At 39.1% G+C, this 144,179-nt stretch overlaps 6 protein-coding genes, 1 long non-coding RNA gene, 1 other non-coding gene and 1 pseudogene across 13 annotated transcripts; 5 read left to right on the top strand and 4 right to left on the bottom strand.

Annotated features, from left to right (window-relative positions):
* Positions 1-19,636: 19,636 nt before the first annotated feature.
* LOC120294143 lies at positions 19,637-21,092 on the bottom strand. Its single transcript, XR_005551627.1, has 2 exons — positions 20,548-21,092; positions 19,637-20,416 (listed from the first exon to the last, which is right to left on the bottom strand). It is a non-coding gene; the product is annotated as an uncharacterized LOC120294143 (long non-coding RNA).
* Positions 21,093-31,152: 10,060 nt separating this feature from the next.
* LOC120293479 (MDIS1-interacting receptor like kinase 2-like) lies at positions 31,153-32,548 on the top strand. The gene has a single exon (XM_039312835.1). The coding sequence runs from the start codon at positions 31,181-31,183 to the stop codon at positions 32,459-32,461; it is 1,281 nt and encodes a 426-aa protein (XP_039168769.1). The 5' UTR covers positions 31,153-31,180; the 3' UTR covers positions 32,462-32,548.
* A 112-nt stretch (positions 32,549-32,660) lies between these two features.
* LOC104444680 lies at positions 32,661-33,964 on the bottom strand. Of its 4 annotated transcripts, none has more exons than XM_039312838.1 (4): positions 33,715-33,964; positions 33,535-33,652; positions 33,360-33,420; positions 32,661-33,035 (listed from the first exon to the last, which is right to left on the bottom strand). In XM_039312838.1, the coding sequence occupies exons 1-4, from the start codon at positions 33,769-33,771 to the stop codon at positions 32,825-32,827; spliced, it is 447 nt and encodes a 148-aa protein (XP_039168772.1). In that variant the 5' UTR covers positions 33,772-33,964; the 3' UTR covers positions 32,661-32,824. The 4 variants fall into 4 exon arrangements, with proteins under 4 accessions (XP_039168772.1, XP_039168773.1, XP_010056719.1 ...); XM_039312839.1 differs by having other exon boundaries at positions 33,535-33,635; XM_010058417.3 differs by having other exon boundaries at positions 33,535-33,603.
* A 16,400-nt stretch (positions 33,965-50,364) lies between these two features.
* On the top strand, positions 50,365-60,582 carry LOC108954398. The gene is made up of 9 exons (XM_039313534.1): positions 50,365-50,638; positions 51,623-51,687; positions 56,489-56,582; positions 57,590-57,672; positions 58,252-58,299; positions 59,124-59,269; positions 59,404-59,955; positions 60,086-60,190; positions 60,271-60,582. Exons 1-7 carry the CDS (start codon positions 50,365-50,367, stop codon positions 59,423-59,425), a joined length of 732 nt encoding a protein of 243 aa, XP_039169468.1. The 3' UTR covers positions 59,426-59,955; positions 60,086-60,190; positions 60,271-60,582.
* Positions 60,583-63,049: 2,467 nt separating this feature from the next.
* LOC104422965 lies at positions 63,050-69,371 on the bottom strand. Of its 2 annotated transcripts, XR_005551288.1 has the most exons (5): positions 68,665-69,371; positions 63,927-63,979; positions 63,644-63,759; positions 63,220-63,553; positions 63,050-63,124 (listed from the first exon to the last, which is right to left on the bottom strand). It is a non-coding gene; the product is annotated as an uncharacterized LOC104422965 (transcript). The 2 variants fall into 2 exon arrangements; XR_005551287.1 differs by having other exon boundaries at positions 63,644-63,979.
* A 5,597-nt stretch (positions 69,372-74,968) lies between these two features.
* LOC104444681 (protein NLP6) lies at positions 74,969-77,571 on the top strand. Of its 2 annotated transcripts, none has more exons than XM_039312837.1 (4): positions 74,969-75,392; positions 75,980-76,551; positions 76,676-76,762; positions 76,866-77,571. In XM_039312837.1, the coding sequence occupies exons 1-3, from the start codon at positions 75,113-75,115 to the stop codon at positions 76,727-76,729; spliced, it is 906 nt and encodes a 301-aa protein (XP_039168771.1). In that variant the 5' UTR covers positions 74,969-75,112; the 3' UTR covers positions 76,730-76,762; positions 76,866-77,571. The 2 variants fall into 2 exon arrangements, with proteins under 2 accessions (XP_039168771.1, XP_039168770.1); XM_039312836.1 differs by having other exon boundaries at positions 74,972-75,392; positions 76,680-76,762.
* Positions 77,572-91,086: 13,515 nt separating this feature from the next.
* On the top strand, positions 91,087-91,599 carry LOC120293787. Its single transcript, XM_039313533.1, has one exon. The coding sequence runs from the start codon at positions 91,087-91,089 to the stop codon at positions 91,597-91,599; it is 513 nt and encodes a 170-aa protein (XP_039169467.1).
* Positions 91,600-105,329: 13,730 nt separating this feature from the next.
* LOC120293786 lies at positions 105,330-107,697 on the top strand (annotated as a pseudogene).
* A 19,839-nt stretch (positions 107,698-127,536) lies between these two features.
* On the bottom strand, positions 127,537-129,294 carry LOC120293145. The gene is made up of 3 exons (XM_039311958.1): positions 129,012-129,294; positions 128,527-128,591; positions 127,537-128,238 (listed from the first exon to the last, which is right to left on the bottom strand). Exons 1-3 carry the CDS (start codon positions 129,045-129,047, stop codon positions 128,025-128,027), a joined length of 315 nt encoding a protein of 104 aa, XP_039167892.1. The 5' UTR covers positions 129,048-129,294; the 3' UTR covers positions 127,537-128,024.
* Between the last annotated feature and the right edge of the window lie 14,885 nt (positions 129,295-144,179).

Here is a 144,179-nt window from a genome sequence, read left to right as displayed (position 1 = left end):
CAATAATTCATGTATGAGTGCGTTTGTCTTATGAAAAATGAAAGATTTGAAAATATTATTTTGAAAAATATGTACTTACATTGCTTATAGAAATAAATGAATAAAAATTATTCTCATTGTCTACAAAAATACAAAAAGATTTAGATACAAATTGTCTTCAACAATCAAAATATTTTTCATTAACTAATTATTTCAAATAATATGAGCCATTGTTTTTAGAAAAATATTTTTCGAATAATTCATTTTTCGTAAAATAAACAGAACAATAATATTCATCATTAGCATTCAACAAATAATCAGATGATCGAATTTCTTGAGATGGCATGAATTGTGCCGGATCTATTTCACCTTTTCGTCTTGATAATATCACGTGTTCAACTCACAATTTTATGTAATTTTGTACTTAGGTTAAGGCACTCCGAGACTACTTTTGCAATGCTTTTACTTTTGGCTGTTGTACTTTGATAAGCTAGTGCTGACAAGGAGATGCCGCAACATCCGGCATCCTAGAGCACCTTTTGAGATCGACGCCAATAAAGTATACCGTTGCTATGCTAACCATGTATATTCTATGTTTTTTTTTTTTTTGTTTCTTTGGTAAGGAAAAGTAAAAGCATTGCAAAAGTAGTCTCGGAGTGCCTCGATCTAAGTACAAAATTACATAAATGTATATTCTATGTTGAGTTGGGATTTCAAGAGCTAATTTGTCACGCCTGGTTGGAGCAGAAGATTTAAACCTCTCTTGAATACGCATTTCGGAAAACAGGGGGGACCCTTCGATTGTACTTTAACGAATGTTTTTATTTCTTTAACTACCTCACTTTTTGCTTCTACTTTGTAGTTATTTTAAGATCGATTGGAATCCTCGTGATGACAAGAGCAAAACGCATCACGAGCTCCCCTCTTCAAAAAGTAGTTTGTCTTGCCATACCGTTCAATCGGATGCTGGGGACATGCGGGTAGGTAATCCTAGGTGTCTTGTCACACTCATTGAAGTATAATTATTGTTCAACTCAACCTCTCAATTTGAGGATAAATTAAAGAAAATAACTTCCAGTTAATTAGCCCAAAAAGCTACAATATGGACGGCGTTATTGTCCAATACAAAAGTTTAGATTGGCAAGTGAGGGAAAATATGTGTATAAGCTCCATTAAAACCTCATAAGTAGATAGTGGATACCTTTTTCTTTTTCTTTTTTTTTTCTTTTTCTAATTTAGGGCATTGGATTGTTTACGAGACGTGATATTCACGATTGAGAATTCACGCGCAAATAAATTTAGAATGAAACCTAACTTTGATATTACATTAAAAAGTGAAATTTGATAAGTTAATAGAATACGATGTGAAATATTTTGTGTATCTTAACACTCGACAAGGACGAACTATAGAGCTTGCGACCGATAAGGATGGCGTGAAAAAATATTATTGAAGTGCATCATGCATAAACCCATCAAAAGGAGTTATTGATTCATTTCTTGATCCATATAAGTGTTAAGTTTGTTATAAATATATTAGTTATATTAAATAAATTGGCCGTAAATTGATTTAAAAATAATATGAATGCTAAATGGTTTATGACTAGTTTACAACTTTCTTAGACTTAATTCACCTTTATAACTTTCTTCATTCTTTCTAACCCTTAGTTGATCTCACACTCACTTATTCCATACTTTACAGTTTGGTTATGAGTTTTCATAAATTGGTCTTTATAATATGAGTCTCTAGATTTGTATTGGATAAAAATGAGTCTATTTTAGTCACACATTTTTAACTTGATTTAGTCCACCCGTTTGATGGCTCTAATCATGCATAATATAATGGGAAACACATAAATGAGTGAATGGGGCATGACGGATCAAGCTAAATTCAAAAACGAGCTTGTAGCAAATAGGATTGAAATCGCATGGGAGAAGGCATGTGATTGAAGAGCCAGGAGCCACACATATGCAAATTTGTGGTATTTACCATAAATGGTATTTTTAAAGATATTTGATGATACCAAAAAAGAATTTGATGATTGATGTCATAATAGACAGAATTAGGATTTTTGGTGGTATTGTCCCTACAACATATTCAACAAAAGAAAATGAGGAAATTGTCCCACTCTAAAAATTTGAACAAATTGATTATAAAAAAAAAAAAAAAAAAAGACAAAGGAAAGACGAATGTACAATTTCCCATACCGACCCCATTTCTTTTATTTATTTTCCGTGTTAATTTTTCAAAGTTTGTGATAAACTCATTACGATAAACATTTAGAAATCTTTTATTTGTTAAAAAAAAAAAACAAAATTAGTTTTGTTCCGGCCCTCTGAATTTCCGTCCTATTTCATCATGAAAATAACGTAACAAATTAGGAAATAAATCTTGAATCTTGAAATTATTTCCTATTTTACTAATCTTAACCTGACTCAAATTAGGAAAGAGCCTCTCAGGCTCTCACTCCCAGCACACTCCCAAAACTTTTCTACGAAGATTGATGACGTCACCCTCCTTCCCATTCCAACGGTAAACTATATATATTTTTCTCTCTAACCTGCGAGCCTATGTCCTCCTGTCTTTCTATTTTCTCTCCAACGTTGTCTTCCTCTCTTTCGCTCTCTCTCTCTGAATTTCTCTGCACCGCGATGCCCTCTGTTGTTCCTCCGAAGCACTTTCCCGTTTCTTCAACCGAAAAACCCATGGAGCTCATCGATTTCTTGGGCCCTGCATCGCCTCCCATCGGCGACGTACAGAAGAGTCGCAAAGAAGGGGCCGGAGATATTTCACCTGCAATAGTGGTGGCGGCTCGCGAATTCTTCCCCCCGGCGCCTGATCAGAACATGAAGGAAGTCCGCGACCCTCTTCAAGAAATCGCTCCCACCCAACGGAAGCGAAAATCCAAGGCCTCACTCGCCAACGCTGAAACATTAATTGTGGAGAAGAAGGCGAAGTACAAAAGAACGCAGAAGGGAAAGAAAGAGGACTCAGGATGTGATACCGAGGAAGTGTCCACAGAGTTGGCGCTGCTCTTCGACCCTTACAAGATCAAGAAGAAGCTTAAGCAGAGTGATCTCGGCCACCTGTCGAGGCTCTTGATTGGGCGGGACTTTGTGACGAGCCACTTGCTGCGGTGGATGAGTGAGGAGATGGTGAGGCAAATTGAGGGCGGCAAGGGGGCCGACGTCATCGTGAGGGATGTGGACACGTGCTCTGAGCATCGACTGGTGTTCGTGTTATGGGCGTCGTCTGGGTCCTACGTCCTCAAGGGGGGTTGGATCAAGGAGTTCGTGAAACGGAGGGGGTTGGTGGCTGGCGATGAGGTCGGGATATATTGGGATCCTAGTGCTAGCAAGTTTCACTTTAGCCTTCTTCATAAGGCGAATTAGATTTGATCTTGAATTAGTATTGCTTTTGTTTGGTGACCAACATGAAGGAGCTATCGCAGCAATACATGACATGTTAAACCTAGTAAGTGAAGCTAATAAGAAACCATTTATTGGCTTTGATGCTATATGAAGTTGCTATTGAGAAATCTTTAACTGTGGCAAGACTTTTTGTGAAGTATGCATGCAATATGTGAATTAGCTTCTTTTATCATTCTGGCACCTAGTCCTTCAAAAGACATTGGTTTTCTGATAATGGAGTCGCATTTACTGGCCCTTTTACTTTTGATTCTTGAGAACCCTCATCAACTTCTCACGAACAAAATATTTGCTGGGAAGTTTATCATACACTTCGCTTAAAAAGTAAATAAACTAACATTGGCGTATATGAAGGAAGTGGTTGAATGTCAAAAATAAAAAAAACAAATGAAAAAGACTAAGTCGATTCATTGCAGGATAGAAAATAGGTTTCAAATTTTCGTACGTGTAAAAGTACCAAAAAAAAAATTGAAATAGAAAAAGCAAACCAACAAAATAAAAATGGGATGAATTCGGTCCAATTCGAAAGCCCATTTACCCATTTACATTAGCTCATCCGTTAAGCCCATTTTGCATCACTTAGGTCACTTAGGCCCAATAAAAAGGGGTCCATAAGCTAAGCCCATGAAAATTAGCCCCTTTTTTTCTTTTTGTTTGGGTTAATTCAAAAAGAAAAAAAAAGCCGCTAACTTTAGGTGAAGAGAGAAATCTAGCTCCAATTTTTTTATCCCGTAGAAGAACACCACTTTTAGGTCAAGTGACAAATTTGGCCCAAATTTTTCCCATGTAAAAAAAAAACACCAACTTTAAAAATTCCGATCCCAACCTTTTTTTTTTCTCTTAAAAACATCAACTTTCACTTAAATCTGATTGTCCTTAGTAATAAATCAATCTACACTTGCTTATTGGATTTAAAACACTATTCATTGTCTTCTTATTCGAGCTACAAACTGGAGAATAATGGTGAAACTGTTCATCGTCTCCTATACTTCCCTAGTAAGTAAAAAATATCTAAATTGAATTTCTCTAGCTAAAATTTTCCAATTTGTTGTAATATAAAGTTGTAGACCATCATCCATCAATGGAAACTATGGATAAAATCCTTCAAGCTTATGGCTAAAACACTTTTTCCTAAAACAAGCTTAACTTCAAATAGAGCACTAATGGTAAGGGTCGGATTTGGAATAAAGGTGAAAGTTTGTAATATTTTACATGACAAAAAAAGAAAAAAGAAATTGAGATTAAAATTGCCATTCAACCTAAAATTGGTATTTTGAGACAAAAAATAAGAATTTGGACAGATTTGTCCCTTACCGGAAAGCTTCAACCTAAGCGAGAGAGAGGGACGGCCGAGCAAACAGAAGACTCCACAACAACAAACCCCACGAGCTTGACTGGAGAAAATCTCTCTCCGTATCGTCACCGCTCGCTCCCCCCGATAAGAAAACATCGACGCTCTCCCTCTATAAGAAAAGAAGGAGAAAGCACGCGCTCCGCCCGACGAAGAAGCGGAGGCCGGCCGACGCCGCCGCCGCCGCCCGTTCCCGTCCAGCTCCGTCGGAGCTCGCCTCTCCCGTCCCCGTGCGGCGGCGCCACCGGACCACCGCCACGGACACGCGCTCTTCCTCACTCGGCGGAGGAGGACGACGGAACCAGCACGCGCGTTTTTCCTCTTCGGATTACGATCTCGCCGGCGCCTTCTTCTTCTTCTTCTCCTCGAACATCTTCGTCTCGGCTTTCTTTACGTCACTGGAGCTTCGTCTCCGGCTCCTCGAGCTCATTCGAAAAGTTGATCGTCTCGATTTGCTTTTTCCACAGGTAAACGACTTCTCCTTTGGCACTGCCACCGATCTCCGTCGCTTCGAGTTCCTCTTCCACCGGCGCCGGTCTTCGGTCGTGACGCTCTCCGAGAGTTCCACTCCTTGGCTTAATCACCGGCCATCGCTAACGACTGTACCTTCAGGTGGAAATGATCGCCCACGAGACATGGATAGAGCGGGGATTATAGAGAAAGAATTCTCGAATTTAGCGGTGATTTTATCTATCGACTTCTTATTCGAATCCTTACCCCCTCTCTCTCCGTCGTCGGTTTCCGTCGCAGTTTACCTTAGCAGTCACCGGAGGTGCGCCGGCTGCCCTCTGTTTTCCAGTCAGTGAGCTCGAAGTAACGTGAACTTGCTCGTTTTTCCTTTGCTGGCTCCAATCTTCAGTGTTATCGTCTGACAACTTCTTCCCCCGATTCGATCGTCATTCGAGGCCGCTTGTTGTTTTTCTTCAAGGTATTGCTTATGCTTCGTTTCTGCCGCTTTGCACGTGAGACTGAGGCCGAGAACTCTAGAGTGAAAGTAATATCCTATTGAGGATATGTTATTGATTTGAGCTTTGCTTGGATGATGTTGTGGTCGTGTGATTTTAAGTTGCTGCTTCGTCCTTGCGTTTTGACCACTAAGCCGAGATGCCAGTCATATGTTTGGCGAAATGCCTAGATGAAGTTGATGGTAAGTATTCTTTCACATTAGCATCGATTTCATTGTTCTGCATCTAGATGAATTCTTAAATCGAGCAACTCTGAATTTTGGCCAAGAGTTCTCCTCCTGTTGGTGATTCGGTTTTCTTTGTTCTCAGCGATTAAACACTGCTTTGGTCATGTGACTGAATTTTCGTCTAAACCGAGAGCCTCTGGATATATTTTTGAGCTTGATATGTTCAAAGCACGCAAATAAAAATCGTTTAGGTGTTAATGTAGAGAAATCTTCTATAACCGCCAACTGTGTATATGTGAGTTGTAGCTTTTCTTTCACATACTAACTACTGTTCCGTTTTGAGCTTAGTTGAAACTCCACTTCACATGCGATGGACATGTTAGAGATAGTGTGTGTCTTGCTTGGGATGCACTAGCAAGTACATAATTGGGAACTAGTCAATTATTGGGAAGCATGATGATTTCTTGATTCGCAAAGAAACAAAATTCAAATGCTCTTTTAACCATTGAAACTGAATACATTGCACTTGAAAAAAGTTGTGCTAAACTTACTTGGATGCAACGGCTAAGTGGCTTTGGGGAAGAAAATCAAAATATTTCAATCCTAAACAATAGAAGTACTATAAATTTTACGAAGAATTCTATATTGCATTCACAGGCCAAGATCATTGAGGTCAGATCACTTCCTTAGAGATCATGTGAACAATGGTGATATATGCATACGATTTGTGGGAATGAAACATTAGCTTGCAGATATTTTCATCAAATCATTGGACAAATAAGCTTTTCAATATATCGGAGGAGAATTGGGAATCTGCCATCCATTTGAACAGCATCATCCGGGTAACATTTACTATTGAAAGAAATGTGCTAAGTTTTGATCAAAAATCGACAACACAACGGACATTAGATATGCATTGAATATTAAAATAGTTACCGTTACGGTACTATTTCTCTCTCTTCTCGGTGACCATTACAAAAAATCACTTTGATTGCTGATTTTATAAGTGTTGCCATTTCTCTCTCTTTCTCATTTATTTTCCTTGTGATTTATTTATGAAAAAAAAATTGAGTGAAAATATGAAAAATAGACATGAAAGTTACCGTTATTGAGTAACGACTAACGTTGTAAATGTGGCTAAACTGCTCCTATTCATAAGGAGATTTTCTCTAGAAAGGCTCCCAAATCTTGTGCGACTCAAAGAAACACTGGAACAACGAAATCCTCTCGTACAGCTGCAATGTTTGTGTACTTTTATCATTTTGTGGAATAGTTTTGTTGTCATAAAAAATGGAGAAATTATTAGAAAAACATCTTAAGAAAATTTTGATGATTCCAAAACTATCCTTAATATAATATTTACTATGATATTTACTGATGTTCATGACAATGTGTGACAGAAGTGATGTCTATAAAGCAAAAAGATCACAAGTCTATTCTGTTTTTAAACAGCACCAATGGACGCCTGAAGACAACATTTGTACCAATGTAGAAGATATCAGGTGATGTTACAACAATGATCATTTGATGATGTTCATTGGCTCCCAAATATAGTCGTTGTCAAGTGAATGCGCATAGTAGAAGAACCGAAAGTCAAACGGAGAATAAAAAAACAAGCTGTTTGACAGATTTGTCAGAGCGGTAGCAATAGGACAATAGTAAAGCTATTTTGGGTAGCCTACAAATGTTCTAGAAAAGAACTATATGGGCACTTCCATGTTTGGACAGTAGCACCAACGATAATTGAAAAACTTTTTGCTTCTCCAAGGCATCTCCAATGAGGAAGATTGAAGATGGTTACATAAGAGAAGATCCTTAAAACCAAAATGTGATACGAGTGCAAAACTAAATTTGGAAATGCTAGAACTTGTGTTTTTAGCAAAAAGCTCTTATTTGTCTGTTACTTTTTTTGTTGAATTCTTGTCACCTTGTAATCGTGTAAAAGATCAAGTGTACCAATTGATAGCACCTAATTCTTGATAGTGTGATCTATCATCTAAAAGGAGTTGAGTGTAACTTGTTCAGCAGATTACTAATGCAATTTAGCTTGATGTGTGGCTATTAGTGTTTGAGAGTGGACATAAGCTTGGAATAAAGCCATACGACAATATATTATTGTGTGCTACAGTTTTTCACTCATTTACTTGCATAAGCACACAATTTGCTTATGATCTTTGAAACATCAACTTGACATGACCTCTACTTAGCATATGCTAATTTCTGCAAAAGATTGTCAAAGTCTTTAAAAGAACCTATTCACTCCCCTCTAAATTGTAATTTTTAGCCTCAATTTATGTGGTTCAAAAGACCTCGCCAAACACTGGATATGATATTTTGTCATTTGATCTAAACTCAAAATCGGACTACCAGATGCAACCTCTATTTGTTAAGATGAATCCACTTCTTCATTTTTTTTTTTTAATCACAGGCAAATCCTTTCTTCATATACACTAATCTCAGTTTATTTACTTTCAGCATAGTATACAATGAGCTCCCAACAAACAAAATTGCTTCCCCCAAAAATAAACATTCTAGCTTTCTTACAATGGGCAATCGGAAGAAAGCATCTCATGTTCTCATATCCAGATTATCATGAATCCAAAACATCTTGAACACTGGAATAAGCTCTTATTTCGGTCATATATCCGTGTGCGACAGAAGAACGAAAGAGACAAATCCCGGATTAAACAAAAGCACATATTCAAGGAATTACACACAAAAAAAAAAAAAAAAAAAAATTGAAGTAAACGTGGCATACGGAGATATTGGCCGAGCATCATAGTGACTCAATTTGAAGTTGTAATGAGAACATTGAACACATACATCTTCAGTTTTAAAGTACAATAGTCAATCAGTCACTAAGACGTAATAACATTTCCCAAACATAGACACCGATTCCTTTGGGTATTTGCAATCAATTCAACCAAGAAGTATAATTGCAACATCAAAGCATCAATCTCGAATCAGACTATGACAACGACGGCAAAGCGTGTTTATATCACTAATAAATCCGAACCAGCAATAATTTTCATAAAAATCTCAACCTTAGTCCTCAGCCTTAATCATAGAAGATTTTGATCAAAACTGGTTCAGTTACCTCCATATGATTCTCGGCAACATCAAGCAATAGACAGGATCAATTCATCGACTAAGGATTTTAAAATTTATTACAAGGAATTGTTTGAGACTCTGTTCAATAGAAGTTCAACAGGTAACTACAAATTCAGAGATCTATCTTAAACATGCAGCAAGACAAATCAACTATTGGATTACCTGATTAACTCTTCTCCTCGAGTTTTAAATCGTGATTTCATACAGGAATATTAAAAAACACACGGCAGATGCTTGAGTCAAGAGAATCAAATGTCATGACAAAGCAACTATTCAAATCCCGATCATCACATCATTATCAGAGTAAGCTCAAATCATTAATGGAGCCTCAGTCGCAATCGATTTTTATGTAGGCAACGTCTAAGACTCACGGCTTCTGCTTCCTGTGTAAAATGACTGAGTAAATATAAGAGTTGAGACCCTTGATGCGTTAGTGTTGATGATCAAAATCTGCGGAAGGAAAAGGAAACACAATCAGAGCACTTAAAATGAAATAAGAAGAAGAAAACGAATTGTAAAAAGAGTTTCGTCCATCAGCTGTGGGAGCAGCGAATGCTGGCAGTTGTGACTAATCTCAGTCAATGATAACATTGGAAATCCTGGAAGCATTGGTGTCAAAGATGGGAGTCGGCGAAGAGCGCTCAAAGTGAAAATGGACTGCTTCGAGCTCTCACTCAAAAAACAAGAGAACAGAGGAGTCTGGTTGCAGCTCCCCAACGGCGAGGAACAGCGTGACGATGACCAGTGGCATTAGGAAGACAGTGGAGAAGTCTTGCAATTGCTAGTAAAGCTAGCACGAGAAAAGCTAGGATACACTGCCTGTGAAGATAGGAACCCTCAGAGGAAATTTCGACTGAGAATGAAGCTCGGCCAGAAAACAAGAAGGCTGCAAAACACAATGGAACGCAGAAAGAAAAGAAGGAGGCCTCCGTATGTGATGAAAAGGAAGAAAGATGCAATGGCGTTTCCACAGAGTTGGTGCTGCTCTTTGACACTCATAAGATCGAGAAGAAGCTTACGCAGAGGGATTTCAGCCGAGGTTCTTGATTGTGTGGGGCTGTGTGACGAGCCACTTGTTCTGATGGATGAGCGAGAAGGCAGTGAGGCAAGTCAAGAGCAGCAAGGGGGCCGACATCATTGCGAGGGACGTGGACACGTGCTCTGAGCATCAAGCAGTGTTCGTGTTTTGGGCATCGTAAGGTCCTACGTCCTCAAGGAGAGTTGGATCAAGGAGTTCATGAAATGGAGGAGTTGGTGGCTAACGATGAGGTTGGGATATATTGGGATCCTAGTGCTAGCAAGTCTCCACTTCAACCTTCTTCACAAGGCGAATTAGACTCAATCTTTGAATTAGTGTTGCTTTTCTCCAGTGACCAATGAGAAATTTTTTGATCTTTTTCTAAATGATATCAGTGATGGAATTTTATTGTATGCAATCAAACTATCTCTATTTGCCCCCAGAAATTTTCTAGCCTGAGTTTTCACTATGGTGATATTTTTTAATGGAATGTTGATTACGGTAGATTGGCAACATCTGGCTTTCTTGATCCTGTCTGGAAACAAATTGTCAATGATCCTTTTTAAAGGCGATTTCTTATCAAGGACTGATCAGCATGTCTCAGTTGGCTACTTCTTTCTATTATAGATATAGGTCTCGTACAGAGAGCAATGCATATTTGCTTCTGATTTTAGGGTTTCCTACAGATAGCAATGCATATTTGCTTTTGATTTTAGAGATGAATTTTGTAATGGTGGCCGTATTACTAGGTAAGTCTGTGTGAGGGGGCCTGGTTCCAGCACATGCCTTATGAGTGTAAATTGCAACGCTATGGGCAGTTCGAGACATGCCTCCATATTTTGCACGTTCACCTCGACAGTGAATGCATAAGCTGGCTTTTAGATACTGTTTCATCAAGATGTTTCTACCGAACTCTCTAAATCAACGGCTCAGATAATTTGCCATATGTGACTCCATATGCAGTTATACAGAGATGTTACAGCTGGTTAGTTTGTGTAGTTTTTGTCCAACATATCAAGCATAGCATATCCAATGTTGCCAATTTTGACTTCTTGTAGCTCTGCAGCTTTGGCCTTGGACACCTGTTTGAAAAACTTATGAATCCCTGTCTGCGTAGCTTAGGGTGTGTTTGGTAACATTTCTATTTAAAAATTGTTTCTGGGAATAGAAAGAGAAAAAAATGTTTCTGTTTTAGGAAACAATTTTTGAACAAAAAAACGTGTTTAGTAAATTTGTTCCAGAAATATAAAAGAATAGAAACATGTTTGGTAAATTTGTATAATATTTTTATTTCTTTTAATTTTTTAATATTTTTATTTTATTTTATCTATTTTCTTTCTTATTTTTCTTATTTTCTTATTAATTTTCTTTTATTTTTCTTTTTTCTTTTTCCTTTTCTCTTTTTTCTTCTTTTGGCCGGTCGCCGGCCTCGGCCATGGCTAGTGACCAGCCGACGAGGGGCCGGCGGCCTCGCCCCACGCCACGGCGAGGCTCATCGGCCCGCGCCAGCAAGCTCGGCCTCGCTGGATCTAGGCGAGATTGAGCTCGCCCAGCCAATGCGAGGCCGAGCCTCGCCAGGGGCCGGCGACGCTCGGCCTCGCCGGGGGCCGGCGACGCTCTGGCGAGGTCGCCAACCCTCGACAACCGGTTGACGGCCATGGCCGAGGCGGGCGACCAGCCAAAGAAAAAGAAAGAAAAAAAGAAAAAGAAAAAAAGAGAGAAGAAAATGGAAGAGAGAGAAAAGTGTTCCTAAATTTTGTTCAGAATCAAGAAACAAAATTTTTTTTTTCTTGTTTTTGTTCCAGATGTGTTTAAGGAACAAAAATATAGATTTGGAATAAAAACGCAAACAAACGCGTTTCTGTTCCTTTTTTGTTCCCAGGAACAAAAAACAAAAAAAAACTGTTTTTAAACAGAAAAAAGAAGTGAAAACAAACAGGTCCTTAATTGTCTGCCAAATTTCCAGTATTTGGCATGTCCTTGTTTGATCATCATGAAGAAGTCAACTGGTCCTAATGATCCAAAAGCTTGTCTTACACTTTGTATCCTCTACATAGACCTATCTTTCTGGAATTATGATTTTTCCAATTCTGGAGGATATTTTTGCTTATGAGCTACCTCAAGAAAAGAGCGGCTTTCGCTCGTTGATGAAAAGCTGTCCAATCTGCTTCCACAGATGACATCCTTTTTCATCGACTTGTGCATTGTATGCCAATCTCGTTATTGAGTTATTACCAGTGACTATTATTTCTAAATTCTATTTACAGTTGGGAATGTCAAGCTTAGCCGCTTTAGCAATTTAGCTTCTGACCTTGTAATTTAATTTTCTGGGGAGTGTACAGAGTGCCTTTTGACAAAGTATTTTCCGAATGAGTATGCATGTTGCTATCCGAACCATGGTCCGGCAGATCCCTAACAACTTTTCTGTTGAAAAGAAATTCAATTTCCCAGAAGCAATCCCAAAGTCTGAATCCAGAGAAAATGAATCAGAGTCAGTCTCATCTTCTAGATGCTTTTCTGCGCACATCGCTGCTAATCACACTTCTTATCTAAACTTAGTCTCAGCTAGCAATCATTTATTATAATACAACAATCATGGAAAGAATTCCATACACTCAGATGAAATCAGAATGTTTGTCTTGATAGACAATGCAATATTCACATGCATATGTCACGGCCAAGAGGTTTTTGTAGCTAAAGGTTTGCGCCTTTCCGCGGAAGACCTTCTGCGATCGCTAGGATTCCCAACAAGACTTCTTCCAAAACTTTTTAAGAGCGGGTGATACAGTAATTGAGCCACATTCTAGAATTCTCCTGTCATTAGTGTCGGTAGTTGGTAGGTTTGGTGGTACAATCTCGTCCGTCGGATGAAAAGCCGATCAATTGATGTAATTAGAAGACCTCAAGTATAAGAAGGGGTACCCTCCCTCTCATTTGTATCCATCCAAACATTTTAGCAATACAAAGGCTCTTTTCTTTCTAGTGCTTCTCTCTCTAGGAACTTTCTCTTTGTACAATCCGGTGATCGAGTGAGCGAGCGAGCGTGCGATCGAGCAAGGCTTAGGTTAGGTGCTCCGACGATTCAAGTCGATCCAAGAGTGCTTGAGTCCCCGTATGGTCGCGATCCCAATCGATCAGCCTGTGACACATACATGGAAAAATATTTAACATTTCTAAGCAGTCATCAACAAGTGTTGTCAGATATTACATCCATTGTTACGATTACCAAATTACAGAACAAGGACTCCGGTGATGCAAGCAGTCACGTTTGCTTTGTCCAGATGGAATTATATCATCACCTAGGAAGCCAAAGGGAACATTAGAGGTTTTTCTTAGAAGATATGGCACATGGAATAGAGAAAAAGCTCCGACCCCTGCTTGACAGTGAAATGGAAGATCTTCCTCTTCCAAGGCAATTTCTAGTTGTCTCAGAATTGATCATTGTCCTTGAGAGAAAATATTGGATGCTTGAGTAGTGCCACATAGAATTTATAGTAGTCCATGCATCAGTTGCCATGTGTACACACAGCCCCAACTCTAACTTCATTGGTCTCCTTTTTTGTGCCCTCACTGCTCCCGTCAATCTCACTTTCATCTCTCTCACTTTATTTTCTTCTTATTCCTTCTTCAAATCCCTAAATCGAATCAAAACTTCAAATATCGTCCTTTTTCATTTCTTTCACAGCTATTTTTTTTTTCTTTCTGGCGCTTCTTGACAGTTTGATGCCCTTGCTGCCACACAATCCTTTGGCATCAAACAACTCAAACTGCTCACTAAGCTTTTGGATGTATTTTATATGGATGGTATTACAGTTGTAGAATGTCTATTGTGTTCAAAGACGCATAAAATAGGGAAGTAAATATTTCTCTCCAAGATGTGTAAACGCATAAAGACCCAAGAAAAACCTGTAGATGCATCTGGAGAAGCATCTTTATGCAGGAGAATAGCGCCCTACTGAGACAGATACCAAGAAAGAAGAAGCACAAGAGAGAGCAGGTCAAGCTAGTAGCTACATCCACTCGACACTCTCAGACTTGCTATTATTTTCACCCAGTTTGAGAAAAACTTTACATATGGACTTGAGATCTTTAGAGTACAAAAGAATTCCAAGATGGTTTCTCGGGAGAAAAGTGTCCTGCCCAAGCAAACAACTAATTAGTAGCATTGCCAAGCAACTACTCTATTCATAGTGATTGAAAAACCGATTGCAGTAAGAGTAACCAATACAAGAAGATATGGATCCGAGTTCACTAATTATAAGTACAGAAAGGAACTAGGCAAAGACACAAGCAATTATGTGGATTTAATGAGTGACGATATATGAATAAAACAGTAAGGGTGTGTTTGTTTGTGTTTCTTTTTTTTGGTTTATGAACACAAATCTTGTTTTTTTGTTCCCGGAAACAAAAAAAGAATACGTTTGTTTGCGTTTTTGTTCCAAATCTTTTTTTTTTTGTTACCCGAGAACAAATTTGGAATGAAACAAGAAACAAGTTTCGGAACACTTTGGAGAAACAAATTTTTCTTTCTTCTTTCTTTTCTTTTTCTTTTCTTTTTTTTTTTCTTTGGCCGGTCGCCGACCTTGGCCATGACCGGCGACCGCCATCGAGGGCCCGCAAACTCGCCGGCCCTCGTTGGCTGGTCGCTGACCATGGCTGAGGCCGGCGACCGGCCAAAAGGAAGAAAAAAAGAAAAAAAAAGAAAGAAAAATACAATAAAAATATTAAAAAATTAAAGAACACAAATTTACCAAACGTGTTTCTCCTCTTTTTCTATTTTAGGAATAAGTTTACCAAACGCGTTTTTCTATTAAAAAATTATTCCCCGAAACAGAAATAGTTTTTTCAATTTCTGTTCTCTAGAACAATTTTTTAACAGCAACATTATCAAACGTACCCTAATTGAACCAGAACATTGGAATTGCTCAATTTCTTCGGAGCACTTAGCAACGCCAAAGGAACAACAGAAACCCACCTCCATTGTTAGGGTATTTTCATCAGACACCTGGTGGGCATATGACGAGATGACTAATCCGAAACACAGAAGGAGGACAAAGGGTATTGAGAATGTACTGAGTTGTAAGAGAGGGACGACGACGGACATGGAGTTGGCCTTGGCGCGTGGGAATGCAGAGACAGCAAAGGCGGGAAGCCAAGCCTAGGCCTCACTTCGAGGGTCTGGAGGCAAGCCTCCTTGTCTACCGTCTCGAACCTCTATCAGGGCTGGCGCCAGAGGCTCCGCCATCGGCAGTGGCCGCGGTCGCCATCTGGTGAGCCGTGAAGAAACGAAAAAGAGAGTCCGATGAAGTTAGAGTGGGCCAGCGTGTACACGTAACTGAGGAGTTTGACTATGATTGATCTTACGTGGCACTCATCAAGCAACACGTGGCAATTATTATCATGCCGGTCATCATTTTTTCTATTTTTCCAGGTCCTTTCCTTTTGTGAAAAATAAAAATTCATAAACTTTTTGATAAATATTATCCCTTGTATGTTTTGAATTAATTAACAATAATTTTTCGTTATTGATAAAAATTATATTTACACATTTTTTATGACTATAAAAGTATTTTTCCATCATGTATTTTTAAAATTATTTATTTTTCACAAAATAAATAAAACCTTAATTTTTTTTTCCTATTTCTCTTTCTCTATCCTCTTTTCCTAATTTATCCTTGCTTACTTCCTTTTTCATATGTAGTATTTCTATATTTTTTTTTTTTCAATTTTTCTTCTTACTTACGTAATCATAGAAAATAATAGGACAATGTATTCCTTGGGTGGAGCTATCTGTATCGGAGGAGTTGTGAGTGGGATCGAATTTTGTTTCTACTACAATTATTATTTTATTTTCATTAAACTCCTTTCATTTTGCAAAAATAAATAATTTTAATAAATATATTTCTAGAAAAGTCACCTATATCATTAAAACTAATTAGTTAATAAAAAATATTTTTATTAACAATATAAATTATATCTAGATATTTTTTGCAGACGATGCAAATATTTAAAGTTTATTTATTTTTATAAGTGATACAAGTAATTTTTTTCAAATGTTTTTCAATTATTCATTTTTTGTGAAATAAACAAAAATTAATCAAGGTATGGCACATTCTCTTTTTGTGTATTATTATGGACTACAAAGGATTCAACAAAACAAGAAAGAATTCGATTTCACCCCAATTTCCTAGAAATAATTTGAGCATCTAGTATATTGGCATGTCACTTTATAAAACGTAAAAATATACAACTTAAATTTCTTACATTAGCACACTGGGAAAAAAAAAGGCTCTAAAAAATTAAAGACGCTCTTGACTTTCAAAAGAACACTCATCAAGAATTGAACTTCTGAGGAAAATAGAGAGGTGTAACATTAAAATTCCACCTATTTTTTTTCTAAGGATTAAGGAATATTAATTCAAGATTATTGATGATACAATTTTTTTTATTATTATTATACATAACAGATAATTTAGCCAAAACAGAAAAGTGTCCCACTCAAAAAATATGAACAAATCGATTAAAAAAAGATGACAAAGATTAAAAAAAAAAAAAAAAAAGGCTTATTATATCCTGTATCAATGCCGTCTTTTTTCTTTATATTGTGTAATTTTTTGCAATGTAAGTACCCATGTTTTTTTTTTTTTATGAACTCTTTATTATATACATCTAAAAATCTTTCTTTGTTAAAGTAAATCAAAAGAGAAAATTCCAACTTTTTAAAATCCCGCAGGGAAAAGAAGAAGCTCTGGGGAACTATCTCCAACTCATTATTATAATAATTAAAGAGCTTGTGATGTTAGAGTTTCCGTAGGAAATCAATCTTCGATCTTGAATCTTGAAATTATTTCCTATTTTACTAATCTTAACCTGACTCGAATTAGGAAAGAAACTCTCACTCCTCAGTGCACTCTGAAAACTTGACTACAAAGCCATCCCAATTCCAACGGTAAACCAACCATATATTTCCCTCTCTATGCCTCCGAGTCCTCATCGTCCTCTGTCTCTCTATTCTCTCCAACGTTGTCTTTCTCTCTTTCGCTCTCTCTCTCTGAATTTCTCTGCACCTTGTTGCCCCTCTGTTGTTCTCGCGAAGCACTTTCCTGTTTCTTTCGCCACGAACCCATGGAGCTCGTCGATTCCTTGGCACCCAAAACGGCAACCATGTGTGACGTCCTGAGCGGCGATGTCCACTCGCCATTGTCGATGGACTCTTCGCCGTCGCGCGTTTCTTATCTGGAGGATCACGAGAAGAAGAAACCCATTGGCGACCGCCTGAGAAGCAAGTTCCACTCACCGGCGTCGATGGACTCTTTGTCATGCCTTTCTTTTCTGCAAGATCAGGAGAAGAGTAGCCAGGAGAAGAATGGCGACGAAGGGGCAACAGGTATTTCATCTGCAGGAGTGGTGGCGTCTCGCGAGTTTTTCCTCCTTGCGCCTGATCAGAACACGAAGGAAGTCGGCCACCCTCGTCAAGAAATCGTTCCTGCCCAACTGAAGCGAAAATCCACGGCCTCACTTACCAATGCCGAATCCTTAATTGTGGAGAAGAAGGCGAAGTGCAATAGAACGCAGAAGAGAAAGAAAGAGGCCTCGGGATGTGACGCCGAGGAAGTTTCCACAGAGTTGACGCTGCTCTTCGACCCTTATAAGATCAAGAAGAGGCTCACGCAAAGCGATCTCGGCCACCTGTCGAGGCTCTTGATCGGGCGGGACTCTGTGAAGAGCCACTTTCTCCGATGGATGAACGAGGAGACAGTGAGGCAAGTCGAGAGCAGCAAGGGGGCTGACGTCATCGTGAGGGACATGGACACGTGCTCTGAGCATAGACTGGTGTTCGTGTTCTGGGCGTCGTCTGGGTCCTACGTCCTCAAGGGGGGTTGGATCAAGGAGTTCGTGAAACGGAGGGGTTTGGCGGTTGGCGATGAGGTTGGGATATATTGGGAGCCTATTGCTAGCAAGTTCCACTTTAGCCTTCTTCACAAGGTAAATTAGACATAATCTTGAACTAGTATTGCTGTTGTTCAGTGACAGACAGAATTTTTGACCTGTGGAAAGGATATAGTGATGGAATTCTATTGTACACAATCGAAATATCTTTGCTTTCCCCCAGAAATTCAATTCACGCTTGTTTTGAAGTCCGGTTCCATGTCTTTAAATTTTCTCTTGTGAAGTTTTCAGTGTGGTGATACCTTTAAATGGGGAAAGTTGATTATGGTAAATTGGCAACATTTGACTTTCTTAATCTTTTCTGAACACAAATTTCAAAATGATCCTTTTCTAACTCAGACTTCTTATAGATGAGTGTGCAAATTGCAATGCTGTTAATAGTTCAATACATGCCCACATAATTTGCGCTTTCACCTCAACAGTGAATGCATAAACTGGTTTTAGTTACTGTTTCATCAAGATGTTTCTACTGAACTCTCCAAATCAATAGCTCAGATAATTTGCCATATGTGACTCCATATGCAATGATACAGAGATGTTCAGCTAGTTAGATTGTGTAGTTTTTGTACAACACATTACGCATAGCATATCCAAAGGGGCCAGAGTTAATTTCTTGTTGCTTTCTCCAGCTTTGGCCTTGGACACTCGTTTGAAAAATTTCTCAATCCCTGCTTGCATAGATTAATTGTTTGCTAAATTTCAAGTATCTGGCATGTCCTCGTTTGATCATAATGAAAAGTCACCTGGTCCTAAAGATCCAAACTATTGCCTTACACTTCAAATCCTCTGCATAAACCTCTCTTTCTGGAAATTATGATTTTCAAAACCTTACAACAGATCAAAAGAAACTGGTGAATATTTTGGTGTATTGATAAGGGAGTGATGAGGCTTTTAAGCCGGCTACCTCAATGAAAGCGCAGCTTTCACTCAGCAATGTACAAGCTGCCCAAATTTCCTCCCACACTACATCCTTTTCCATTGTGTCGCGCATTGTATGCCAATCTTGCAATGATTATCACCAGTCATTGTTCCCTTTGAATTCATTTTACCGTCGAGATTGTCAAGCTTAGCTACTCTAGCAATTTAGCTTCTGAGATTAATAGTTTTCTAGGAAGTGTACAGAGTTTGTCAAGCTTAGCTGCTCTAGTAATTTAGCTTCTGAGATTAATAGTTTTCTAGGAAGTGTACAGAGTGCCTCTTGACAAGGTATCTTTGAAATGACTAAAAAGTCATGGTTGGTTACAAGAAGTTCAATTTTCAGGAAGTAATCCCAGCCTCTCAATCCAGAGAAAGTGAATTAGAGTGGATCTCATCTTCCTAATTTTTTTTCGTGTGCGAAAATGTTTTGTGTCACTTGGCCTTTTCTTCTGTTTTGAGAGGAGTGATCCTGGTCTTTGAGAGGCATGACAAGAGAAAAGCATATTCTCTCTTTCCTGTAAACTAATCCTAATTCTTATCTTAGTTTCATCAACCAGCAATCACTAATCACGAGGCATGACAAAAAAGAGGAAAACGGGTCTAGGATGTACTGAGTCTCTTTTGAAAACACAATTCAAGGAAGTCAGAAGCTGCAACAAGAGCTTCTATCTAAAGAAAGTAGCAGTATGCTTTACATCTAGCTCCGTGGATTAGTTCAGTCACAATTAAGGAAAGAATTATATACTCTCAATTGCAATCAGAATGTATGCCTCGATAGACAATATTATATTCAAATGCATACATAGATAAACCTATTACATTTATAAATAGTATATCTCAAGTAACCATTGGCAGAGATTACCCTCATTATTACCTTCACCAAACTGCAAAAGGAGGACTTTGGTGTATCATGAAATTGTTTTTGCTTTGTCCAGATGGAGGAGGTATATCATCACTTAGGGAGCCAAAGGGAACACTAGAGGTTTCCTCAGAAGATATGGCAAACGGTCTGGAGATTCCTCGCTATGTTCCTCGTTTCTGTACAGATCCCTTCACTCTATCTCTCTCTCTCGTCTCTCTCAGTTTCTCTTTTTCTCCCTTCTGCAGACTCCGCTCTCTCCTCCTTTTTTGTTTCTTCACAGCTACCTTTAGCTCATCTCTGGTCTACCGGCAGTTCAATCTTGCCCTTGATACCCTCTCTGCCATGCACTATGAGCCTCTTCCATTTCATGTATGGCATCGCCACTCCCTTTGGCAGCATTCACTAATCAATCCTTTGGCATACAGACCCAATAAGAACCTGTTAATGCATTACCGAAAGAAGCATCTTTATGCAGGGAACATGCCCTGCCGAGACAGATACTGAGAAAGGAGTAAAAGAGGGCAGTTCAAGCTAGCAGTTTCATTTACCTGACAATCTCAGACTCGCCATTATTTTCACCCTGTTTGAGAATTAAACTTTACCTATGGGACTTGGGATCTTTAGAGTACAGTAGAGTTGCAAAATGCGTTCCTCAGAAGAAAAAGCATCCTGCCCAAGCAAACAAACAATCAGTAGCATTTCGACGAACTCTATTCAATAAAAGTGAGTGCAGTAAGAGTAACCAATCCAAGAACATATCCATCCGAGTACGGGGAAAAAACTAGGAAAAGAAACAGTACACAAAGCCAATTCCACGGGGTCCAGCAAGAATGAGTTATGACAGACGACCAAAACAGTAACAGAACCAGAAGCATCGAACTGCTCCATCTCTTCTTATCACTAACCAACGCCAGCGAAACAACAAAAGCCCAGCTCCACTCTCAGAGGAATTTCATCGGACGCCTGGAGGGCGCATGTGGGGACGACCCCAGCGCGCTGGAAGGCCGAGACGCGGAGGTGGGGAGCGAAGCACGGGCCTCGCTTCGAGGGACGGACGAAGGCTCTGTAATTACACTAAACGCCACAAAATGGGTCACTGATGATCGATATCAAAAGGCTTTTAACGATTTTGGAGGCACAGCGTGATCAACAATCACCCTGAGAGTGGTCAATACGATTATAGGAGTGGGAGCAGAAGAACCAAGCACTAGAGAGGTTCAGCAAATAAAATAAATGGAAAATCAAAGTGGGAAAATAGCGGGGTGCACAAAGTGTGATTCTGGTGAAGCAGATCGAAAAAGTTCGATGTATTCTTGATCCAGAGTGCTTATGCGTACCCAATAGAGAGCTAATGCAGTCATTTTTTCTATTTTCAATGATATTCTTCTCTCTACACAAGTTACAGCGAGACGAAAGCAATGAACAATTAATCGATTCATTAATTCTCTGTGATTTCGTGATATATGCTAATTTGATTGCAAAATGTTACATTATCTTATATCGATTATGAAAATGATTAGTGGCCAGTTTATAAATGTAAGTGAAATGGTCATTTTTTGAGCTAGTTTTTCCGGATAATCTTAATATATATTTCCTTAAGTGTCCACACTTGCTTAAATCTGAAATGGTTACGATTCAATTTTATGAAATATTTTTTGTTCTTCTTTTTCTCGTGCTAATTACTTATTTTATTCAACAATCTGTTTTTGCTATTGAGAAATCTTTAATTGTGGCGAGAGATTTCTTGTTAAGTATGCATGCAATATGTGAATCAGCTTTTTTTTGGCTTTCAATTCTATCATTCGGGCACCTAGTCCTTCAAAAGACATTCGTTTCTTGATTACAAAGTTGCATTTGCTGGACTTTTTGATTCATAGGAACCCTTGTCAACTTCTCACAAACGAAGTGTTTGCCGGGAAGTTCATCATACACTTTGCTAAAAAAGTAAATACAATAAGGCTACGTTTGGTAGTCGGGATAAAATTCGGAATATGATATGATTTATCATATCTTACGTTTGGTGCTCGCTCAAGATAAGATAAAGTCATATATAAGAGGGATATAGACAGGATACAATTATTTCATGAAAAATGTGGGATAAAAGTGGATAGGATTCTAATATATATAATATGAAAATTATTTTCTCGAATAATAAACTTATTAAATTAACAAAATTGAAATTATATTTCAAAATAAATAATATTTGAATTCTAATTTAAAAAATAAAAAAATAAAAAATATTTTTAATTAATCTTATTTTACTTTATATATTTAGCTTTAATTCTATCTTATAATAAACATTCAATCTATAAATTAAATATTTATATTTATTATACATTTTAGGTATTTTTGTATTTTAGGTATGTTAGTATAGTTTACTATTTGATAAAATTTTATTAAAGAATGATGAAAGCAGAAAAAATAATAAAGAAAATAATATAAAGTAGAGGAAAAAAATTAAAATTAAAATAAAGGAATAGTGTTACGAGAGATTTTCACCATATCGATTATGAACATTTAAATTCATTTACAATGATACGTTGTTTATATAAAAAAAAAAAAATGTACATTATATGATATGAATATATCTGACTTTAATATTATGATTTACCAAATAATGAATAGGATATAAACAAATCTCAGAATTTCATATTCTATCATATCTAGTCCTATTCCGATTAGAAATCCGGACGACCAAACGTAGCCTAACATTGGTGTATATGAAGGAAGGGGTTGAATGTCAATAATAGAAAAACAAATGAAGAAGACTAAATCGATTCATCGCAGAGGAGAAATTAGGGTTCAAATTTTCATACGTGTAAAAATACACACAAAAAAAAAGGAAAGAAAAAAAGCAAAATAATGACAGAAGAATAGATAACTAGACGAAATAATAAGCAAACCAACAAAATAAAAAAGGGGATCAATTCGGAAGCCCATTTACCCATTTACATTAGCTCATCCTTTAAGCCCATTTTGCATCACGTAGGCCGAATAAAAGGGAGCCCATAAGCTAAGCCCATCAAAATTAGCTCTTTTTTTTTTTCCCTTGGCAATAAATGCATTGAAAATCCTAAAACTTGTTACAAAAGTGTAGTAAGTTCTAAAACTTTCAAAAAATACAAATAAATCTTAAAATTTGTTACAAAAATGTAATCGAGTTCTAAAATTTTCAAAAAACACAATTGATTAAATAAAAGGACTTGTCAAAACGTTCTAAAATTTATCAAATTGATTAAATCAAAGCATTTTATTGATAGAACTTTATGCAATTAAGTTCTAAAACTTTTAAAAAAATTTATTAATAAAAGACTTGATTTAATCAATTTGATAAATTTTAGAATTTGATTGCACTTTTGAAATTTTTAGGACTGTATTTCACTTTTTTAAAGTTTTAGGATTAGATTACACTTTTTAAAAATTTTAGAACTCGATTGTACTTTTGTAATAAATTTTATAATTATTTATATTTTTAGAAAATTTTAAGATTAAATTATATTTTTACAATAAATTTTTAGATTTATAGTGCACGTATCCCCTTTCTTTTCTTTTTCTTTTCTATTCTCCGTATCGTAACCGCTCGCTCCCTCCGATGAGAAAATATCAACGCTCTCTCTCTCTCTCTCTCTCTAAAGAAGGAAGAGAAAGCGCGCACTCCGCCCGATGAAGAAGCGGAGGCCGGCGAGCTCCGATCGGCCGGCCGCCGACGATGCCACCCGCCGCCCGTTCCCGTGCAGCGGCGCCACCGAACCACCGCCGCGGGCGCGCGCTCTTCCTCAGTCGGCGGAGGAGGACGGCGGAACCAGCGCGCGCGTTTTTCCTCTCTGGTTTTACGATCTCGCCAGCACCGCCTTCTTCTTCTCCTCTTGTTTTCCCACAGGCAACGACTTCGCCGGCGGCGATCTACCTCCGATCGCCGTCGCTTCGAGTTTCTCTTCCACCGGCACCGGTCTTCGGTCGTGACGCTTTCCTAGAGTTCCACTCCTAGGTGTAATCACCGCCCGTGGCTAACGACTGCACCTTCAAGTTGAAATGATCGCCCACCAGACATGGATAGAGCACTGGCCGCCGTCGGTTTCCGTCGCAGGGTATTTTCGCAGCTGTGTTTTCCAGTCAGTGAGCTCAAAGAAATGTCAACTTGCTTGTTTTCCCTTTACTGGCTCCAATCTTCAGTGTCATTGTCTCTGCCGAGTTCTCCCTACGATTCCATCGTCATTCAAGGCCGCTTGTTGTTTTTCTTCAAGGTATTGCTTATACTTCGCTTCTGTCGCTTCGCACGTGAGACTGAGACCGAGAACTCTAGAGTGAAAGCAGCATCTTATTGAGGATATGTTATTGATTTGAGCCTGCTTGGATGATGATGTTGTGGTCGTGTGATTTGAAGTTGCTGCTTCGTCCCTGCGTTTTGATCACTAAGCCGAGATGCCTGTCACGTGTTTTGGCGAAATGCCTAGATGAAGTTGATACATGAACGAGCTTAGTCGACCTTATCCTTGATAAGTTCACTCTGATTTGTCTGAAATTCAGTTTAAGTCAAGGAATGCGATTCAGTGACGAGAAAAAAAAAAAGAAAAAGAAAAAGGAAGTAGATTTGGTGTGTGTATCAGTTGCATCATTAATTTAATGAAAAAATTAGTAAGAGTAGAACGTTTGGCCAAAGAAGGGCCACCCTCTTGAAGGAATGAGTTGAGCAAAGGTCCACTCTATCTTCAAACTCGCCTTTGGAAGAGGGGAAGATGCAAGATTCGAGGTGATCAAATCTAGATATTTGACAAAACTTGAAAAAGGAATGCCTGGATCTAAGGCAATTAGAGACTTTTGGCACGAATTATGTTGAATTATCTTATCCCAAGATATCTAGGGAGAATTAAGTGGCCATGAACTAGTCTACATAGAAAAAGATATTGTGGGTTTATTCTTTTCTTCGTTGCTTTGCACACCATAATCTAAATGAGGAAATGGGATAAGATAGCTACCTAGTTTGTTTTGATCAATTGTGGAACTATACACTTACCTTAGCCTAAATTCAATCCCATGGGCTCACCCATTAATGTCGTTTGCCGTCCTAAGACAATTCAATACCAGCTGTTCACAAGTTTGATCTTTCATATCACCCCAAACAAAACAAAAAAAAAGAGCCAAAATCAAGATGTCTTTGGGGGTATGTATGATTGTCAAGGAGAGATATTTCCATCTAATTGTGAGAAATTTCAATCGGTCTTGGATTTTGATTTCTACTTGATACCATCACTCGTAGTTGAATCACAAACGATTAATTCATCATGAATAATCTTTTATAACTCAACGAGCATGGTGTTAGAGACCAACAATACTATCATAGTCTTTCTGAAACGATTACAACTTCATCATAATGAACACCCATATTAATCAAGTGGATAATCAAGTGGATACTAAGCCAAGGATAATTTTGTAATCATCACAAATCACAAGGAGTTTCCCCAACAACTTCTTTAACGTCACATTGAGTTTGAGGGGATGTTAGAAATATTTTAGGTAATTCATTAAGTTTTACATATCTTACATTAATTGCATATTCTATCATTATATTACCTTAAATAATCATCTAATAAAATCTTTAGATAGACTCGCATACTTTTCATTATTCCATATAGTAATATGCAGAGGAATACACAGAACTTATACAATTCTTTCTTCAGCATTATTTCTTGACACATGGTCTTTTTTTTTTGGTCGAATTTGAGGGTTAGACTTGGTCAGGCAAGCAAGAACTAACTTCCAGTAGACTATGAAAGAGCAAGGAAACTTCTTTCCGATCGATGAAGTAGAATGAAAGACGAGCAACATGTAATCTCATGAAGAAAAAATCAAGAACATAAGTTGGTAATCAAATTGGCTTATCAAACATAAATCATGGCAAAAGAATTGTGTTTTCTTCTTGAGGCGTGAGCCGGAACGCATCCCCAGCACTGCTGATAATTCCTTCTTACTGTCTTTTCTAATCCCGTGGATTTGTCTCTATGTATACAATTAGAATCCTAGCATGGCTCATGTGAACCAAACCAATCTGAGGGGTAGCAATGTGAGATCATGCACTTTGTTCTCTCCTCAAGTACTAAACTGCAAAATTTTCCGTCCCCTTTTGCGATCTGAGAAAGATCATTCGACACGAGAACCCATCGCTTCGAAGCCTTCTTTTCTCGATGGGCTCTTGCGGCCCAATCAGCCACGTGGAATCCATTTCTTTTGTGCAGAACGACAGGATGACATTGGTAAAGCTCTGTCCTGAGAGATCTACAATTATCAACTGTGTCTTGTCCTTGACAATTCACTCGTCCGAAATCGGTCAGAGCATTAATTAGAGAGCTAAACAATATGGCCCTCGTTCATGTCTTTGGGATGGGCGAACTCGATGGTCTCGGGTGGGCCGTGAGGGTCTTACCCAAGCCCAAAGTTCTGGCCCCAAACAAGTTGATTGAGCCCACACATGAGATACAGATTTGGGCCAAGCCCATGCATTTGTGAGTGGACCTAGGCGGTTTGATCTATTTTCAAACAAGCTTAATGGAGAATTTCTAGAGTATTGGTGATTTGGCATCTCTTGGATACTTGGACCTTTCCAAGAACCAACTCACTTGAGCACTTTTTCAAGCAACACGTTTAAGGAGAGTTCGGGCTTATGTGAAAGACCACTATCAAAAGTATGCCTTAAGGATGCTCAACCTCCTCCATTACCATTGTCTTCATCCAAGAGGATGCAACAACAGAGCATGGTAGCTAGCTTGAGTGGAAGACAATGAGGATAGGTTATGCATATGAAATCATATTGGGATTTTCATAGCATGCATTTCGTGTGAAATTGAAAGACCCAAATGGCTTAAAGGAACTGTGAGAAGGACGGAGAAAAGGCAAGCCAAATGGATGAGAAAGCCAAAGCGGAAGGCCATTGGATTTCATGAGCTACAAGATTGTTGAGGAATTGTTAGTCAATAAGTTGAAGAATTGTTAGTCAAAAAAAGAAAAATGTTGGAAAATTGGTCCATGACGTTACCCTTACGATAGGTTAGAAATTTTTAGACTCTTTTCTAGACTCTCTCTCTCTCTCTCTCTCTCTCTCTCTCTCTCTCTCTCTCAATATCAGTTGAAGGATTGTTAGTCAAAAAAAGAAAAAGGTTGGAAAATTGGTCCATAACGTTACCCTTACGATAGGTTAGAAATTTTTAGACATAACCAATAAAGGCCATGACTTCCATGAACCATTGAACACGTACTGACCCAAAAGTCAACACATATAAAACTCCAAAAGACCTTGACTCCTTGATGGATGTATTCAAGTTCCTTCCAAACATGCACACTTGTTACATTCTTTCTTTCTTTCTTTCTTTCTTTTTTTTTTTTTTTTTTTTTTTTAACTTTTCATTTGGCTGATATAGCTTATTTAAAATCTCATTGAATCATAAAGCCAATCACTCAAATTACATTGGCATGAAATTAGCGCCATAACTTTTAAAAATCAATCACTCGAATTACATTGGCATGAAATTAGTGCCATAACTTTTAAAAATCAATCACTCGAATTACATTGGCGATTTTTCTTACTTGAAAATCTATCGTAGCATTAATGTAATATTAAATCTTCCAACATTTGGTTTAGAAACTTCAGTGCCTGATACCCATGGACTGGTCCTTGAAGGCATGGCCTAGGTCCACAGAGGTTAGGGTGGGACCTAGTGGCCGTGCCTAGGTACATGGCTCCTATGCTCCAGTCACTAGCGCCAAGATGCAAGACGTCGATGCTCATGCCTTGCTCTCCAGCGGCCATGCCTTAGTACCCAGCTCACACGTCTAAGTCATTGGACCCCGGGCTTAGGTTTGGGCCCATACATGCATGCGTACAATTTCCATCTACACAAGCATACCAGTTTAAAATTCTTTTTTTTTGTTTTATAAAAATGCTTGTTTCGATTCTAATTAAATCATAAAACTAAAAATCATTGATTTGCATGAGCAATATGTTTTGCTTGCTCCAAAATGAGTGGCATAATTTTTTGAAAACCAATCAATCAAGTTTTTTTTTTTTGTCAGTCCTACTCTATTCCTACACTACACCCACTCTCAGACTTTTGCCCTACCTCTTGTAGGGCGTGGGAGTCAAAACCCACTCCTGAAACTTACTCGTCCCCATCCCATTTCCCCCGAGAATGTGGGGATTTGAACTCCTCACCTCCCTCTTCCATGTTGGAAGAGTGGCCACTGGGGCGAATCCCAGTGGTTCAATCAATCAAGTTAATCAGCCATATCCTTGCTTGAAAATCCATCGTGGCATTAATTTAATATTAAATTACCCAACGTGGCTCGTAGGAAATTAATGCGGTGTAGGATTTGTCGGTGAAAAACTCACCAATGTAATTTAATGATTTGCTTTTGAAAGTTGAATTTTATTGAGATACAAAACTGCGAAATTCAAGCGATGTCATGACACCCTACTTGAGATTTTATTCGCATGAATAACCATTGCTGATTTTATTTTGTATGGTGTTCGATTGATACAATGTGAATTTGTGGATTGACCTTCATAAGGGTAATTGACTTGTTATCACACCTCTGAACACCTTGACATCTTGTTCAAAACAAGTTGTTAATTTTTTTTTTTTTTTTTTACATTAACAAAGTATCAAGATCGTTCAACTTAAATGAATGTCACAAATGCACACGATTTGCCTATTCATGTGCATCAAGTAAAGCTCCTCCACAAGGTGGCTAGGGAGGCTAATCTGAACGTGAGACATCGTGAACGAATCTATCATGTCTATATGAAATGTTTAATACTTGGCTAATAATTCAATGTTATTATTTGAATTTAGATCGAAGTCGTCACCAAATTATTCTAATGAGAGAGTCCTCTTTAGAACGATAATTTTTTAGATGAAAAATGCCAAAGATCGAACCTTTCCACGTATTCTTATTGGCCCAGCTCTGTCAAAATCTAATTGGTGCATCAATATTTTCACGGTCTTCTTAGTAGCTAATTGACCAAGTGCAATCTCGATACATAAAAAGAAATTAATATCTTGGATAAATTTCACGGTTCAGGGTACTTTTTGATAGAAACTCCTTCCTGTCTTGTAGAGACCCATGTGTAATCAATTCATGATTGATTTAACGGACCTAGATCGTCCATTTAAGGAGGAATATCAGAAGCCACCTGTATAAAAAAACCAGTCATATATCGACCTCATTGAATCTTTTCCGATTTTTCTATTAGAAACTTCATAATTATCGTCTGTCTTTATTTACTCAATAATTGGTGCAAGTTCTCAAATTGGTCGAACACAACGTGTTACATGGGGGTCAAAGAAATCAAATGAGAGAAGACTCTTGAAAAATATGGGTGGGATGGAAAACTTGTAAATAGGTTTTGGGGCCACCAAAATTGAACTTAGGCAAAGTATGCCGGAAGTTGTTTTTGACTCCAGTCTTTTTGTTCCACTGACCATTCAATTCCTTGCAATTTCTTAAAAGAAGAAAAGGCTGAAAAATTGGTCCATGACTTTTCTGATATGATGGGTAGAAATTTTTGGGACCAGATATCACCAATAGAAATGTTGTAAAGATCATGACTTTTCATGAACCATTGAACATGTACTAATCCAAAAGTCAACACATATGAAACCCCAACACACCTTGACTTCTTGATGGATGCATAAAAGTTCAAATTATGCATGCATTTGGTTAAATTATTATTATTTTTTGGCCAGTATTCTAATTTAATTTCTAATCGAATACTAAATTTAGAGATTGCATGAGTAGAGTATCTTGCTTGTCGGAAAATTAGTTTTGTAAATTTTAAAACCAAACACCTAAAATTACATCAACGATTTTCCTTACTTGAAAGTCCATTGTGGCATTAAATTAATATTAAATCATCCAATGTGGCTCATCGGAAAGTAATGTCATGTAGGAATTTCCAGCACGACAATCATTAGTGTAACTTAAGTGATCCACCTCGATAGAGCAGCTCATGGGAAATAAGAGCTAATTTTGTTTACATTGCACAATCAAACAAGGTATTAGCTCATGGGTATAAGGGTAATTGACTTGCTATCGCAACCTCAAAAACCTTGACATGTAGTCTAAAATAAGTTGTTAGCTTCTTCCTTTTTGGCTTCTTTTTTTTTTTTTTTTTGACAATACAAGGTATTTGGACCATTTAACTCAAACAAATGTCACGAACACATGTAATTCGCCTCTTCATGTGGATCTAGTAAAGCTCCATCCACAAGGTGGTTGGCGAAATTATTATGAATATGAGACGTTATGAAGGAATCCGTTGTATATAAATTATGTGTATAATCACTTGGCCATTAATTCAAGGTTTTAAAACAACATGAATTTGATTAAGATGAAAGCTATGATTGAATTATTTTGATAAGAGAGTCCTCTTTAGAACAATCATTTCTTATATAAGATGTAAATTCCATTAGGCCCCTCTCTCGAGACCAAATTGGAGTAACATGTGTTACACAACAAAATTCTGAGGCAGAAAAGCAGTACGTGCACGACCGAGGAGAGCAATTATTATTGTGTGTATGCTTCATGGAATGCAAAGTGTGAATTGGACCCGCACTAACATTATGGGGCTCCACCGCTTGGTGACCACATGATAATGATGTCTCATACAGGGAGACTTTGGGAGACTTCAAAGTCGTTTTGTTGAATTGGTCTCCACTCAAGTAATTTCTTTTGGATGACCCTTCTATGTATCATGGCAAACTCAGGCCCTCCACTTCCCAAGCAAAAGAAGAGTTCTTTCAAAGTCGTTTTGTTGAATTGGTCTCCACTCAAGTAATTTCTTTTGGATTGCCCTTCTGTGTATCACAGCAAACTCAAGTCCTCCACTTCCCAAGCAAAAGGAGAGATCCTCTCTCTCTCTCTCTCTCTCTCTCTCTCTCCTCCTCCCTCCCTCCCTCCCTCCCTCCCTCTCTCTCTCTCTCTCTCAAGCATGAATTTTGAAGGCAAACTCATCGGCTTGCGTGTTCGCCAACCGATGACTGCAACTACTTGGATCTATATTGCATTGGCTCTCTCCCACAACTTCCCTGCCCTTGCCACCAAAATAGAGGTAGATGCTCTTCTTCATAGTGGGTGGTGGCTCGACTCCGATACGAGCCTCAATGTATCACATTGCATGTGGCTTGGTGTTTCATGTGATGATTCCGGAAGCATTATCGAAATAAACATACCAGAACAAGGCCCACATGACTACATGGTCACAAGAAATTTGAACAACATGAATTTCTCTCTACTCCCGAATCTTGCCTCTCTTCGGCTGCCTAATAATCACCTCACCGATATCATTCCCCTTCAAATATGTGCACTCCGAAGCTCAGGCACCTCAACTTGTCTCACAATTACCTAATCGGTGAGTTACCTCTTTGTCTTCAAAACCTCACCATGCTAGAAGTTATTGACATTCATGATAATCAAATCAATAGTCCTATCCCTCCCGAATTGGGAAATTTGAAGAGGTTGATATACCTAGATCTCAGTTTCAATTTGCTTAATGGCATGATCCCTACGACTTTAGCAAAATTGAAGAACTTGGCACAACTCTATTTGCAAAGGAACTTCTTCAATGGATCAATTCCTTCAGAAGTAGGAGAGTTGAAAAGTCTCACTCATCTTGATTTGAGCCTTAACAATTTCTGTGGAAAAATCCCCCATGAACTTGGGAGTTTGGTCATGTTAACCTATCTCAATCTTCAGAACAATTCTCTACAAGGTACAGTTCCCGAATTTCAAATGCTTTTGAAATTAAATTACATCAATTTGGCCTACAATCATCTCACTGGAAATATTCCAAATAATCTGGCCCATGTTCGTTATGGATTTTTCCTAGGCAATGAAGGTTTGAAAGAGATTGAACTTTCCAAAAGAATCTCTAGGAAGCTTATGACTGTAGCTTTAACACCGAATATGTCTAGGGAGCTTATGGCTATAGTTATACCACCGATGGCCATAGAATTCATTTTCTATTTAGTTCTTTGCTCTTGCTGCATACTTCGACGTAGAACGATGAGGAAGCAATTGGAGACAGTTGAAAAAAATGGAGATTTCTTGTCAATATGGAATTATGATGGGAGAATTGCATATGAAGACATAATCAATGCAACAGAAGGCTTTGATATCAAATATTGCATTGGGACTGGCGGTTATGGTAGTGTCTATAAAGCTCAATTGCCTAATAAGAAAATCGTGGCATTAAAGAAACTTCACCGTTTTGAAGCAGAAGACCCATCTTTTGATCAGAGCTTCAAAAATGAAGTGAAACACTTGACGGAAGTACGGCATAGAAGCATAATTAAGCTCCATGGTTTCTGCTTACACAGGCAATGCATGTTCTTGGTTTATGAATACATGGAAAGGGGGAGTCTATTTTGTGCTTTGAGAGATGACGTTGAAGCGGTGGAGCTAGACTGGCCTAAAAGACTCAATATTGTTTGGGATATGGCACATGCCTTATCTTACCTACACCACGATTGTGCTAAGACAATTGTTCATCGAGACATATCTAGCAACAACATTTTGCTTGACAACAAATTCCAGGCTTTCCTATCAGATTTTGGCCTGGCAAGACTCCTAGAACCTAATTTCTCATCTAATCTGACTTCAAATATTGTAGGCACTCCTGGATATATAGCACCAGGTGAGCAACAATCCCTTATACTTTTCTAGAATGTTATAACTAGAGGTACATACCTAGATCAATATACCTTACCTGCCATGTGGTAAATAAAATTGTGGACAATTTATCATGCTAACAAAATTTATCATTTGATAGTGCACTAGCTAACATTGAGAACTTGGTTTAGAGCCTCATATAATTCATCAATGTTTTGTTCTATTTTGCAAAGCTTGCTTATGCTTTGGTTGCTAATGAGAAATGCGATGTATATAGCTTTGGAGTGGTAGCAATAGAAACGATAATGGGGAAGCATCCAAGTGATATCATCTTAATGTTGCCGACACTTTTCCAAGATGATATTATGCTAAATCAAATATTAGATCCACGCTTGCCAATTCCAAGACAGAATTCTGTCATAAGAAGTATTGTTCTGATAGTTTCTCTGGCGCTTGCTTGCTTAAGTGGGGATCCAAAGTCAAGACCCACAATGAAACAAGTTTCAGAAGCTTTTCTAGCTCAAAAACTTGCATTGCCCATGCCCTTCCCTTCAATCTCACTTGCGCGGCTCCAAGAAAATAATCAAAGAGTATGGGGGAAGGTGGATCAAGAGAAACTTCGTCGAGCCTACAACAAAAGCAAGGACCATGAAGTGTTTCCCCCGATTCTAACAATAGATTCCAAAAAGTGATGAGTAGATTGATAAAATGATGCTGCAAATTGGTGATCGTGATTAAGGATATGAAGTATACGGCTCGTGCAATTTAAGTAATGTCAATCTTTTTTTTCTTTTTTTTTTCCCTACAAAACTAGTATGTTTGCATGTTTTCAAAAGAAAGGAAGGAAAGATGAAGAGAGTCACAGTCCCCCTGAAAATGCGAATCTTTATTTGGAGCATTTGTCAAAATGCTATACCAACAAGAGAGAACCTATATAAACGAGAGGTGTTACCTAACCCGATTTGCCCGCTCTGCAACACCCATCCGGAGACCATCGAGCACTTGTTCTTGCTCTGCAAATGGACAAAATATATATGGGCAGATCCACAAATCAATCTAAACTGTAAACCCAACATCATCTCCAGATTTGATAAATGGCTGATGGAGAGATTCGAAGGGAGCAATACCCGAGAATGAGCTTGTTGTGACGGTGCTCTGGTTTGTATGGAAAGCTCGAAACAACTTCATCTTCAGAGCTAAGCCACCGGATCCGAACACCATAGTTGATATAGTGCAAGCACATCTCTAAAACTTCAGTAGATGGCAGAAGAAAAAGGAGGCAAAGAAACCCACAGATCTGAACTCACAGAGAAGATGGAGACCGTCGGAGAGAGGGTCGATGAAATTAAATGTCGATTGCTCATGGGTACAAGGAGAACATGTCGGATCGGTAGCCGGAATACTGCAAGATCAGATCGGACAAGTCATCGACGGCTTCATGCGAGAAGTCCGAGCTTCATCCCCTGTTCAAGCCGAAGCCCTAGCGGTCTTGCACGGGTTGGAGTTTCTGAAGTTCAGAAAGGAACTGCACGTGGGAGTAGATGGAACTGAAAAAGTACAAAAGGAAAATGTGAAGTGTGAGACAAATAGCTTGACCGTAGAGCAAAGCATCATGGGCTGGGCTGAAATTCCTTGCAATGCGAAGACCATAATCGAGTAGTGCAAGGAATATTGGCCCATTCAGTTACGACGAAGCTGGCCCATTGCTCTCGGGAAGCCAATAAAGCTATAGATTGGCTTGCAAAGGCGCACAGGACTAAATCGCTCCCTCAAAATTGGAAGTCCTTTCCTCTTTCAACTCTTTTGGAAATTTTATGTTCGGAAACTTATCTATTGTCTTCTTGTAATTCTTGTATTTTATGAATGAAAGTAACTATAAATAAAAAATAAAAAAATGGAAGGATCAAGTCAATAGAAAGTTCAATCCCAGGATGCTCTTCTAATGTCGAGAATTAGACAAATCAGGTTTCCTCCGAACTGCTAAAAGAAAGCTAAAGTGGAAGGAGATTATTCCGTTCGAAATGAGTCAATTCTTGATTTTGTCCACTGATATATATATTTATGATGTTTTCCCATTTCGAACGCTGGGGTTATGTCTGGAAAGTTATGTTGATTAAAGACTTGTGTCCGTAAAGGTGTCTAGCTTGGAGAAAGCAAAAAAAGAGGTCACCTATGATGAGCATAACATGCAACATGTCATTGGTCATACTGATTAATATAGCATTCTCCTACAACAATTCAATTGTTGCTGCGTGAGCACCTTCGAATAAGTTTAGGCTTAGCTATTTAGGTTAATGTGAATCAAGTCATTAATCAAGTCAACACAGCCCATTTGACTAATCAGGCCAAATTCAGGTTACATGGATTGAACTCAAGTACAAACATGACAAACGGGGAGAGAAAATTATGACAGAAACACGATTAATACAAATTCCAATTAACTTGTTAGAATGTTGATTTCGAGTCATGTCCAAAATCACAATCCTTAAATGATAGTGTATCGTCTTTTGGAACTAGCAGTGACAAGTTTTCAGCATTTCATGACTTGCCTTATCATATTCAAGCACTAACATTTTCACGTGCGGATTTGCCTCGTGTCTCTTCTAAACTTGCTCATGGGCTGATCCATTCAAAATCGAAGTCTGGCATAATTTCGTCATCCATTTTAATCCATTTCATATTAAACAGAAACAGAATATGGATCAAATTTTCCGGCCTAAAGTAGTTGCCGGTGGTGAATCTCTAGATGGGTAGAGTATTGGAATAAAATAGCACTTCCAGGCCTGAGCGACCGAGGCGTTCGGCCATGATTAGGTCTACTACATCGTCATCTCATTGAAGGAATGGCGGGCATTACTTGCATTTCCAAAGTAGACTTGGATCGATCCACGAGCTTCGATGGGCTTAGGCAAAAGGTGAAGATAACATTAACAGGCGGGCTGTGCCAGGAAGTGGGCTAAAACTCTTGTCCAAGCCCACCTACAAATCGAAAGACAATCGGGCCGAGGCAAGAACCAAGAGGCAGAATTGGGCTCAAGAACAGCTTAGCTTGCCAGTCCCGCTAATTAAGAAAGAGCTGATTGAGCCCAATCAGGCCCCATCCATCGAGTCAAAAGAGAAATGCTTACATGACAATATACCATGCGAATAATAGCCTATTTTGGACTGAAATAAATAAATAACAAATAATTAAAAATTATTGCAGGGTCTACTTCTTAAAGAGTTTATAGCTCACAATATGCTGTTAGAATAATATTAGCACAAAGACTGTTATATGGGCAAAGCCCCAGTCAGAATGCATTGTCGAGCTTGCCCGAATGATGGCTTGCTTGGCTCATTGGATTTCTCATGTTGTGATCACTTCTATTTGCAGAGATTCTTCTAAGTGGACATGCTCATTGAGTGGGCTTGGGTGGGCTCGGCCTACTTGAGCCTGGACCTCTTAGAGGTCATGCCCGAGCTCGAACTTGTGGCCTTGCGCAATTCCCAACCCTACCCATCCGGCTACCTTCTTATTTTTAGTTTTTTTTTTTTTTTTTAGTATTTCATCTAAAAAATAATTGAAAAGCTTGATTGAGGTGAGGCTCAGCCATAACTCCTTTTACTTGCCCTATACCTCCATCTTGAGCCAATTTAACGTTGGCCGTGCTAAATTTGTACGAGAATGGATTTAACGGAGCTATTCCATCCGAAACATGAGATTTTGGCTTCGTTTATTATGTAAAACATTTTCCTCATTTTTTACATTTGCATAGTTTAGGAAAATGATTCAACAAAAAACCCATAATTAAATTCAGAAAAATATATTGTTTAAAAAATCAGAAAATAGTTTCCATAATATGACTAGAGAACATTCTTTGGATAGAAACTTTGGCACTTGACACCTGTGCTTAGGTCCTCAATGACTGAACCCAAGTCCACCGTGGTTAGGCTGTGACCTTGGTGTCTTGTGCCTGGGTACTCGACCCATACACCCCAATCACCAATGCTTAGGCCTAACACCTTGGTGCTTGTGCCTCCCGAGCGGCCATGCCTTTGTACCTAGTTCCCATGTCCAAGTCATTGGCCCCTTGGGCCTAGGCTCGGGCTCAAGACCCCAATCTGACACTTGGGCCCAGGTCCATAGAGGTTTGGCTCAAGACCTTGGTGCCTGTGCACAAGTCAAAACCTCAATGCCAATGCTATTGTCCCCAGCAACCATGTCCAAGACCCCAATGCTCATGCCCAATTTGTTGACGGTCATACTTGGATATTAGGTTCTCGTGCCCAAGTCCCTCTCAAGGTATGAGACTATCAAGGCTGAGCTTAGGTCCCTAACACTCATGCTCAAATTTCTAGTGATTGCGCTCGAGAAATCCTAGCTCTTATGACTGACCTCAACAGTTGGATATCCCTTATATCACATGATTACTTCATGTCTTTTTAGAAAAATAAAATCAAGTTTCCCTTCTCAATTCATGGAAAATAATTTCTTGTACATTTACACATTTGAGGTAAACATCGAAAATATTGTCATTTTCCTAGAAAATGACTTTTTGGAAAATATTTTCTAAAATTGTCAAATTTTCCGTGAAACAAATGGAGCCTTTAAAGAGTCTAACTTATCTAGGTTTGACTTGTGATTTGAGCTTTAACAACTTCTTAGGAAGGATCCCTGTTGGACTTGAGAGTTTGGTTGAGATGAGGCTCATGGGCCAATTTAACAAGCTTGACCGTTAGTTTGATAAAATACGGCTGCAATTTGGTGAAATTTTTTAAGGATATAAGATTTATATGCCGTCTACAGTTCAAGTCATGCATTAAACTTTGTCCAAACTATGTCATGAGAGGCAGTGTTAATAGGACGGTTGTTGTTTACTCTTTTTGTGTTTCCAATAAGATTGGAGTGCATGGTCAGTACAATCGATTTGATATTTACACATAGTGCATTGGAATGACAATGATCTTTTGCTTTATAAGTCGAAGCCTTGTGAGTCAAAAAAAGAAAAAGACTGGATAATTGCCCCACGACCTTTCCCTTAGGATGAATTAGAAATTTCAAAGCCTAACACCACCAATAAATGTGCAGGCCTAACATCACCAATAAATGTGCGCAAAGACCATGGCTGCCCAAGAACCATTCAAACGCCTATTGATCCAAAACTCAAACACATGGGAAACCCTAAAAGACCATGACTTGTTGAGTAGGCACATGTCTATTCTATCGTGTAGTTATGATCTATGGTCGCAAAATCATCACAAAACCCCGAAGACCTTGATTTCTTGATGGACATGTGCAAGTTCCATCCATACATTCATGTTGATTTAAATCCTTTTCTTTTGGTCGGCACACTAATTTAAACTCTAATGGAAACCTGAAAGTATGGAATTTAGAGATTCGCACGAGCAGAGTATTCAACTTGTTGAAAAATTAGTGTCGTGACTTTTAGAAACCGATCATTTAAAGTTCCATCCTTGATTTAATTTACTCTTTCAAGCCACTCATTTAGCAGGTATTCAGGCTTGCGTGAAACTCCACTACCGAAAGTATGCTTGGGGATGCTCAACTCCATCCACTACCATTACCGAAAGTATGCTTGGGGGTGCTCAACTCCCTCCACTACCATTGTCGTTCATCCAAGAGGATGCTACAAGAAAGCATGGAAGCTGGCTTGAGTGAAGGCAATGAGGATAGGTTATGCATATGAAATCATATAGGGATCTTCATAACATACATTTTGCGTGACATTGAAAGACCCAAATGGCTTGCGAGAATTGTGTGAAGGACAAAGAAATGGGAAGACAAATGGATGAAGAAACCAAAGCGGGAGGCCATCAGATTTAATGGACAACAAGATTGTTGAGGGGACGTCAATTGAAATTGTGTACCATGAAAGGGGCTTCCTCCATATTTGTCGCACCAGCCATCACAAGAGGGCACGCTCGCTCCCTTCAACCCAATTTTTTTTTTTTTTTGAAAACTTAAATAAATCAGTGGAAGCAGTAGATTTGGTAAAAGAAAGAAAGCAAACATAGTACTTGGAGCAACCATCAAGCTTCGCTCCTTTCCTACTACATGCTTATTTATATATAGAGAGTTCAATCAGGTTTGTCAAAAAACAAAAGACACGAGGCTTTCCAAAAAAATAAAAAAGAGTAACATACAGTATCCATGCTAATGCCCTTCCCTAGCCCCGTCTTATTGAACTCTCTTTCTCAAGCTATCTGCCTGTCATGCCATCCATCCACCTCCATCCCAGCTTCTGGCTGCCCCTTCCCTGGCCTGCCTATGGTGTCGAACCGCCTCCACCGTGGCCACCACTATGCAGTGGGACGGGTCCCATTAGGCATCCACCAACGTGATCGTACAAGGCCATGAATCGGAGAGTGACGGGGCCTACAGGTACCCCTACATCCACGACCATCAACCAGGTGACTTGGAGGAAAGTGGCTCTGGGCACGTGAAGGTCTTCTATCTCGTCACAGTATCAGGAGAAATCCAAAGGCGTGCCATACAAAATCTAGTGGGAGGCAAGTGGGATCGATATGGTTCAACCTGGAAAAATGTGAAACAAACTAGAGTGAGTAAAACTCAGCAAGTAGAGGGTCCACTAACTAAGAGGAAATCACAACTTGCTTGAGAACCTTTCTACCTACACGGGTAGCTTTTACCAAGCTCTCATAAATGATGATGTAAGCCATAAAGATTAACCCATCCACAAAAGGTATAACATGTGCTGACAACAACACAAGCAATAATACGAACCACTATATGCATATGTGTGATCAAATGTGCCACCACGCATAATAGTATAATAGTGCACACACATGATCAAGCGCAAACATCCATTGCCCTCACAACAACATACGTAACCCCTTGAGGAGTCCAATTGCTACCATCTTCCAAAAAGGTAAGGGCATAACCCATCTAGGCATCTCGCACCCAACTTGGCATCACGAGGCATCCCCGGGGACTCGCGTCTTATTTACTGGCTTCCGAAGAGCACCTAATTCCTCCTTCCTTTACTAGCCTCTCCAGTCATCCTGCACCTAGGGCATTCAGCAAGAATCGAATTCTTCACCAAGCAACCAAAGGGCACCACATTACCCCTTTAAGGCATCTTGCACCCAACTTGGCATTGTAGGGAACCCTTCAAAGTCCTACAACATCCACCCTCAGTCTTTTGGAAGGCACTACGTTACCCCCTTTAGGCACCTCGCACCCGAGGCATCATCATCTCAAGAACCGATAGTAGTCAATTGTATCATTACCATGCTGCGGCAATTCAATAATCCAATGTCTTATACAACAATGCAATACTTTGACATGCATAGCGCCACTACCAAACAATGTACAATAACTAGGACCAACTGCAAGTAAAGTTCGGTGAGATTAACTGTTAAAATGTGATCCATTTTTGGAAAGTGCTAGAACACACTAGACTATTCATGCTTAATGGAGAAGGGAAAAGTTGGCGGCAACAACTTGCTCTAAGTCAGCAACAATGCACGTGCATGCAAGAAAAAGCAAGTCTTGAAAACTCTCAAATGTTGAAGAAGTTTCTGGTACGACGTGGGCAGTAAGACCACGTGGGCAGTAAGAAGGCAAAAGAAAAAGTAAACAAGAGTCAACGAAAGCTATGAAGCTGCAGAGAATAGAAAAATACAAAATAATGGAGAAGCAACCAGAAGTACTCAAAGTCGGTGTGTAAGGCGGTGACTCATGCCTATAAATAGGAGTTAAGGATGTCTGTTCCTTGTAGTAGAAAAACCAGAAATACTCCTTCCTTTGTGATACAAACTTTCATAATAAAAGTCCTTTTTTTTTTACCCATACTCCCTTGCCGTTGTAGTCCATTTATATCCATCCATATTTCACACATACACGTTTGCACACACACATGCTTCCACAAATATACCAATACCAACAGTGGTATCAGAGCCACGTCTTTGGTTGGTATTGGGCATTTGTCCTACCTACCCATTCCTAAAACTACCATTTTACCCAAAAACTAAACTATGGCCAACTCTACCTCATCCTCATTTTCCATTCCCATTTTTTATGGGAACAACTATGACTTTTGGAGCATAAAAATGACTACATTCTTGATGGCCCAAGACTTATGGGACATCGTGGAGAAAGGTTGCAAGGCTCCACAAGAAGGTGCAAGTGTTTCAAAGGATCAACTACAAAAGGATGCAAAGGCACTATACTTTTTTCAGCAAGCACTCTCAGGAACCGTATTTCCAAGAATTATTGGAGCGAGGACTGCAAAAGGGGCTCGGGATATACTACGAGAAGAATTTCAAGGATTGGAAAAGGTACGCACTATTCGCCTTCAAACTCTGAAAAGAGATTTTGAGAATTCTAAAATGAAAAATTATGAGACCGTATAAGAATATTGTGGAAAATTAAAGGAACTAGTTAATCAAATGAGAGCCTATGGAGATGGGATAATTGATCAAAGGGTTGTTGAGAAAATATTGGTGTCACTTACCAAAGAATACAACTCCATAGTTACAACTATAAAAGGAACTAAGGACTTGACAACCCTATCAGTGAGTGAATTAATTGGCTCTTTAGAAGCTCATGAAAAAAGACTAATGGCAAAAGATGAAGATTCAGTTGAAAGTGCCTTTCAGTCTAAAGTAAATATACGGTCTCATCAATCTAAAAATGGTGGAAGGAGCTCATGGAAAAATAAAAAAGGAGGAGAAACTATGCAAAAGGAAACTTATCCACCTTGTGGTATTTGCAAGAAAACAAATCATTTGGAGAAGGATTGTTGGTTTAAAAATAAAAAACAATGCCACTTTTGTAAAAGATATGGCCACGTAGAAAAAGATTGTCGCTCGAAAAAAAAAATCGAGCAAACTATGTAGGAAAAAAAGAAAGTGAAGAGAATACATTCTACGCAGGCCAAGCGGCAAATGATAATAATGATACATTGATAGTGGGTGTAGCAATCACATGATGGGGGATGAATCTATATTCACTGATATTGATAAGTCAGTGAAATCCCAAGTAAAGTTAGGCAATGGTCCATTAGTAGATGTCAAAGGTAAAGACACCATTGCCGTGGAAACGAATAAAGGCCCAAAATATATACGTAATGTATATATGTAGTGGACGGAAGCCTTCAGCAAAGCATCTCAAGGTATTTGGATGCATATGCTACGTCCACATCCTTGCTCAAAAAAGGAGTAAGCTAGATGAAAAGACAGAAAATGGAATATTCCTTGGCTATAGTGACCAATCAAAAGGCTATCAGGTTTACAACCTAAGAACTAAAAAGCTTATGATTAGTCGAGACGTCGAGTTTGATGAGAATGCTGCCTGGAATTGGGAGGATGAAAAGATTGAGAAGAAATACATCACCTTGCCAAACATACCACCTGTTCAAGAGGAGTCAACGTCACAAGAAGAAGGAGAAGTACCAGATTCCACCACTCACAACATAACTCCACCAAGCTCTCCAAGGGTGACACAAGAAGAATCTACTCTAGAGTCTCCAATACTAAGGATAAAAGCCCTTAGAAGAATTTACGACACGTGCAACTTTGCTGTTTTGGAACTAGAAAACTACGAACAAGCATCCAAAGAAGAAGTCTGGATAAAAGCCATGGAGGGAGAGATCAAGATGATCGAGAAAAATGAAACTTGGGAGCTTGTCGATCGACCCGAAGACAAAGAGATCATTGACGTCAAGTGGGTTTACAAGACAAAGCTCAACGTAGATGGATCAATCATGAAGCATAAAGCAAGGCTTGTGGCGAAAGGATACTTGCAACAACCAGGTATTGACTATACTGAAACTTTTGCTCCCGTCGCTTGCCTCGATACTATTCAAGAACTCATAGCCCTAGCAGCACAAGAAGAATGGAAGATCTATCAACTAGATGTAAAGTCGGCCTTTTTAAATGGATATCTTAAAGAAGAAATATATGTGGAACAACCACAAGGCTTTACTGTAATAGACCAAGAAGAAAAAGTTCTCAAACTCAAAAAAGCCCTGTATGGGTTAAACAAGCGCCACGAGCGTGGTATGGTAGAATTGATGAGTCCTTCATCAAGCAAGGATTTAGGAGAAGTATGAGTGAGCCAACACTTTACATCAAGACCCAGGTAAGTCCGACACTCTCATTGTCTCTCTATATGTAGATGATCTCATATATACAAGAAACAATGAGATAATGATCCAAGAATTCAAAAAGAAATGATGAAGACATTTGAGATGATGGACGTGGGCTTGATGCATTACTTCCTTGGCATCGAGATCAACCAAAATGAAGGAGTATTTATCTCGCAAAAGAAATATACCGAAAACCTTCTAAAGAAATTTAAGATGAACTATTGTAAAGCAATTTTAATCCGCTCATGACAAATGAGAAACTATTGAAGGAAGATGGAGCAGAAAAAGCTGATGCCTCCCTCTACAGAAGTCTGATTGGCAATCTACTATATCTCACTGCTACACGACCGGATATTATGTATGCGCCAATTCTATTATCATGATTCATGCAAACTCCGAGTCAAATTCACTTTGGAGCTGCCAAGAGAATTCTCAGATATTTACAATGAACTATAGATTACGGCATTTGGTATCGGCCAAGTACAAATGCCAAGCTCATTGGCTACACAAATAACAACCGGGCAAGTTCAGCTAATGATAGAAGAAGTACTACTGGCACAGTCAAGCAAAAACAAGACTCAGTGGCATAATTTACTGCAGAAGCTGAATACATTGCAGCTACTACGACTGCTAGTCAAGCGATATGGCTTTGAAGAATTCTATAAGACAGTGGAGAAGCACAGATGGAATCAACTCCATTACTTTGCGGCAATAAGTCCGCAATCGCTATATCAAAGAATCCAGTATTCCATGGAAGAACCAATCATATTGACATAAAATATCACTTCATTTGTGAAGTACAAAATAAATGAGAAATCGAGCTGAGGTATTATAAGACTGAAGACCAAATTGCGGACATATTCACTAAAGCACTACCAACAGCAAAATTCGAAACATTGAGAAGCATGCTCGGAGTATCACAAAAATGGATCAAGGAGGAGTGTTAAAATGTGATCCATTTTTGGAAAGTGCTAGAACACACTAGACTATTCATGCTTAATGGAGAAGGAAAAAGTTGGCGGCAACAACTTGCTCTAAGTCGGCAATAGTGCACGTGCATGCAAGGAAAAGCAAGTCTTGAAAACTCTCAACTGTTGACAGCAAGACCACGTGGGCAGTAAGAAGGCAAAAGAAAAAGTAAACAAGAGTCAACGAAAGCTGTGAAGCTACAGAGAATAGAAAAATACAGAATAATGGAGAAGCAACTAGAAGTACTCAAAGTTGGAAGCAACTAGAAGTACTCAAAGTCGGTGTGTAAGACGGTGACTCACACCTATAAATAGGAGTTGAGGGTAGACTCCACATGGTCAATGGCCTAAATGGCTCGATCTAAATTCTAAGGTCAAGCAACAATCAAGTTACTCAACTACCGAAATGTCCTCGTACAAACTAAAAAAAGAATAGCAATGGATGTCATTTCAGGGGTAAAGTTCATTGTCCATACCCACTACGTATTCCTGTAGTCTATAGACAATAGTGATTTGCTTAACTGTATTGATTTTTGAAACTTATTGAAATGTTTAGATTTTCACTGTAGTCCATGTAAAACTTTTACAGGTTTTGGCCTATCTTCCCAACTGTGCCATTTAATAACCGAAAGAGGACTAGCATTTATGAAGGGTAAAATGGACTAGTGGCATAAGCATTCCCATCTTTTGATAATCATTTATGAATTTCCAATTGGTTCCAACAAGATTTGATTTAAAAATCGTTAATCATGCCAATTCAATTTTAAACATTTCAATCAGACCAATTTAATTCTAACCATTTTTTTCAAATTTGTACAAATTTAATCTATTTGGCTAATTTATAGTGGAAATTACTGATGTGGACAATAGCTGTCATATGTGGCATGACTAGTGCTAACGTGGATAATTTTTTAAAATTTTCATTAATTTCTTTAAAATTTTTATCTTTTTTCCTTTCTCTTTCCTTTGGCATATGGGCAATACTCAGCCATGGCCAACGATTGACCACAAGCAAAGGTTGCCCTTGCTAGCTCTTGCGAGGGCTTAACCCTCACAATTAGGCGAAGGTCACCCTCGCTTGAGTTGGCAAGAGCGTCACTAGTCATTGTTGAGTACCGGCCACAAGCCAAAGGAGAGAGAAGGAAAAAAAAAACAGAGAGAGAAATAAAGATTTAGAAAAAAAACGTATAAAAATTTTAAAAAATTATCCTTGTCAACACTAGTCATGCTAAGTATGACGACTGACATTCACATTAGCAATTTCTTATCTAAATTGACATGATATAACGAATTAATACCAATATGAAAAAAATTATGATTAAATAGGTTCCATTGAAAGGTTTAAAATTGAATTGATACCAATACAATAAGTTTAAAGCTTTTTCGGTACTTTTCCCCAATGCAAGAATTTGACCAAGTTTTTCAATGAGAAAAAATAGAGACAACAATCTTATCCAAAAACAAAACAAAGATAAGAAGTTAACTCGTTTGGTCAATATGAGAAAAAGATGAGTCAAGATCAGAATTGGAAAAGACTACGGGAAAAAACAATCAAAACAGTAACAACTAATTCCATTCAAACCCAACTCAATCGTGAAAAAAAAAAAAAAAAAGGAGCCATAATGTTGAGACCTAAATTTTGACTATTTTATTTACTTGTTTTTCATATAAAAATTACATTAATCATTTCATAACATTTACATTTAGGTAACAATAATATTTATATTTATCTTTAAAAAGTTGTTCTAAAAATTGAAAAAAGAAGAAGAAGAGAGGATAAGAAATAATCTATAAAATAAAACATTTGGTTGTGGAGGGAGATTTTGAAAATTTTAGATTTTGGATAATGGAGTCTTTTCAGAAGATGATCTTCAATGGTTGAGTGAGTTATCTTGGAAAATCTTCACAAAAGATTTTAGATTTTGGAACCATTTTCTTGTTGAGTGTATCCCCTCTTTTTGAAAGATGATCGTTAGCGATTGAATGAATATATGCAATTATCTTGGAAAATTTTCACTTACGAAACAAACTTTTTTTTTTTTTCTATAAATAGAGAGTGAAAGGTTTTCATTTCAGGGGAGGAATTGGCTAAGCGCTGGCGATCTCATTCCAAGGGGAGGAGAAAAGCACGAGAGAAATAGAAAGAATTTGTCCTCTTTAGAGTTGGAGAGTTCGCAAGTGAAAGAGCATACTTTATCCCCTAATCTTCTCCCACAATGGCTACGGCTTCACGTTGTCACCATATTTGTTACTAGCTCCCTAATTTTCAAACCTTCAATGCCATTGTTGTTCACGTTGCTTGAACGATTGGCATCTTGCCCACACGACGGGCCGATTTCTTGCGAAGATCGATATTACTTGCTGTCCATTTGGAGTCCCAACTATGGAGTTTATTGTTCCTTGAAATGAATCGATCCCATTGATGCCAGCAGCTTTTCTCCAAGACATTTGCTGCTTCCCGACGAGTTCCCACAATGATCGACATTGTTCGTGGTCCGCTGCTCTTTGTTGAATTGTAGCCCTACCCTTAACGACAAAGAATTGCATGCTGCCCCTCCGACGCTAGCTCCATCCGAGTCAGTCCAGCGGGTTGTTCGTTCATTGGCTGGGCCTCCCGGTCTCTTGATCATCATTTACTCGTCAAGCACCGGTGAATTCTCGGTCATATCTCATTTGTCAATCCACAAGCCTTGTCACCGTCCCCTCGAGAAAGCCGTGCCCCTAGACTAGGTAAACTCTTGAGACAAAATTCAATTCAAATATTTGGTTTCCTAGCTTGTGATTCTGACTTGATTTGTTTTGTCATATTTAATCATTATCCGATTAGGAAATTTGTCATATTAAGTCATAATAATAAAAAATATTGAGCCACGAGACATCAGGTTAGATTTTTTATTATTTCGACTTTTCATGGCAAATTTACGGACTGCTTTGCGTAATTGATTCGTGTTAAGATAATATGTCATTGATTTGTATTGTTGGATTATCAATAGGATATATATTTCGATGTGTCATCGTTACGTGTACATTACATATCATGCATCATATATCATATCTAGAATTTAGGTCCATACACATTTCATGTTTAAAGCAATGCACCTTGATTTTTAAGATTCATATAATACCAGGATAATTTTCCTTTAAAAAAACAAAAAAATAAACAAAAAATGTTATTTAGGTCATATAGATTTCATCATATGCACACCATATGTTGCACTTTAGTTAAGGTTTAATGTCTTAGTATTCCATCATGCCGTGACCATAATTGAATATTGTGTTTCATGCATTATTAATGATGCATGTAGCTTTGTTTTATAAAAAAAATAAAAAAATCAAGAGATTAGTGTTGCATCATTATGTCACTTTTTTTTTCAATAAAAATTATTAAATCATTTTTTTAAAAGGAAAACACAAAGATCATTTACTTGGTTAGTTAATAGGGTAAATTCATAATTAATCCCATTTAATGTCATTATTATTTAGTGTAGGTTGTATATATAAATAAAAAGAGAAAAGAGAATTTATCAGAGTTGCATTATTTTAAAAAAGAAAAATCATAAAAAGAACATGCATACTTATAGAATTATCACGTTGTACATTTTGTAGCACATGCATATTCACGTAAATCGAATTGCACATGTATTATGATGGTTCAAGTTATGTTATGTGAATTGCACCTCACATGTCATTAGAGTAAAAATCATGCATATTAAATTTAAATTAAGATTGCATATAATTAACATTTTAAAAAAATAAGAATAATTAGGTGTCATCTCATTTAGAGATCATGTTTAGGGCATGCACTTTTAATAAGCATTTTTGTAATTTTTTTTAGAGAGTAAACCTTAATAAAGTTGTAGTTTATTTTGCTTAATGTTAGTTATAATTTCTTACAATCTATCACTTCGGTTTATTGATTGTGCACCCACATGACCACCATTTGCATGTTAGTAGCTTAGGTTAAAATTAATCAAGATATTGGATTATTCTAGTGTAACCATGTCCCCGAACCTATTAAATCTCTGGTTCGCAAAAGTAAAGTATTCTCTCATACTTTACTTGGGTTTCTAGTCAACCATAATTAGTTAGTGGCGGCTCCAAATTGAGTGTAATTGCACATTTAAATGGATTAATTTCTTAGTGTCAAGTTGCGATTGGTAGGACTTGGGAGGGTCCATGCTAAGTTTTCGGACTTAGTAATCCATTAGCTTTCTTTTGGATAATTCACTTTCAAAAAGGTTGCAACACACAAGATCTAAAGACGTGACAATATTCGAATTTGGCTAATGCAAATATAAAATCGATGCTCTAACATGCACACAATACACATTCTGAATCAAACTATCTAGGCATCAGATCAAATACAAAAATGCCATATTGCTGCCCTACATATCTGTAAATCAAAGAATTAAGATATGGCATCCTAAAGTAGTTCATTAATTTCTAAAGACGTGACAATATTCGAATTTGGCTAATGCAAATATAAGATCGATGCTCTAACATGCACACAATACACATTCTGAATCAAACTATCTAGGCATCAGATCAAATACAAAAATGCCATATTGCTGCCCTACATATCTGTAAATCAAAGAATTAAGATATGGCGTACCAAAGTAGTTCATTAATTTCTATAAAGTGGCTCCTTAAATTGGTGCTTCCAACTAAGATGGAATTTCATAAATCAAGTCCGGGTTTAGAGAAGTCACATTAGAATTTCCACAGTGGCAAGTGACGACATGCTAGGGTCATGTGTCACGCCCCGAACCTCGAGTACGAGCACATCCCACTGCGGTCGATAAAAATGAGACTTCTCAGGACATGTTGCCGACCCATTTTTTTTAATGCACATGCGGAAGCAAGTAAAAAATCCCCAGACAAAATTTCAATTGGGATAGAAAAGCAAGATCACACTTTCAAAACCAACCACACACCTTTATACATATCAAACCAGTCGATTTACAGGACTAGGCTATTAACAAAAGATCTATAGAAGATCAGTCCTCAAAAACAAAGTTGTCCTAAGACTAGCGAGACAGGTCTATTCACCAGCTCTTCAGGCTCCACAGGCATCGGGGGCATCGGGTCTTCCACCAACCCATCTGGAGGATCAACAGCACTCTCACCTAGAGTGACATCTATAATACCAGGGGGAATATCAAAACACTTGAGAGGGCCATCCAGGAATCCATCAGGTCTATAACGATACCACGCTCTAAATCGATGAGAGACCCTACCAGGAAGGTTCTCATCGACCCAGATGGTAGTCACCACAAGCTCATAGACCCAATGACTTCCGGGATCGGCATAGTAAAAAATCCTCTCAGTGATCCTCACTGGTCTACCAAAAAGCTCCAGAGGATCCGCCATCTAGGGATCTGAAATATTATCCCACAATCGGGATGAGACAATGTCTCAGCGAGTCCTATCCTCTAAAACTCGATTAGGAAGAAAATAAGCCCCAGGGTGCTCTAGCCACACAAAGAGAATTGAGGACTTACCTCGCCTCAGTCCATCCCTGCACGTCAGCACAATTAAATTCTCAATCACATTGATCATTCACAATGATTCAAATCAATCCCATTATCTATCTTTCCATACCGTCTATCAAACCAGTCGTTAATGAGACATATGCTTTCCAAAGCTATAGCTGATAGATAATATAATAGCTCGCCAGAAGCTGCCACAATATTCAATATAGTATACTATAGCTCAATAGAAGCTACCGCAATATTCAATATAGTATACTATAGCTCACCAGAAGCTGCCACAATATTCAATATAGTATACTATAGCTCACCAGAAGCTGCCACAATATTCAATATAGTGCATATCATAACTGCTCGCCAAAGTTATCAATTCAACAATAACCCAATCCATACCTCAATTAAATCAATCAATCAATCCAATCGATTCAAACTGGCCATACAAACCAATCACGGTGCTAGAAGCTAACACCGGGTATTTTCAAGTTAAATACCAAAACTTCTCCAATTTCATTTAATTCCTCACTTTGGAATAATTAACCATAATCATCATTTTCACTCAATTTCGCAATTACGCATACAATTGATACAAACTGACCGCACTGCTGTGATCAGCGCAAAATTCTAACGACCGGCCATCTCGGCAAAATTTTCGAAATTATTAAATAATTAAATTTAATTCCGAAAATTAAATAATTAAATAATATATTATAATAATATAAAATAATAAATAATATTTAAAAATTCGAAATAATTATTTAATTAAAAATAATTAATTAGGGCTTAAATTAGATTACACTAATTTAAACATACAATTAGCCCTAATTAAACATCCATTAAACTAATCATACAACTAATCTAATTTACATTAAAATAATCTAATCTAACCACCTAAACCTAATTAGACTAATCTAAACACCCCTTAAGCATTATCAACTTGCTAAGCAAGGTTTAGAGGATAAACTCACCGGTTTTGCACGTCGGTGAGTTCACGGCGACCATGATGCCAAGGAGGTCGATAAACCCTGAAGCGGCGACACCAACGAAGACACTGAAAATGGGCCTTGAAGACTGAAACTTCTTGCTGTCTTTGGCTACTGATCTTGCTGGAGAAGAGCTGTTTGGTGGCCTGATTTGCTGGAAACGGTAGAAGAGGAACAGCAGCGGCTTTAGGCGGTGCAAGCGGAGGTTCCGGCAACCCTGCTGGCTTCGACGGTGGCTAGGCGTGGCTGAACGACGGCCTAAACGAGTGGACACAAGCGGAGCAGTTGCTGGACGAACTGGAGAGCGCGACGACTGCAGCTAGCTTCGATTGGCTTCCACGGGCGAGCGACGGCAATGGGGAGGTCAGACGGGCAAGAGGAAGCTTCGGGCAGCTCCTAGGCGATGCTATGGCTGTCGAACGGCGAGCTAGACGGCCAGAGGACGCGGGACGAAGGCGGAGCAGCGGTTGGACTCGCGGCTGCATGGGACTGGACGCGACAAGCGAGCTAGCTGCTCTGGTGGGCTTGCGGGGCTTCGGACGGCTGCTGGTCGCTCTCCACTGGTTTCTCAAGCTTTTTCCCTTCCTCTACCATGGAGAAAGCTGCTGCACTGGGGGATTCGGGGAAGGAGAAGCTTCACTGAAGCAAGGGGCCCCCAAGAGCTCTTCTAGCTTCAACACTTGTCAATCTCTCTCTCTCTCCTTGTCCCCACCATGGCCGGCCCACCTTTCAGCCTCTCTCTCTCTCTCTCTCTCTCTCTCCTCTAGCTTCCCTACAAGCTAGTTAATAGATCCAAAATGTGGTGTGCCAAGGGGATTTCGAATTTTGAACATTTGTTCACTTAATTCATTCAATTGCCAATTAATTCCATCCAATTGAAGCTCAATTAAATCAACCTATGTGTCCTCGGCCTTTTCATGACATTTCCCTGTCAAATGATCCAACTTGCATCCCGAAGATTCGATTAAAAATGGCCCCCTGACAATCCCGAACAAAAACGGCCTTACTTTGCTTTTCCGCCAAAATTCTCGATTTGTAGAAAAATCTTCTGGAGATGAGTCGACGTTCCTAAAATGAATTGTGACATGCCAGAACCTTTAATTTCTGAATCCGGGTTTAAAATCACGATTAATTTCCATCTGGCGCGATTCGAGAGCGTCCTAATCTACCGGGTAGCTTTTAGGAAATTTTCAGTGTAATTGACCCGTGGTTGATTATTTTCAAGCCACGACATAAATTTTCGACACATTAGCGACTCCCGATTGTCGTGAAAATCTCGAGGTTTCAAATACGGACACAGGGTACCCAAAACGACAGAATAATCAGTTCAGTGCCGGTCGACGAGGATATTAAAATCAGGTGGAATCACCCACACTCTAATTACGTATCTCAGTCGAATCGACCTATTACTGATCTCTGTTCAATTCTGACAATGTTGTAATGATCCTTGCAGATTTATACGATCGAGCAGTCGATTCATGTCAAATTCTCAAGCCTATTGCATTTAAATTCCTTAACGGCTTCACCTGATAGACTAATTATCTCGTGAGTGATCAGCTCGGAGAATTCAACTATAAGCGCGTCGACGAAAAGTCCGTCTCATTTAATTGAAAACAGAATCAGAAATTTGGGATGTCACATCATGACTATGACATAATAGTGGCAGGTTTCAAAGATGAAGACATTGGCTTTACTTCCATTGACGGAAGTGATAATTATTGCCTTATAGGGGTAAGCAAAGAGAACCATGAGAACCAGACCAAACCGGCTAGTTAAGTCCGGTTGAACTAAGGTCCGATTCCCGGTTCAAGAATTAGAATCGACCATCTAAATTGGACCGATTATGTATTTATTATTTCAAATTCGAAACTATAATACTAAATCATTCAAACAAAGCGTCAAATTAAGGCCTTTCTCAGTGCTGTTATTATACAAACATCACACTTGATTGCAGCCAGCAGATCAATGAAGTGTGGAGTTGTTATTCACTATTCAAAGAGGTAACATGCTTGTTTGCCTCTCCTACCAGTTAATGTGGGACTAACTTCTCTATGGCTGTGTCACACGCTCAGTCCCCCTCTCCCTCTCTCACTCTCTCCCTCTCTCTTGCTCACGTCGCCTGCAAGAGAAGCTCCTCCAAGAGTCCCACATTGAACAAATAACATAGAGCGTAAAAGAGTTTGCTTACAAAAGCCAAGCTAGGAGCCCTTTCAAGCGTATTTTCCTTGGCCTTCATGCTAAAATCAAGCGTCAAGCTTGAGGAGTATGGTCAATGAATACAAATGCTAAAGTAGTTTCATCTTTTAAGGACGTGCGTACATTTATTCAATCAAATGTGAGTAGTCCCTTGGACTGCCCGAGAATCAAACCGAATCAATCCTTGCACCTCTTGCGAGGGCTGCCAGCCATCGGGCAAGAGGAGTGAAGCTTAAATTTGTCACGAGCAAGCCTGATATGTTCGAGCCAGACATCAATCTTAGTCAGACATCAATCTTAGCAACAACGTGACCAGTGCACGTTCCAATTATTGATAATGTAGTCACTGGTCACACTCCAATTATTGATAATGTAGTAATCTAAATCATTAATTGTTTGAGTGCTACCATGAACTCCATACGATTAGCGGCCTATATAGACTTCCTGCATGGGGTCTATAGATAATGTTCTATCGGTGGGTCAAAAGATAATCAAGGGATTAAACTACTGGAACGTCGTTGTACGAACTACAAAACAATTCAACTCGAGGGCAATCTATGCCATTTCATTGGTAAATTTCCGATTGTCCATTGCCACCGTAAATTCCTTCAGTAAATAATTGCTGGAGGCTTTACTCTTTAAATGTTCGACTGTTATATATGAAATCACAATTTGTTAAATTGAATGCGTATAGCATTACACAAAATAAAGATACTCGCCCGAAATCTCAATGAGAAAAAAAGAATAGAAATCTACTCCTTAGGAAAAACAGGGATGAAAAGTTGACCCGCTTATATGAAAACGAGACGCACTTTGAATCAAACCACGTAGACACCGACACAAATACAAATATGCTTCCGTTGCTGCCCCAAAGAAATTATGATATGGGAGTCCCAAAGTAGTTCAATAATGTCTGATGCTTCCGACAAGGTGGGACTCCATAAATAAAGTCATATGATAATGACGTCATCCTAGGGTCATGATTATGACGTGACGTAATAGCATTAGTCTATGAAGACCATGGCATTGACTTCACTTCCACCGACGGAAGACGTAGATACTCTTGCCTCATATGACAAAAAACAAAACGATAATTTAAGGTACTCCCATACCCTTCGTTAAAAATGAACTACTAAAGTCCCTTTAATGTAGATTCCCTCATTCTACTAATTTGAAAGAATGAGAAATTTCTTCTGCCAAATGTTCTGTTACGCAAGAAGTGGAGTGGGAGGCCCGGAGGCGTTTTCCTTTCGGACAAAAATGCCCAGTTCACAGCACGAATGGTGGCATGCGATATGCACATGGTTGTCATCTAGTGAGCATCCGTGTTGCCAGTGAGATTGGGTAGGGGTTCAATTGAAACGGAATCACCAATTATAGAGCTTACTTTGAGTCAAATAATGATCTTGGAGGTGCTTCGAGAAGAAGGGTTAATACCACAAAAAATCCTAAATTAGTACATATATTATATATTTTCCAAAAACTAATTTTTTGATCACTAAAAAGCCTATATTGGTGCACCTATGATAAATTTACCCAAAATTAATTTTTTGGCAACTAAAAACCCTAAACCGGTACATTTGTGATAAATTTACCCTTCATTAATTTACATTAAATTGGATTAATATCACAAAAATCCAAGACTCGTAAACTTAAGACAAACAGATGATAAAACCCCAAATAAATACACTTGCCAATTGCTATGTGTCATCCAACTTAATAATTTGATGGTAAAAATTAATAGAATCAAACTTAAGGCAATTTAATTGAGCGAGAGATACTCTACATTTGTCACATATAATAAATTTTTGAAAGCATAGTTGTCAACTATATATATTCCATGGTTTTCACTGGTGTCAAAAATTGTGTATAGTCAACAAATAGATTTAAGAGACTACATCAATAAGAGCTAGTTAAGTCATCCTTTGCAAAAAATTAGGCCTACTCAGCTTTTCTCTTCCTTGTCCTCTTTTGTGGTTGCTCGGAAATCAACACAAGCAATCCTAGAATTTAGATGCAAGGTCTTTAACAACACCTCTAGAACTCTAGACTCCTAGTTCAAGAGAGAGTTTGGGGTGAAGCACACTGCAAAAGCTATGCTAGTTGCCATTAAGTTTATCCTTGTCGCGACCTATGTCGACGGGAAGAGAATAGGTTTAGGAGTATTACCTGAAGATGAGGCTTATGACCCATGTTTAGGCACAGGTCCTACCAAGCTTATACCTTGCGAAACATTGGGTGTCCAAATTGAAGGTATGAAAATTTTCTAAAGAATGAGTTGCCACTAGTCTATTGAGGTCGACTAGAAACCAAGTGAGGCATGAGAGTATACCTTACTTGCTACACAACCAGAGAATTTAGAATCGGAGATTTGATTATACTAATTAACTAATTAGTGACATTTCGGTATCTAATCTTATTTATTTATAAAAAAAAAAGATTTTTCTTGCTAGGTAGTATGTATTGATTTTAGGCATATCCGCTAACACATGAAGTGATCATGCAAATGCACATCATCAGCATAATAATCGACAATCAAAGAAAGCATTAAATGCACATAAGGAATTTTAATAGTGTTTAACACTAAGGAAGAGGTAAATATTAATCTTAACTTAGACTAAAGAGAAGCCAAAATCAATATACCAATACTTTGCACAATCAAGGGCATTTGTCCCTAAGGACGATTGAAATCCTATGATAAAACCCTAAAGGCCTAGTCAAACTTGGACATAATTCCAAATTGAAAAGCTTCATATTTTTAGGAGAAAATTACTCCAAAGATTAATTTTAACTTTTACGATAAATTTTTTTTAAAAATTAGATTTTTTTGGATTTTTCTATTTAAAAAAATTCGAATTTTCCCAAAAAAACTGGATTTTTGCAAATTTTTTATTTCTTAATTTTTAAATTTAAAAGGTCGAATTTTTCTAATGTTTCGAGTTTTTGAATTTTCAGAATTTTTTTTGAAATTTTATTATTTTTTGAAATTTTTGATTTTTTTGAAATTTTTGATTTTTAATATTTAATATTATTATATTCAAGAAAACGGATTCGGACCTGGTAAACCCAATCCAGCCCGCTGATTCAATCCAAGCCCAAGTCCGATCCACGTTAGATAAAAAGATTTTTTTAGCTTAGTTTTTTAATATATATATATATATATATATATATATATATGTATTTCCTTTATTTTTTTCTTTTTGTCTTATCCCTATTTTGTCTTTTTCTGCAGCTCCATCTTCCGCACACCTCATTCCCGAAGACAACTTCTGCTCTCTTTTCCCTATTTCTTTTTTTTTTTTTAATTTTTCCTGCACTTTTTTTTTCTTGTTTTTTCTTTCTTTCTTCTATCTTCTTCTTCTCCATTTTGTCTTTTTCTTTTTTTTTTTTTATGGAAAAAAACCACCAAAAAAACTTAATAATATGACACATTTACCCAAAAAAAAAATTTATGACATTAAAAATCTCGAACTTTAACCGGTGTGACACATCTACCCTCTATTAGGGTTCTGTGAAAAAACACTATTAAAATTCCTACGTGGCCGCTGACGTGGATGACGGAATGCAAACGGCGCTCACGGCACCCACATGGCTCGAGAAAATATTGGGTACCCTAACAGTGCCACGTCATCGGTGCTCTGAACGATTCATTGCGCGACACGTGTCCGGGTGTCAGTCCACGTCGTCCACTTCTCCGTTTCGAACCAGCGCACGGGAGCTTCTCTCTCTCCTCTCCCCTGGCCCACCTCTTTGCATCTTCGACGCTCTCTGCTCTGCTCTCTCTCCTCTCTCTCCTCTCTTTCTCTCTCCCGTTCTCCCGTTCCGTTGCGGAGAGGAGAACAAAATTGCAACGGTTCGAGGAAAACATAAAGGTCCCCCCTGCTCTCTCTCTCCCCCCTTCGACGGCCCTTCACCTCCGCCTCCGCCGGTTGCCTCCGTCGCCCTTGACGCCGACGCCGACGCCGACGCCGACGCAGCCTACGCCTCCCTCTCGTGACCTCTGGTCGGCTTTATCTCTCTTTCGTCCTCGAAGGCGCGCCTCTCTGCCAGCAAACCGCGACACCGACGCCCCTCCGCCGGTTGCCTCCGTCGCCCCCAACTTCGACGCCGACTTCTCCACCTCCGCCTCCGCCTACGCGGCCGACGCCGACGCCGACGCCGACGCCCCTTTGCCTCCCTCTCGCGACCTGCACTCCGCTCTCTCCCTCTTTTCTCTGCGGAGCGCCCTTACTGGCCAACCTCGACGCTGACGTGCTCTCGCGTTTTGGCCTCCCTCTCCGCGAGCGAAGGTCGCACTGCTCGCTCTGCTCGCTCTTTCTCTCTTTCCTCCACGAAGTGCCTCTTGCTCCTAAACGCGGACGGCGCCGACGCCGTCGCCTTCCCAAGCCCCACCGATAGGCGGTCCATTGGCGACTCCCGTACGTCCGAAGGTTCGTTTTTTTTTTTTTTTTTGGGATTCTACTTAGTAGAAATCGGTGCCATGTTAATGTTGAAGTTTAAAGTTACATCTGCGCATTCGGCTTGTTGCTGACTTGCTGTGTTATTTAGATAAGTGAAACGGCGGTATCTTTTGAGATTGTTTGCATATAGTCCTCCTAAGAGATAAGAGACTTCTGAGCCTAACTTGGTCACTCCATGCTTTTATTTTCTCCCAAAATTGCGTGTCTGTTGGAGAAGTTGATCCTTGCGTGCTTCTGAATAGTCATTTACGTTGCAATTCCAAAGGCGTAACGCAGTTGTGAAGGATAAGATCAACATTTCTCTCTAATATCTACCTTCTTGGTCCACTAATCTATCAGAAATAGGTAGTTTACTTAGGCAAATTCATTGCAGCTTGGGCTGTTTAAACCAACAAGTACCTCTTATTTTGTTCATGTGCCAACGAGAGATATGGTGGGACATCCTCACAAGCATGGAGCCAGAAGCTTATCTCTCTGTTTGCTTTGCGAGAGAACCACTAAAAATTGCTGGTTTCTTGTGTTTAGCTGAATTTGACCCACAGAGATTGACCAATTTGTGAAGATGACTAATTTCACGTTTCTCCCTGTCTTTTGATGCATCTCTGTTCATAATCAAGTTTGGCGAAGTTGGATTGCTACATGAGGGTATTCTTTTGGTGTATTGCTGGACACGCAACCTCTACCCATTGTGCATCCTTTTGGGGAGGAAAATTTGGTACTCCCCATCAAGAAAATGCAAATTGTGCAATTCTAGATCCATCAACAGGAAAAAAACTTTACTCTTATTAGCTATTCCCCCTTTCTTTCCAGTTCAGACAGTGCATAAATTGCTACTTTAGTGGAGATACTAACAACCCCCAATTAATCAAAAGGAGGCGATGTTAATGGCAAACTTGTGTGCCTTTAAGTTTTGGTAGCGCATTTTCAAGGTATTGTCATACTTAGTTCTTCAAGATCATGCTGTTAGTATAATGCAGGCCATCAGCCTCAAGCTTCCGATGGGAGAGCTTCTGCAGCAACCAGATCGGGAAAGGCTGATGGCCTGCATTATACTAACAAGGTATTCGCAGCTTTCTGAGGAGATGAACTATTCAAACCTCTTATCACTGTTTTGATTTTTCTTTTATCTTTTTTACTATTAATCACTGTAGTGGTTGGTTCTCTATTTTGGTTGCATGAGACTCTATACTAACATCATGCATTATTTTGTATTGTGTTTCTGTTCTATAGTTTAGAATCATGGATTGATGAAGTGTCTGGTGGCCCTTGTCTCTGTGTTCGTTTCTATCGGATATCAACAAAGATAATCATCTGTAGCCTATCGTGTTGAATTTTGATTAAGCACAATCAATGTTCTTTTATAGTCAAGTGTGCTCATGAAAGTTTAGGGCATGTTTTTTTGGACTTAAGTAAAAGCAAAAGGTATTTTTTTTAATTTTCCGCCAAAATTTAAAATATTTGTCAAATTTTAAACTATAATGAAAAATCTTATGTGAGTCTATGTGCCATCATTAAATGGCTGTGAAAATTAAAGGAGTTTCAGATTGAAAGAATCAAAGTGCATGAATTTTAGATTAAGCAATAAGTAAATGTCAATCCAGATTGGTCCTTAATATCTGACATTGTATATTTTATGCAGTTGCATGCTTTTGTGCAATATGAATCCATCAATGTAGCTGAGAAAACAGTGAGTACTCCCTCTATCAATAAGATGAATCATGATGTATAATGTTCTCATCATAATTAAAATGTACACGTCCTATTATTGCATGTTGAAGAGCTAAATGATGAGGGGAACTAGAGAAGTGGCCTAAGGGTTCGTTTAATGCATAGACACAGGGTATGTGTTCCTCTTTTTCTTCTTTAGTTGCACGAAAGCATTAGTTTCCAAATTTATGTAAATCCATGGTAAAAAAAATAGGTAGCCATCATTTTGAAAATCGAAAAATGACCACATTCAAAAGCTACCTGTCCCTTTTTTGGCTGAATAAATGGCACTTACAGGTTGACAATGTCTGTGATGTGAAAAGAAAAGAAATCATGCAAATGAAATCATGCATAGAAAGTCACTGATAAGAATTGACATTTTCTACTTAGGAATATAGGGTCTGCTCATCCTGCTTTTGATGCGACTGAATTAATGCTACTTGCATGTTCACAGTATGTGGTGCAAAAAAAATTTGAATGAATGTGACTGTAAAAAGATTAACATTTTTCTGTAGAATCAGTGTTACCTCAGTGCAGTTGGGATGGCAGATTTCTTATAGTTAAAAATCTTTCTAGTTGAAAGCCTCGAATGTATGCTTGACTTCACTTCTCATTCTATGCATGGTAATTTCTACTGCGGTCTTGCTGAAAGCTGAGTGACAAAGACTGGGGATCTTCACTTCATACTGTGTTATGTGCATGCATTTGAGATTTTAATAAAAATATTGATTGAAGATTTGTTTGGGTTTAATGCACTCTGCTAAACTGTGATAATTCATCTTTGTTGTTTTTTCCCGCTTCTAGGCAAAACCCTCTCAAGCACGGGGAAGAAGGGACATGATGGAGAAGAACCCTGGGAAGAAGAAGATGCTTCTATATCTGAGCAACGACCAGAGCAACAACTTGAGGAGTCTTTTGAGCAATCTGATGCTCACTTCCAAGGGAATATGGTGAGTGTTGTCTCAATCTTAAAACTAAAATGATGCCAAATAAAATCGCAAATTTTGACCTTTGGTTAGACTTCTGTATGGCAGCGCTATTGGTTGAGCATCAGTTTGAAAACTTGGATTCCATGACAATGCAGGGGAAGGGCAGAGCGAGGCTGAGTTCGGGGAAGAGGACGTAAAGGAGGCCAATACCATCAGAATAATTGGGGAAATCATTTGGGGGCTCTTCTTTAAACAGTCTCACCAGTAATGAGAATGCAATTGTGGCGAAGCAGCCTCTGGGACCTTGCATGCCAGATGGAACAAGAGGATTCGCGATGGGTTGTGGGAAGCAAGTCTCAGTTAAGTACCACATGACCACGTCATGTGATATCATCATCTCTGTGTGTTTGTCTTCAACTGATAGATATCACTCTCTTGGAAGTACTTCTTTGGATTAACTGTGCACCTTAGAAATTTACATGCTTTTACTCCTGCGTCTTTGCTGTCATTTAATGAATGCGAGCATTGTGATAGGTTACATAAGCACATCAAAAAACGATGGTCGTGGATGTTTAACATTGAGATGTCCTAATCCATCTTGTGGTTCTGCAGTTGGTCAAGACATGATAAATCTATTAGCGCCTGAAGAAGATAAGAAAAAGTATTCTCAATATCTTCTTCACTCGTACATTGAAGACAATAGAAAGGTATATGTGCAACCGTATTCTTTTTCTTGGTGTGAAGTTTTTTTTTTTTTTAAGTGTGATAATGACTTTGCACTACTGGGTGCCTATTATATGAAATATAATTTCCTTTACCTCATTTTCCTACTGCCAGACCAAGTGGTGTCCTACCCCTGGTTGTGAATACGCTGTAGAATATTTTGCAGGCCGTGAAGGTTACGATGTTTCCTGCCAATGCTCTTTCAACTTTTGCTGGAATGTAAGCTTCTTTTTGGAAATTTCTTGTATCAATATGTAGCAAGTAGTGTGTTGACATACTTTTGATTTGATCTGCTACAGTGTACAGAGGACCGTTCAATAGAATGTGGCACTGTGGCACAGTGGATCATGAAGAATAGTGCTGAATCTGAAAATATGAACTGGTACAGATAACTTTAAGCATGTAGAATTTGCCATCATTTGGGTTCTATGACAATGGTGTACAACGGATTGTGTGGTCTTTCCTCTTTCAAGAAACAAGACTGTTTTATGTGACTTACTTACTAGGTTGGACATAGATAGTCCTATTTGGGCATGCTTTTATCAGCAGTATGAGATATTTGATGGCCTAAAGGGCTATCATATATGGTGTAACCTTTGGACCTTCTAAAATCAACCAATCGACTGCATACAGGAGTTCCACAATTATGTCCTTTCTGTAGTTAAATTTGGAATCCTTGGAATTTCTTAATAGATGGATATGCTTGTTCTTGCTATCGTATGGTTAGTGCATTCACATATTTTCTCTGGAGGAGATCCAATAATGCTAAATTGGATGATTTGTCTAGAGGATAATGATGTCACCCATGTCAGTTTGAAGTTTGAACATACAACAATTCTAAATGTGTCATTTCTTTTTTCTTATTTTAGGAAAAATACTAAGTTTAGCCACTACAATTCTCCTTTTGATTTATTTATGCATGTTGATTTGAAAGGCAAACCTGGACGGTGGACTTACCAAGAATATGATCTTCCAGTGCATATGGCATTGGTTGGTTGTTATAAGGCTGTTGGACTATTATTTGTTTATTTATTTAAGTTCATAGAGTACTATTGGGAATCAAGAATTCTCGGAGCTGTTTTCCCATCACAAACACGCTCTCCTTTTATTGAAAAATCGGTGGCCCTCTTTACTTCAGCTGCAATGTAGTTTATGTAGATACTTTTCTTAATAGCCTCTGGTGTGACTTCCAGAAGGAGCGCCCATGTGTGCACAGAGACATGCGTTTGACATTCTTACATCTGTTTTTGTTGCTACAGTGTGACCAGAAACTACTTTGAGAACTTCGTGAGAGCATTGGAGAATGGGCTATCAGATGTGGATTCCCATGGTGGTTGCAGCAGGGCAGCAAGCTCTAAGAATGGAGGGAGCAGCAAGCCAAGCAGAGGTGGTGGAAGGGAAAAGGAACTGCCAGCACTCGAGTTGGTTCCAGCCGAACCGATGACCCGTCTCACTGGTCCTGCAATCATTGCACGTATGCTAATGTTAAATCTGCAACCACTTGCCAGATTTCCCAGCATTGCCGATGAGGGCAGTGACAGGAAAATCTACAAAGAAGGATGGTTTTCACCAGAAACACGACTTTCATGGACAAGGAACTAGTTCAAGCGCATGGGCAGTGTCCTATAAGGGGATTATTGGTATGAACCGTTCAAGTTCGCAGTGACAAATCAATTATTAGGAGGCTCAACTGTTGGTGTGGTGTGCTGACTAATTAAAGCACGAGCAGCAGCAGCTTTTGGCTTGTGTTTATTGTTGTTGTGTGTTGATGGTGGCAGCCTATAATGCCGGCCCATGTATATAGGCTGTAGGGTTTCATCCTCAGTACCGTACTACTTCGGCAAAGAGAAAGAAATAGTGACTGTCACCAATCATTTAATATTTCATGTATTTGCTGCTGGAAGAGGCAAATGTACTCCATTTGTCTTATATTTCGCATATTACTTTGTCTATTGGAGTTCATCTAACCATTTTTTTAAAGGAATTACTTCAGAGTTTGTATTCTGTTGGATGCGTGGGGGCGCTCTCACTCAAGACTGTTTTTACTCAAGACGGTTCGCAAAACCAAAAAGATGATTCTGCTTGTGTATGATGGCTTCAAACAGATAATTTTTCTGAAGTAGAATTGTAGTTCTCATATGAATGTGCACAATCAACGAACGCATGGGTTCAGTCATTCATTACATGAAAAAGCAATGTACTTTTAATGGGAACAGGACACGTTTGTTTGTGGACAATAGCAATAGTTGCTTTGAAGCTTGGATGGGTCTCTTATGAGCTTTATTTGAATGTTGCGAAGCATATAGAGCTATGTATCTTAATTTTAATAGATTCCTGGTATCGATGGATGAGCTCAAGTTGTTTAGTTTATTTGCAATATTTAAGTTACGATTTGAAATTTTGGTCTATATGAGTACATATGTAATGGTTCATTTCGTCAGTATATTTGATATACACGCCTAGATGATATCATCCAACATATTTTATCTGAATGACAGGTGCTACGATCTATGAAGGGGCTTAAGGGGTGAATTCACTTCATGAAATTGACGGACGTAGATGAGTTTTACAATATATCATGTGTTCTGTATTCAAACTTGCGGTGATTTCACTCGATATGAGCTAGAAGATCTAGTATCCTATGATATGAGATTTGCAAGTTAATATGCGACTTTACAATGACATTTCTTTGCATTTAACACTGATAACCATATGCTAATGGAGATGGTCAGGTTGCCGCAACATGGGGCTCCAAATTCCTTAAGTTGATTAGGATGGGCATTGCAAACCAACTCTAATTAGTAGTTTCAATTGATATTCCCTTTAATTAGGGAAAATAAAAACATAAAAATTAAATGCCAAGCGGTGTAGGAATCTGACTATTTATACCCAATTTCTTCAAAATTTTCACAGCACTTATGTCTCTACACTAGCAAACCAATGCAATGATTTTGTATAATGCCTCCTTCCCAATACCCAATGAGAGAAGCCATGGGCGGAACATCTTTTAGCCTATGAGAGAAGAAGGTTTGTCTTTGAACATCTTCGACTAAGCGTGTTCAACATTGCTCTTGACTACTGGTGTGAAGCCATTTTCCAGTCCATGCCCCTTTTCATCATGGCCTTGAATTCATCATAACTGATTCGACCGTCCTGGAATACATCCATCACAGAATGAGCACTCTATTTCGTATATGAACAAGATATACATAGATTCCAAATTGCAGGTTGCTCTTGTTATGTATTACCTTATCTAGATCAGCATCGAAAATGATGTCTTCAATAAATTTTTCGTTGTTCGGACGAAGATTGTCATCTATCAAAGCTTCTTTCAACTCATCGAATTCAATATATCCGCTTCAATTCTTGTCAAAGAATTCAAAATGTGCTAAGCTGTTGAATAGGTGATCTTACTGCGTCCATCAACATCTGCACATCAGGATTAGCAACTTGCTGTCCATATTTGTGCAGGCCATGTTTCAACTCTTCAAATGTCAGATCTCCATTTTTATTGGTGTCCATCACGTCGAACATCTCTTTGATATGATCCACTTGCTCATCAAGCAAATTGTCTACTACTACCTACATTAACAATGCGGCAAACATGATTCAAGTTTAACTTTGCACTAAGAACATCAATGAAATCCAACAAGGCAATGTTCAAGGACTCACTCTGAGAACTTTCTTCTTGAACTTATTCATCAAAGCGAATTGCTTTATTCTCGTCCGGACATTTTGTCCAAGTGAAACGTTGGGAGCCCCATCCACATTCTGTATCCAGTTATGCTCTACGCGAATCAATTATAAATACAACCTTAAAACCATTTGTCGCAAGGACCACCTTACCAGCACCTTCTGGCGTGGGTTAAAATATCTTTGCTTGAAGATCTGTAGGCAAACTAGCATATATCGGCCATATAATGAGTTCGGCAATTTTGGAGCCAAAACCCCTTACCTATGCTTCAAAAACTCTTCCGCTGCTTCAATTTCCTCTTGAGCGGTTCATTGCTGTTTAGTGATGCAAGAGTAGACATCTTAAGTAAAAAACACTAATCCTTTCCAGTACATCAAAAGCTTTCTTCCTTAGCACAGCATCCGATGTGCACATGATGACGTTCTCAATCCCCTAGATTTTGCACTTTAATGATAAGAAGAATATAAAAATTAAATGGCATAAAATCAACATCTTTCATTATAATAGCTGCAAGGCAGCAAAATGGCTAGGAACAAATGATGACAAATCTAGAGTTTCACCGTCACTCTCCCGTGATGAAAATGATGGCAAAGGCGGCAGCCTGGTTCATTGGATGAAAAGATAAAAACCTTCCCAGAAAAGGGATGCTAAAAAATAGTTCAGAGGTAGAGGCGACTTTACGGTGGGGTTGTCCCATCCAAGAATTGTAAGTTACTTCGGCCAATCGGTATGTGTTTCTTCAGAATTGTTGAATTCATTCATCACAGGACGCTCAATAGAGTTTGATGACCCCTATACAATAGAATAAACAATTTATTTACATTTTACTAAACAACATGTCAAGATAAATATGTCTCAAAAGAGCCAGGGGTAGCGAACAACAAAAATAAAAATGCTCTATTAAGACATCGTGGTTGCTCTGATATGTAGTACGTCCATCACCAATTAGCTGTGAACATGTAACAATTAAGCATATGATCGTGTCACTACTCATCTTACTCTTCTCATTGTAATAGCATAACATAGTGCTCCCATCACTTTACATGAATAGGCTGGATGCATCTTTCCCATTTTAAATTCAACTCAGATCTCTACCTTCTTCCTTGACCAATACAATTATCCATTTTGAATCAGAAAAAATTCGTTTGCTCTTTGTAAATTGGCCATTGCATTGATATGACAAACATTAAAAAATACAAAAGCCTCACAAGACACTAACATTATAGTTTTAGTGAGATAATATCATATGAGATGCGGCATTACTTGCAAATATTTTATTCTAATATTACTCTCCTATGCACCAGCCATCGTATGTTATAAACCATCAAGAATCGCTCCCTACAAGAAGATTATTTCACATAGGAACTAAAAGCGATAGACATTCCAAGTAGGGCTAAATTATGGTTTCATAAGAGAAAGGGCAAGTTATACTTGACTCAAAATGGTTCCGTGAGATCTATTATGATACGCCAACATCTATTCATAAGAAACCATTAACAATAAATATTAAAATATTAAAAACAATATCATCTAACATTAGGATCTAAAATGATTTCATAATAATCACCTGATTAGTGAATGGCAAATATCCATTCATATTCCCTGGCGGCGTAATATATGGGTATTGCATCTACATAAAACAAATGATATGTTATCTATAGTTGTAGAAAGGCACGGTCCATTATAGATAAATTAATACATCAAACTAAATAAACCTGATTGGGAAATGGGGAAAACCCATTCATAATCCCTGGAGGCATGAAACATGGTGGCTGCTGCACCTATGTTAAAAAAAAAAAAACAAATTAGTAAGATGTAAATACAAATTAAGAACTAATAGCAATATATCTAATTGTGAAAATTTAGATTTACCGATGGACCGTCGACATTGCTAGGATAAAAGGCACTCCGAGATAGATTTGAATTACTCGAATAGTCTGGATAATGACTTTCATTATGTGTCGCTTGGATAGCCAATTCTACATCACAAAGTAATAAATATGTTAATTAGCATTATATAACATAAGCGAAGAAATTAACAATCACATTAAGTAGAATAATACATGACTTACCTCGACTTTCTATTCGCGTGGGGGTGTTCCTTTCTTAGATTTTTATTCTTTTTCTCACTTGAACTTTTGAGCCTTCCATAGCTTATTCCCTTTCCTTTTCTTCGAATAGGGTCTGAAACTGAAATCTCACAAGAATCCTCAATATCATCATCGTCATCAGGGACAGCATCATCAGTGACAACCACACTTGCTTTGTATGATGCAATTTCAGCCTTCGTTTTTTTCATGTTTGTTCTCACTATAGTCATAGTATTTACATCTTCGGCTCCCAAACTCATCAATTCAAAAGATTCTTGCATTAACGTGGAAAACCGATTAAATTTAAATGAACTTGAAGACATTTGCTGACATTCATCATTCACAATTCCTTCTTTGGCACCCTTGGTCCATCTTTTCAAAATATAAGAAGATGGAATACTCGTAACCAATATGTTATCATTCAACACTTTCAAGGCATGGCGACACAACCACCCTTTCAATTCAAATGATTTTCAATCACAAAAAACTGAAAAGTCTACGGGATTAAATCTGACAACATTTTCATGTTCAATCCCCGGACACTTCAGAGTATATAAATAAATCGATCCATCGAATGTAGTGCCTGAAACTTGCTCACCGAGACTTTGCACAAATTCTACATTGAACTTCTTAAAGATGGTACGGGTATACACTTTCGCAACATGTCCTAAGATCCCATTTTTAGAAACCTGCAACTTGGGCTTCCCACGAGAATTATAATCATCTTGACTTTCAATTTCTCTCATGTGCTTCAGTTGTTCTTCATATTGATGGACCAATGCTACAACAGACGATGTCTTGGTCGTTGTATATTGGAAGACATTATTAGTGCTCTCACTCCTTTGACTCGATGTTATACCACATGTAAAGGTATCACGACCAAACGCTAAACTCCACTTATGTCTAAGGTTGTACAATCTTTGAAGCCAATTGTTATTCTTAGTACCCCACTCGTCTTCCATTTCCTTCCAAGTAGATTCAAATTCATCCTCTGATCTGCATCTATACATAAGCGTCGAGAAATATTTATCCTTAAAACCCGGATTACGATAAAGATCTGGAATGTTTTGATGGGCATTTTTCCCAATATGCCAAGTGCATAATCGATGTTGTGTATTCGGAAACATAATTCTAATGGCTTTTGCCATAGCTTGGTCTTGATCAGTGAATATAGTCTTTGGAGCCTTGTTTCCCATAGACTTCAAAAATACCTCAAATAACCAAATAAATGACTCTATAGTCTCATCTAGCAATAATGCACAACCGAACAAAATATTCTTCCAATGGTGACTAACTCCAACAAAAGGTGCACAAATCAAATTATATCTGTTGGTACGATACGTGGTATCGAACACAAGCACATCACCAAAACAGTCATAATCATATTTGGATAAACTATCCCTCCAAAATATATTTGTCATTTTACCATCTTGATCTACTTGAATAGCATAGAAAAACATCGGGTTTTTCATTTGCATGCGATGAAAATGATTTGAAACATTTTGACAATCTCCCCCACTAATGTCAATGAATCTTTTGGTCTGCAAAAAATTCTGACAATCACGCAAGTTGAAACCCAAGTTTTTACTTCCTCCCGCTTCATTTGCTAAAAACTTGTATGTCGAAGTCCCCCCAATACCAGCTTTAATCATATCAACTATAACACCCTTACAAGTATCGGATATCATTCTTCCACATCTAATCATATGCTTCTGACCTTCCGGAATAAATGGATGATTATGCGTGGAAACATACTCAATGACTTCGTAGACACCATTGTCAACCTTAAATTTGATACGAGTAGGACAACCACATCTAACTTTAGACCTTTGAAATTTCTTTTCTTGATCAGATGAGTTGATAGGATGCCCCTCACAATTACACACGAAAGTCTGTCGAGTTATTTCTCCTTTACGATTTCTTAACAAATTATCCTTCCTCACTCCAAATCCGTTGCCAATTGTGTAAGCTACATACGTGTGATATGCTTCAAGTTCATTTGAAAAAACCATTCCTATCGCAAACTCATAATCTTTTTCCATATCACGCATTACATGTGCAAGATGGGAAGTTTCATGCTGCAAGTTTTGAAATAAAAAGCAAGTAATATAATGTTTTTACGAGTAAGATATCATCCAACACGTTACTTACGAAAGTATAATAGGTTTCACATAATATGCATGAAAATTACCTCTGATTCAGCCATTTGAATGTTCCTTTTTCAAATAGACGGCAAGCTTTCAGCTTCCTCAAAGACCTCCAATCCCGTGAGCCAAGAACCAATGTCATTTATTTCGTCTTAAAGATTGTTGCGACTTGACATACCACAAAATAAATCTACAACCAAGAAAAAAAAAACATAAGTTTTCTCATTTCAGTCTACTAAACTTCCACAAATCAAAATTAAACTTATAATTTGTAATCGAGCACTACATACAAACATCTCCAATTTGGAAGAAAATATGTCTTACAAAGAGGCAAAGTAGAAATAAAATTGATGAGATTAAAGATCTACACCTATGCAATGATACAAGTAGGGTATGCAAGATCCTTTGCTTCACTGTTGTGCGTCACTTCATTAATATATATGCTGCCTAAGATTCCAAAGTCAATATAAGCAACGTTTTCACCAAAAATCTATTGATATGTTTTTCCATTGTGATAGCTTTTCAAAAGAACACAATTACCATGCTTTATTGCTTTCTCAAATGCTTCTGCAAATAAACAACATCTAACCCTAAAAAGAAAGAAGAAGAGACTAGATAATATGATGCCTTTAAAGGGACAACATTAATTTTGATATAGTTACCTATATTCTGATCATGTAAGAAGTAAATATGCAAATCAAGAGAACTACAATGCTGTAACATGATAATATTTAATTTGAGCTTCACAAAAGTGCGTCTTACCTTATGGGGGGACTTCCAGATTCTGTGTCTATACTACTGTGCGTCTTATCAGTTACACCTCGTGGGTTGCAGCTCTCGAGAAACGTTGATCCTTTCCTGTTTCCAACCAAATGATAAATAAGCATCGGTCAAATTTAGCATCACTTGACAAGGAAGAAGTCAAAAGAGAAGAAGAAATGGCAAAGGATTATGATCCATGTTCATAGTATTGTTAGCAGGGTCGATGCCACACCTCAAGGAAGAAGCAACAAGCACTTGGGCCTTACAATACTAGCGGTCACAGAAATAAATGTAAGTGTAGAATTGGATTCCCAAGTTCACGGTCACTCATTAAGGTCGCATATATGTTTAACCTTAAGACTTACTTGCAAATATAGAATCAAGGTTGGTAAAGGAAGCACATGACAAGATAAGCAAAACAAATTATTCGATTGACATCGCCACAAACGTGCAGCGGTTGGTAGTTCATGTGAGTAGGTCATCTTTCAGTATGCGTTAGTATACCCAAGGCAGATTAACAAGAAGGACCTGTAAATGTGCTTCAACTTTGAGGTGCTAAGAAAAAAAGTTAACTGCACTCAGGGTAGTTTTGGATCACTTAGGCACACAGTAAAACTCAAATTTATTTCTTTAAAACAGCTTAAAGATGAGCCACTCTAAATAACACGAAGAAGCAACCCGTGGCAAGCATAAAGAAAAAGGAAGATACTACATTGGAGGTCAATAATAAGCATACAAACCTTTTCGAGTGTCATATGAAAAATAAACTATTGCACCAGGAATGAAGCCGGCAGAGTAAAAGTCCTCAGACAAGTCTTTTATTTGCTTCTTGGGTGGAGCAGTAACTGAAATGTGATCAGATATTTGCGTTATGCTTTAGCTTCCAAAAACACATTCTTGAGACGTGAATATCGAAATCATTGAAATATTGCAAATTAGTTACATCACGTGAGCAAACTTACATATATAAAATGGCAGTTCAGGTTTAGCTACCACTTTCTCGAGGAGAACAATCAAACTCTCTATTTTCTCTGACGGATGAAATGTAGCCTCTAGTGTATGATTCTCAGGAAACCGTACCCTTATAACAGTCTGCATCACAAAGCAGAGGAATTTTAGGGGTATGTTGCACAAGAAACCAATATAACACAAGCTATATATCGAGATTACAAGCTACACGTAAAAAATTGAGCATCAAAAACAAAATCATAAGGGGCACCGGTAGAGTAAATATTAAATCACCTTTGTTATTCTTGAGCGCCATGCTGCCTCTTCGCTTCTCGGATTTTTTTAGTCTTTAAATATTTTTCTGCCCAAGTCATCCAACCAAAAATCAACAATTACAAAATCAATTATTCTTATTAATGTGAACATACTAGAAAATGGAATTACAAAGGAACTCTTTCATCAAACTAAAATTTCAAACCACCAATAGCAATAATGTGAGAAAACAGCACTCTAAGAACGCACACATAATCGAAGAGAACATATTTTACACTCCATCCTAATTTGTATGGCAGGCTAGGGATTCAAGGTCCAAGAAGGAAATATATCTGTTAACTCTATACCCCAGTTGATTAGAAATCAGATGTCTTTTTCCCTAGACATCCAAAAGGCACGCTATCCTACCAGTAAAAATTAAATCCTCTTCCTCCATTTGCACAATTTGCATTTTCTTGATGGGGGTACCAAATTTTCCTCCCCAAAAGGATGCACAATGGGTAGAGGTTGCGTGTCCAGCAATACACCAAAAAGAATACCCTCATGTAGCAATCCAACTTCGCCAAACTTGATTATGAACAGAGATGCATCAAAAGACAGGAGAAACGTGAAATTAGTCATCTTCACAAATTGGTCAGTCTCGTGTGTCAAATTCAGCTAAACACAAGAAACCAGCAATTTTCAGTGGTTCTCTCGCAAAGCAAATAGAGAGATAAGCTTCTAGCTCCATGCTTGTGAGGATGTCCCACCATATCTCTCGTTGGCACATGAACAAAATAAGAGGTACTTGTTGGTTTAAACAGCCCAAGCTGCAATGAATTTGCCTAAGTAAACTACCTATTTATGATAGATCGTGGACCAAGAAGGTAGATATTAGAGAGAAATTTTGATCTTATCCTTCACAACTGAGTTACACCTTTGGAATTGCAACGCAAATGACTATTCATAAGCACGCAAGGATCAACTTCTCCAATAGACACGCGATTTTGGGAGAAAATAAAAGCATGGAGTGACCAAGTTAGGCTCAAGTCTCTTATCTCTTAGGATGACTATATGCAAACAATCTCAAAAGATACCGCTGTTTCACTTATCTGAATAACACAGCAAGTCAGCGACAAGCCGAATGCGCAGATGTAACTTTAAACTTCAACATTAACATGGCACCGATTTCTACTAAGTAGAATCCCGAAAAAAAAAAAAAAAAAACGAACCTTCGGACGTACGGGAGTCGCCAATGGACCGCCTATCGGTGGGGCTTGGGAAGGCGACGGTGGGAGGCGACGGCATCGGCGCCGTCCGCATTTAGGACCAGGAGGCGCTTCGTGGAGGAAAGAGAGAAAGAGAGAGCAGAGCGAGCAGCGAGACCTTCGCTCGCGGAGAGGGAGGCCAAAACGCGAGAGCACGTCATCGTCGGGGTTGGCCAGTAAGGGCGCTCTGCAGAGAAAAGAGGGAGAGAGCGGAGTGCAGGTCGCGAGAGGGAGGCGTAGGGCGTCGGCGTCGGCGTCGGCATTGGCGTTGGCCGCGTAGGCGGAGGCGAAGGTGGAGAAGTCGGCGCGGAGTTGGGGGCGACGGAGGCAACCGGCGGAGGGGCGTCGGTGTCGCGGTTTGCTGGGCAGAGGCGCACCTTCGAGGACGAAAGAGAGATAAAGCCGACCGAGGTCACGAGAGGGAGGCGTAGGTTGCGTCGGCGTCGGCGTCGGCGTTGGCGTCGGGGGCGATGGAGGCAACCGGTGGAGGCGGAGGTGGAGGGCCGTCGAAGGGGGAGAGAGAGAGCAGAGGGGACTTTATGTTTTCCTCTGAACCGTCGCAATTTTGTTCTCCCTCCCCGCAACGGAACGGAGAATGGGGAGAGAGAAAGAGAGGAGAGAGAGGAGAGCAGAGGAGAGCAGAGAAGAGCAGAGCGTCGAAGGTGCAAAGAGGTGGGCCGGGGAGAGAGGAGAGAGAGAAGCTCCCGTGCGCTGGTTCGAAACGGAGAAGTGGACGACGTGGATGACACCGGACATGTGTCGCGCAATGAATCGTTCAGAGCACCGATGACGTGGCACTGTTAGGGTACCCAATATTTTCTTGAGCCGTGTGGGTGCCGTGAGCGCCGTTTGCATTCCGTCATCCACGTCAGCGGCCACGTAGGAATTTTAATAGTGTTTTTTCACAGAACCCTAATAGAGGGTAGATATGTCACACCGATTAAAGTTTGAGATTTTTAATGTCATAAATTTTTTTTTTGGGTAAATGTGTCATATTATAAAGTTTTTTGGTGGTTTTTTTCCATAAAAAAAAAAAGAAAAAGACAAAATGGAGAAGAAGAAGATAGAAGAAAGAAAGAAAAAACAAGAAAAAAAAAGTGCAGGAAAAATTTTAAAAAAAAAAAAAGAAATAGGGAAAAGAGAGCAGAAGTTGTCTTCGGGAATGAGGTGTGCGGAAGATGGAGCTGCAGAAAAAGACAAAATAGGGATAAGACAAAAAGAGAAAAAAAGAAAGGAAATATATATATATATATATATATATATATATATATATATATATAAAAAAAACTAAGCTAAAAAAATCTTTTTTTATCTGACGTGGATCGGACTTGGGCTTGGATTGAATCAGCGGGCTGGATTGGGTTTACTAGGTCCAAATCCGTTTTCTTGAATATAATAATATTAAATATTAAAAATAAAAAAAAATCAAAAATAAAAAATTTCGAAAAATTCAAAAAAATTCAAAAAAAATTTCTGAAAATTCAAAAACTCGAAACATTAGAAAAATTCGACCTTTTAAATTTAAAAATTAAGAAATTAAAAAATTGCAAAAATCCAGTTTTTTTTTGGGAAAATTCGAATTTTTTTAAATAGAAAAAATCCAAAAAAAATCTAATTTTTTAAAAATTTTATCGTAAAAGTTAAAATTAATCTTTGGAGTAATTTTCTCCTAAAAATATGAAGCTTTTCAATTTGGCATTATGTCCAAGTTTGACTAGGCCTTTAGGGTTTTATCATAGGATTTCAATCGTCCTTAGGGACAAATGCCCTTGATTGTGCAAAGTATTGGTCTATTGATTTTGGCTTCTCTTTAGTCTAGTTAAGATTAATATTTACCTCTTCCTTAGTGTTAAACACTATTAAAATTCCTTATGTGCATTTAATGCTTTCTTTGATTGTCGATTATTATGCGATGATGTGCATTTGCATGATCACTTCATGTGTTAGTGGATATGCCTAAAATCAATACAGACTATGTAGCAAGAAAAATCTTTTTTTTTTTTAAATAAATAAGATTAGATACCGAAATGTCACTAATTAGTTAATTAGTGTAATCAAATCTCCGATTCTAAATTCTCTAGTTGTGTAGCAAGTAAGGTATACTCACATGCCTCACTTGGTTTCTAGTCGACTTCAATAGACTAGTGGCAACTCATTCTTTAGAAAATTTTCATACCTTCAATTTGGACACCCAATGTTTCGCAAGGTATAAGCTTGGTAGGACTGTGCCTAAACATGGGTCATAAGCCCGATCTTCTGAGGTAATACTCCTAAACCTATTCTCTTCCCCTCGACATAGGTCGCGACAAGGATAAACTTAATGGCAACTAGCATAGCTTTTGCAGTGTGCTTCACCCCAAACTCTCTACTGAACTAGGAGTCTAGAGTTCTAGAGGTGTTGTTAAAGACCTTGCATCTAAATTCTAGGATTGCTTGTGTTGATTTCCGAGCAACCACAAAAGAGGACAAGGAAGAGAAAAGCTGAGTAGGCCTAATTTTTTGCAAAGGATGACTTAACTAGCTCTTATTGATGCAGTCTCTTAAATCTATTTGTTGACTATACACAATTTTTGACACCAAAGTGAAAACCATGGAATATATATAGTTGACAACTATGCTTTCAAAAATTTATTATATGTGACAAATGTAGAGTATCTCTCGCTCAATTAAATTGCCTTAAGTTTGATTCTATTAATTTTTACCATCAAATTATTAAGTTGGATGACACATAGCAATTGGCAAGTGTATTTATTTGGGGTTTTATCATCTGTTTGTCTTAAGTTTACGAGTCTTGGATTTTTGTGATATTAATCCAATTTAATGTAAATTAATGAAGGGTAAATTTATCACAAATGTACCGGTTTAGGGTTTTTAGTTGCCAAAAATTAATTTTGGGTAAATTTATCATAGGTGCACCAATATAGGGTTTTTAGCGATCAAAAAATTAGTTTTTGGAAAATATATAATATATGTACTAATTTAGGATTTTTTGTGGTATTAACCCTTCTTCTCGAAGCACCTCCAAGATCATTATTTGACTCAAAGTAAGCTCTATAATTGGTGATTCCGTTTCAATTGAACCCCCTACCCAATCTCATTGGCAACACGGATGCTCACTAGATGACAACCATGTGCATATCGCATGCCACCATTCGTGCTGTGAACTGGGCATTTTTGTCCGAAAGGAAAACGCCTCCGGGCCTCCCACTCCACTTCTTGCGTAACAGAACATTTGGCAGAAGAAATTTCTCATTCTTTCAAATTAGTAGAATGAGGGAATCTACATTAAAGGGACTTTAGTAGTTCATTTTTAACGAAGGGTATGGGAGTACCTTAAATTATCGTTTTGTTTTTTGTCATATGAGGCAAGAGTATCTACGTCTTCCGTCGGTGGAAGTGAAGTCAATGCCATGGTCTTCATAGACTAATGCTATTACGTCACGTCATAATCATGACCCTAGGATGACGTCATTATCATATGACTTTATTTATGGAGTCCCACCTTGTCGGAAGCATCAGACATTATTGAACTACTTTGGGACTCCCATATCATAATTTCTTTGGGGCAGCAACGGAAGCATATTTGTATTTGTGTCGGTGTCTACGTGGTTTGATTCAAAGTGCGTCTCGTTTTCATATAAGCGGGTCAACTTTTCATCCCTGTTTTTCCTAAGGAGTAGATTTCTATTCTTTTTTTCTCATTGAGATTTCGGGCGAGTATCTTTATTTTGTGTAATGCTATACGCATTCAATTTAACAAATTGTGATTTCATATATAACAGTCGAACATTTAAAGAGTAAAGCCTCCAGCAATTATTTACTGAAGGAATTTACGGTGGCAATGGACAATCGGAAATTTACCAATGAAATGGCATAGATTGCCCTCGAGTTGAATTGCTCACGGCACCCACACGGCTCTCTCCTTCTCGCTCTCCTCCACTTGTGAACTCTCCCGGAAAATCCCGTCGTTTCCCGAGAAAATGCCCGAGCTGGAGGACGACGGCCCTGGCCGCGGCGGCTTGACGAGTCCACCGCTCGATGACGCGGCGGCAGCAGCCCCGGGGGAGTCCATCATGGACCTCGACCTCGACGTCTACAGTCCCTGGCCACTGATGGATCATCAGCTCCACTTCGCCGCGTCTCCCTCTTCCTGTCCGCCTCCGACCAGCCCAGCTCGCCTCTCTGTGCCTTCTCCTGCGGATCCGAGGACAAGCTCGCCGCCGCCACCGCCGCAGGGGTCCGCCTCTCCGATTGCTCTCGGTTGGTCGCATGTCAATCTTGAGTCCGTTCGAATTCGTTCGCTTTGGGTTTCGAGTCGGGTTCTAGCGGATCGCGATTGATTGAGCTGCAGTTGGGTCGTTGAAAAGCTCTGTTTTTTCTGGCCATTTGAGACTTGAGAATTAAGGGTTGACTTTCTCCACCCGCGTTCACTTGCTTGGTTTTGGTCTTCTCTGGTTTCACGATTTTTGGAAAGTTGAAATTTTTCCTTGTTTGGAACTAATCTGAATTCGTTGCATGTTATTTTGATTTTTTTTTCCCTCTTTGACTAATCGAGAAATTTGGTCTGATGGTATGGTTTTTTTTTTCTGTCGCTTCAAAAGCTTGGGAGTCAAAGCAAGGAGTTTGAATTAATTGTTGGGATTGCTCCTTCTTCAACTATCAGTGGCTCTTTGCCACTTCCACCTCCCATTTCACCTGATTTCCTATATATATATATTATGAATTCTGAGAGTCCTGAACTATGAAGTTGCCTCTTGCTTGAAGTTTGATTTGTTCCAACTGTCTGCAATGGCCTGTGAAGCCACGGCTACTGAGTTTTTACTGATAAGTTGTTCCCGAATATATAGATCATCACAATTCAGAGACCGAAGCTCCCACTGAGGATAGTGATCGTGAAAAGCTGCCGTCACCATATTTGGGGCTGACGGCATTTGAAAATCCTGATGGATACCGTATCATTAACGAAAGGATGACCCAGGCTCTTCGTGACTTCAAAGAATCAACTGAACAGCTTGTTCTAGCTCAGGTTTGGGCACCGGTAAAGAATGGTGGTCGGTATGTCCTTACAACTTCAGGGCAACCCTTCGTTCTTGGTCCAAATACTAATGGGCTTCACCAGTACAGAATAGTGTCTATGATGTATTTGTTTTCTGCGGATGGGGGGAATGATGAAGAACTGGGACTTCCTAGTCGTGTTTTCCAGCAAAAGCTACCTGAATGGACTCCTAATGTACAATACTACACCAGCAAAGAATATTCGAGGCTTGATCATGCTCTTCATTATAATGTTCAGGGAACCTTGGCTTTGCCCGTCTTTGAACCATCGGGCCAATCTTGTGTTGGTGTTCTTGAACTCATTATGACTTCACGGAGGATTAACTACGCACCGGTGGTTGATAAAGTCTGCAAAGCACTTGAGGTTGGGTTTGTTTAAAAATCATGCTTTTCTTTCTTCGGAAAGTCTCCTATTTGGCATTGGTGACAGTTTCAATTTGTTGGTCTTCAGTTTCTAATATTATTTAATGATTTATCAACATGTGGAGATAGCATTACAAGAATTTGGCAGTGATACAATCAGAGTTTTCTGCAAGCAGTGAACTTGAAAAGTTCTGAAATCCTGATGCACACAGGTAACGTGCACCAAGTTTTCACCACATCCCCAACTTAATGCTGGATATCAAGATAGTACAGTGGTTTGCTCTTTCATTTTTCTTACATCAGCTTTTGAACCAGATATGCAATGAAGGGCGGCATAATGCATTGGCTGAAATTTTGGAGCACAAGCTACCTCTGGCTCAAACCTGGGTCCCATGTCAGCATCGCAGTGTTTTGGCTAATGGCGGTGGCGTGAAAAAGAGTTGTTCTAACTTTGATGGTAGCTGCATGGCACAAGTCTACATGTCCACAACTGATGTGGCATTTTATGTTGTAGATGCCTCATATGTGGGGCTTTCGGGAAGCTTGTGTTAAGCATCACTTACAAAAGGGTCAGGGGGTCGCTGGGAGGGCTTTCTTGTCCTAGAGCCACCTCGTCATGTTGTCCATGCTCGGTTTCTTCTTGCAAGCAAACGTTACCGGGGAGGGACTTGTCGAGAATCTTGCGAAGTACCTCAGCAACCCATTCAAAAACAACTTGCTTACCGGGGAGGGACTTGTTGAGAATCTTGCGAAGCACCTCAGCAACCCATTCAAAAACAACTTGCTCACTATGATTGCCAAAACAGCAGAAAAAACTCCTACCCTGTGATTTTAGCTCTTGAGATTATCCTCTTAAATATGGGAATGAGTTGTACATCTCAATGAGACAGCTTGAGGCATTTATCAGAATTTCTACTTGGAACTCTCTCTTGTGATCTGTGTAGAGGGCTTGATCAAGTTGGCCCTGAAGATTGTAACATCTTGAATATTCTTTTGTCATCGTATGTGCAAAATCTTCTTTAGCACACTAATGTACAATTGATTTTCATATTTATTGTCATGACCCGGTTGAACTTTGAATTTTGAAACTCATCCTCCATATAATTAAGATTGCTCAAACTAAGTGACTCTCTTGTAGTTGCCACATATCATTCTCGTCATATCTCAACGTTTCTCCATTATGGCATCAGGTAGTTTCTGGCTTTAGTCTCCTGCACAAAAAGATAATGACGCTAAAGCAGGTCCCTTGCTCTACAGATTCTCATTTCCTTCACACACTTTATCGTCAATCTTGAAGAGAAGTGGAAGTGATAGAAGAAACGAGGGAAAGTGGAAGTCTCAACTGAAAGCAAAATAAATAATCTAATCACATTAGCATATCCACAATTGTATAGTGATTCATAATTAGTGCGTAACTTGGATTATAACAAAAAATGAATTCAACCAAAAAGGAATTTGGATTACAGTCAAAAGGCTTGCACTCTTTGTTTTCATTTACAACCAAACAAGCACAAGCAGCCAAGATTCTATGTTGGTGCTGAATTCAAATTACAACCAAAAAGGAACAAGCAACAGCTTCTTGGCTCACATCCACTTCAATGTGGAGCATTGCTTGTAGATTCTTGAGTTCCACATGGTCCAAAAGCCTCAGTTGAGACATGGTCGATCTGACTTGTAGATTCTTGTGTTCTTGTATCTCCTTGTCTAGTAGATGTCATTTTCACCATGGCTGCTCTTGGATGTTTTCTTGGACTCCCCCTTTTTACTTGCATAGAAAAGCATGAGTAAGTTACAATAAGTATTGTCATGAGACCATGTTAGTATCGAAGGCTTGGGCCTATGTAAGTTTTCTTGGTCTTCCTTTTTCTCTTACCGGATGTTTGATTTGTGTTGTTGCTAGAGGCTTCAGACATGTTCTCTTGTTGTGTCCCAAGTCCTAACAGTTTGAGCATGAGATGATTACCCCAACTTTTCCCAATTTATTGGAATTAGTATTTGGATTAACCATGGCCTTCCCCTTTCTTGTCATTTTCTCAACATTCTTACCTTGCTTATTGCGTTGTTTCTTAGGTCTCCCTGGAAGCTTTCTGAATGGTGGAGACAATATTGGCTCTTCAGTAGATAGTGGTCACATTTTCTTCCCATTCAATGTCGGTAATGGAAATTGGTAACATCTTTCGTAAGCATCCTTTTTGAAACAATCATCAATATACCGATTAATCTCATACTTCATATAATTAATGCATGAGATAGCATGGCTACAGCCTCTTCCGTCTCTAACCTCTATCGGGGCTGGTTCCGGACACTCTTCGGGCCCTCGCGAGAGGCTCCACTGTCGGCGGTGGTGGCGGTCGCTGTCTGGCGAGCCATGAAAAAACAAAAAAGAGAGTCCGATGAAGTTAGAGTGGGCCAGCGTGTACACTTAACCGATGAATGGACTACGATAGATCTTATGTGGCACTGATCAAGCAACATGCGGCAATTATTTTTATGCCAATCATCACTTTTTCTATTTTTTGAGGGTTTTTTATTTCGCGAAAAATAAAAATTCATAAAATATTTTGATAAATATTATCCCTTGTATGTTTTGAATTAATTAACAATAATTTTTCATTATTGATAACAATTATATTTACACATTTTCGATGACTGTAAAAATATTTTTCCATCATGTATTTTTTAAAAATAAAACCTTAATTTTTTTTTCCTATTTCTCTTTCTCTATCCTCTTTTCCTAATTTATCCTCGCTTACTTCCTTTTTCATACGTAGTATTTCTATATTTTTTTTTTCAATTTTTCTTCTTACTTACGTAATCTTAGAAAATAATAGGACAATGTATTCCTTGGGTGGAGCTATCTGTATCGGAGGAGTTGTGAGTGGGATCGAATTTTGTTTCTACTGCAATTATTATTTTATTTTCATTAAGCTCCATTTATTTTGCAAAAATAAATAATTTAAAATATTCCTTTAAAATAATTGTATCATTTAAGCTAATTAGTTAATAAAAATATTTTTATTATGGACAACAAGTTATATTTAGATATTTTTTCATATGATGCAAATATTTAAATTTTATTTATTTCATTTTCAAATGTTTTTCAATTATTTATTTTTTGTGAAATAAACAAAAATTAGTCAAGCTATGGCACATTCTCTTTTTTATGTATTGTTATGGACCACAAAGGATTTTCAACAAAACAAGAAAGAATTCGATTTCATCCCAATTTCTTAGAAATAATTTGAGCATCTAGTATATTGGAACGTCACTTTATAAAATGTAAATATATATAACTTTAAAACTTTTATATTCACCACACTGGAAAAAAAAAAAAGGCTCTAAAAATTAAAGACACTCTTGCCTTTCAAAAGAACACTCACCAAGAATTGAATTTATGAGGAAAATAGAGAGGTGTAACATTAAAATTCCATCTATTTCTATTTTTCAAAAGATTAAGGAATATTAATGATGCAATTTTTTTTTTTTATCATTATACGGAACAGATAATTTACCCAAAACAGAAAAGTGTCCCACTCGAAAATATGAACAAATCGATTAATAAAAGATGACAAACATAATTAAAAAAAAAAAGGCTCATTGTATCTTGTATCAATGTCGTCTTTTTTATTTATATTGTGTAATTTTTGCCAAGTGACTACCCATGTTTTTTCTATGAACTCTTTATTATATACATCTAAAAATCTTTCTTTTGTTAAAGTAAATCAAAAAAGAAAATTCCAACTTTTTAAATTCCCGTCCTACTAAATGATAGGGGTGAGCATGGTCCGGGTTGGTCAGGCCACCCCCTAACCCTAGGACCAACCCGTATAAAGTGTTGGTCCTCACTTTTTAGGACCGAGACCGACCCTATTGAGCCTGGGACCAAGGACCGGACGACCCAATGGGTTCGGGTCCTTCCTGTGGTCAACCCGGGACCGATCGATAATTTTTTCGCCTTATTTTTTATACTTCATAAAAAAGCAAACCTACAAATTCAAATTACACATCCATCAACAATATGGTATTGTGCAACTAAACTATAAAATACCAATACATATTTAGCAAATTTAAGATGACACAATAATAGAAATTTCATATCCGCTAACCGCCATCGAGATATGGGACAAGATGGAAAGTTCTTGTAATCGTCTAACACCATATGCAAAAGCGTTTTCCTGATAATGTAGAGTCCACTCAATCAAAAAATGAGCTTCGCACCACTTGACTAACATTTGATCATGTAGAGTCTACTCAACCAAAAAATGAGCTTTACACCACTTGACTAGAAATCACCGTAGAAGAATCTGCAAAGACTACTCTACTCTTCAAAAACTTCTACCATTTGACACAAATTGAAAAGCAAAGTGCAGCTGAAATTCATTAGTAAAATACAAATTAATCATAAAAATTCAAAATACTTAATATAAACCATGAATACATAACTTCACATCTTGTTAATTCACTTGAACTTCTAAACACTTGAAAACAAAACAAATGACACATAATTAATACTTAACAAAAGTTTTAAATTGAAATTACTATTAGTGCTATTGATAGAACATCTCAATATAATATAATATAATAGACATTTTACTTAGGTTTGAATATATAAAAGAATTATAAATAATATAATATAATATACAAGGTTGGCCCAGCACAACCGACCTAAAACTCTGGTGACCGGCGACCAACTCCGACACAGGTGTGGTCCCTGGAATTTCAGACTAATGACCGACAGGGTCGGTCCAGGGTCGACCCTAAACCGCTGCTCACCCCTACTAAATGATGTAGATAATGTAACAAAAGAAGAAGCTTTGGGAACTATCTCCAACTCATTATTATAATAATTAAAGAGCTTGTGATGTTAGAGTTTCTGTAGGAAATCAATCTTCGATCTTGAATCTTGAAATTATTTCCTATTTTATTAATCTTAACCTGACTCGAATTAGAAAAGAAACTCTCACTCGTCAGTGCACTCTCAAAATTTGACTACAAAGCCATCCCAATTCCAACGGTAAACCAACCATATATTTCCCTCTCTCTCTATACCTCCGAGTCCTCGTCGTCCTCTGTCTTTCTACTCTCTCTCCAACGTTGTCTCTCTCTTTCACTCTGTCTCTGAATTCCGCTGTACCCTGTTACCCCACTGTTGTTCTCGCGAAGCACTTTCCCGTTTCTTTCGCCACGAACCCATGGAGCTCGTCGATTTCTTGGCACCCAAAACGCCTCCCATGTGCGACGTCCTGAGAGGCGATGTCCACTCGCCATTGTCGATGGACTCTTCGTCGTCGCGTGTTTCTTATCTGGAGGATCACGAGAAGAAGAAACCCATCGGCGACCACCTGAGAAGCGAGGTCCACTCGCCGGCGTCGATAGACTCTTCATCATGCCTTTCTTATCTGCAAGATCAGGAGAAGAATGGCCAGGAGAAGAATGGTGACGAAGGGGCCACAGGTATTTCATCTGCAGGAGTGGTGGTGTCTCGCGAGTTCTCCCTCCTTGCACCTGATCAGAACACGAAGGAAGTCAGCCACCCTCGTCAAGAAATCGTTCCTGCCCAACTGAAGCGAAAATCCACGGCCTCACTTACCGATGCCGAATCCTTAATTGTGGAGAAGAAGGCGAAGTGCAAAAGAACGCAGAAGGGAAAGAAAGAGGCCTCAGGATGTGACGCCGAGGAAGTTTCCACAGACTTGACGCTGCTCTTCGACCCTTATAAGATCAAGAAGAGGCTCACGCAAAGCGATCTCGGCCACATGTCGAGGCTCTTGATCGGGCGGGACTCTGTGAAGAGCCACTTTCTCCGATGGATGAACGAGGAGACAGTGAGGCAAGTCGAGAGCAGCAAGGGGGCTGACGTCATCGTGAGGGACATGGACACGTGCTCTGAGCAGAGACTGGTGTTCGTGTTCTGGGCGTCGTCTGGGTCCTACGTCCTCAAGGGTGGTTGGATCAAGGAGTTCGTGAAACGGAGGGATTTGGCGGTTGGCGATGAGGTTGGGATATATTGGGAGCCTATTGCTAGCAAGTTCCACTTTAGCCTTCTTCACAAGGTAAATTAGACATAATCTTGAACTAGTATTGCTGTTGTTCAGTGACAGACAGAATTTTTGACCTGTGGAAAGGATATAGTGATGGAATTCTATTGTACACAATCGAAATATCTCTTCTTTCCCCCAGAAATTCAATTCACGCTTGTTTTGAAGCCCGGTTCCATGTCTTTAAATTTTCTCTTGTGAAGTTTTCAGTATGGTGATATCTTTAAATGGGGAAAGTTGATTATGGTAAATTGACAACATTTGACTTTCTTAATCTTGTCTGAACACAAAGTTCAAATGATCATTTTTAACTCAGCCTTCTTATAGATGAGTGTGCAAATTGCAATGCTGTTAATGGTTCAATACATGCCCACGTATTTTGCGCTTTCACCTCAACAGTGAATGCATAAACTCGTTTTAGTTACTCTTTCATCAAGACGTTTCTATTGAACTCTCCAAATCAACAACTCAGATAATTTGCCGTATATGACTCCATATGCAATGATACAGAGATGTTCAGCTAATTAGATTGTGTAGTTTTTGTCCAACATATTACGCATAGCATATCCAAAGGGGCCAGAGTTAACTTCTTGTTGCTTTCTCCAGCTTTGGCCTTGGACACTCGTTTGAAAAATTTATCAATACCTGCTTGCATAGATTAATTGTTTGCAAAATTTCAAGTATCTGGCATGTCGTCGTTTGACCATATTGAAAAGTCACCTGGTCCTAAAGATCCAAACTATTGTCTTACACTTCAAATCCTCCCCATAAACCTTTCTTTCTGGAAATTATGATTTTCAAAACCTTACAACAGATCAAAGGAAACTGGTGAATATTTTAGTGTATTGACAAGGGAGCGATGATGCTTTTAAGCTGGCTACCTCAAGAAAAGCGCACCTTTCGCTCAGCAATGTACAAACTGTCCAAATTTCCTCCCACACTACATCCTTTTCCATTGTGTTGCGCATTGTATGCCAATTCTGCAATGATTATCACCAGTCACTGTTCCCTTTGAATTCAGTTTACCATCAAGATTGTCAAGCTTAGCTGCTCTAGCAATTTAGCTTCTGAGATTGATAGTTTTCTAGGAAGTGTACAGAGTGCTTCTTGACAAGGTATCTTTGAAATGACTATAAACTCATGGTTGGTTACAAGAAGTTCAATTTTCAGGAAGCAATCCCAGTCTCTCATTCCAGAGAAAGTGATATAGAGTGGATCTCATCTTCCTAATGTTCTTTCATGTGTGAAAATGTTTGTGTCAATTGGCATTTTCTTCTGTTTTGAGAGGAGTGATCCTGGTTTTTGAGAGGTGTGACAAGAGAAAAGCATATTTCCTCTCTCTTTCATGCAAACTAATCCCAATTCTGATCTTAGTTACATCAACCAGCAATCACTAATCACAAGGCATGACAGAGGAGGAAAACGGGTCTAGGATGTACCGAGTCTCTTTTCAAAACACGATTTAATGAAGTCAGAAGCTGCAACAAGAGCTTCTATTTAAAGAAAGCCGCAGTATGCTTTACATCTAGCTCCGTGGATTAGTTCAGTCACAATTAAGGAAAGAATTCCATACTGTCAAATGCAATCAGAATGTATGCCTCGATAGACAACATAATATTCAAATGCATACATAGACGAACCTATTACATTTATAAATAGTATATCTCAAATAACCATTGGCAGAGATTACCTTCATTATTACCTTCACCAAACTGCAAAAGGAGGACTTCGGTGTATCATGAAATTGCCTTTGCTTTGTCCAGATGAAGGAGGTATATCATCACCTAGGGAGCCAAAGGGAGCACTAAATTTCCTCAGAAGATATGGCAAACGGTCTGGAGATTCCTCGCTATGTTCCTCATTTCTGTACAGATCCCTTCACTCTCTCTCTCTCTCTCTCCTCTCTCTCACTTTCTCTTCTTCTCCCTTCTTCAAACTCCGCTCTCTCCACTTCTTTCGTTTCTTCACAGCTACCTTTAGCTCATCTCTGGTCTACCGGCACTTCAATCTTGCCCTCGATACCCTCTCTGCCATGCACTATGAGTATCTTCCATTTCATGTATGGCATCGCCACTCCCTTTGGTAGCATTCACTAATCGATCCTTCGGCATACACACCCAATAAGAACCTGTAAATGCATTACCGAAAGAAGCTTATGCAGGGGAACCATGCCCTACCGAAACAGATACCAAGAAAGGAGTAAAAGAAGGCAGTTCAAGCTAGCAGTTTCATCCACTTAACAATCTCAGACTCGCCATTGTTTTCACCCAGTTTGAGAAATAAACTTTACCTATGGGTCTTGGGATCTATAGAGTGCAGTAGAGTTGCAAAATGGGTTCCTCGGAAGAAAAAGCTCCTGCCCAAGCAAACAAACAATTAGTAGCATTTCCATGAACTCTATTCAAGGTGATTGAAAAAGCGGGTGCAGTAAGAGTAACCAATCCAAGAACATATCGATCCGAGTACGGGGAAAAAACTAGGAAAATAAACAGTACACACAGAGCCAATTCCACGGGGTCCAGCAAGAATGAGTTATGACTGGCGACCAACACTGACAGAACCAGAAGCATCGAACTGCTCCATCTCTTCTTATCACTAACCAACGCCAGCGAAACAACAAAAACCCAGCTCTACTTTCGGAGTAATCTCATCGGACGCCTGGTGGGCGGATTGTACCATGACAAGAATACAATTCCCAAACGGAGGAAGAGGACAAAGCGTTTCGAGAACGGACGGAGATGCAAGAGCAAAGTGGGGACGACCCCGGCGCGCTGGAAGCACGGGCCTCGCTTCGAGGGAGGGACGAAGGCTCTGTAATTACATTAAAAGCCACAAAATGGGTCACTGATAGATGGATATAAAACGTCTTTCAACGATTTTGGAGGCACGGTATGATCAACAATCACCCTGAGAGAGTGGTCAATACGATTATAGGAGTGGGAGCAGAAGAACCAAACACTAAAGAGGTTCAGCAAATAAAATAAATAAAAAATCAAAGAGGGAAAATAGCTGGGTGCAAAAGTGTGTTTCTGGTGAAGCAGACCGAAAAAGTTCAATGTATTCTTTTTTTTTTTTTTTTTTTTTTTTTGATTTAGAGGAACCAAACTTGCACCGACAGCGCGCCGTAAACCCCGACGACGCTAGCGAAAACCACCACCCCGACGTCACGCTTAAGTCACCATTAGTAGCTAAGACTGCCCCCTGCTTCGCAGGGGATTCGAACCAAGGCCTCCAACGTGGAGGTCCAAGGCCCTACCATCCACGCCACCGCGGTCGGTGGTTTCAATGTATTCTTGATCCAGAGTGCTTATGCGCACGCAATAGAGAGCTAATGCGAAATTAAAGAGTAGTGGTTAGAGGCCCCCATGCAGTCATTTTTTTCTGCTTTCAATGACATTCTTCTCTTTACACAAGTTACAGTGAGACGAAAGCAATGAAGAATTATTGATTCATTACTTCTATGTGATTTTGTGATATGCTAATTTGATTGCAAAATGTTGCATTATCTCATATTGATTATGAAAAGGGTTAATAGCCAGTTTATAAGTGTAAGTGAAATGGTCATTTTTTTGAGCTAGTTTTTCTGGATAATCTTAATATATATTTCCTTAAGTGTCCACACTTGCTTAAATTTGAAATGCTTACGATTCAATTTAATGAAATATTTCTTGTTCTTCTTTTTTCTCGTGCTAATTACTTATTTTATTCAATAATCTGTTTTTGCTATTGAGAAATCTTTAATTTTGGCGAGAGATTTTCTGTGAAGTATGCATGCAATATGTGAATCAGCTTTTTTTTGGCTTTTAATTCTATCATTCGGGCACCTAGTCCTTCAAAAGACGTTCGTTTCTTGATAACAGAGTTGCATTTGTTGGACCTTTTGATTCATAGGAAACCCTCGTCAACTTCTCACAAACGAAGTGTTTGCCGGGAAGTTCATCATACACTTTGCTAAAAAAGTAAATACAATAAGGCTACGTTTGGTAATCGCATAAAATTCGGGATAGAATATGATTTATCATATCTTACATTTGGTGCTCGCTTAAGATAAGATAAAGTCATATATAAGAGGATATAGACATGATAAAATTATCCCATGAATGAGGTGGGATATCATTCATAGGATAAAAGTGGATAGGATTTATAATATCTATAATAAGAAAATTATTTTTCTCGAATAACAAACTTATTAAATTAACAAAATTGAAATTATATTTCAAAATAAATAATATTTGAATTCTAATTTAAAATTTTAAAAATAAAAAAATAATTTTTATTTTTAATTAATCTTATTTTACTTTATATATTTAGCTTTAATTCTATTTTATAATAAACATTCAATCTATAAATTAAATATTTATATTTATTATAAATTTTAGGTATTTTTGTATTTTAGGTATGTTAGTACAAACTTTACTATTTGATAAATTTTTTATTAAAGAATGATGAAAGGGGAAAAAATAATAAAGAAAATAATATAAAGTAGAGGAAAAATAAAAATAAAAAATTAAAGGAATAGTGTTACGAGAGATTTTCACCATATCTCGTTTATGAACATTTAAATTCATTTACAATGATACGTCGTTTATATAAAAAAAAAAAAAAAAAAAGTACATTATATGATATGAACATATCTCGACTTTAATATTATGATTCACCAAATAATGAACATGATATAAACAAACCTCATAATTTCATATTCTATCATATCTAATCCTATCCCGATTAGAAATCCGGACAACCGAACATAGCCTAACATTGGTGTATATGAAGGAAGGGGTTGAATGTCAATAATAGAAAAACAAATGAAGAAGACTAAATCGATTCATCGTAGAGGAGAAATTAGGGTTCAAATTTTCATACGTGTAAAAATACACTAAAAAAAAAAAAAAAGGAAAGAAAAAAGCAAAATAATGACAGAAGAATAGATGATTAGACGAAATAATAATCAAACCAACAAAATAAAAAAAAAAAAAGGGGATCAATTCGAAGCCCATTTACCCATTTACATTAGCTCATCCTTTAAGCCCATTTTGCATCACGTAGGCCGAATAAAAGGGAGCCCATAAGCTAAGCCCATCAAAATTAGCTCTTTTTTTTTTTTTTCCATGGAAATAAATGCATTGAAAATTCTAAAACTTGTTACAAAAAAAGTGTAGTAAGTTCTAAAACTTTCAAAAATACAAATAAATTTTAAAATTTGTTACAAAAATGTAATCGAGTTCTAAAATTTTCAAAAACACAATTCATTAAATAAAAGGACTTGTCAAAACATTCTAAAATTTATCAAAAATTGATTAAATCAAGTCCTTTTATTGATAGAAATTTATAAAATTAAGTTCTAAAATTTTAAAAAATTTATTAATGAAAGACTTTAATTAATTTGATAAATTTTAGAATTTGATTGCACTTTTTGAAATTTTTAGAACCGTGTTTCACTTTTTAAAAGTTTTAGGATTGGATTACATTTTTAAAAAATTTTAAAACTTGATTGTACTTTTATAATAAAATTTATAACTTATTTATATTTTTAAAAATTTTAAGATTAAATTATATTTTTACAATAAATTTTTAGATTTATAGTGCACGTATCCCCTTTCTTTTCTTTTTCTTTTCTATTCTCCGTATCGTAACCGCTCGCTCCCTCCGATGAGAAAATATCAACGCTCTCTCTCTCTCTCTCTCTCTCTAAAGAAGGAAGAGAAAGCGCGCACTCCGCCCGATGAAGAAGCGGAGGCCGGCGAGCTCCGATCGGCCGGCCGCCGACGACGCCACCGCCGCCCGTTCCCAAGCGGCGGCGCCACCGGACCACCGCCGCGGGCGCGCGCTCTTCCTCAGTCGGCGGAGGAGGACGGCGGAACCAGCGCGCGCGTTTTTCCTCTCTGGTTTTACGATCTCGCTAGCACCGCCTTCTTCTTCTCCTCTTGTTTTCCCACAGGCGACGACTTCGCCGGCGGCGATCTACCTCCGATCGCCGTCGCTTCGAGTTTCTCTTCCACCGGCACCGGTCTTCGGTCGTGACGCTTTCCTAGAGTTCCACTCCTAGGTGTAATCACCGCCCGTGGCTAACGACTGCACCTTCAAGTTGAAATGATCGCCCACCAGACATGGATAGAGCACTGGCCGCCGTCGGTTTCCGTCGCAGGGTATTTTCGCAGCTGTGTTTTCCAGTCAGTGAGCTCGAAGAAATGTCAACTTGCTTGTTTTCCCTTTACTGGCTCCAATCTTCAGTGTCATTGTCTCTGCCGAGTTCTCCCTACGATTCCATCGTCATTCAAGGCCGCTTGTTGTTTTTCTTCAAGGTATTGCTTATACTTCGTTTCTGTCGCTTCGCACGTGAGACTTGAGACCGAGAACTCTAGAATGAAAGCAGCATCTTATTGAGGATATGTTATTGATTTGAGCCTGCTTGGATGATGATGTTGTGGTCGTGTGATTTGAAGTTGCTGCTTCGTCCCTGCGTTTTGATCACTAAGCCGAGATGCCTGTCACGTGTTTTGGCGAAATGCCTAGATGAAGTTGATACATGAACGAGCTTAGTCGACCTTATCCTTGATAAGTTCACTCTGATTTGTTTGAAATTCAGTTTAAGTCAAGGAATGCGATTCAGTGACGAGAAAAAAAGAAAAGAAAAAGGAAGTAGATTCGGTGTGTGTATCAGTTGCATCATTAATTTAATGAAAAATTGGTAAGAGTAGAACGTTTGGCCAAAGAAGGGCCACCTCTTGAAGGAATGAGTTGAGCAAAGGTCCACTCTATCTTCAAACTCGCCTTTGGAAGAGGGGAAGATGCAAGATTCGAGGTGATCAAATCTAGATTTGACAAAACTTGAAAAAGGAATGCCTGGATCTAAGGCAATTAGAGACTTTGGCACGAATTATGTTGAATTATCTTATCCCAAGATATCTAGGGAGAATTAAGTGGCCATGAACTAGTCCACATAGAAAAAGATATTGTGGGTTTATTCTTTTCTTCGTTGCTTTGCACACTATAATCTAAATGAGGAAATGGGATAAGATAGCTACCTAGTTTGTTTTGATCAATTGTGGAACTATACACTTACCTTAGCCTAAATTCAATGCCATGGGCTCACCCATTAATGTCGTTTGCCGTCCTAAGACAATTCAATACCAGCTGTTCACAAGTTTGATCTTTCATATCACCCAAAAAAAAAAAAAAAAAAAGAGCCAAAATCAAGATGTCTTTGTGAGATATTTCCATCTAATTGTGAGAAATTTCAATTGGTCTTGGATTTTGATTTCTACTTGATACCATCACTCGTAGTTGAATCACAAACGATTAATTCATCATGAATAATCTTTTATAACTCAACGAGCATGGTGTTAGAGACCAACAATACTATCACAGTCTTTTTGAAACGTTACAACTTCATCATAATGAACACCCACATTAATCCAGTGGATACTAAGCCAAGGATAATTTTGTAATCATCACAATATCACAAGGAGTTTCCCCAACAACTTCTTTAACGTCACATTGAGTTTGAGGGGATGTTAGAAATATTTTAGGTAATTCATTAAGTTTTACATATCTTACATTAATTGCATATTCTATCATTATATTACCTTAAATAATCATCTAATAAAATCTTTAGATAGGCTCGCATACTTTTCATTATTCCATATAGTAATATGCAGAGGAATACACAAAACTTATACAATTCTTTCTTCAGCATTATTTCTTGACACATGGTCTTCTTCTTTTTTTGGGTCGAATTTAAGGGTTAGACTTGGTCAGGCAAGCAAGAACTAACTTCCAGTAGACTGTGAAAGAGCAAGGAAACTTCTTTCCGATCGATGAAGTAGAATGAAAGACGAGCAACATGTAATCTCATGAAGAAAAATCAAGAACATAAGTTGGTAATCAAATTGGCTTATCAAACATAAATCATGGCAAAAAGAATTGTGTTTTCTTCTTGAGGCGTGAGCCGGAACGCATCCCCAGCATTGCTGATAATTCCTTCTTACTGTCTTTTCTAATCCCGTGGATTTGTCTCTATGTATACAATTAGAATCCTAGCACGGCTCATGTGAACCAAACCAATCTGAGGGGTAGCAATGTGAGATCATGCACTTTGTTCTCTCCTCAAGTACTAAACTGCCTCTCCACGCTCGGAGCTTTCTCTCTACCGAAGGTGTAGCAATGGCAACCCCCACTCTCACAAACCCTAATCATCCACCATAACCTTGCTTCCCATCACTGTCTCCTCCATTTCCACGAGCCCCCACCCTCAAAAACCTAATCACCCATCATACCCTTGCTTCATTTACTGTTTCATCCAAACTCGTGAATCAGGACAGCGTTCTTCGTCACCAGCGGAGCTTTCGCTGTTGTACCCATATCCACTCACCATTGAAGTCTGCACATAATCCGCACGTAGGGATTCAGGTGTCGCTCCATTCCGCTATCTGAGGAGTCGAACTACCAGATTAGGGAACATCTCAAATCCTTCATACCGCGGCTATTCCCTAGCAGTGATGGAAGGGGACGGAGAAGCTGAGGGCCGTCTTGCCCATCTCTGCAATAAATTAGGTAAGATGATGTATGAGAACGATATGACTATTCTTGATGAGGAATTATCGGCTGAAAAACTTCAAGAGTGCCGATTCTCTCTAGTTGGGCAGCTCTATAATAACCCTAATGTCAACTTTCAAGCACTTACAACAGCTATGAAAAAGGTGTGGAAGAATGAGAATGTAAAGGTGAAACTACTAGAAAATGGGAAAATTAGCTTTGCTTTCAGGAATGAAGGAGATAAAAACCGAGTATTAGAGGGAGGTCCTTGGTCGTTTTCAAACCATTTACTGTTGCTAAAAGCATGGGAGCCAGACACTCCTCTCCACTATTATGAATTTAAAACATGTGCATTTTGGGTCAGAATTTATGGGCTCCCTTTGGAATGGAATTCTGAAAGCATGATAAAGAAGATTGCAAGTTCAATGGGGAGAGTTTTGGAGGTGAAAACAGATGCTAGAGGCCCTGCTTTTTAGAAAATAGGGAAAGCAAGAGTGGAGCTAGATGTGGAGGCTGAATTGCGAGTAGGACAATTGATGCGACATGGGAATAAAAAAGTGTGGCTGGAATTCAAATATGAGAGACTACCATTTTTCTGCTTCTCTTGTGGCAAGATAGGCCATTATGCGACTTATTGTATAGACATACCTTATGAGGAGGAGAAATTCACAACTGAACTGGGAGGATGCTTTGGAGGCTGGTTGAAAGCAGAAACCTCTGACCATAGTCCATTTTGGAAAGTATTCTACCATGAAGCTTCACCAACACAAAATGAAGAAGAGATTGTTCCTGAAACCCCTGTACAACTAGGACAAACTGAAATTAGGGAAGAACACCAGCACCTTCCACTACTTAACAACCAGAATCTTCAGCAGGGAAGAATAGACCAGATGCTCATGGACCATTACTCTCACACCACAAATGAGATAATGATGCAAAACTCAGGGAAAAGAACGCTTCTCCTCACTGGTCCGGAGTACACCAGCAATCCTACTCTCCAAACATCTACTTCAAACAGCCTAAAAAAGAAAACCAATATCCAACCAAAAACCCCCTCTTTCAAGAAACAAAGGAAAATCCATGTGCAAGCAACACTAACCCTAGCACAGGGTTGGTTGGATGAGACTCAGCTTCTTGAAACACCCTTACAGATGACTAAAGAAGTTGAAGCACGGGTTGTGGTGGCTAGCCCTAATAAGCCACCAAATGACCCATGAATATACTGAGCTGGAACTGTCAAGGGTTGGGCACACCCTTGACAGTCCGAGAGTTGAGAGCCTTAACGGCTCTTTATAGGCCCTGTTTGGTTTTTATTATGGAAACAAAAAATAAGGCTGAGTTTGTGCAACGAATTAAAAGAAGACTTCAATTCCAGAGGTGTGTAGTGGTGGATCCAGTGGGTAAGGCGGGAGGATAGGCCCTTATGTGGGATGATCGGATTTCAGTGGATATTGACACAATGACTGAAAACTTTGTGAATTTAAAGTGTGAAGAAGGGATTTCGGGTAAAACAATGCGTATCACCTTTGTCCATGCTCCATATACCTACTCAAGAAGGCTACAACTTTGGGAGAAATTAAAACAAATCAGTTCCTCAAATACTTTGCCTTGGGTGTGCTTGGGGGATTTTAATGAAGTGCAGTTCCATTGGGAAAAAGTGGGGAAGAGGCTGGCTGAAAATTTTAGAATGAGTGCTTTTCGGGATTTCTTGGATGCATGCTCTTTCATGGATATAGATAGTAAGGGATGTGCTTTTACCTGGGCTAATAACAGAGATGGGGAAGAATATGTGAAAGAACAACTAGATAGGGTATTGTGCACGATCGAATGGAGATTAATGTACCCTGAAGCTGAGGCTTTTGCCCTTCCTGTGGTAGGGTCAGATCTTAGTCCCTTTATATTGTCTCTTCAAACAACTCAAGTTAGAAGAAAAATAAACTTTAAATTTGAGGCGTTTTGGCTTGAGAATGCTGAATATCGGGAAGTGGTGTTGGAATCGTGGCAAATGATGAATCAAAGCCAAACAAATCTTGCTGGAAAACTTTCTGCTGTTCAAAATGCTCTATCCAAATGGAGTAAAGTGACATTTGTGAATGGGAAAAAGAGAATTAGAATGCTAAAGAAGGAGCTTGAGTGCCTAACAAATCATTTTTCAGGTCATTTCAACAAGGCACAATTTCAAAAGATACAGGGAGAAATTGATGAACCTGGGAGGCAAGAGATGTATTGGGGGTTACGATCTAGAATTGAGTGGTCGAGATGGGGAGATCGGAATACTAAATACTTCCATGCGACAACTATCCAAAGAAAACAGAGAAACAGAATTTCTATGCTGCAAAATGAAGAAAATACATGGCTGGTTGAGCCAAATCAGTTAAAAGAACATACCGTGCAATTTTCCAGGAAGTTATATCAGTCCTCTGGTCCTCGGAACTTTGCCCTAGTGGTAGAGCAAATATCTGCAGTAGTGATAGAAGATATGAATAGAAGGTTACTTGATGAAGTTACTGTAGAAGAAGTTACTGAAGCAGCATTTCAGCTAGGTGCAACTAAAGCTCCAGGGCCAGATGGTCTTAGTGGATTGTTTTATCAGCATCATTGGGAAGACATTAAATGGGACATATTCAAGGAGGTCAAGCTCTTTATGACCACTGGTTCCCTCTCAACAACACTCAACCAAACACATATCTCCCTCATTCCGAAGATTCCAAACCTAGAAAGATTGGATCAATATCGTCCCATCAGTTTATGCAATTTCACATACAAAATTATCTCAAAAGTGCTGGTAAACAAACTCAAACCCATAATATTAGAAATTATAGAACCAGAACAAAGCGCATTTGTTGGCGGGAGGCAAATCCAGGATAATATATTTATTGTTCAGGAAGTACTTCATTAGATTCGACTTAGGAGCAGGAAAAAGAAATTCCAAGCTGTTCTCAAATTAGATATAAAGAAGGCTTATGATTGTGTGGAATGGGATTTCTTAGAGGCATGCCTTTTAAAGACTGGCTTTGATGGAAAATGGGTGGGATGGATAATGAAGTGTGTTACTACGGTCACATTTAGTGTTCAATTCAATGGAGAACCCCTACAATTCTTTCAACCCTCAAGAGGACTCAGGCAAGGGGATCCTTTATCTCCTTATCTCTTTATTATTGTGGCTAATGTATTATCCTTATTGATGAAGCAAGCTGTGGAAACTGGGAGTGTCAAAGGAATCAGGCTAAACCGAAGTTGTCCTACTCTATCTCATCTATTATTTGTTGATGATTCGATTTTCTTCTTAAATGGCACTATTCTCGAATGTCAAAATCTTGCCATGATCCTCAATCAATATTGTTTCGCAGCTGGACAGGAGATTAATTTAAATAAGTCGAGGATCTTTTTCAGCAAGGGATGTCCTCAAACATTAAAAGATAATATGGCAAGAACATTGAGAGTCCCTATTATTGATAAAACAGGGAAATATTTGGGTATTCCTTTTGATTGGGGAGCATCCAAAAAACATATGTTTGCATGGGTTCTTGGGAGAATTAGTGCCAAACTAGAAAGCTGGAAGGAAAAACTGCTTTCCAAGGCTAGAAAAGAAGTGCTGCTGAAAACGGTGGTACAAGCCCTACCACAGTATGCAATGTCGGTATTTAAAATCCCGGTCTCTATATGTAAGGCTATTGAACAGAAAATTGCTGCGTTTTGGTGGAAGAGTAATGAAAAGAAGGCATTCACTGGAGGAAATGGGAGCTATTGAAAACTAGAAAAGATAGAGGTGGTATGGGGTTTAGAGACCTTCTCTCCTTTAATAAGGCAATGTTAGGGAAGCAGGCTTGGAGGTTGGAACAACAGCCCTCTTCTCTCTAGAGTTCAGTATTTAAGGGGCTCTACTATCCTCATACAGATTTTTGGCATGCAGCAAAGGGTCTTCGACCTTCATGGGGATGGCGTAGCTTGCTTTTAGGAAGGGATTCAATTGCACCTCAAGTAATGTGGCAGGTGGGAGATGGATCTAGGATTAAAATCCGGGAAGATAAATGGTTGCAATGAGGAATTATTGAGGGACCAAAAGAAATGCAAATGAACCATCCTTGGTTTCGAACTCATCGATAAAGAACAAGGCATATGGAATGAAACGACAATAGCAAAGACACTTTGAGAACAACCTAGTTGAAGAAATTCTAACCATTCCAATCAAGCCTCAAACAGAAAAAGATAAGATGGTATGGACTGGAACTCAGGCAGGCAAGTATACAATCAAAAGTGGGTATAATCACATCAAGGAGGATACAGAACAATATCAAACAAATCATGCCACAACGTCATTTCAGCCTCCCCCCGCACTTTGGAAAGACATTTGGAAGCTACACACTCCATCTAAGGTTAAAAAATTTATGTGGTGCTTATGTCAAAACGCTTTACCGACGAAGGACAATTTGTTTAGAAGGAACATATTACCTGATCCAATATGTCCTCTATGTAATCATGAAAGAGAGACGGTGGAACATCTCTTCTTATTGTGTCCGTGGACAAGACAGATATGGAGCGATCCTGTGATGAACATTAAAATCTCAAGTCAGGGCTTGACAAGAATTGAAGATTGGTTTTACAGACTCAAAGAAAAGGCGAATCACCCTCCAAACCTGCACTCGGTTGCTGTTGTGTTGTGGTCTATATGGAAGGCTCGAAATCAGGCTATTTTTCGGGGTAGAGAACCCGAGGGACCAACCATCATAGAATCTGCAAAAGCGACACTGAAAAGTTATCAAAGATGGAATCCACAGAGGGGTGGTCATCAAGAAGGAGTAGGTGGTGAATCTCAAAACAGAACAGCCCAAACAGAGCAAAACGAGCAAATTAGTGAGTTGCAACAGAGGCATAGAGAGTCGGGTAGAGAGCAACAAGGTGTCAATAACGAGCTGGGACCCAGAATAGCGAATGAACAGGCGAGCAGAGATAATGACTTCAGAACAGACCTGAGACTTCAACTCAGTGGCGCACGGAGTGGGCAAAATAGACAGCCTGAGACAGAGGAGGCTGCTGGATGTTACAGCTGAACAGGAACCGGTGCATGGCCCTCTTCGTTGAGAACCTCAAATACGCGGTACAATGAGGGAGATGAGGACAGAACAGGGAGATCTATACCCTGGAGATCAACTGATGTGCCGAGACCTTCAACCCGAGAGGAAGGTGCAAGCGAGGAAGACAGATCGAAGAACCAATCAGCTGAGTCGCGCCTTCGAATGAGAGGCGAGCAGGGACAGGAGCTCCACGAGAGGGACGCCGGCAAAGGAGGAAGTGTGGAATCCGATCCCGGCGCAATGAACGGAACGCTCGCTACGGTGCTTGTTGGAGGACCCATGAAAATACTAGATCTGTAACCAACGAATTCGGAACACCTGATGTAGAGGAGGCTGCTGGATGTTACAGCAGAATAGGAACTGGTGCAGGGCCATCTTCGTTGAGAACCTCCAAAACGCGGTATAATGATGGAGATGAGGACAGAATAGGGAGATCTGTACCCCGGAGATCCACTGTTGTGCCGAGACCTTCAACCCGAGAGGAAGGCGCAAGCGAGGAAGACAGATCGGAGAACCAATTAGCTGAGTCGCGCCTTCAAACGAGAGGCGAGCTGGGACAGGAGCTTCACGAGAGGGACGCCGGCGAAGGAGGAAGTGCAGAATCCAGATCCCGGTGCACTAAACAGAATGCTCACTGCGGTGCTGGTTGGAGGACACATGAAAATACCAGATCTGAAACCCACGAATTCGGAACACCTCAACCATGGATTCCACCACACATAGGAGCCTTGAAGATCAATCTAGATGGAACGTATGAACCTGGGATGTTGGGGAATTCCATTGCTTGTGTGTGCAGAGACTCGGGAGGGAAGCTAGTGGAAGGAGTCGCTAAAAAGATCAGAGCTTCCTCTCCACTTATGGCTGAAACCCTAGCTTTATGGGAAGCCATTGACTTTTTCTACCCTAAAAGACACGAAGCTCTTATCTTTGAGTCAGACAGTTTACAACTTGTCCAAGCCATGAACAGATCAGACCAGTTCAGTTGGGAAATTCAACATATTATCAGCAAATGCAAGGAAAAGCTACGGGCCTTCACAAATTTTCATATAGCCCATTGCTATAGAGAGGCCAACATGGTTGCAGATTGGGTTGTTAAAGCCCATAAAAAAAATCACTTACCTTGGAATTGGGTCTCATCCCCTCCACAAACTTTAGTAGACTTATTATGTATTGATGCCCATTTTCCGGGCCTCTCTTATTTACATACTTAATGAAATAGTCGTATTTTAGACCCAAAAAAAAAAAAAGAGTACTAAACTGCAAAATTTTTCGTCCCCTTTTGCGATCTGAGAAAGATCATTCGACATGAGAACCCATCGCTTCGAAGCCTTCTTTTCTCGATGGGCTCTTGCGGCCCAATCAGCCACGTGGAATCCATTTCTTTTGTGCAGAACGACAGGGGTGACATTGGTAAAGCTCGTCCCGAGAGATCTACAATTATCAACTGTGTCTTGTCCTTGACAATTCACTCGTCCGAAATCAGTCAGAGCATTAACTAGAGAGCTAAACAATATGGCCCTCGTTCATGCCTTTGGGATGGGCGAACTCTATGGTCTCGGGTGGGCCGTGAGGGTCTTACCCAAGCCCAAAGTTCTGGCCCCAAACAAGTTGATTGAGCCCACACATGAGGTACAGATTTGGGCCAAGCCCACGCATTTGTGAGTGGACCTAGGTGGTTTGATCTATTTTCAAACAAGCTTAATGGAGAATTTCTAGAGTATTGGTGATTTGGCATCTCTTGGATACTTGGACCTTTCCAAGAACCAACTCACTTGAGCACTTTTTCAAGTATGCCTTGAGGATGCTCAACCTCCTCCATTACCATTGTCTTCATCCAAGAGGATGCAACAACAGAGCATGGTAGCTAGCTTGAGTGGAAGACAATGAGGATAGGTTATGCATATGAAATCATATTGGGATTTTCATAGCATGCATTTCGTGTGAAATTGAAAGACCCAAATGGCTTAAAGGAACTGTGAGAAGGACGGGAAAAGGCAAGCCAAATGGATGAGAAAGCCAAAGCGGAAGGCCATTGGATTTCATGAGCTACAAGATTGTTGAGGGGATGTCAATTAAAACTATACACCATTTTATTTTATTTTTTGGTGCAAGAACTATGCACCATGAAAGGGGTTTCCTCCATATTGATGATTGTCACGACCTCCTTTTTTCCGTCCGTGGGAAAAGGAATAGGGTTTAGGGGTATTTGCCTAAAGAAGCGGACCAATGGCCCTAAATTAAGTGCGGGCTCTCCCAAGCCCATACCTCGCGCAACATTGGATTTCATATTTCAATTATTAACAACCTAAATATTTCTAGGAGTCGCCACTAGCCTATTGGGGTCGGCTAGAAACCAATCGAGACACGGGAGTGTTGTCTCGATTCCTACGCAATCAGAGATTTCTAGGAACGGGGACTTGTTTACGCTAATGTTTCTATTAGCGCCCTTGCGGTACCACTAACTTGAAAGGTTGTTTATCTAAATGGCCATACAATCTTGATTACAAATTATAATCTTTATGAAACCACTAAGTGTCCATGCAAATGTTTTTGTAGTTTTTTTTTTTTAATGTCTAGACTAATTCTAACATAATTTAGAAGAGAAATTTACACTCAAATTAATGAAAAGTGGCGCGTAAGTAAACATCCAAGAAATTGAAATGACTTGAAAATAAACGCAGAAAGGTAAACCCGATACAAGTCGGGCAAATAATATTACATGGCTTTGTTATCACGCCCGGGACAGGACCCCGTGAGCGAAATGGAAATTTAAATATGCATGAAATTACTCTAGATGCATGAAATTACTCTAGATAATTTTAATCTATGCAAAATGGATTATTTGTAAAAATGATCATAAAATACCAAAATAGCATTAAATTATGAAAATGACCTTTTAAAAATAGGAAAATTTCATAGATGCCATTTTTTTGCCTTAATTTGATACATCTATCACTTTTATATTTTTTTGAAGTTTTTGGATTTTGGATTATTTATTTATTTTTTATTTAAATAAAAATAATAATTTCCTAAACCGATATATGCTAACATTGAACAACACAGCACATGAATATCACAATAACCGGGCTCAAATCGACCGTTTCAAGATCGAAACTTGGTTTGCTCATTTCGTTGAACACTTGGCGTGCATGAAATCACCCCAAACCAGCTTCCTCGGGCCATGTTTGCGGCCTTCAATCTCAATGCATGAGCAATATTATGTGGAACTAAAACATCAAGGTTAAACTACCACATGCAATGAGTAAGATTAAATATAAATCACAGCTTAAAACACACGAAAACCAAGCTAGAATTGTCATCAAATATGCGGGTTTGATCTGATTTTGCAAATTTGGGTTTGAACCCAAGTCAAGCAAACAGGTTGAATGCCCATATTCAAGCCCCGACACTCATCACATACGAGATCTAAGGGAAACACTACTTAATCCGAGTGAAAGTAGGTAACATGAGCTTTTAAATACAAGAAATATCATAGAGAATGACCCACTGAGCAACATCAAAAACAACCTCTCCAAGAAGCACACATGCAAAACTCTTGAAGAGATTTCAAACACTTAGAAAAATTTCAGCCTCAAAATCAGTTTCTTGGACTAGTTTTCCTCTTAATTTTTCACTATTAAAACATGTTCAAACTCGAACAAAAATACACCTAGGATACTTACCTTGCTTCATAGTATCTTTTGCAAGTGGTTCTTGGCCAAGGAAACCGAGAAATTGTCCTCTGGAAGCACGTGGAAGTTGGCTTCTTCAACTGGAAATGAGATTCGTGACCAATCGGGCTCAATACTTAGAAAAATTTCCAGTGTTTCTTGGCCCGCCAGGAGGGTGTACTTTCGGGGGGCTTTAGGAGGCCTTCTCGATATTCATTTGGAACGTGCGACCTATGGATGGAAAGATATTGGAATGAAGTTTCACTCTCTAGTTGAAGATTTTGGCTAATTTTAGCCGCAGGGTTATGAAAATCTCACTTTTCTCTCTCCAGGTCAGTTTGGATTTTCTGGGTTCTTCTTTTTCTGGAGTTGCTTCGAGGGCCTCTTTGGGGGACGATTCCGAGCTCTCCCTCTCCCTCTTGTCTCCTCTCTCTCATCTCTCGAAATAACTTTCTTCAGTGATCGTACCTGAATTCATCAATCTCTTGGTCGGCTTTTTGTCCACCTACCAAGCCTGCCAACTGAGCTATCCACCCACTTTCTGACTTTGCCAGAATTTTCAAATCTTGCAGATGTTGAGTGTGCCAATTTTTACTGCGACTTTCCCGTGCTTGCAGCAGCTTATCCCTGGCAAATTTCCGTCCACTTTCATTACTCATTACGTTCTTCCATCACGTGCAAAGATCAGGCCGGTTGGACAGTTAAGGAGGATATGGTGGGGCCACCAAATTGCTTGGTCAGCAGCTCCGACTTAATACCAACTCGTGGACTGAGTTTTGGCTGCTGATTTGAGTGCTTTAAACTATGAATTTGGCTGCGATTTTTTTTATCAATTAGCAAGCTCATGTATAGTAGTTTAAGATCTCAACCGTATTTTGCAATTTTGCCCACCCAAGTTTGCAAAAAGGTCCCTCAAAGTTGGCCATTTTCTTATCCGAAAATACCCAATTTACTACAAATGTGGTCTTTTTTGGCTCAATTTGATTGATTCGACTTGGCCCGAATTCAATTTCAACTTAATTGGAGGCCTAGATGATGATTTACGGGCTCGAGCACAAATTTTGCAAAATTTGCAAATTGGTCCCTCAACTTTTGGAAATTGCATTTTGGCCCCAACTTGCCATTTGAATTCCAATCTGACCTCCTGGGCTTGGCTAGTCACATTTAGATCATTGGCCCCAACTTTTTTTAATCTTTTTTTTATATTTTCAATTTTTTTTTTAAAGTAAAAACATCTTCCATTTAAAACACTATATTAAATGCCTAAATAATCTATATGCAAGAACTTAACATGAAATATTTTTGTGCAAAAATTTAGGTGTCAACAATGATCCGGCTCCTAGTAATGAAAATGGGGTCTATAATTTGTTTGGAATTTGATATTGCATCTACAATTTAAGTCGTGTATTGAACTTTGTGTACGAGGTTAGAGGAGTCATGAGAGGCACTTTACACAAGACAGTTCCAGTAAGATTGGAGTGCATGATCAGTGTAATTAGTTCGATATTACAAGGATCTCTCTCTCTCTCTCTCTCTCTCTCTCTCTCTCAATAAGTTGAAGAATTGTTAGTCAAAAAAGAAAAAGGTTGGAAAATTGGTCCATGACGTTACCCTTACGATAGGTTAGAAATTTTTAGACTCTCTCTCTCTCTCTCTCTCTCTCTCTCTCTCTCTCTCTCTCAATATCAGTTGAAGGATTGTTAGTCAAAAAAAAAAAAAGGTTGGAAAATTGGTCCATAACGTTACCCTTACGATAGGTTAGAAATTTTTAGACATAACCAATAAAGGCCATGACTTCCACGAACCATTGAACACGTACTGACCCAAAAGTCAACACATATATAACTCCAAAAGACCTTGACTCCTTGATGGATGTGTTCAAGTTCCTTCCATACATGCACACTTGTTACATTCTTTCTTTCTTTCTTTCTTTCTTTTAAAAAACTTTTCATTTGGCTGATATAGCTTGTTTAAAATCTCATTGAATCATAAAGCCAATCACTCAAATTACATTGGCATGAAATTAGTGCCATAACTTTTAAAAATCAATCACTCGAATTACATTGGCGATTTTTCTTACTTGAAAATCTATCGTAGCATTAATGTAATATTAAATCTTCCAACATTTGGTTTAGAAACTTCAGTGCCTGATACCCATGGACTGGTCCTTGAAGGCGTGGCCTAGGTCCACAGAGGTTGGGGTGGGACCTAGTGGCCGTGCCTAGGTACATGGCTCCTATGCTCCAGTCACTAGCGCCAAGATGCAAGACGTCGATGTTCATGCCTTGCTCTCCAGCGGCCATGCCTTAGTACCCAGCTCACACGTCTAAGTCATTGGACCCCGAGCTTAGGTTTGGGCCCATACATGCATGCGTACAATTTCCATCTACACAAGCATACCAGTTTAAAATTCTTTCTTTTTTTTGTTTTATAAAAATGCTTGTTTCGATTCTAATTAAATCATAAAACTAAAAATCAGAGATTTGCATGAGCAATATGTTTTGCTTGCTCCAAAATGAGTGGCATAATTTTTGAAAACCAATCAATCAAGTTTTTTTTTTTGGTCACTCCTACTCTATTCCTACACTACACTCACTCTCAGACGTTTGCCCTACCTCTTGCAGGGCGTGGGAGTCGAAACCCACTCCTGAAACTTACGCGTCCCCATCCCATTCCCCCTGAGAAGGTGGGAATTTGAACTCCTCATCTCCCTCTTCCATGTTGGAAGAATGGCCACTGGGGCGAATCCCAGTGGTTCAATCAATCAAGTTAATCAGCCATATCCTTGCTTGAAAATCCATCGTGGCATTAATTTAATATTAAATTACCCAACGTGGCTCGTAGGAAATTAATGCGGTGTAGGATTTGTCGGTGAAAAACTCACCAATGTAATTTAATGATTTTCTTTTGAAAGTTGAATTTTATTGAGATACAAAACTGCGAAATTCAAGCGATGTCATGACACCCTACTTGAGATTTTATTCGCATGAATAGCCATTGCTGATTTTATTTTGTATGGTGTTCGATCGATACAATGTGAATTTGTGGATTGACCTTCATAAGGGTAATTGACTTGTTATCACACCTCTGAACACCTTGACATCTTGTTCAAAACAAGTTGTTAATTTAATTTTATTTTTACATTAACAAAGTATCAAGATTGTTCAACTTAAATGAATGTCACAAATGCACACGATTTGCCTATTCATGTGCATCAAGTAAAGCTCCCTCCACAAGGTGGCTAGGGAGGCTAATCTGAACGTGAGACATCGTGAACGAATCTATCATGTCTATATGAAATGTTTAATACTTGGCTGATAATTCAATGTTATTATTTGAATTTAGATCGAAGTCGTCACCAAATTATTCTAATGAGAGAGTCCTCTTTAGAACGATAATTTTTTAGATGAAAAATGCCAAAGATCGAACCTTTCCACGTATTCTTATTGGCCCAGCTCTGTCAAAATCTAATTGGTGCATCAATATTTTCACGGTCTTCTTAGTAGCTAATTACCAAGTGCAATCTCGATACATAAAAATAAATTAATATCTTGGATAAATTTCACGGTTCAGGGTACTTTTTGATAGAAACTCCTTCCTGTCTCGTAGAGACCCATGTGTAATCAATTCAGGATTGATTTAACGGACCTAGATCGTCCATTTAAGGAGGAATATCAGAAGCCACCTGTATAAAAAAACCAGTCATATATCGACCTCATTGAATCTTTTCCGATTTTTCTATTAGAAACTTCATAATTATCGTCTGTCTTTATTTACTCAATAATTGATGCAAGTTCTCAAATTGGTCGAACACAACGTGTTACATGGGGGTCAAAGAAATCAAATGAGAGAAGACTCTTGAAAAATATGGGTGGGGTGGAAAACTTGTAAATAGGTTTTGGGGCCACCAAATTGAACTTAGGCAAAGTATGCCGGAAGCTGTTTTTGACTCCGGTCTTTTTGTTCCACTGACCATTCAATTCCTTGCAATTTCTTAAAAGAAGAGAAGGCTGAAAAATTGGTCCATGACTTTTCTGATACGATGGGTAGAAATTTTTGGGACCAGATATCACCAATAGAAATGTTGTAAAGATCATGACTTTTCATGAACCATTGAACATGTACTAATCCAAAAGTCAACACATATGAAACCCCAACACACCTTGACTTCTTGATGGATGCATAAAAGTTCAAATTATGCATGCATCTGGTTAAATTATTATTATTTTTTGGCCAATATTCTAATTTAATTTCTAATCGAATACTAAATTTAGAGATTGCATGAGTAGAGTATCTTGCTTGTCGGAAAATTAGTTCTGTAAATTTTAAAACCAAACACCTAAAATTACATCAACGATTTTCCTTACTTGAAAGTCCATTGTGGCATTAAATTAATATTAAACCATCCAATGTGGCTCATCGGAAAGTAATGTCATGTAGGAATTTCCAGCACGACAATCATTAGCGTAACTTAAGTGATCCACCTCGATAGAGTAGCTCATGGGAAATAAGAGCTAATTTTGTTTACATTGCACAATCAAACAAGGTATTAGCTCATGGGTATAAGGGTAATTGACTTGCTATCACAACCTCAAAAACCTTGACATGTAGTCTAAAATAAGTTGTTAGCTTCTTCCTTTTTGGCTTTTTTTGTTGTTGACAATACAAGGTATTGGGACCATTTAACTCAAACAAATGTCACGAACACATGTAATTCGCCTCTTCATGTGGATCTAGTAAAGCTCCATCCACAAGGTGGTTGGCGAAATTATTATGAATATGAGACGTTATGAAGGAATCCGTTGTATATAAATTATGTGTATAATCACTTGGCCATTAATTCAAGGTTTTAAAACAACATGATTTTGATTAAGATGAAAGCTATGATTGAATTATTTTGATAAGAGAGTCCTCTTTAGAACAATCATTTCTCATATAAGATGTAAAGTCCATTAGGCCCCTCTCTCGAGACCAAACTGGAGTAACATGTGTTACACAACAAAATTCTGAGGCAGAAAAGCAGTACGTGCGCGACCAAGGAGAGCAATTATTATTGTGTGTATGCTTCATGGAATGCAAAGTGTGAATTGGACCCGCACTAACATCATGGGGCTCCACCGCTTGGTGACCACATGATAATGATGTCTCATACAGGGAGACTTTGGGAGACTTCAAAGTCGTTTTGTTGAATTGGCCTCCACTCAAGTAATTTCTTTTGGATGACCCTTCTATGTATCATGGCAAACTCAGGCCCTCCACTTCCCAAGCAAAAGAAGAGATCTTTCAAAGTCGTTTTGTTGAATTGGTCTCCACTCAAGTAATTTCTTTTGGATTGCCCTTCTGTGTATCACAGCAAACTCAAGTCCTCCACTTCCCAAGCAAAAGGAGAGATCCTCTCTCTCTCTCTCTCTCTCTCTCTCTCTCTCTCTCTCTCTCTCTCTCTCTCTCTCTCTCTCAAGCATGAATTTTGAAGGCAAACTCATCGGCTTGCGTGTTCGCCAACTGATGACTGCAACTACTTGGATCTATATTGCATTGGCTCTCTCCCACAACTTCCCTGCCCTTGCCACCAAAATAGAGGTAGATGCTCTTCTTCATAGTGGGTGGTGGCTCGACTCCGATACGAGCCTCAATGTATCACATTGCATGTGGCTTGGTGTTTCATGTGATGATTCCGGAAGCATTATCGAAATAAACATACCAGAACAAGGCCCACATGACTACATGGTCACAAGAAATTTGAACAACATGAATTTCTCTCTACTCCCGAATCTTGCCTCTCTTCGGCTGCCTAATAATCACCTCACCGATATCATTCCCCTTCAAATATGTGCACTCCAGAAGCTCAGGCACCTCAACTTGTCTCACAATTACCTAATCGGTGAGTTACCTCTTTGTCTTCAAAACCTCACCATGCTAGAAGTTATTGACATTCATGATAATCAAATCAATAGTCCTATCCCTCCCGAATTGGGAAATTTGAAGAGGTTGATATACCTAGATCTCAGTTTCAATTTGCTCAATGGCATGATCCCTACGACTTTAGCAAAATTGAAGAACTTGGCACAACTCTATTTGCAAAGGAACTTCTTCAATGGATCAATTCCTTCAGAAGTAGGAGAGTTGAAAAGTCTCACTCATCTTGATTTGAGCCTTAACAATTTATGTGGAAAAATCCCCCATGAACTTGGGAGTTTGGTCATGTTAACCTATCTCAATCTTCAGAACAATTCTCTACAAGGTACAGTTCCCGAATTTCAAATGCTTTTGAAATTAAATTACATCAATCTAGCCTACAATCATCTCACTGGAAATATTCCAAATAATCTGGCCCATGTTCGTTATGGATTTTTCCTAGGCAATGAAGGTTTGAAAGAGATTGAACTTTCCAAAAGAATGTCTAGGGAGCTTATGACTGTAGCTTTAACACCGAATATGTCTAGGGAGCTTATGGCTATAGTTATACCACCAATGGCCATAGAATTCATTTTCTATTTAGTTCTTTGCTCTTGCTGCATACTTCGACGTAGAACAATGAGCAAGCAATTGGAGACAGTTGAAAAAAATGGAGATTTCTTGTCAATATGGAATTATGATGGGAGAATTGCATATGAAGACATAATCAATGCAACCGAAGGCTTTGATATCAAATATTGCATTGGGACTGGCGGTTATGGTAGTGTCTATAAAGCTCAATTGCCTAATAAGAAAATCGTGGCATTAAAGAAACTTCACCGTTTTGAAGCGTAAGACCCATCTTTTGATCGAGCTTCAAAAATGAAGTGAAACACTTGACGGAAGTATGGCATAGAAGCATAATTAAGCTCCATGGTTTCTGCTTACACAGGCAATGCATGTTCTTGGTTTATGAATACATGGAAAGGGGGAGTCTATTTTGTGCTTTGAGAGATGACGTTGAAGCGGTGGAGCTAGATTGGCCTAAAAGACTCAATATTGTTTGGGATATGGCACATGCCTTATCTTACCTACACCATGATTGTGCTAAGCCAATTGTTCATCGAGACATATCTAGCAACAACATTTTGCTTGACAACAAATTCCAGGCTTTCCTATCAGATTTTGGCCTGGCAAGACTCCTAGAACCTAATTTCTCATCTAATCTGACTTCAAATATTGTAGGCACTCCTGGATATATAGCACCAGGTGAGCAACAATCCCTTATACTTTTCTAGAATGTTATAACTAGAGGTACATACCTAGATCAATATACCTTACCTGCCATGTGGTAAATAAAATTGTGGACAATTTATCATGCTAACAAAATTTATCATTTGATAGTGCACTAGCTTACATTGAGAACTTGGTTTAGAGCCTCATATAATTCATCAATGTTTTGTTCTATTTTGCAGAGCTTGCTTATGCTTTGGTTGCTAATGAGAAATGCGATGTATATAGCTTTGGAGTGGTAGCAATAGAAACGATAATGGGGAAGCATCCAAGTGATATCATCTTAATGTTGCCGACACTTTTCCAAGATGATATTATGCTAAATCAAATATTAGATCCACGCTTGCCAATTCCAAGACAGAATTCTGTCATAAGAAGTATTGTTCTGATAGTTTCTCTGGCGCTTGCTTGCTTAAGTGGGGATCCAAAGTCAAGACCCACAATGAAACAAGTTTCGGAAGCTTTTCTAGCTCAAAAACTCGCATTGCCCATGCCCTTCCCTTCAATCTCGCTTGCGCAGCTCCAAGAAAATAATCAAAGAGTATGGGGAAGGTGGATCAAGAGAAACTTCGTCGAGCCTACAACAAAAGCAAGGACCATGAAGTGTTTCCCGATTCTAACAATAGATTCCAAAAAGTGATGAGTAGATTGATAAAATGATGCTGCAAATTGGTGATCGTGATTAAGGATATGAAGTATACGGCTTGTGCAATTTAAGTCATGTCAATCTTTTTTTTCTTTTTTTTTCCCTACAAAACTAGTATGTTTGCATGTTTTCAAAAGAAAGGAAAGAAAGATGAAGAGAGTCACAGTCCCCCTGAAAATGCGAATCTTTATTTGGAGCATTTGTCAAAATGCTATACCAACAAGAGAGAATCTATATAAACGAGAGGTGTTACCTAACCCGATTTGCCCGCTCCGCAACACCCATCCGGAGACCATCGAGCACTTGTTCTTGATCTACAAATGGACAAAATATATATGGGCAGATCCACAAATCAATCTAAACTGTAAACCCAACATCATCTCCAGATTTGATAAATGGCTGATGGAGAGATTCGAAGGGAGCAATACCGAGAATGAGCTTGTTGTGACGGTGCTCGGTTTGTATGGAAAGCTCGAAACAACTTCATCTTCAGAGCTAAGCCACCGGATCCGAACACCATAGTTGATCTAGTGCAAGCACATCTCTAAAACTTCAGTAGATGGCAGAAGAAAAAGGAGGCAAAGAAACCCATAGATCTGAACTCACAGAGAAGATGGAGACCGTCAGAGAGAGGGTCGATGAAATTAAATGTCGATTGCTCATGGGTACAAGGAGAACATGTCGGATCGGTAGCCGGAATACCGCAAGATCGACCGGACAAGTCATCGACGGCTTCATGCGAGAAGTCCGAGCTTCATCCCCTGTTCAAGCCGAAGCCCTAGCGGTCTTGCACGGGTTAGAGTTTCTGAAGTTCGAAAGGAACTGCACATGGGAGTAGATGGAACTGAAAAAGTACAAAAGGAAAATGTGAAGTGTGAGACAAATAGCTTGACCGTAGAGCAAAGCATCATGGGCTGGGCTGAAATTCCTTGCAATGCGAAGACCATAATCGAGTAGTGCAAAGGAATATTGGCCCATCTGGTCATTTACGAAGCTGGCCCATTGCTCTCGGGAAGCCAATAAAGCTATAGATTGGCTTGCAAAGGCGCACAGACTAAATCGCTCCCTCAAAATTGGAAGTCCTTTCCTCCTTCAACTCTTTTGGAAATTTTATGTTCGGAAACTTATCTATTGTCTTCTTGTAATTCTCATATTTTATGAATGAAAGTAACTATAAAAAAAAATAAAAAAATGGCAGGATCAAGTCAATAGAAAGTTCAATCCCGGGATGCTCTTCTAATGTCGAGAATTAGACAAATCAGGTTTCCTCCGAACGGCTAAAAGAAAGCTAAAGTGGAAGGAGATTATTCCGTTCGAAATGAGTCAATTCTTGATTTTGTCCACTGATATATATATATATATATGATGTTTCCCCGTTTCGAACGCTGGGGTTATGTCTGGAAAGTTATGTTGATTAAAGACTTGTGTCCGTAAAGGTGTCTAGCTTGGAGAAAGCAAAAAAAGAGGTCACCTATGATGAGCATAACATGCAACATGTCATTGGTCATACTGATTAATGTAGCATTCTCCTACAACAATTCAATTGTTGCTGCGTGAGCACCTTCGAATAAGTTTAGGCTTAGCTCTTTAGGTTAATGTGAATCAAGTCATTAATCAAGTCAACACAGCCCATTTAAACAGGCCAAATTCAGGTTACATGGATTGAACTCAAGTACAAACGTGACAAACGGGGAGAGAAAATTATGACAGAAACACGATTAATACAAATTCCAATTAGCTTGTTAGAATGTTGATTTCGAGTCATGTCCAAAATCACAATCCTTAAATGATAGTGTATCGTCTTTTGGAACTAGCAGTGACAAGTTTTCAGCATTTCATGACTTGCCTTATCATATTCAAGCACTAACATTTTCACATGCGGATTTGCCTCGTGTCTCTTCTAAACTTGCTCATGGGCTGATCCATTCAAAATCGAAGTCTGGCATAATTTCGTCATCCATTTTAATCCATTTCATATTAAACAAAAACAGAATATGGATCAAATTTTCCCGCCTAAAGTAGTTGCCGGTGGTGAATCTCTAGATGGGTAGAGTATTGGAATAAAATAGCACTTCCAGGCCTGAGCGACCGAGGCGTTCGGCCATGATTAGGTCTACTACATCGTCATCTCATTGAAGGAATGGCGGGCATTACTTGCATTTCCAAAGTAGACTTGGATCGATCCACGAGCTTCGATGGGCTTAGGCAAAAGGTGAAGATAACATTAACAGGCGGGCTGTGCCAGGAAGTGGGCTAAAACTCTTGTCCAAGCCCACCTACAAATCGAAAGACAATCGGGCCGAGGCAAGAACCAAGAGGCAGAATTGGGCTCAAGAACAGCTTAGCTTGCCAGTCCCGCTAATTAAGAAAGAGCTGATTGAGCCCAATCAGGCCCCATCCATCGAGTCAAAAGAGAAATGCTTACATGATAATATACTATGACAATAATAGCCTATTTTGGATTACAAATAATAATAATAATAATAATAATAATAATAATAATAAATAATAAATAATTAAAAAAATTTAGGGTCTACTCCTTAAAGAGTTTATAGTTCACAATATGCTGTTAGAATAATATTAGCACAAAGACTGTTTTATGGGCAAAGCCCTAGTCAAAATGCATTGTCGAGCTTGCCCAATGGCTTGCTTGGCTCATTGGACTTCTCATGTCGTGATCACTTCCATTTGTAGAGATTCTTCTAAGTGGACATGCTCATTGAGTGGATGTGGGCGGGCTCGGCCTACTTGAGCTTGGACCTCTTAGAGGTTGTGCCCGAGCTCAAACTTTTGGCCTTGCGCAATTGCCCAACCCTGCCCATCCGGCTACCTTCTTATTTTTAGATTTTCTTTTCTTTTTTTTAGTATTTCAGCTAAAAAAAATTGAAAAGCTTGATTGAGGTGAGGCCCAGCTATAAGTCCTTTTACTTGCCCTATACGTCCATCTTGAGCCAACTTAACGTTGGCCGTGCTAAATTTGTATGAGAAAGGATTTAACGGAGCTATTTCATCCAAAACATGAGATTTTGGCTCCCGTTTATTTTGTAATATATATATATATATATATATATATATATATATATATATATATCGGAAAACATTTTCTCATTTTTTACATATGCATAGTTTAGGAATCAACGAAAAATCCATAATTAAATTCAGAAAAATAATTTGTTTAAAAAATCAGAAAATATTTTCCATAATATGACTGGAGAACATCATTTGGATAGAGACTTTGGTGCTCGACACCCGTGCTAAGGTCCTCAATGACTAAACCCAAGTCTATGGTGGTTAGGATGTGACCTTGGTGCCTTGTGCATAGGTACTCAACTCCTACACCCCAATCACCAATGCTTAGGCCTAACACCTTGGTGCTTGTGCCTCAATCCCGAGTGGCCATGCCTTTGTACCCAGTTCCTATGTCCAAGTCATTGGCCCCTTGGGCCTAGGTTCGAGCTCGGGACCCCAATTTGACAATTGGGTCAAGGTCTACAAAGGTTTGGCTCGAGACCTTGGTGCATGTGCACAAGTCAAAACCCTAATGCCAATGCCATTGTCCCTAGCGACCATGTCCAAGACTCTAATGCTCATGCCCAATTCCTTGATGGTCATACTTGGATATTAGGTTCTTGTACCCATGTCCCTCTCGAGGTTTGAGACTACCAAGGCTAAGCTTGGGTCCCTAGCGCTCATGCTCGAATTTCTAGTGATTGCACCTGAGAAATCCTAGCTCCTATAACTAGGACCTCATCAGCTGGATTATCCTTATATCACATGAATACTACATGTCTTTTTAGAAAAATAAAATCAAGTTTCCCTTCTCAATTGATGGAAAATAAGTTCTTGTACATTTACACATTTGAGCTAAACCTAAAAAATATTGTCATTTTCCTAGAAAATGACTTTTGGAATATATTTTGTAGAATTGTCAAATTTTCCGCGAAACAAATGAAGCATTTAAAGAGTCTAACTTATCTAGGTTTGATTTGTGATTTGAGCTTTAACAACTTCTTTGGAAGGATCCCTGTTGGACTTGAGAGTTTGGTTGAGATGACGCTCATGGCCAATATAACAAGTTTGACCGTTACTTTGATAAAATAAGGCTGCAAATTTGGTGAAATTTTTAAGGATATAAGATTTATATGGCATCTACAGTTCAAGTCATGCCTTAAACTTTGTCCAGACCATGTAATGAGAGGCGGTGTTAATAGGACGGTCGTCGTTTACTCTTTAAGATTGGAGTGCATGGTCAGTACAATTGGTTTGATATGAAAAAAAAATGGTGATATTGTTCCTCCATTGATCAATAATTTCGATTTTTGGGAAGTATCATGATCATCCAATAATAATGGTTACACATGGTGCATTGGAATGACAAGTATCTTTTGCTTTATAAGTTGAAGCCTTGTGAGTCAAAAAAAAGAAAAAAGACTGAATAATTGCACCATGACCTTTCCCTTAGGATGAATTAGAAATTTCAAAGGCCTAACACCACCAATAAATGTACGAGCCTAACATCATCAATAAATGTGCACAAAGACTATGACTTCCCAGGAACCATTCAAACGCATATTGATCCAGAACTCAACACATGGGAAACCCTAAAAGACCATGACTTGCTGAGTAGGCACACGTATATTCTATCATGTAGTTATGATCTTATGGTCGCAAAATCAACACAAAATCCAGAAGACCTTGACTTCTTAATGGACGTATGCAAGTTCCATCCATACATTCATGCTAGTTTAAATCCTTTTCTTTTGGCCAGCACGCTAATTAAACTCTGATGGAAACCTGAAACTACGGAATTTAAAGATTCGCAAGTAGAGTGTATTCTACTTGCCGATAAATTAGTGCCGTGACTTTTAGAAACCAATCATTTAAAGTTACATCGTTGATTTTATTTCCTCTTTCCAGCCACTCATTTAGTAGGTATTCGGGCTCGTGAAACTCCACTACTGAAAGTATGCCTGGGGATGCTGAACTCCCTCCACTACCATTGTCGTTCATCCAAGAGGATGCTACAAGAGAGCAAGGAAGTTGGCTTGAGTGAAGGCAATGAGGATAGGTTATGCATATGAAATCATATTGGGATCTTCATAGCATACATTTTGCGTGAAGCGAGGTCCACTTGCCGCTGTCGATGGACTCTTCGTCGTCATGCCTTTCTTATCTGCACAATCAGGAGAAGGATCGCGACAAAGGGGCCATAGGTATTTCATCTGCAGGAGTGGTGGTGGCTGGCGAGCTCTTCCCCCTCGCGCCTGATCAGAACACGAAGGAAGCCGGTGGCCTTCGTCAAGAAATCGTTCCTGCCCAACTGAAGCGAAAATCCATGGCCTCACTTACCGATCCTGAAAACTTTATTGTGGAGAAGACGGCGAGGTACAAAAGAACGCAGAGGGGAAAGAAAGAGGCCGCAGGATGTGATCCCGAGGAAGTTTCCACAGAGTTGACGCTGCTCGTCGACCCTTATAAGATCAGGAAGAAGCTTACGCCAAGTGATCTCGGCCACCTGTCGAGGCTCTTGATCGGGCAGGACTTTGTGAAGAGCCACTTTCTCCGATGGATGAACAAGGAGATAATGAGGCAAGTCGAGAGGGGGCCGACGTCATCGTGAGGGACATGGACGCGTGCTCTGAGCATCGACTTGTGTTCGTGTTTTGGGCGTCGTCTGGGTCCTACGTCCTCAAGGGGGGTGGGATCAAGGAGTTCGTGAAACGGAGGGGGTTGGCTGTTGGCGATGAGGTCGGGATAAATTGAGATCCTATTGCTAGCAAGTTCCACTTTAGCCTTCTTCACAAGGCAAATTAGACAGGGTCTTGAACTAGTACTGTTGTTGTTTAGTGACCAACAGAAATTTTTTTGATCTTTAGAAAAGGATATTAGTGATGGAATTCTATTGTATCCAATCGAACTATCTCTATTTTTCCCCAGGAATTAAATTCAAGCTTTCTTTAGAAGCCCGATTCTATTTCTTCAATTTTCTTGTGTGAGTTTTCACTGTGGTAATATTTTTGAACGGTTAAAGTTGATTATGGTTTTTTCTTACTGCTTCATCAAATGTTCTGCCACAGCATAGGATATCCAAAGGCGCTGAAGTTAACTTCTTGTAGCTTTCTCCAGCTTTGGCCTTGGACACTCGTTTGAAAAACTTATGAATCCTTGCCTGCACAGCTTGATTGTCTCCTAAATCAAGTATCTGGCATGTCCGTGTTTGATTAGATCCAAAAGATTGCCGTAGACTTCAATTGTTTGAGTGATTTTTTCTGGACTAAATGTGCAATGTAATAGCTTTGACGAAAACAGAAGAGGAGAGATCAATAGGGGTCTTGTTGATGTATCAATAATTTGAAAATTTTCCAAGAGTAGTTTGGGGTCACTCAAAAGGATATCATTGATATTCAAGTATTTTCCAAGTACAGGATTTTCCTAGTGACTGCAGTCCGGAGAGAGCAGCTTCTCTGTCACCAACATGGAAATTTAGTTCTCTGTCTAATGCCAAAAGATAAAATAAAAAAAAAAGTAATAACAAAACAGAAAAGTTCTAACCTGCAATTCATCACACTCACTCACTCTGCTTGGAACAGAAAGGCTCGTTGACTCTGTCAGTTTAACAACACTGATGCCAGCTCTGTTGAGATTTGGCACCGTCATATATTTGTCTTGCTATTGTGGCTAGCTGTGAGAGAGAGAGAGAGAGAGAGAGAGAAAAGAGAGGTGACCTAAGATTAGTGAACATGATTACCAATCAGACACTGGTTTGAAAGGCAGTACTATTCTTCCTTATGGTGTTGGACTTTTGAGGAGGGTGTCGGAAGTCTCTGCTGTGCCCCTGAAGTTTGTACCAGGGAGTATCTGCTAAATTGGTGCCTTTGGATTTTTGCAGTTGGTACTATTGGCGGAATTGGGGAGGCAAATTATTGCTTTGGTGTCTGAATCAGGCAGATCGCTAACAACCATCTTCCCTATTTACAAGAAGTTCAGTTTCAGGAAGCAATCTCAGTGTCTGAATCGAGTGAAAGTGAGTCGGAGTCAATCTCACCTTCCTAATGTTTTTCTGTGCGCAGATATGCTTTGTATTCAGATCACATGGCTCACATAAAATGCTGCTAATGATGCTTCTTATCTTAGTTTCATCAATTGGCAGTCACTTATCATATAATACATCAATAAATAATTATTCCCCTCAACACCAAAAGCAAATTTAGGAATTTTGCTTCGCTCACTGATGGAGACTAAGACAATGTCCACAAGGCATGTCATGACAATGTCCAATGGAGGATACTTCATTCCATTGATAGTAGGACGTTTCCTGCACAAGATTAAAGATTGCCGATGCTTTTTTTTCTTTTCACAACTCTTTTTCAACAAAAACAGAAGCTGCAACAAGATGGATTAGTTCTACAATGGCAAATATTCTACATCTGCTCCTGTGGATTAGTACGGTCACAATTAAGGAAAGAATTCCATACACTCAGGTGCAATCAGAACGTAGGCCTTGATAGACTATACAGTATCCACATGCATACATAGACAAACATATTACACTTGTAGATAGTTGTCAACAACCATTGCCCGAGATTATCTCCATTGTTACGACTACCAAACTGCAAACAAGGACTTCGGTGATGAATGCAGTCGCCCATGCTCTGTCCAGATGGAGGTACATCATCACTTAGAGAGCTAAGGGAACACTAGAGGCTCCATCAGAAGATGTGGAAAACGGTGTGGAGGTTTATCGCTATGTCTTGTGTAGCATCAAAAAAACTCCCACCCCTTCCAGACAGTGAAATGGGAGATCTTCATCATCCTGAGGTAATTTCATAGTTGTCTCAGAATTGATAATTATCCTTGAGAGAAAATATTGGGCGATTGGTTAGTGCCACATAGGATTTACAGCAGTCCACTCATCAGTTGCCACGTGTACCCACAGCTCCCACTCTAACTTCAACACTCCTTTTTTTGTGTCCTCACCGCTCCCATTACTCTCTCTCTCTCTCTCTCATCTCTCTCATTTTCTCTTCTTGTTCTTCTTTACTTCAAATCCCTAAATAGAATTGCGAATTCAAATCTCTTCTACTTTTTTGTTTCTTTCACAGTTACTTTTTTTTTTCCTCCTCTGGTTTACTAATGGTTCAATCTCGCCCTTGATAGTTTGATACCCTCGCTGCTGCGGGATCCTTTGACTCAAACTGCTCACTCAGCTTTTAGATATATTTTACATGGATGACTTCACAGTAGTAACATGACAATTGTGTTCAGAGACACATAAAACAGAAAGTCAATACTTATGTGTAAACACATACGGAGTCACAAACTTAATAAGAACCTGTAAATGCATTACCGAAAGAAGCATCTATATGCAGAGGAACCATGCCCTACCGAGACAGATACCGAGAAAGAAGTAAAAGAGAGCAGGTCAAGCTAGCAGCTACATCGACTTGACAATCTCAGATTTGCGATTATTTTCACCCAGTTTAGAAAAAACCTTTACTATGAGACTTGAGATCTTTAGAGTACAGAAGAATTCCAAATGGGTTATACGGAAAAAAAAAAAAAAAAAAAAATGCCCTGCCCAAGCAAACAACCAATTAGTGGCATTTTAAAGAACTCTCAATGCATAGTGATTGAAAAGCTGAGCGCAGTAAGATTAACCAAAGATATGGATCCAAATTCACTAATTATAAGTACAGAAAGAAACTAGGCAAAGAAACAGTACAGGGACAAGCAATTATGTGGTTCCAGGAAGAATGAGTGATGATAGACGACTAAAATAGTAATTAAACCATAACATTAGGCAGAAGTACAGCCCAGTGCCATAATTTGGCACCGGGGACACTTAAGTGCCATAACTTCAAAATGATACACTTGAGTGCCAATTTCAAAGTTAAATGGGACACTTAAGTGCCACTCCAAAAAATCCAGTCAAATGGCTGACGTGGCAACTTTCCGGCAAGTTTGGTCCAAAACGGCGTCGTTTTGCACGCCGACGTGGCGGAGAAAATGCAAAACGACGTGTTTCGCGTCGACATGTAAATAATAATATAAAAATTAATTAAATTAAATTTAAAATATTCAAAAAAATTTTAAAAAATTAAGAAAATTAAGAAAAATTTTAAAAAATTAAGAAAAATTTAAAAATTTAAAATAAAAAAAGGGGGAGATCCAACGGGCGGGCCGAGGGCCGAGCCCTCGCCGCCGCCGCCTCCCCGCCGTCGTCGGGAAGGGCCGGCGACGGAGGGGGAGGGGCCGAGGTCGCCAGCCTCCGCCGACCGGCCACGACGAGGGCCGCGAGCCCTCGCGGATCGTGACGAGGGCCACGACCCTCGCCCTAGATCCGGGCGAGGGCTCGCGGGCCCGCCGGCCCCCGGCTAGGGCCCGGCGACCCGGCGGACTCTCCCACTCCGTCGCCAGCCCTTCTTGGCAACACCAAAGTAGCAACAAAAATCCACCTCCATCGTTAGAGTAATTTCATCGGACGCACGGTGTGCATAGCGTTCCATGACAAGCTCAGGCCTCGCTTCGAAGGAGGAGCGAACGTTGGGACGATGTCCATCGCTCTGCCAGAGTGTCGGAGCGCGTACTATAGGCAAGTCTCCTTGTCTTCCGTCTCGAACCTCTATCGGGGCCGGTTCCAGACATTCTTCGGGCCCTCGCCGGAGGCTCCACCGTCGGCGGTGGCGGCGGTCACCGTCTGGGTGAGCGAAGAGTCGATGAAGTCAGAGGGGGCCGGCGTGTACACATAACTAGTAAATGGGCCTACTCCACTATAGATCTTACGTGACATTGATCAAGCCTCACATCTGACATGTACTAGTTATCATTTATAAATATTAAAGTAATTAGTAAATAATTTTTTTTACTATCAATAATATTTGTATATAAATATTTTCGACGGCCTTAAATTTTGTTTATTTATTCTTGTATGTGATATAAACGATAATTTTTTTAAATATTTTTAAAAATTATTCATTTTTCAAAAAATAAATGGAGGCTTAATTTCTTCCATTTTTCTTTCTCTAACATCTTTTTTTATTTATACCGCATACTTTCTTTTTCATATTGAATATTTCTTCTTCTGTTTCACTTTTTCTACTTACTTACGTAATCTTGGAAAATAATGGGACAATGTACTCCTTGGGTGGAGCTATCTGCATAGGAGGAGGCGTCAGTGGGATCGAATTTTGTTTCTACTACATTGATTCTCTAATTTTCATTAAACTTTATTTATTTCGTAAAAAATAATAACTTAAAAATATTTTTCCAAGATCGCTTGTATTTCATGAAATAATTAATTAATGATAATGCTTTTATTATTGAAAACAATAAATGTTTTACAAACATCAAAAATATATATTTATTTACTTTTTTATGATATAAGTGATCATTTTAAAATACATTCCAAAGTATTCATTTTTCGGGAAATAAATAGAACCTAGATGCATTCTCTCTTCTTCTTCTTCTTCTTCTTCTTCTTCTTCTTCTTCTTTTTATTTTTATTTTATGAAATGCAAATTTATTAGAGATTAAAAAATTATTAGAGATTAAATTTTTGTAGCCCTTACTTGCTAGCCATCAACATTTATTATTCTGGAGTATAGAGGATTTTCAACATAACAAGGGAAGAGTTCAACTTCATCCTAATTTCCTGGAAATAATTGGAGCACCTGATTTTTGGAATGTCACTTTATAAAATGTAAGTATATATAACATTAAAAAATTGTATGTTCACCACAGTGGAAATAAAAGGCTCGAGAATAGGGGTATGCAATCAGACCGGGTATACCCGGTTCCCAGACCGGCCCACCTGAAAAACAGGGTTGGGAACTGGTTCCCAATGAAACCGATCCAAGAACCGGTTATCAAAATTCGAACCGGTTTAAACCGGTTCGGGAACAAGTTCCGAGTGATTATCCACCCGTAAACCGGTTCCCGGATTGATTTTGTAAGTAGAGGTCAAAACCTTTTTTTCTCCCGATTTCTATTCTTACTCCTACTGTGAATCCTGATTTTCCAATCCTATTTTCAATAAATTGAGACGGGCATTTCGTTGGCACGCATATAGTTCTTTTCCTTGAGTCGGCCACTCATGTGAAAACTAGTCTATCGGGTGAAGCCGTTAAGAGTTTCTAATGCATCGACTCGAGAATTTGACCGGGACGACCTTTCTACCGAGCTAATCTGCAAGGCTCATTACGGCACAATTAAAAATCGATTAGAGATCGGAGATAGATCGACTCGACGAGGCATGTGATCGGGCGTGGGTGATTCCACCGATTGCACAATTCTTGTCGACGGCAAGACCGGACCGACTTTTTCGTTGATTGGGTACCATGTGTTCGTATTTGAAACATTGAGATTTCCCCGACAACCGAAAGTCGCCAATGTTTCAAAGATGTACATTGTGGCTTGAGATGATGACTCAACCACATGTCAAATGAAAAATTTCTAAAGGCTACCCGGTAGGTTGGGCGCTAGTATCGTGCCAAAGTGAAATTAACCATGGGATTGAGATTGAATTCGAAATTGGAAATCGGGTGTGTCACAAATCGTTTTAGGATCATTAATTCATCTTCGGAAGATTTTTCATGCAAGCCGAGTTTTTCGGCAAATTAATCAAGGTATGGCTAATTTGGCTCGAGAAATTAGTAGGCCCACTTTTTGGTCGTACTTTTGGGACTTAAGTTGGTTTTTATGGACAAGTGAAGATGTGAATTGAAGTGTAGTGACATCGGATTAATTTTATGAACTTCACTTGACTCAATGGAAGAGAATCATGTGGAATTGAAGAATTTGTTGTACGAGATCTTATGCCTTGCGAAAATGGAATTGCACCACCTCGGAGATGTTGTGGAGGATTTGAATTAGTGGAGTGTGGCGACATCATCAGGTGATGTCATGGTGGAGGCCAAATCAATGAGAGCCTGACAAGTGTCGCAAGCCAATTAGCTCACCAAAAGTGGGGGTGTCACATCAAGCCTTTCTTCTTCCTTGAATCAAGGAGTTGTGTTGGAACTTGGAGGGAGGAGAGAGAGAACCGAACGGAACCAGCAGCCTCGACCGCCCCCTTCGTCCGTCGCTAGACCGCCCGTTCGTCGTCGCCGGAGCCGCTCGTCGCCATTGCCGCCGCTTGCCTTCCGTCTCCCTCTCTCCCCTGCCGTTCGACCGTCTATCCTCCTTCTTTGGTGTGCCTTGAAAGCTTCGAAACCCAGCAGTAAATCCGAGCAGCCATGGCCGTCGCACGTCGCCAGCCGGAGATCCTCGCCTGTCGCCGAAGCTCGCCGCTGTCGCCGTACGTCCGCCGTTCGCCGCTCCGCTCGCCCGCGTGTGCTGCTCCACCTTCGCCCCCTCCGTCTGCTGCTCGAGATCGCAGGTCTGGTCGGCCGTCGGACAGAAGCAGCAGCCGACGCCGCCAGGAGCCGTCGCTCGCCGGAGTCGCCGTCCTCGCCCCGCGTCGTCTCGCCGCCGAGCTGCCGTCCTCGCGCGCTGCTGCTGGCCGCGCGTCTTGGTGGTATTCTCGCCCAGCTCGTCGTCCCGAGCTGCTATTCAGCTTGCGCAGGAGCTGCCGGGGCTCCCTCTGGCCACCGTGAGGCCTCGCCTAGCCGCCGCCTCGCCCATCCGAGCCACCGGTAGTCCTCCTCCGCCGTTCCTTTGCCCATTCCGGCGCCGGATCTGCTCCCTCTCGGCCCCGATCAGCAGCAAACAGAGAAGAGGAAAATGGGTATGGCAGCCCCTTCGTGGGCCGTTTTGGCCGCCTTCCCGAGCTCGGATCCTCGGCCCGCCTTGAGGAAAGTCGATCCTCGCGTCGTCCTCGTCGTTTTGATCCGCTCGGCTCACTAATCCGGTGAGTTTAACTAATCAGGGTTAATGATGCTTTATGGGTGCTTAGTTTATGTTAAGTGTTATTAGGTGGTTAGTTTAGTTTATTTAAGTGTAAATTATATTAAGGTATTTGATTAACTTAAATTGTGTTTAATTTAAGGTTAAGTGAGTGGTTATATTAATATAAACTGTTATGTGACATAAAAGAATTTACTTTTGATTTATTTAAATATTTCGAAATTGTTTAATAATTTAATAATATTATATTATTCGAAATTATTAAAATATTGTTATTTAATTATTTTCGGAATAAATTTAATTAATTATTAAATTCCGAAAATTTTGTTAAGACCCTAAATTCTCAGAATTTCGTGCCGGTATTTCTGTGTAGTCAGATTTTGAAATTGATGATTGGCTATTATAAATTGAGTGTGGATTGTGAAAAGTATGGATTTTATTTAGAAAATTCCAAGTGTCGAGTTTGACATTGAAATTGGATTGTTAATGGTTAATATCGTAATTGGATTATGTGAGTGAAATGTAAAGTATCTAGGGATCGGTATCGAATTGTCGTGTGCTAGTTGAAATGCTCGGGTCGTAGTAGTGGCGAGACCGACTGGATCCTTATTCTACTAGAAATGCCGTCAAGAGCGTGACGTGGCTTGGTCGCAGTAGTGGCGAGACCGACTGGACATTTATTCTTCTAGAAATGCCGTCAAGAGAATGACGTGGTTGGGTCGCAGTAGTGGCGAGACCGACTGGACCTTTATTCTTCTAGAAATGCCGTAATGTTAGTAAATAGCCGACCCGCGAGTAGGCTATGCCCTTGTGTGGCAGTGAATAATAATTGGAATGCGTGCTAAGTGCGATCGTGATTTATATGAAAGTGATAGCGTTCCAATTGTTTGAATTATTATTACTACCTGAGATTGTGTGATACAAATTGTGCTAACTTGCAGGAAGGAATTGAGGCAAGGTAAGTTCCACTGTGTGATGTGGCTAGGCCACCCTTGGCGTATTTTCTTTCTAATAGGGGTTTAGGGGTTGAATTTGTGAGACATCGTCTCATCCCGATGTGGGATTAAAATTTCAGGTCCCCAGTGGACGGAGCGACCGAGATAGCTTTGGTTGGCCTTGAGGAGTTGCGGAGGTGAAGTCATAAGATGGGAGAATGTGTCCGACTTGTAGATCGTAGTACAATTCCTTTTTAAGAGCCGGTCTTTGTAGATTTTGGCCGTAGACCTCATTTGTAATTCTGTTGAATTAGTAAAGTGTTATGTTGTGGTTTTGCTTCCTGCTTTTCTATCCCGTATTTTTTTGTCAGGGGTTTTATAATACGTTCCGCTTGCGCATTAATAAATGAATGGGGTCGGCGACACTACCTGGGAACGTCGCATTTGATCGACCGCAGTGGGATGTGCGCGCGCTCGGGGTTCGGGGCGTGACACCTACAATCACACGACATTTTTTCTCTTGGCTCTCTCAAACGCGCACGGCACTCTTCCTTTGTCATTCCTCTTTCTCACTTGCTTCCCTCCCTCATCGGCTCCCTCTCGCACCATCTGATGGATGGACGATGTTCGTCACCTCCAAATTCTTGCGTATCACATGGATTGGCTAGCCTAATTTCTCTTTTATAGGAGGAGTTATGGTTGCATAAATAAGTAACTTCATGTAATAGTTGTGGGAATAAGACTAATATTAGACCCATATTTGTTGCTAATTATTTGCCTTATAATTTTATTTATTATAATTAGCCCCGTGGATCCTTAATTTTTCGTTTAGTCAAAAAGTTCATGTATTTATTTATTACAATTGCTTAATATTTCAATATAAATTATAAGGATTATGCTGTTTTCTCGCCTATTAATATGAAATTCAAAATCGTATAGGATATCGGGAGATTGCAAAATAGGTTCCAATGAAAATTGGGGTTGACCCTAGAACCGGATTGAAAAAATAGGGTGAGTCGGGTAAACGGTCCAATACAAACATGATTGGGTATAAGGTCTAAAAAATGAGAACTGGTTATAACAGGATCGGGTACATGGTCCAGATCTAGACCCTACCTACCTTGGACCCGATCACCCCTACTTGAGAAGATTAAAGACGCTCTCGCTTTCAAAAGGACACTCACTAAGAATCGAAATTCTTAGGAAAATAAAGATAGCATGATTGCGTGTAACTATAAAATTCCATGCTATTGCTCTTTTTCTAAGGATTACAAATTTCCCACTGGTCACCAACCAAAGAAATACCAATTTAAAAATATTGATGATTTTTAAGGTTTTGGTGATATCACCCCCATAACATATTCAATTAAAATCTTATAGGGAGGTAATCTAACAAGAACAGGAAAGTCCGCCGCTCGAAAAATGTGAACAAATTGATCAAAAAGAAGAAGACAAAGATGAAGCAAGTTTACAATATCCCATACCTACGCTGATTCTTTTCTTTATATTGTGCAATTTTTTGCAATGTAATTACCCATGTTTTTTTTATAAACTCATTATTATATACATTTAAAAATCTTTCTTTTGCGTAAATAAATCAAAAGAAAAATTTTCATCCTATTACATGATGTAAATAATGTAACAAAGAAGAAGCTCCAGGGAATTATCTCCAACTCGTTGTTATAATAATTAACGAGTTTGTGATATTAGAGTTTCTGTAGGAAATCAATCTTCAATTTTGAATCTTGCAATTATTTCCTATTTTAAACCAACTCAAATTATGAAAGAACTTCTCACTTCTCAGTGCACTCTCAAAAACGAGTGGACAATATTTTTTCCAAGTTTGTGATAAACTCATTATCATATACATTTACAAATCTTTCTTTTGTTAAAAAAGAATTAAAAACATTTAGTTTTGTTCCAGCCCTCTAAAGTTCCGTCCTACTACATGATGAAAACAATGTAACAAATTAGGAAATAAATCTTGAATCTTGAAATTATTTCCTATTTTCTACTAATCTTAACCTGACTCAAATTAGGAAAGAACCTCTCACTTCCTCAGCACACTCTCGAAACTTGTCTACAAAGCCATCCCAATTCCAACGGTAAACTAACCACATATTTCCCTCTCTCTCTCTATGCCTCCAAGTCCTTGTCGTCCTCTGTCTTTCTACTCCCTCTCCAACGTTGTCTCTCTCTCTCTTTCGCTCTCTCTCTGAATTTCTCTGCACCTTGTTGCCCCTCTGTTGTTCTCACGAAGCACTTTCCTGTTTCTTTCACCACAAACCCATGGAGCACGTCGATTTGTTGGCACCCAAAACGCCTCCCATCAGCGAAGTCCTGAGAGGCGATGTCCACTCGCCATTGTCAATGGACTCTTTGTCGTCCCGCGATTCTTATCCGCAGGATCACGAGAAGAAGAAACCTATTGGCGACCACCTGAGAAGCAAGGTCCACTCGCCGGAGTCGATGGACTCTTCATCATGCCTTTCTTATCTGCAAGATCAGGAGAAGAATGGCGACGAAGGGGCCGCAGGTATTTCATCTGCAGGAGTGGTGGCGTCTCGCGAGTTCTTCCTCCTTGTGCCTGATCAGAATACGAAGGAAGTCGGCCACCCTCGTCAAGAAATCGTTCCTGCCCAACTGAAGCGAAAATCCATGGCCTCACTTGCCGATCCGGAAACCTTTATTGTGGAGAAGACGGCGAAGTACAAAAGAACGCAGAGGGGAAAGGACGAGGCCTCAGGATGTGATGCCGAGGAAGTTTCCACAGAGTTGACGCTGCTCTTCGACCCTTATAAGATCAAGAAGAGGCTTACGCAAAGCGATCTCGGCCACCTGTCGAGGCTCTTGATCGGGCGGGACTTTGTGAAGAGCCACTTTCTCCGATGGATGAGCGAGGAGACAGTGCGGCAAGTCGAGAGCAGCAAGGGGGCTGACGTCATCGTGAGGGACATGGACACGTGCTCTGAGCATCGACTGGTGTTCGTGTTCTGGGCGTCGTCTGGGTCCTACGTCCTCAAGGGGGTTGGATCAAGGAGTTCGTGAAACGGAGGGGGTTGGCTGTTGGCGACGAGGTCGGCATATATTGGGAGCCTAGTGCTAGCAAGTTCCACTTTAGCCTTCTTCACAAGGCGAATTAGGCTTGATCTTGAATCAGTATTGCTTTCTTTTTTTTTTTTTTACCTATAGGAAAAATTTTGATCTCTAGAAAAGGATATTAGTGATGGAAATCTTTTGTATGCAATCAAACTATCTCTCAGAAATTCTATTCTTGGTCAGTGCTTCTTTTGAAACCCAGTTCTATCTTTAATTTTGTTGTGTGAGTTTTCACTGTGGTAATATCTTCGAATGAGTATAGTTGATTAATGTAGATTGGCAACGACTGACCTTCTTAATCCTGTCAGAGCACAAATTTTAAATGATTCTTTTTTTAAGACAAATTCATATTTGCTTATGATTTTGGAGTTGAATTTTGTAATGACGGTCGCATTACTGGGTAAGTCGCTGTTTCATCAAGATGTTCCTACTGAGCTGTCCAAATCAACAGCTCAGATGTTTTGCCATAGCATAGGATATCAAAAGGAACCAAAGTTAACTTCTTGTAGCTTTCTCCAGCTTTGGCCTTGAACTTCTACATTCCTGCCTGCACAGCTTAATATTTTGTTGTATTTCAAGTATGTGGCATGTCCATATTTGATCATCATGAAAAAGTCACCCGCTTCTAAAGATCCAAAAGATAGCCATTGACTTTGTATCATTTCGAAAAGTGAGCAATCAATATGGATTTTAGCTTCTCACTTCCAAGCAAAGGCAGTTTGTCTGTTTGTTTGTCTTTAACATTAATTTATTGGTTTTAGGAAATCCCTTTAAGTGTTTTTTCGGGATCAAATGTGCAATAAAATAGCTTTGATGAAACGGAAGAGGAGAGATCAAAAGAAAATTGTTGATGTATCAATAATTTGAAAATTTTCCAAGAGTAGTTTGGAGTTAATCAAAAGGTTATCATTGAGATTCAAGTACTTTCCATGTATAAGATTTCCCTTGTGACTTCAATCTAGAGAGGGCAGTTTTTCATGAACTCTCTGTCACCAACATGTAAATTTAATTATCTGTCTAATGCCAAAATATGAAAAAATAGAAGTAATAACAAAAAAAAAAGCTCTAACCCACAATTCATCACACTCGCTCACTCTACCAGAATAGAAAGGTTCGTTGATTGCACCGATTTAACAACACCGATGCCAGCTCCATTGAGATTTGGCTCCGTGTATAGTTTTCTTACAATTGTAGTTAGCTCGGGGGAGGGGGAGAGAGGTGATCTAAGATCGACAAGATCGGCACTAGAAGGGGAGTACCGTTCTTCAGGAAGTAATCCCAGTGTCTAAATCCAATGAAAGTGAATCAAGTCAATCTCACTTTCCTAATGTTTATTTGCCGGGAAAAGTGTCAAAAAAGTCATAAACCTTTTGTCTTTTGCCGATTTAATCCTAAACCTTTTTTTTTGTGCCGATTTAATTCTAAACATTTTTAGATTGTGCCAATTCAGTCCTTTCCGGCTAATTTTGGCCGAATTTTGCTGATTGGACGTCGACTGGCTAACGTGGCCCGATCGGCACTGACGTAGACAACTTTTAATAATATTTTTAAATTTTTGAATTTTTTTTTTCTTTTTCTTCTTTTCTTCTCCTCTTCTTCCTCCAACCGGTCACCGGACGTCGACGACCGGGCAAAGGCGAGGTGGCCTCACCAACCACCTCGCGTGGTCGCCCTCGAGGCCTGGGCAGCGAGACTCGTCCTTGCCGGATCTGGCGAGGGCGCAATGGAGGACGGCATCGAGCGGCAGAGTTGTAGCAATGCTCTCACGTGGCCAAGGTTTCCTCAGCTTGTCTAAGAGAGGACTCTCTCTCTCTCTCTCTCTCTCAGGTCCCACCCAGATTGAACGCCCTCAGATCTCAAACCGAATCCTTGAAGAACAATCCAAGACATGCATAGTAAACACGAAGCTTGTGCGACGGACGACCGCGAGCTCCGACCTGGTCCGACCAACGCAAGGCACAATAAAGGATCGAGGCCTACCGGAGCTTCGATGCTTGAAACCAGTACAGCTGTAGGTTTGACGGCCGAGGTTCAGGTGCGGGGGTCGGCGGTCTACCCCTCCGACTCTCTCCCCCAGCTCGAACCCCCTCACTCGCCGAGATCCGGCGAGCTAGCGAGGCTCGCCCTTGCCGGCCATGGGCAGGCTCGATCCTCGCCAGATCTGGCGAGGGCAAGCCTCGCTGCCCAGGCCTCGAGGGCAGCCTCGTGGCCACTGGCGACGTGGCCAGCGAGGTCAACCTCGACCTCGTCGCCATCGCCTCGGCGATCGCCAGGTTCGGTGGACCGGGCTGGAGGAAGAAGAGGAGAAGAAAAATAAGAATAAAAAAATAAAAATAAAAAAAAAAATAAAACAAAAAAATAAAAAGAAAATAATTCTAAAATATTAAAATATTATTAAAAGTTATCCACATCAACACTGCTCAAGCCACGTCAGCCAGCCGGCGTCCAGTCAGCAAAATCCGACCAAAATTGGCTGAAAATGACTGAATTGGCATAATCTAAAAATGTTTAGGATTAAATCGGCACCAAAAAAAGTTTTAGGACTAAATCGGTACAAAGACAAAAGGTTTATGACTTTTTTTTGGCTCTTTTCCCGTTTTTCTGCACACAAATATGTTTTGTATTCAGACCATGTGGCTCATATAATATGCTGCTAATCACGCTTTTTATCTTATCTTAGTTTCATCAACCAGCAATCACTATCATAATGTACACAAGGGATGACACGACAATGTCCAATGGAGGATAATTCATTCCACGATAGCACAATGTTTATGGTATAAAACTAAAGACTGCTGATTTTTCCCCTTTTTCGCAACATGCTTCAACAAGGCAGAAGCTGCAACAAGATGGATTAGTTCTACAACCGCCAATGTTCTACATCTATCCCTATGGATTAGTACCGTCACAATTAAGGAAAGAATTCCATACACTCAGATGCCACCCAAATGTAGGTCTTGACACACAAACCAAGATTCACATGCATACATAGACAAACATATTACATTTGTAAATAGTTGTCAACAAACATTGCCAGAGATTACCTCCATCGTTACAACTACCAAACTGCGAAACAAGGACTTTGGTGATTCATGAAATTGCATTTGCTTTGTCCAGACGAAGGTACATCATCACTTAGGGAGCCAAAGGGAACACTAGAGGTTTCATTAGAAGATATGGCAATGATCTGGATGCTTCTCGCTAGGTCTTCTGTAGCATTAGAAGAAGCTCCAACCCATGGTGACAGTGAAATGGGAGATCTTCCCCTTCCTGAGGTAATTTATTAGTTGTCTTAGAATTGATGATTGGGTGCTTGAGTGGTGGCACACTGGATTTACAGTAATCCATTCATCAGTTGCCACGGGTACACACTAGGCTCCACCCTAACTTCATCAGACTTCTTTTTGTTTCCTCATAGCTCCCATTGCTCCCTCAAGTCATCTCTCACTTTGTTTCTTCTTCTTCCGTATTCAAATCCTTAAATCTCGACCCAACTTCAAATCTCTTCTCTCTCTTCTTCTTTTCCGTTTCCTCACAGCTTCCTTTTTTCTTCGCACGTCTCTCGTTTGCTGACGATTCCATCGTCAATCTTGCCCTTGATAACCTTGCCGCCATGCGATCCTTCGGCATTGGACAACTTAGACTGCTCACTCGGGTTCTGCATATGTTTTCTATTAATGCGTCACAGTTGTAACATGTCTATTGTGTTTAGAGATGCATAAACCAGGAAAGTCAATATTTCTTTCGATGATGTGAAACTGCATATGGACCCAGAACCTGTAAATGCATTACTGAAAGAAGCATCTTAATGCAGGGGAAACAGATACCTACTGATACAGCTACCACGAAGGCAAAAATAAAATAGTGCAGCTCAAGCTAGCAGCTAGATCCACTTGACACTCACAGACTCGCTTTTATTTTCACTGAGCATGAGAAGAAAATTTACATGAAGAACTTGAGATCTTTGAAGCGCAAAAGAATTCCAAGATGGGTTCCTTGGAAGAAAGTGTCCTGCCCAAGCAAAGAACCAATTAATAGCATACCCAAGCAACTCTATACATTAGAAATTGAAAAATCGATTTCAGTAAGAGTAACCAACACGAGAAAATATGGGTCTGAGTTCACTGATTATAAGTACAGAGAGGAACTAGGCAAAGAAATAGTACAGGAACGAGCAATTCTGTGGGGTCCAAAAGAATTGAGTGATAGTAGACAACTAAAACAGTAACTGAACCAGAACATGGAATTGCTCTTCTCCCCAAAAAATAAAATTACTCCATCTCTTCCAATCACCAAGCGACACCACATAAACCACAAAACCCCAGTTCCATCGTCAGAGTAATTTCATCGAACTCCCGGTGGGCATAGTGTTCCATGACGAAGAAACAAATCCAAAACAGAGGAAGCGGACAAAGGGTATCGACAACGGACCGAGATGTAAGAGAAAGCCGGGACGACCAAGGACATGGAGTTGGTCTTGGTGGGTCCACATGTGGAGAAGCAGAGGCGGGAAGCCAAGCCGAGGCTGCGCTTCGAGGAAGGGCGAAGGTGGGGACAATGCCCATCGCTCTGCCGCAGTCTCAAAGCACGTCCTGGAGGCAAGCCTCCTTGTCCTCCGTCTCGAACCTCTGCTGGGGCTGGTTGGCCACACTCTTCCAGCCTTGGCCAAAGGCTTCGCCGCCTGAGGCGGCGGCGGTGGTCGCCAACTGGCACAAAAGAAAGAGTCAAATGAAGTCAGAGTAGGCCAACGTGTACACGTAACTATGAATGGACTATTATAGATCTTACATGGCATTGACCAAGCACGTGCAGGGCCTAACAGTTAGGGGCGAGCATCAGTCCAAGATCAACCCTGCCGGTCCTAGTCCGGTTCTCAGGAAAATTGGATTGGTCCTAGAATTCTTGGACCAGCACTGTGTAGGTTGGTACTCGGTTCTGAAAGTTCCAGGTGAGTTTAACCCTAACTATATATAATATATTACTTATAATTTTTTATATATAGAGAAAACCTTAAAATAAACGGAGTCGATAATATTAAACAATTCTTTAGTGAAGAGTTCAAATAATTTCACATTATTCTTTAATAACTTAGATTTTTAATATCTTTTACGGGGTCAATAGTCATAATTTACGAATGAGGAAAATATTTTTATGAGGAGTCCTCACAACGTCTAAAAAGGCATAAATAGCTCCTTATGGCATCATCCTCTAATATTCATTCTCTCTTGTCTTATTTGTCATCTTAGTCTTCAATTTGCCAAAATCGAAAAAAACAGCTTCTCTGTTCATCACTTGACACTCGCCTCGCTCGCTTTAGGTCACTCGTGTTGCTCGCTGCTCGATGCTTGCTTAGTTTGTTTCTTCCCGCTCAACATTCAATACTCATTGTGTTCAATGCTCACCCCACTTGACCCTCATCACTTGCCTTTCTTAGCTAATCTCACTTATCATCAAACCCATTTGGTTGGTATGGTCATCAGTTGCCTTTTAAGGAGTACAAAAAATGAAATAAAAAATTATTGGTTAGTCCTCAATCGCTTTTTTAAGGAGTACAAAAAATGGAATAAAAAATTATTGATTGGTCATGGGTTGACCTTGAAACTAGACCGAACCCATTGGATCAGTTTTGTCTTCAATCGCTTTTTTAAAGAGTACAAAAAATAAAATAAAAAATTATCAATTGGTCTCGGGTTGACCCTAGAATCGGATTGAACCCATTGGGTTGGCCCGGTCTTCGGTCTCAAGCTCAATAGGGTTGGTCCTTGATCCTAAAAATTGATGACCAACAATGTGCGAGTTGATCCTAGAGTTAGGAGGTGGACCAGCCCAACCCAAACCATGCTCACCCCTACTAACAGTTGAGGTGTTACCAATTATCATTTTTTTTCTTTGATTCAGTTTGGTTTATTTTTGTGAAAAATAAAAATATGAAATTATTTTTATAAATATAATTACTTATATTGTTTAAAAATATGTATTAAATAATTTTTTCATCATCAACACCAATCACAAAAAATAAAAAAATCATCAACACCAATTATGGCAAACAAGTTTGATAGTAATACGAATTTTTTCGTTCATTTATTTTTTCTACATAAGCGATTAATGTTAGAAAAATAATTTTTAAATCATCTATTTTTTAAGAAATAAATGGAGCCTTAATTTATATGTATTTTGATCTTCCTATCCTCTTTGTTGTTTATCCCCGCTTATTATATTTTTCACTTTTCCTTTTTACTTAAGTAAATAATTATATCTAAATATTTTCACTAACGGTAAAAATATTTATTTTTTATTTATTTTTTGAGAGATATAAACAATCATTTATAAAAAAATTTAAATTGTTCATTTTTCATACAACAAAGAGAACCTATTTAAATTATGGCACATTCTCTCTCTCTCTCTCTCTCTCTTTTGTTTTTTTTTTTTTTTTTTTATAGCAAATGCAACTTTATTAGAAGTTGAACTTTTGTAGTCCTTACTTGCTAGTCATCAACATGTATTGTTCTGGACTACAAAGGATTTTCGATACAGGGAAGAATTCAATTTCATCCCAATTTCTGAGAAATAATTCAAGCATCTAGTCTAGTGGAACACCACTTTATAAAATGTAAATATATATAACATTAAATTTTTAATATTCACAACAGTGGGAAAAAACTCAAAAAAAAAAAAAAAAAATCTAAAACACTCTCACTTTTCCAAGGAAAATAGGGAGTTGTAACAATAAAACTCCATACTATCACTCTTTTTCTAAATATTACAAATTTCCCAAAAAGATGTGAACAAATTGATAAAAAAATAAAAAATAAAAAGAAGAAGACAAAGACAAAACAAGCTTACAGTTTCATATACCAACGCCATCTCTTTTCTTTATTTTGTATCAATTTTTCACAAATTAACTGGCTGTATTTTTTCTATAAACTCATTATTATATACGTTTAAAAAAAATTTCTTTGGGAAAAATAAATCAAAAAAATTTCCAGCCTTTTAAAATTCCGTCCTATAATTACATTCTTTAATTAATGTAACAAAAAGAAAAAGCTCCGGGAAATTATCTCCAACTCATTATTATAATAATTAAAGAGTTTGAGATAGTATAGTTTCCATAGGAAATCAATCTTCAATCTTCAATCTTCAATCATGAAATTAGTTCCTATTTTATTATTCCCTCAACCTGACTTAAAATAGGAAAGAAACTGTCACTCCTCAGCGCACTAGTAAACTAGACTACAAAAGCCATCCCATTTCCAACGGAAAACCAACCCATATATATCCCTCTCTGTAGCCTCCGAATCCTCATCGTCCTCTGTCTTCCTATTCCCTCTCCAACGTTGTCTTTCTCTCTTTCGCTCTCTCTGAATTTCTCTGCACCCCGTCCTGTTGCCCTCTGTTTGTTCTCGCCGAGTGTCTTTTTTTTTTTTTTTTTGTTTCTTCAACCAAAAACCTATGAAGCTCATCGAATTCTCAGGCCCCAGATCGCCTCGCATCGGCGATGTCCCAAGAGGCGAGGTCCACTCGCTGCCATTGATGGACTCTTCGTTGTCGCACCTTTCTTATCTGCATGATCACGAGAAGAAACCCATTGGCGACCACCAGAGAAGCAAGTTCCACTCGCCAGCGTCGACAGACTCTTCGTCGTGCTTGTGCCTTTCTTATCTGCACGGTCAGGAGAAGAATGGCGACAAAGGGGCCAGAGGTATTTCGTCTGCAGGAGTGATGCCGGCTCGCGAGTTCTTTCCCCTCGCGCCTGATCAGAACACGAAGGAAGTTGGCGACCCTCATCAAGAAATAGTTCCTGCCCAACCGAAGCGAAAATCCATGATCTCACTCACCAATGCTGAAGCCTTTATTGCGGAGAAGAAGGCGAAGTCCAAAAGAACGCAGAAGGGAAAGAAAGAGGCCTCAGGATGTGATCCCGAGGAAGTTTCCACAGAGTTGACGCTGCTCTTCGACCCTTATAAGATCAAGAAGAGGCTTACGCAAAGCGATCTCAGCCACCTGTCGAGATTCTTGATTGGGCGGGACTTTGTGAAGAGCCACTTTCTCCGATGGATGAGTGAAGAGATGGTGAGGCAAGTCGAGAGCGGCAAGGGGGCCGACGTCATCGTGAGGGACATGGACACGTGCTCTGAGCATCGACTTGTGTTCGTGTTTTGGGCGTCGTCTGGGTGCTACGTCCTCAAGGGGGGTTGGATCAAGGAGTTCGTGAAACGGAGGGGCTTGGCGGTTGGCGATGAGGTCGGGATGTATTGGGAGCCTAGTGCTAGCAAGTTCCACTTTAGCCTTCTTCACAAGGCGAATTAGGCTTGATCTTGAATCAGTATTGCTTTCTTTCTTTTTCTTTTTTTTCTTTTTTTGACCAATAGGAAAAATTTTGATCTCTAGAAAAGGATATTAGTGATAGAAATCTTTTGTATGCAATGAAACTATCTCTCAGAAATTCTATTCTTGGTCAGTGCTTCTTTTGAAGCCCAGTTCTATCTTTAATTTTGTTGTGTGAGTTTTCACCATAGTAATATCTACGAATGAGTAGAGTTGATTAATGTAGATTGGCAACAACTGACCTTCTTAATTCTGTTTGAGCACAAATTTTAAATGATTCTTTTTTAAGACAAATTCATATTTGCTCATGATTTTAGAGTTGAATTTTGTAATGACGATCGGATTACTGGGTAAGTCGCTGTTTCATCATGATGTTCCTACTGAACTGTCCAAATCAATAGCTCAGATGTTCTGCCATAGCGTAGGATGTCAAAAGGCACCAAAGTTAACTTCTTGTAGCTTTCTCCAGCTTTGGCCTTGAACTTCTACATTCCTGCCTGCACAGCTTAATAGTTTGTTGTATTTCAAGTATCTGGCAAGTCCATATTTGATCATCATGAAAAAGTCACCCGCTCCTAAAGATCCGAAAGATCGCCATTCACTTTGTATCGTTTCGAAAGGTGAGCAATCAATATGGATATTAGCTTCTCACTTCCAAGCAAAGGCAGTTTGTCTGTTTGTTTGTCTTTAACATGAATTTATTGGTTTTAGGAAATCCCTTCTCTTTATTTAAGTGTTTTTTCGGGATCAAATTGCAATAAAATAGCTTTGACGAAACGGAAGAGGAGATATCAAAAGAAATTGTTGATGTATCAATAATTTGAAAATTTTCCAAGAGTAGTTCAGAGTTACCCAAAAGGATATCATTGAGATTCAAGTACTTTCCAAGTAAGGATTTCCCGTGTGACTGCAATCCAGAGAGGGCAGTTTTTCATGAACTCTCTGTCACTAACATGTAAATTTAGTTATCTATCTAATGCCAAAATATAAAAAAAATACAAGTAATGAAAAAAAAAAAAAAAAGAGCTCTAACCCACAATTCATCACACTCACTCACTCTACCCGGAACAGAAAGGTTCGTTGATTGCACCGATTTAACAACACTGATGCCAGCTCCGTTGAGATTTGGCTCCGTTGTATAGTTTTCTTGTAATTGTGGTTAGCTCCCACCGCGGGGGAGGAGAGAGGTGCTAATCACACTTTTTATCTTATCTTAGTTTCATCAACTAGCAATCACGTATCATATTACATAGACAACTAATTATTCCCCTCAACACCGAAAGTAAATTTAGGATTTTTGTTTCAGTGCATGATAACACAATGTCCACAAGGCATGACACGACAATGTCCAATGGAGGATAATTCATTCCATGATAGTAGAATATTTCCGGTATAAAACTAAAGACTCCTGATGTTTTTTTTTTTCCCTTTTTCTCAACATGCTTCAACGAAGGCAGAAGCTGCAACAAGATGGATTAGTTCTACAACTGCGAATGTTCTACATCTATCCCTGTGGATTAGTACCGTCACAATTAAGGAAAGAATTCCATACACTCAAATGCAACCCAAATGTAGGTCTTGACACACAATCCAAGATTCACATGCATACATAGACAACACATATTACATTTGTAAATAGTTGTCAACAAACATGGCTAGAAATTACCTCCATCGTTACAACTATCAAACTGCGAAACAAGGACTTTGGTGATTCATGAAATTGCCTTTCCTTTGTCTAGATGAAGGTACATCATCACTTAGGGAGCTAAAGGGAACACTAGAGGTTTCATCAGAAGATATGGCCACGATCCGAATGCGTCTCGCTATGTCTTCTGTAGCATTAGAAGAAGCTCCAACCCATGGTGACAGTGAATTGGGAGATCTTCCCCTTCCTAAGGTAATTTATTAGTTGTCTCAGAATTGATGATTGGGTGCTTGAGTGGTGCCACGTTGGATTTACAGTAATTCATTCATCAGTTGCCACGTGTACACACTAGGCCTCACCCCGACTTCATCAGACTCCTTTTTGTTTCCTCCCAGCTCCCGTTACTCCCTCAGTCATCTCTCATTTTGTTTTTTTCTTCTTCCGTATTTAAATCCCTAAATCTAGACCCAACTTCAAATCTCCTCTCTTCTCCTTTTTCGTTTCTAAAAAGCTTCCTTTTTCCTATGCACGTCTCTCGTTTGCCGACGGTTCCATCATCAATCTTGCCCTCGATACCCTTGCTGCCACGTGATCCTTCAGCATTGGATATCTCGCACTGCTCACTCGGGTTCTGCATATGTTTTATATAAATGCGTCACAGTTGTAACATGTCTATTGTGTTTAGAGATGCATAAACCAGAAAAGTCAATATTTCTTTTGAAGACTTGAAACTGCATACGGACCCAAGAAGAACCTGTAAATGCATTACTGAAAGCATCTTAATACAGGGGAAACAGATAGCTACTGAGACAGCTACCCCAAAGGCAAAAATAAAAAAGAGCAGCTCAAGCTAGCAGCTAGATCCAGTTAACACTCACACACTTGCTTTTTTTCTTTTTTCTTTTTTTTTACCGAGCATGAGAAGAAAATTTACATATAGGACTTGAGATCTTCAGAGAACAAAAGAATTTCAAGATGGGTTCCTTGGAAGAAAGTGTCCTGCCCCAGCAAACAACCGATAGCATTTCCAAGCAACTCTATACATTAGAAATTGAAAAACCGATTTCAATAAGAGTAACTAACACGAGAAGATATGGATCCGAGTTCACTGATTATAAGTACAGAAAGGAACTAGGCAAAGAAACAGTACAGAAACGAGCAATTCTGTGGGGCCCAGGAAGAATGAGTGATGGTAGACGACTAAAACAGTAAACCAGAACAAGGAACTGCTCCATCTCTTCCAGTCATCAAGCAACGCCTCAGAAACACAAAACCCCAGTTCCATCGTCAGAGTAATTTCATCGGACTCCCAGTGGGCATAGTGTTCCATGACGAAGAAACAAATCCGAAACAGAGGAAGCGGACAAAGGGTATCGAGAACGGACCGAGATGTAAGAGCAAGCGGGGACGACCGAGGACATGGAGTTGGTCTTGGTGGGTCGGCATGCGGAGACGCAGAGGCGGGAAGCCAAGCCCAGGCCGCACTTCGAGGAGGGGCGAAGGTGGGGACGATGTCCATCGCTCTGCCGCAGTCTCGGAGCACGTCCTGGAGGCAGGCCTCCTTGTCCTCCGTCTCGAACCTCTGCTGGGGCTGGTTGGCCACACTCCTGGCGGCGGCGGCGGCGGCGGCGGCCGGCTGGCACGAAAAACAGAGTCAAATGAAGTCAGGGTGGGCCAGCGTGTACACATAATTGATGAATGCACTATCATAGATCTTACATGGCGTTGACCAAGCACGTAAAGGGCCTAACGGTTGAGGTGTTACCTTACCAATTATCATTTTTTTCTTTGATTCAGTTTGGTTTATTTTGTGAAAAATAAAAATATGAAATTATTTTTATAAATATTATTACTTATATTCTTTAAAAATATGAACTAAATAATTTTTTCATTATCAACACCAATTATGTCAAACAAGTTTGATAGTAATAAAAATATTTTCCGTTCCTTTAGTTTTTTCTCTATATAAGCAATTAATTTTAAAAAATAATTTTCAAATCATTTATTATTTAAGAAATAAATGGAGCCTTAATTTATATGTATTTTGATTTTCCTATCCTCTTTTTTGTTTATCCTCGCTTATTATATTTTTCACTTTTTCTTCTTACTTAAGTAAATAATTATATCTAAATATTTTCACTAACGGTAAAAATATTTATTATTTTTTTGAGAGATGTAAACAATCATTTATATATATTTTTAAATTGTTCTTTTTCATACAACAAAAAGAACCTACCATCTCTCTCTCTCAGCAAATGCAACTTTATTAAAGGTTAAACTTCTGTAGTCCTTACTTGCTAGTCGTTCTGGACTACAAAGGATTTTCAGCATTACAGGGAAGAAATCAATTTCATCCCAATTTCTGAGAAATAATTCAAGCATTTAGTCTAGTGGAACATCACTTTATAAAATGGAAATATATATAACATTAAATTTTTAATATTCACAACAGTGGTTGAAAAAAACTCAAAAAAGAATTCTAAAACACTCGCACTTTCAAACGAACACTCATCAAGAATTGAATTTCCAAGGAAAATAGGGAGTTGTAACAATAAAACTCCATGCTATCACTCTTTTTCTAAATATTACAAATTTCCCTAAAAATGTGAACAAATTGATAAAAAGAAAAAAAAAAAAAGAAGAAGACAAAGATAAAACAAGCTTACTGTATCCCATACCAACGCCATCTCTTTTCTTTATTTTGTATCATTTTTTGCAAATTTTCTATAAACTCATGCTTAGCTGTGTTTTTTTCTATAAACTCATTATTATATACGTTTAAAAAAATGTCTTTGGAAAACATAAATCAAAAAAATTTCCAGCCTTTTAAAATTCCATCCTATAATTACATTGTGTAATTGATGTAACAAAAAGAAGAAGCTCCGGAAATTATCTCCAACTCATTATTATAACAATTAAAGAGTTTGAGATAGTATAGTTTCCATAGGAAATCACTCTTCAATCTTGAATCTTGAAATTATTTCCTATTTTGTTATTCTCTTAACCTGACTCGAATTAGGAAAAAACTCACTCCTCAGCGCACTAGTAAACTAGAACTATATGCCATCCCATTACCAACGTCCTCTGTCTTCCTATTCTCTCTCCAACGTTGTCTTTCTCTCTTTCGTTCTCTCTGAATTTCTCTGCACCCCGTCCTGTTGCCCTCTGTTGTTCTCGCGGAGTGTTTTTCTGTTTCTTCAACCAAAACCCATGAAGCTCATCGAATTGTCAGGCCCCAGATCGCCTCCCATCGGCGACGTCCTGAGAGGCGAGGTCCACTCGCCGCCATTGATGCACTCTTCGTCGTCGCGCGTTTCTTATCTACATGATGACGAGAAGAAACCCATTAGCGACCACCTGAGAAGCGAGGTCCACTCGCCACCGTCGATGGAGTGTTCGTCGTGCCTTTCTTATCTGCACGATCGGGAGAAGAATGGCGACCAAGGGGCCAGAGGTGTTTCCTCTGCAGGAGTGGTGCCAGCTCGCGAGTTCTTTCCCCTCGCGCTTGATCAGAACACGAAGGAAGTCAGCGGCCCTCGTCGAGAAGTCGTTCCTGCCCAACCGAAGCGAAAATCCATGGCCTCACTTACCAATGCCGAATCCTTAATTGCGGAGAAGAAGGCGAAGTGCAAAAGAACGCAGAAGGGAAAGAAAGAGGCCTCAGGATGTGACGCCGAGGAAGTTTCCACAGAGTTGACGCTGCTTTTCGACCCTTATAAGGTCAAGAAGAGGCTTACGCAAAGCGATCTCGGCCACCTGTCGAGGCTCTTGATCGGGCGGGACCTTGTGAAGAGCCACTTTCTCCGATGGATGAACGAGGAGACAGTGAGGCAAGTCGAGAGCGGCAAGGGGGCCGACATCATCGTGAGGGACATGGACACGGGCTCTGAGCATCGACTGGTGTTTGTGTTCTGGGCATCATCTGGGTGCTATGCCCTCAAGGGGGGTTGGATCAAGGAGTTCGTGAAACGGAGGGCGTTGGAGGTTGGCGATGAGGTCGGGATATATTGGGATCCTAGTGAGCGCAAGTTCCACTTTAGCCTTCTTCACATGGTGGATTAGGCTTGATCTTGAATTAGTATTGTTTTTTTTAGTTTGGTGACCAACGGGAAAAATTTGATCCCTTGAAAAGGATATTAGTGATGGAATTCTATTGTATGCAATCAAACTATCTCTCAGAAATTCAATTCTTGGTGAGTGCTTCTTTTGAAGCCCGCTTCTGTCTTTAATTTTGTTGTGTGAGTTTTCACTGTGGTAATATCTTTGAATGGGTAAAGTTGATTATTGTAGATTGGCAACATCTGACTTTCTTAGTCCTGTTTGAGCAAAAATTTTAAATGATCTCTTTCTAAGACGGACTTCTTTTATTTGGTAGTGATCGGTGTCTCTTGGCTATTTAATTTAGAGTTGAATTTTGTAATGGCAGCTGCATTACTGGGTAAGTCTAAGTTGGCTTGGTTTCCAGCACATGCCTATGGATGAATGTGCAGATTGCAATGCTGTTGGCACTGCAATGAACGCCTACATAGATTGTGCTTTCACCTCAACAGTGAATGCATTAGCTGATTTCTAGTTATTGTTTCATCAATATGTTTCTACTTAGCTCTCCTCTCATATGTTTTGTCGTAGAATAGGATATCCAAAGATACCAAAGTTAACTTCTTGTAGCTTTCTCCAGCTTTGGCCTTGGAAACTTGTTCGCAAAACTTCTGAATCCCTGCCTGCACATCTAAATTGTCTGCTAAATTTCAGGTATCTAACATGTCCGTGTTTGATCATCAAGAAGAAGTCACCTGGCCTTAAAGATCCAAAAGATTGTCTTACACTTCGCATCCTATGCATATATCTCTCTTTCTATTTATTATGATTCATCAAAACCTTAAAAACTACTAAATATTTTGGCATATCGATAAGCGCAATGAGGCTTTTAAGCCTGTTGCTCAAGAAAAGAGCAGCTTTCACTCGACCATGAAAGCTATCTAATCTCCTACCACACATTACATCATTTTTGTTTGTCTTGTGCATTGAATGCCAATCTTGCGATGATTTATAGGCAATAACTGTTCCCTTTAAATTCAGTTTACAGTTGTGATTATCAGGCTCAACTGTTCAAGAGATCGTAGTTTTCTGGCCAGTGTACAGAGTGCCTTTTGACAAAAGTATCTTTTCTACTGACAAGTTCAATTTTCCAGTAGCAATCCCAGAGTTTGAACATTGAGAAATTGAATCAGAGTCAATCTTATATTCCTGATGCCTTTCTGTGTGTAGAAATGTCTTGTACTTAAACAACATGGCAATACAATATACTTCTAATTCCAATTTTATTTTATCATAGCTTCATCAACTGCCATTCCCTTATAATATAATACATCAATAACTAATTATTCCCCTCAATGCCAAAAGCATATTTAGGATTTTTGTTTTTTTCGATGATGGAAAATAAGACACTGTTCACAAGGCATAACATGACAAATTGACAATGTCCAGTGGACAATAATTCATTCCATTATTAGTAGATTAATTCCTGTCTAAGATTAAACTTGGCAAAGACTGCTGATGCTTTTTTTTGTCTTTTCACAACATGCTTCAACGAAGTTAGAAGCTGCGACAAGAGCTTCTCATTAAAGAAAACTGCAGCATGCTTTACGTCATGCTGTGGACTAGTACAGTCACAATTAAGTAAGAATCTCATACACTCAGATGAAATCAGAATGTATGTCTCGATAGACAATACAATATTCAGATGGGTACATAGACTAACATATTAAATTTGTAAATAGTTATCAACAATCATTGCCAGAGATCACTTCCCTTGTTACAATTACCAAACTAAAAAGCAAGGACTTCGGTGATGCATGCAGTCAACTACGCTTTGTCCAAATGGAGGTACATCATCAGTTAGGGAGCCAAAGGGAACACTAGAGGTTCCATTAGAAGATGTGGAAAACGGTCTGGAGGTCTCTCGCTGTGTCTTCCGCAGCATCAGAAAAAGGTCCAATCACTGCTGACAGTGGAACGGGAGATCTTCTTCCTGAGGCAATTTCATAGCTCCCGTTACTCTCTCTCATCTCTCACTTTCTTTTCTTCTTCTTCCTTGTCCAACTCCCTTAATCTAACCCAACTTCAAATACCTTCGATCCCTTCTCCTTTTTCATTTCTTCAAAACTGGCTTGTTTTTTTTTCCCCTGCACGTCTCTGGTTCACCAGCGGTTCTGGTGTCAATCTTGCTCCGATACCCTTGCCATCGTGCAATCCTTTGGCATCAAACAGGTCGTGCTGCTCACTCAGGCTCGGATGTGTTCTATATGGGTTCATTGCAGTTGTGACATATCTATTGTGTTCAGAGACTCATAAAACAGGAAAGCCAATATTTCTCTCAAAGATGTGCCAACGCATATGCACCCAAAAAGAACCTGTAAATGCATTACTGAAAGAAGCATCTTTATGCAGGGGAACCACGCCCCACTGAGACAGATAGATAGAAGTAGTAAAGGATATGGGACTCGAGATCTTCAGAGTACAAAAGAATAAGATGGGCTGCTCATTGGATGAAAAGTGTCCTGCCCAAGCAAACAACCAATTAGCAGCATTTCCAAGCAACTCTGTACATGGTTACTAAAAAACCAAGTGCAGTGAGAGTAACCAACACAAGATGATATCACTAGTGATTAGAAAACCGAGTGCAGTAAGAGTAATAAATACAAGAAGAGATGGATCCGAGTTCGGGATCATAGGTACACAAAGGAATTAGGCGAAGAAACAGTACAGGCACAAGCAATTCTGTGGGTTCCAGGAAGAATGATTGACAATAGCCGACAAAAACAGTAATTGAACCAGAACATGGCATTGCTCAATTTCTTCGGAGCACTTAGCAACACCAACGGAACAACAAAAACCCAGCTCCACCGTGAGAGTAATTATCGGACACCTGGTGGGCATAGCGTTCCATGACAAGGCGACAAATCCAAAACGCAGAAGGAGCACAACGGGTATCGACAACGGACCAAGATGTAACGGCGGGACGACGACGGACATGGAGTCGGCCTTGGCAGGTCGGGATGCGGAGACGGCAGAGGCAGGGAAGCCAAGCCCAGGCCTCCCGCTTCGAGGGAGGGACGAAGGTGGGCTTGATGTCCATCGCTCTGCCGCCGTCTCGGAGCGCGGACTGTTGGGGCTGGTTCGGCACGCTCTTGGGGCCCCTCGCCGGAGCTCCGCCGTCGGTGCCGGCTGGTGAGCCGGGAAGAAATGAAAAAGAGTCTGATGAAGTCAGTCAGAGTGGACCAGCGTGTACACGTGACTGATGAATCGACTACTATTGATCTTACGTGGCATTGATCAAGTACGTCAAGAGTAAAGAGACAATGTAAAGGGACCAAACAGCTCACGCGTTGCCGATTAAAATGTTTTTCTTTTGATCAAGTTCCTTTCCTTCGCAAAATTTTTTTAAAAAATGATTTTTTTTATAAATATGATTACTTATATTATTTTAAATAATTTTTAAATAATTTGTTCATTATCAATAATAATTATGTCTAAACATTTTCAATGGCTATAATAATATTGATCATTCATTTATTTTTGTCGCGATATGAATGATTATTTAAAAAAATAATTTTCAAATCATTTATTTTATGAAAGAAATAGAGCTTCAATTTCTTCCCATATCTCTCACTCTATCCTCTTTTGCTAGTTTATCCTTACTTGACATTCTTTTTCATTAGGAGTATTTCTATATATATATATATTTTACTTTCTTACTTACTTAATTTTAGAAAATAGGGAAAAAATACCAACAACCCTAAAATGTTTACTGTGACACCTTTATTTCAAAAAAAAAATTTGTAACATAAAACTTCAATCTTATACTCATATGACACATTTAATACAAAATAATCTACATGACACAAAATACTATAAACAACACATTTACCTCAAATTAATTTTTTATAATATCAAAAACCCCAAACTTGTAGTTATATGATACATTTACTCCAAATTTTGAGGTGAATGTGTCGTACGGATACAAGTTAAAAAATTTTAGTGTCACAAAAAATATTGGTATAGCTTGTGGTAAATGTGTTACATGGATATAAGTTTGGAATTATTTGTGTCACAAAAAAAGTTTGACGTTGGGTATAGTTTAGAGTTTTTGGAGGCTTTTTTTCCTAGAAAATAATAGGACTATGTACTTCTTGGGTGGAGCTATCTGCGAAGGAGGAGGTGTCAGTGGGATTGAATTTTATTTCTACTACATTTATTCTTTTACTTTAAGCCCCATTTATTTAGCAAAAATAAATAATTTAATATATATATATATATATATATATATATATATAAATCGTTGCTCCTATTGCTTAAAATGTTTAGTCAATGAAAAATATTTTCATTATCAACAATAAGTTATGTTGAAATATTATCGCAAGTGATGAAAATTCATTTATGTTTTTGAGTGATATAAGTGATAATTTTACAATATTCTCCAAATTATTCATTTTCTGTTAAACAAACAAAACCTACTCTCTTTTTTTTTTTTTTAAGAAATGCAACTTTAGTAGAGAATAAACATTTGCAGTCCTTACTTGCTGGCGGTCAACATATATTATTTTGGACTATAAAGAATTTTGAACATGACAAGGAAGAATTCAATTTTATCTCAATTTCCGAAAATAATTTGAGCATCTAATTTATTGGAACGTCACTTTATAAAAGGTAAACATATATATAACATTATTTTTTTTTTATACTCACCACAGCGGAAAAAAAAAAGACTCAAAAAGAAAAATTAAAGACACCCTAACTTTCAAAAGAACATCTATCAAGAATTGAATTTTTGAAGAAAATAATGATAGCCCAATTGCACATAACAATAAAATTCTATGCGTAACAATAAAATTTTTCTAAGGATTACAAACTCCTCCCAAAAGAAATAGTAATTCAAGAATATTGATGATACAAAGAAAATTTGATTATTGATGTTACGAAATGCATAATTTAGGATTTTTTTATGGTATCATCCCTATAACATATTCAACTAAAACCTTATAGGGCAAGATAATTTAACTAGAACAAGATCGTGTGCCTCTCAAAAAATGTGAACAAAATTGATTAAAAAAAAAGAAGGCAAATATAAAATAAGCATATAGTATCCATTTCTGATGTGGTCTCTTTTCTTTATTTTGTGTATTTTTTTTGTAATGTAACTACCATTGTTTTTTATAAGCTCATTATTATAAACATTTTAAATTCTTTCTCCTGTTAAAATATATATCAATTTTTTTCCAGCCTTTTAAAGTTCCGTCCTATTGCATGATGAAAATAATGTAACAAATTAGGAAATAATCTTGAATCTTGAAATTATTTCCTAATTTACTAATCTTAACCTGACTCGGATTAGGAAAGAACATCACACTCCTCCGCACACTCTCGAAACTTGACTCCAAAGCCATCCCAATTCCAACGGTAAACTATATATTTTCCTCTCTGCCTCCGCGTCCTCATCATCCTCTGTCTCTCTATTCTCTCCAACGTTGTCCTTCTCTCTTTCGCTCTCTCTAAATTCCTCTGAACCGCGTTGCCCTTTGTGGTTCTTTCGAAGCACTTTCCTGTTTCTTTCGCCAAAAACCCTTGAA

The sequence above is a fragment of the Eucalyptus grandis genome, chromosome 5, assembly GCF_016545825.1.
Source record: "Eucalyptus grandis isolate ANBG69807.140 chromosome 5, ASM1654582v1, whole genome shotgun sequence".
Lineage (NCBI taxonomy): Eukaryota > Viridiplantae > Streptophyta > Magnoliopsida > Myrtales > Myrtaceae > Eucalyptus > Eucalyptus grandis.
Note: the sequence above shows the minus strand (reverse complement) of the source record. Positions and strands in the feature narration are given on the sequence as shown.

Coding starts and splice junctions, on each gene's coding strand:
- LOC120293479 (XM_039312835.1), top strand. CDS start 31,181: ATGCTAGAAGTTATTGACATTCATGATAATCAAATCAATAGTCCTATC.
- LOC104444680 (XM_039312838.1), bottom strand. CDS start 33,771: ATGAGCAATCGACATTTAATTTCATCGACCCTCTCTCCGACGGTCTCC. Junction 33,653..33,714: donor CGACGGTCTCCATCTTCTCT/GTGAGTTCAGAT, acceptor CTGAAGTTTTAG/AGATGTGCTTGCACTATATC. Junction 33,421..33,534: donor CACAACAAGCTCATTCTCGG/GTATTGCTCCCT, acceptor GTCCATTTGCAG/AGCAAGAACAAGTGCTCGAT.
- LOC108954398 (XM_039313534.1), top strand. CDS start 50,365: ATGGCTGTCGAACGGCGAGCTAGACGGCCAGAGGACGCGGGACGAAGG. Junction 56,583..57,589: donor CGACTCCCGTACGTCCGAAG/GTTCGTTTTTTT, acceptor AGTATAATGCAG/GCCATCAGCCTCAAGCTTCC. Junction 58,300..59,123: donor TCAATGTAGCTGAGAAAACA/GTGAGTACTCCC, acceptor TCCCGCTTCTAG/GCAAAACCCTCTCAAGCACG.
- LOC104444681 (XM_039312836.1), top strand. CDS start 75,113: ATGCCCGAGCTGGAGGACGACGGCCCTGGCCGCGGCGGCTTGACGAGT. Junction 75,393..75,979: donor CGCCTCTCCGATTGCTCTCG/GTTGGTCGCATG, acceptor CCGAATATATAG/ATCATCACAATTCAGAGACC. Junction 76,552..76,679: donor AAGTCTGCAAAGCACTTGAG/GTTGGGTTTGTT, acceptor ATGTGGAGATAG/CATTACAAGAATTTGGCAGT.
- LOC120293787 (XM_039313533.1), top strand. CDS start 91,087: ATGGAAGGGGACGGAGAAGCTGAGGGCCGTCTTGCCCATCTCTGCAAT.
- LOC120293145 (XM_039311958.1), bottom strand. CDS start 129,047: ATGTCCTTGGTCGTCCCGGCTTTCTCTTACATCTCG. Junction 128,592..129,011: donor CGGCTTTCTCTTACATCTCG/GTCCGTTGTCGA, acceptor TTGCTTGGGCAG/GACACTTTCTTCCAAGGAAC. Junction 128,239..128,526: donor AAAGATCTCAAGTTCTTCAT/GTAAATTTTCTT, acceptor AAACATATGCAG/AACCCGAGTGAGCAGTCTAA.